This window comes from Solanum lycopersicum, chromosome 6, assembly GCF_036512215.1.
Source record: "Solanum lycopersicum chromosome 6, SLM_r2.1".
Classification (NCBI taxonomy): domain Eukaryota; kingdom Viridiplantae; phylum Streptophyta; class Magnoliopsida; order Solanales; family Solanaceae; genus Solanum; species Solanum lycopersicum.
This window is the reverse complement of record NC_090805.1, coordinates 44,527,232-44,664,587: the sequence shown is the minus strand read 5'-3', so window position 1 is coordinate 44,664,587 and position 137,356 is coordinate 44,527,232. Positions and strand designations below refer to the sequence as shown.

General features: G+C 32.3%; 19 protein-coding genes, 3 long non-coding RNA genes and 1 pseudogene across 38 annotated transcripts; 8 read left to right on the top strand and 15 right to left on the bottom strand.

The window, feature by feature from the left end:
- Positions 1 to 1,407: 1,407 nt before the first annotated feature.
- LOC101263524 (uncharacterized) lies at positions 1,408 to 2,538 on the bottom strand. The gene is made up of 2 exons (XM_004241649.5): positions 2,213 to 2,538; positions 1,408 to 1,795 (listed from the first exon to the last, which is right to left on the bottom strand). Exons 1-2 carry the CDS (start codon positions 2,388 to 2,390, stop codon positions 1,599 to 1,601), a joined length of 375 nt encoding a protein of 124 aa, XP_004241697.1. The 5' UTR covers positions 2,391 to 2,538; the 3' UTR covers positions 1,408 to 1,598.
- Positions 2,539 to 5,561: 3,023 nt separating this feature from the next.
- Positions 5,562 to 6,752, bottom strand: LOC138349059 (uncharacterized). Its single transcript, XR_011221587.1, has 2 exons — positions 6,395 to 6,752; positions 5,562 to 5,825 (listed from the first exon to the last, which is right to left on the bottom strand). It is a non-coding gene; the product is annotated as an uncharacterized lncRNA (long non-coding RNA).
- Positions 6,753 to 8,704: 1,952 nt separating this feature from the next.
- On the top strand, positions 8,705 to 36,595 carry LOC101244883 (sister chromatid cohesion protein PDS5 homolog C-like). Of its 3 annotated transcripts, none has more exons than XM_069299374.1 (19): positions 8,705 to 8,727; positions 25,122 to 25,507; positions 25,698 to 25,866; positions 25,996 to 26,202; positions 26,285 to 26,466; positions 26,872 to 26,998; positions 27,079 to 27,246; positions 27,900 to 28,922; positions 29,040 to 29,125; positions 31,636 to 31,687; positions 32,086 to 32,169; positions 32,278 to 32,363; positions 32,946 to 32,997; positions 33,386 to 33,469; positions 33,577 to 33,662; positions 34,950 to 35,001; positions 35,407 to 35,490; positions 35,574 to 35,631; positions 36,276 to 36,595. In XM_069299374.1, the coding sequence occupies exons 3-18, from the start codon at positions 25,747 to 25,749 to the stop codon at positions 35,598 to 35,600; spliced, it is 2,520 nt and encodes an 839-aa protein (XP_069155475.1). In that variant the 5' UTR covers positions 8,705 to 8,727; positions 25,122 to 25,507; positions 25,698 to 25,746; the 3' UTR covers positions 35,601 to 35,631; positions 36,276 to 36,595. The 3 variants fall into 3 exon arrangements, with proteins under 3 accessions (XP_069155475.1, XP_069155474.1, XP_069155473.1); XM_069299373.1 differs by having other exon boundaries at positions 8,706 to 8,727; positions 25,734 to 25,866; XM_069299372.1 differs by lacking the exon at positions 8,705 to 8,727 and having other exon boundaries at positions 24,625 to 25,507; positions 25,734 to 25,866.
- PLDa1 (phospholipase PLDa1) lies at positions 11,624 to 16,515 on the bottom strand. Of its 4 annotated transcripts, none has more exons than XM_010324019.4 (4): positions 16,350 to 16,515; positions 15,670 to 15,772; positions 12,663 to 14,562; positions 11,624 to 12,380 (listed from the first exon to the last, which is right to left on the bottom strand). In XM_010324019.4, the coding sequence occupies exons 2-4, from the start codon at positions 15,763 to 15,765 to the stop codon at positions 11,947 to 11,949; spliced, it is 2,430 nt and encodes an 809-aa protein (XP_010322321.1). In that variant the 5' UTR covers positions 15,766 to 15,772; positions 16,350 to 16,515; the 3' UTR covers positions 11,624 to 11,946. The 4 variants fall into 4 exon arrangements, with proteins under 4 accessions (XP_010322321.1, XP_010322318.1, XP_010322320.1 ...); XM_010324016.4 differs by having other exon boundaries at positions 15,898 to 16,458; XM_010324018.4 differs by having other exon boundaries at positions 16,112 to 16,451.
- Positions 19,361 to 22,450, top strand: LOC101263822 (uncharacterized). Its single transcript, XM_010324370.4, has 5 exons — positions 19,361 to 19,637; positions 20,188 to 20,301; positions 20,560 to 20,639; positions 21,482 to 21,606; positions 22,046 to 22,450. The coding sequence occupies exons 1-5, from the start codon at positions 19,585 to 19,587 to the stop codon at positions 22,115 to 22,117; spliced, it is 444 nt and encodes a 147-aa protein (XP_010322672.1). The 5' UTR covers positions 19,361 to 19,584; the 3' UTR covers positions 22,118 to 22,450.
- On the bottom strand, positions 22,839 to 25,614 carry LOC104648050 (uncharacterized; annotated as a pseudogene).
- Positions 36,596 to 39,228: 2,633 nt separating the features above from the next.
- Positions 39,229 to 43,646, bottom strand: LOC101264131 (uncharacterized protein At2g34160-like). Its single transcript, XM_004241651.5, has 5 exons — positions 42,420 to 43,646; positions 42,280 to 42,328; positions 40,570 to 40,632; positions 40,044 to 40,108; positions 39,229 to 39,653 (listed from the first exon to the last, which is right to left on the bottom strand). The coding sequence occupies exons 1-5, from the start codon at positions 42,534 to 42,536 to the stop codon at positions 39,564 to 39,566; spliced, it is 384 nt and encodes a 127-aa protein (XP_004241699.1). The 5' UTR covers positions 42,537 to 43,646; the 3' UTR covers positions 39,229 to 39,563.
- A 4-nt stretch (positions 43,647 to 43,650) lies between these two features.
- Positions 43,651 to 46,848, bottom strand: LOC101264436 (probable polygalacturonase At1g80170). Its single transcript, XM_004241652.5, has 9 exons — positions 46,566 to 46,848; positions 46,180 to 46,311; positions 45,922 to 46,092; positions 45,749 to 45,769; positions 45,451 to 45,658; positions 45,232 to 45,313; positions 45,015 to 45,123; positions 44,267 to 44,383; positions 43,651 to 44,170 (listed from the first exon to the last, which is right to left on the bottom strand). The coding sequence occupies exons 1-9, from the start codon at positions 46,761 to 46,763 to the stop codon at positions 43,895 to 43,897; spliced, it is 1,314 nt and encodes a 437-aa protein (XP_004241700.1). The 5' UTR covers positions 46,764 to 46,848; the 3' UTR covers positions 43,651 to 43,894.
- Positions 46,849 to 47,114: 266 nt separating this feature from the next.
- On the top strand, positions 47,115 to 50,742 carry LOC101264733 (uncharacterized). 6 transcript variants are annotated; one of them, XM_004241653.5, is made up of 6 exons: positions 47,115 to 47,404; positions 47,545 to 47,655; positions 48,439 to 48,524; positions 48,628 to 48,689; positions 49,448 to 49,533; positions 50,514 to 50,742. In XM_004241653.5, the coding sequence occupies exons 2-6, from the start codon at positions 47,575 to 47,577 to the stop codon at positions 50,604 to 50,606; spliced, it is 408 nt and encodes a 135-aa protein (XP_004241701.1). In that variant the 5' UTR covers positions 47,115 to 47,404; positions 47,545 to 47,574; the 3' UTR covers positions 50,607 to 50,742. The 6 variants fall into 6 exon arrangements, with proteins under 6 accessions (XP_004241701.1, XP_010322675.1, XP_069155470.1 ...); XM_010324373.4 differs by having other exon boundaries at positions 47,238 to 47,404; positions 47,553 to 47,655; XM_069299369.1 differs by having other exon boundaries at positions 47,238 to 47,404; positions 48,628 to 48,692; positions 49,451 to 49,533.
- A 171-nt stretch (positions 50,743 to 50,913) lies between these two features.
- Positions 50,914 to 51,255, bottom strand: LOC138349403 (uncharacterized protein At1g15400-like). Its single transcript, XM_069299741.1, has one exon. It carries the CDS (start codon positions 51,253 to 51,255, stop codon positions 50,914 to 50,916), a length of 342 nt encoding a protein of 113 aa, XP_069155842.1.
- Positions 51,256 to 52,168: 913 nt separating this feature from the next.
- On the bottom strand, positions 52,169 to 57,467 carry LOC101265244 (uncharacterized). Of its 2 annotated transcripts, none has more exons than XM_026031608.2 (9): positions 57,224 to 57,467; positions 56,469 to 56,645; positions 55,772 to 55,857; positions 53,847 to 53,906; positions 53,459 to 53,692; positions 53,308 to 53,370; positions 52,717 to 52,785; positions 52,525 to 52,570; positions 52,169 to 52,430 (listed from the first exon to the last, which is right to left on the bottom strand). In XM_026031608.2, exons 1-9 carry the CDS (start codon positions 57,231 to 57,233, stop codon positions 52,360 to 52,362), a joined length of 816 nt encoding a protein of 271 aa, XP_025887393.1. In that variant the 5' UTR covers positions 57,234 to 57,467; the 3' UTR covers positions 52,169 to 52,359. The 2 variants fall into 2 exon arrangements, with proteins under 2 accessions (XP_025887393.1, XP_004241703.1); XM_004241655.3 differs by having other exon boundaries at positions 55,772 to 55,866; positions 57,224 to 57,442.
- Positions 57,468 to 60,024: 2,557 nt separating this feature from the next.
- LOC138349171 (uncharacterized) lies at positions 60,025 to 62,713 on the bottom strand. Its single transcript, XR_011221801.1, has 3 exons — positions 62,575 to 62,713; positions 62,033 to 62,125; positions 60,025 to 60,163 (listed from the first exon to the last, which is right to left on the bottom strand). It is a non-coding gene; the product is annotated as an uncharacterized lncRNA (long non-coding RNA).
- Positions 62,714 to 66,417: 3,704 nt separating this feature from the next.
- Positions 66,418 to 75,113, top strand: LOC101265551 (uncharacterized). 2 transcript variants are annotated; one of them, XM_069299367.1, is made up of 10 exons: positions 66,418 to 66,755; positions 68,491 to 68,617; positions 69,286 to 69,372; positions 70,800 to 70,885; positions 71,024 to 71,239; positions 71,825 to 71,991; positions 73,660 to 73,818; positions 73,905 to 73,985; positions 74,078 to 74,132; positions 74,692 to 75,113. In XM_069299367.1, the coding sequence occupies exons 1-10, from the start codon at positions 66,645 to 66,647 to the stop codon at positions 74,863 to 74,865; spliced, it is 1,263 nt and encodes a 420-aa protein (XP_069155468.1). In that variant the 5' UTR covers positions 66,418 to 66,644; the 3' UTR covers positions 74,866 to 75,113. The 2 variants fall into 2 exon arrangements, with proteins under 2 accessions (XP_069155468.1, XP_069155469.1); XM_069299368.1 differs by having other exon boundaries at positions 66,507 to 66,755; positions 68,494 to 68,617.
- A 704-nt stretch (positions 75,114 to 75,817) lies between these two features.
- LOC101265833 (uncharacterized) lies at positions 75,818 to 76,805 on the bottom strand. The gene is made up of 3 exons (XM_004241657.5): positions 76,601 to 76,805; positions 76,431 to 76,490; positions 75,818 to 76,356 (listed from the first exon to the last, which is right to left on the bottom strand). The coding sequence occupies exons 1-3, from the start codon at positions 76,646 to 76,648 to the stop codon at positions 76,117 to 76,119; spliced, it is 348 nt and encodes a 115-aa protein (XP_004241705.1). The 5' UTR covers positions 76,649 to 76,805; the 3' UTR covers positions 75,818 to 76,116.
- A 4,519-nt stretch (positions 76,806 to 81,324) lies between these two features.
- LOC101266131 (uncharacterized) lies at positions 81,325 to 85,124 on the top strand. Of its 2 annotated transcripts, XM_019214504.3 has the most exons (3): positions 81,408 to 81,594; positions 81,682 to 81,789; positions 83,796 to 85,124. In XM_019214504.3, the coding sequence occupies exon 3, from the start codon at positions 83,851 to 83,853 to the stop codon at positions 84,697 to 84,699; it is 849 nt and encodes a 282-aa protein (XP_019070049.1). In that variant the 5' UTR covers positions 81,408 to 81,594; positions 81,682 to 81,789; positions 83,796 to 83,850; the 3' UTR covers positions 84,700 to 85,124. The 2 variants fall into 2 exon arrangements, with proteins under 2 accessions (XP_004241706.1, XP_019070049.1); XM_004241658.5 differs by lacking the exon at positions 81,682 to 81,789 and having other exon boundaries at positions 81,325 to 81,594.
- Positions 85,125 to 86,180: 1,056 nt separating this feature from the next.
- LOC101266646 (monothiol glutaredoxin-S15, mitochondrial) lies at positions 86,181 to 89,821 on the top strand. Its single transcript, XM_004241660.5, has 7 exons — positions 86,181 to 86,386; positions 87,240 to 87,345; positions 87,809 to 87,943; positions 88,099 to 88,198; positions 88,344 to 88,410; positions 89,402 to 89,480; positions 89,556 to 89,821. Exons 2-7 carry the CDS (start codon positions 87,274 to 87,276, stop codon positions 89,613 to 89,615), a joined length of 513 nt encoding a protein of 170 aa, XP_004241708.1. The 5' UTR covers positions 86,181 to 86,386; positions 87,240 to 87,273; the 3' UTR covers positions 89,616 to 89,821.
- A 222-nt stretch (positions 89,822 to 90,043) lies between these two features.
- LOC101266950 (uncharacterized) lies at positions 90,044 to 94,315 on the bottom strand. Of its 4 annotated transcripts, none has more exons than XM_010324376.4 (10): positions 94,156 to 94,315; positions 92,818 to 92,904; positions 92,054 to 92,168; positions 91,723 to 91,759; positions 91,536 to 91,605; positions 91,357 to 91,461; positions 91,091 to 91,241; positions 90,747 to 90,829; positions 90,504 to 90,597; positions 90,044 to 90,422 (listed from the first exon to the last, which is right to left on the bottom strand). In XM_010324376.4, the coding sequence occupies exons 1-10, from the start codon at positions 94,175 to 94,177 to the stop codon at positions 90,338 to 90,340; spliced, it is 849 nt and encodes a 282-aa protein (XP_010322678.2). In that variant the 5' UTR covers positions 94,178 to 94,315; the 3' UTR covers positions 90,044 to 90,337. The 4 variants fall into 4 exon arrangements, with proteins under 4 accessions (XP_010322678.2, XP_069155467.1, XP_010322679.1 ...); XM_069299366.1 differs by lacking the exon at positions 94,156 to 94,315 and adding an exon at positions 93,196 to 93,501; XM_010324377.4 differs by lacking the exons at positions 92,818 to 92,904; positions 94,156 to 94,315 and adding an exon at positions 93,196 to 93,488.
- Positions 94,316 to 99,541: 5,226 nt separating this feature from the next.
- On the bottom strand, positions 99,542 to 102,917 carry LOC101267245 (putative cytochrome c oxidase subunit 5b-like). Its single transcript, XM_004241662.5, has 6 exons — positions 102,483 to 102,917; positions 102,245 to 102,324; positions 102,052 to 102,102; positions 100,585 to 100,651; positions 100,405 to 100,484; positions 99,542 to 99,973 (listed from the first exon to the last, which is right to left on the bottom strand). The coding sequence occupies exons 1-6, from the start codon at positions 102,637 to 102,639 to the stop codon at positions 99,911 to 99,913; spliced, it is 498 nt and encodes a 165-aa protein (XP_004241710.1). The 5' UTR covers positions 102,640 to 102,917; the 3' UTR covers positions 99,542 to 99,910.
- A 1,718-nt stretch (positions 102,918 to 104,635) lies between these two features.
- Positions 104,636 to 107,581, bottom strand: LOC101267535 (cytochrome P450 734A1-like). The gene is made up of 5 exons (XM_004241663.5): positions 107,314 to 107,581; positions 106,519 to 106,742; positions 106,172 to 106,416; positions 105,234 to 105,618; positions 104,636 to 105,152 (listed from the first exon to the last, which is right to left on the bottom strand). Exons 1-5 carry the CDS (start codon positions 107,579 to 107,581, stop codon positions 104,727 to 104,729), a joined length of 1,548 nt encoding a protein of 515 aa, XP_004241711.1. The 3' UTR covers positions 104,636 to 104,726.
- An 841-nt stretch (positions 107,582 to 108,422) lies between these two features.
- On the top strand, positions 108,423 to 114,901 carry LOC101267818 (cytochrome c1-1, heme protein, mitochondrial). Its single transcript, XM_004241664.5, has 9 exons — positions 108,423 to 108,606; positions 108,690 to 108,722; positions 108,817 to 108,902; positions 112,578 to 112,765; positions 112,890 to 113,169; positions 113,239 to 113,310; positions 113,875 to 113,991; positions 114,074 to 114,139; positions 114,443 to 114,901. Exons 1-9 carry the CDS (start codon positions 108,603 to 108,605, stop codon positions 114,557 to 114,559), a joined length of 963 nt encoding a protein of 320 aa, XP_004241712.1. The 5' UTR covers positions 108,423 to 108,602; the 3' UTR covers positions 114,560 to 114,901.
- A 4,770-nt stretch (positions 114,902 to 119,671) lies between these two features.
- LOC101268115 (BIIDXI-like protein At5g11420) lies at positions 119,672 to 123,099 on the top strand. The gene is made up of 3 exons (XM_004241665.5): positions 119,672 to 119,798; positions 121,123 to 121,635; positions 122,338 to 123,099. The coding sequence occupies exons 1-3, from the start codon at positions 119,729 to 119,731 to the stop codon at positions 122,871 to 122,873; spliced, it is 1,119 nt and encodes a 372-aa protein (XP_004241713.1). The 5' UTR covers positions 119,672 to 119,728; the 3' UTR covers positions 122,874 to 123,099.
- Positions 123,100 to 123,399: 300 nt separating this feature from the next.
- LOC138349170 (uncharacterized) lies at positions 123,400 to 124,632 on the bottom strand. The gene is made up of 3 exons (XR_011221800.1): positions 124,501 to 124,632; positions 124,062 to 124,411; positions 123,400 to 123,789 (listed from the first exon to the last, which is right to left on the bottom strand). It is a non-coding gene; the product is annotated as an uncharacterized lncRNA (long non-coding RNA).
- Positions 124,633 to 126,536: 1,904 nt separating this feature from the next.
- LOC101268405 (uncharacterized) lies at positions 126,537 to 133,268 on the bottom strand. The gene is made up of 7 exons (XM_004241666.5): positions 132,483 to 133,268; positions 131,522 to 131,829; positions 130,558 to 131,229; positions 130,206 to 130,334; positions 129,526 to 129,729; positions 128,546 to 128,746; positions 126,537 to 127,173 (listed from the first exon to the last, which is right to left on the bottom strand). Exons 1-7 carry the CDS (start codon positions 132,754 to 132,756, stop codon positions 127,051 to 127,053), a joined length of 1,911 nt encoding a protein of 636 aa, XP_004241714.1. The 5' UTR covers positions 132,757 to 133,268; the 3' UTR covers positions 126,537 to 127,050.
- Between the last annotated feature and the right edge of the window lie 4,088 nt (positions 133,269 to 137,356).

Below are 137,356 nucleotides of genomic sequence, written 5' to 3'. Positions count from 1 at the left end.
ACAGGAGCTTGCATGGCCAGAGGTGGCTCAACAGTGTTAAAAAAAAAACATTTGCCTTAGTCTTTAAATTTAAGAGGCCTCATTTTTATTAATAATAGGTTATAAATTATTATTTTTTTAACAAATATTAAATACTATTTGTAAAAAAAACAAACTTTTCATGAAAAATGAAGGAATTATTAGAAAAAATTTGACATAGAGTATTATATCTTATGAAAAATAATTTAAAATAAGAATGATTATATTATCAATTGAAAACTAAGAAATCAATTATATAAAAGTTATTAATAATTGAAGTTTAGGGCCCATTTAATTTTTGCTTAAGATCGATAATATGTTTGAGTCGGTCCTGGCATAGGCAAATGGATGGGCAACAAAGAGTAATGGTAATGGAGAAATAATCAAATTAGTATTTACAATGATGCTCTATATTAATTGGAGAAAAAAAATTTCTATCAAATTCCAGAATAAATCATACTAATGTGGTAAGGAGATTGACTTTTACGTCAATCTTTGATTAGTAATCTTTAATCCATGCTAGAGCGGGTTTTGGTAGAATTTGAATAGTAAATGGTCAGCTTTTACTTGGTTTTATAATTACTCTTTCTTTTTATATACTCTTTGTGTTTCAAAAATGATGATCTAGTTTGATTTGAAATAGAGTTTAAAAAAAAAATATTTTTTAATCTTGCAGTTATAAATTAAAGTTATGTTAAATGTATCAAAATGTTCTTTAATCTTATAGTTTTAAACATGTCACGTAGAAAAATTAAAGTTAAAGTGTTGCCAAAAAAAAAATAACTCATTTTTTTTGAACAAACTAAAAAAAAAAATAAAGTTATTCTTTTTGAAACAGAGGGAGTATATCAATAAAGTTGAACAGTTCAATAAAAAAAATCCTTATTTATATGCACATGACATACGTGAGAGTTGAGTTTATAGGAAAAATTCTAGATTTTATTTAAATCTTACAACTGTTTCAACATCATACGGATGGTATGAGGTGAAAATTTCACGTGTTTTTCAATAAAAATAATTTATTTGCCAACTTATTTCATTATATTTCAAAAAAAAAACTAAAAAAAAAATAATTTGACTTATGTAAACATATCATAATACATTTAACCTCTAAATCTGAATCATTGATTACCACACTTCATTCAATCTTAAAAATTAAGAAACTAATCCTATCAACATGAAACCTTATGATTTAATAGCCAAAAATTCAACAAACCATCCATTTTTAGTCAATATATGTTTTATTATCTTTTGCAATGAAAAGAATAAAAAAAGTAGATGAAATATAAATACTTTAGTTTTGCACTAAACATCTATCACTAAATGTATTTGTACCAATATAGAAATAAATTTCACTTATATCTGAATCACAAAATCTAACACAAGAAATAGATGGAAAGCAAATTATATTTGTACCATCACAAAAAACATACGGAAGAACTTAATTTTTTAGGAACAATCGTATCTGAATGAACAAAACGTTCTAATGTAATGTTCATTCATCACGATTTACAACCAAATTGGCTACACAACCTAAAATTTCTTCTCTTAATTGTTCTTTGTTTTTTTTTATAAATTTATCAATAAGAGAATCCCGTAAGATACCCACTTTCTTTGAGAATTCCATCGTACAAAGCTGTAGGATTCGCTGGCATATCCATAATATTCTTCTCACAACATTTTCTATATAGTCTTCTTCTGTACTCCTCCCCATTTTTGCCTGAATCTCTAACATCTGCTGCAAAATGAACCCTTTTCTTCTTCTTTTCACCTGTTGCTGTCAAACGATATGAATTTTGATTAATTATATCGATGCAAAGAAAGATTCAGAATTTACTAATTTCAAAATTTATTTAATTAATTCAATTTAATTTAGAAAATTAATCAAATTCACTAGATATAAGGAAAAAAATCTAGATAAGTTAAATGTTTAACTATCTGAGTATTCGATTCGATTCCCCATGGGTAAAATCTAGATAGGTTAAATGTATGATTATCTAAGCTTTCGATGAATATTCTATTACCCATGGGTAAAATCTAGATAGGTTAAATGTTCGAATATTTGAACTTTCAATGAATATTCAATTCTCCAGGTGTAATCTCATCCCCACCAGCCCCAATTTTACAAAAAAAAAAAAAAACACGTAGTACCGAATTTTCCAGGAGAAATGAAAATGGTATTTATTTATTTTACCTGAAGATAAGCAAGATTTGAGAATAGTTTTTCCCTGTGGAGGATTTTGAGCATTCTTGTTAACTTCAAGCTCTGCATTTGGAAAATAATTTTCCCGAAGGAAGAGAACGATAATGCCGGCTGAAACGGCTACAGCTGTTGCCAAAAAAACGGCTTGTGAGCCCATTGAATAGGACATGGCAGAATCGAATTGATGATCTCAATTCGTATAGCCGGCTGGCTAGCTTGTAATGGATACTTGTTGCAGTGAGCCGTCACAGAGAAGTTGATGGATAGAGTAGAGTAGGTTGGAATCTGGATATCATCGGCTTACTCTTATATATATATATATATATATATATATATATATATATATAATATGGAGTGTATAATAAATGTACAAAAAAATTAAATATAGATAGTATAAATTTTTATTCAGTCAATTAAAGTTTGTTAATCATAAATATTGACGTTGAATCCCACATCATCATAGGTGAAAAATTTCCTTTTAAATTAAAAATACTTATAGCCACTTAATTTCGTAGTTAAAGCAATAAAAAGAGTCAAAAAGTTAACAGTTGTTACCTTTGTTTATCGTTACTCGTAATTTATTTTTTAAATAGATTTTTCTTTTTATTTGTTAAGAATTTTTTTCCATGTTTTACTTTTAAACATTAAATATTTATTCTCTAAATCATTTGAAAGGCCTAATCACTAAATCATTTGAAAGGCCTAATCAAACATCATTTGATAGAGAGATAATTTGGAACTCTTTTCCTTTTAAAAAGAATACTTGGCACAGCGTTTTAAAAAAAAACAAAAAAAAAAACTCTTATTCGGTACTCTCTTCCTTTTAAAAGGAATACTTGGCACGGTGTTTTAAAAAAATAAAAAAGATTCTTAAATATTGTGTTTCGAAATTAAAGTTATGTCCAATAAACAAAATTATTTTTTAATCTTTTGGACTTAAATATATCACGTGAAAAGCTAAAATTAAAATATTATCAAAAAAGAAAAAAATCATTTATTTTGAAACAAGCTAAAATAATTTCTTTTTTAAAATGTGTTAAATCAAATAGTAACAAATAAAAATGAACGGACAATCTAAATCAAAATATAATTTTGGATACTCTTATTATTTAAAATTGAATAATTTAAGATTTAATTTTCTTTTTTTTATCAATTAGTAATTTATATTATGATAAATATAAATAGATTTTAAATACGTACTCTCCAAAATTAGTGGAGAGGATTTTAGGTTTTGGTCAAGAGGTTTAGGGTTCAATAGTACACCGCACGTAAGTATGAGTTGGGCAGTGAGTTGCACACTTCCCACAACTACAAGCTAAGGCAAATTTGTGTGTTTAATGTGTTGATGTGCCCATATATAGTTAGGGAATTAGAGTCAAATATATATAGTTATATTAAAAAATTAAGTGTTTGATTAATTAGTAAAAAAGTTTTTAAATGGAGGTAGGAATAGATTTTTTGAGGGCTGGGAAGAATACTTTTTTTTTTTTTAAAACAACAGAAGTATAAAATAAAAAATTATTTTTCTCAAGATTAAATTATTCTTTTTATATATACATATTTATCAATATATTTATTCTGAATTAATAAGCATATTTCATAAGTTTGGTTATTTGAAAATTTTATTTTATATTTTTATATAATAAGTTTTATAATTTATTTTATGTTTATATATTATAAATTATTTTACAGAATTATACAAAATTAGAAAAATGATAACAAAAATATCTTTACAAGATAAGCAAACAAAAAAAATAAAATTTAACAATTAAAGATTCTAACCCCTCCCTCCTCCCCTCCCCCCCCCCCCCAAAAAAAAAAAAAAAGGTATAATATCAATAGAAAGTTATAACATGTACATACCTAAATTCTATTTTTTTTTAAAAAAGTTATATTTCTTTTTGAAAATCTAAAATCTTGATTCTATAATACATAGAATATTTCAAGTTTATTTTGTTGGTGTTAATTTTAGGTATGGAAAATAAGGCACAAATCCTAATTTTTCAGAAGTTACATTTTTTCATAATTCTATTGGTACGTATATTATTTTAAGTTCAATTCGTTGGTGTTTTATGTTGTAAAGTTACAAGAGTTAAACCTTAATTTTGTGGAACTTATATTTTTATGACTTAAACTCTAATTTTATTAATACGTATATTTCCAGGATCTACACCTTAAGTTTATTAATACGTGAATTTTTCTAATACTAATATTTTAGGTCTGGAAGATTGATTTAAGCCCTAAATTTTAATCTGATTAATTCATACCTTTTTTGGGTAAGTTGGAAGTTTGACATTGGTTATCAAATGATTCATAGCTTTTTTCTTGGTAAGTTTGAAGTTGTTTGTTAATCAGCAATCTTAACTAAACTAAGTAACGTTTAATAAATTAATAAATTTTTCAACTAATTCACATTTACCATATATCACATTCAGAATGAATCAACATATGACTATATTGAATAAAATTAGCATGAACTAAACAACTGTGTTATATAAGTTTACTGATTATAATAGTTGTTAAGCCTGATTCATTTATGAAACTTATATTGCTCACGAAAAGATACACAATACCTAATTTCTATAAACTTTTTTTCAAATATCATTTCCATCACTTACTTTTTTTCCAATCATTATTTTATTCTGGACTCAAATTAAAGAGACTGAATGAAAGCTCTCGCTAGTTACGGTACAAATTAATATTTCATTTCGGAATAGTTCCATCATATTTACTCTTTTTGTTTCAAAAATAAATATGGCTTCTTTAGCAAAAAATCTAATGAAAGGTTTTTTAAATTTATTCGTTGTCTTAGGTCTTTTATTGATTTTTATTGCTAAAATAAAAGTTACATCTATTTTTGCCTTGTTGGGAAGCGCTGAGTTACTGTTGGAATATAAAAGGCAGTATATATATAAGTAGAAAATGATTATATTCCCATCTATAAAAATTGAAAAGTTGAACATCCACATGGATAGTTTTCTTTGTTTGGAAAATTTTATTTTATATTCTCAATTTGTTTCTAATAACACACTTCTATATAAACATAAATTAAATTTTTTTGTTTCAATTCGTTTGTCATATTCTTTTTGTTAGTTTTAAAAGCTTTAATTTTTTTTACAAATATATTTAAAATCATAATATTAAAATATATTATCATATAATTGACATATCTTAATTTAAGACCATAAAACTTTTTATTATTTTTTACTATTTTAAATTATGTATTACAAGTTAAAGTAGGGTAAATAAATTAAACAGGAAAAGTTTTCCATTTAATTGTTGGTTAGAGTTAGAATAATAATAATATTATTATTAATAATAATAATAATATGAAAATTGGTTAGGCAAAATTTCTAATTGCTAGAATTTTTTTATTTTTAGTTACGTAAAAAAGAAGTTAAATATTAAAAAACAATTGAATGTATACATACAAAATATTCTATAAGTACTTTTTCATACATCACGATTTAGAACCAAATTGAGAGGATACTACAATTTCTTGTATTTCTATATTCTCTTCTGTACTCCTCGCCATTACTGTTAGAATCTTTCACATCTGCTGCAAATTGAACCCTTTTCTTCTTCGAATTCATCTTCTTTTCAACTGTAACATGAAAATTGACAATCAAAATTTATATGGATAGATATACTAAAGAAAATTCGACGTTTCATATATACATAAAAAATTATTTTAATGGTCAAAGAGATAAACCCTTAATATAAGGTGGTCCCGCCCTGCAAACAAGGTCGCTAAATCGATAATATTCATATTAATTTATTTATGTGATACTTATTATTTGTCTTTATTTTAGATCCAAACAACGTGAATCTTGACCAATTGACGGGACAAGACTTTGTAAACTTATACTTCCTTTAATCCATACTTGGTAAAGTGTTATTTAAGGACATAAATTAAAGAAGTTTTTCACTATTACTCTTTCAAAACTATTTCCCAAAAAAAAATAATATAAAGTAATTAAAAAATGCTAAATATGAAAAACAGCCCTAATAATTCTCTTTGAACTTTTAAAAAAAAATTTAGTTACAATCCACCTACTAAGTCTAAACAAGGATATGAGTCTTCTCAGCTTAATTAATTGTCTATTCGAATCTTATAATGACGATATGTTTTTTTTTACAGATATATTTAAGATTGCAATATTAAACGAGTACCTGAATATATGCAAGATTTGAGAATAGGCTTTTGGCGTGGAGATTTTTGTGATTTATTGTTGGTTAGTTTAACCTCTGCAACTGAAAAATATTTTTGGCGAAGAAGATCAAATAGAAGAATACTGCCGCCAGAAACAACCACCGCCGCTGTTGCCATTGCCAACACAACGACTTGTGAGCCCATCATAATAATTGATAACAGATGAAATTCATTAGAAAATAGAGAATTGATGGTTAATTTGTATAGCAAGACACAATTTCTTGTTGCAGTTTTTTTTTTTTGTATATATAGACACAACAATAAATACCTAGTATGTATTTTTAGTCAGTCAAATCAAATCTTTTTAATTAATATTGATTTTGAAATCCACATCGTAATCGGTCAAAATTTTTAGTCATTGTATAACTTTGAGTTACATTCCAACTAGTTTTAGGTGTTAAAATTTAAATTAATATTAATACGTATTATTTACTTATGATTTAAATTTTTAATTTACTTCATATTATATAATTTTGAGTTATATTCAAACTAGTTTCAGGAGGTATATTATCAGTCTTAATACACATTAATTATCTATTATATTTTTAATTTACTCGATATTGAAATCTCTTAATAAAAGTTGATCTTTTTCATATGATAGCGCAAGTTAAAATAGTTGGATGGTCAAAGTTTGAATTGGGGCAGCGAGTTGCACACTTCCCACAACTACGACCAATAGTCAGGTGCGGAGCTAGTTTAGTCCGAACTCTAGGACGAAAAATTATATTATTTATATATAATTAAAATAATTTTTAAGTATATATATCATAGATATCAAACCTCAATCAGCTACTTCATATGTCAACTTTTACATATTTTGAACTTTCATACTAAAAATCTCAACCCGAGCAGTGCTAATAGTGTGCTTAAATGAACTCATTTGACTCTTAAAAATAAATAAATATTGTGATAAATTGATAATTCGTTTTACTTATTTATAGTATTAAAAATAATGTTTATATTAATTTGTTCAATCTAAAAAATTAAGAAATAATTTAGTATTTTCTCGTTTTGTTTCAAAATAGATATTGCACAATGAAAGGGTTCTTTAATTTACTCTTTTGCTAGGTCTTCTTGTTGATGCTAATAGAAACTTCTATTCATGATTGGAAAGCCCTTAAGAATCAATTACCACCTGGAATAAAAAAAGGCAATATATATTAAAATTGAAAAAACAAAATGCTGAGAACCACACACTATAAATAGAAAAGGGTTTTATTTAAACGGTATAGTGGTCGTTTGGTACAAAGATTAATGATGTAGAGATTAATAATATAGAAATTAGTAATATATGAATTAGTAATGTCAGAAGTAGTAATAGAGGAATTATTTTTACCAAGTGTTTGGTTCATTGTTTCCCACTTCATCTTGTGTTTGGATTAAAACTTTATAAAAAACTTCTTTCCAATTATACTTTTGAATTATTATGTAATTGGGTTAAGGTAAATAATCGCCGGATAATATTTCTTTTATGGCCTTCTAACTGGCAATGAAAAAAATTTTTTATTGTCACCCTTACCTTTTTTTACTTAAATTATTTGAGAATAAATAATTGTCATCTTAGTAAATTGAGAATTTTTAACCAAACTAAGTCATTATATAAAACAATTTACCAAAGTAATACATTTTTCTAAAATTTACAAAATCAGTATAAACGTATTTCACGGTAACGTTTTAGGGTATATTTTATTTTTTAAAAACTAACAGCATTAGGTTGATATACGTTACTGTAAGTAACGTTTTACTTTTAAAACGTTATTTTCAGTAATGTTTTACTCCTAAAACGTTACTGTGAGTAACGTTTTAGGAGTAAAACGTTATTGTGAGTATCATATATCAATCTGACGCCATCAACTTTTAAAAAATAAAATATATCCTAAAACGTTACTGTGGAATACGTTTATATTAGTTTTGTAAAATTTTAGAAAAACATATTATTTTGGTGAATGGCTTATATAATGGCTTAGTTTGATTAAAACGATCGCTTACAAATGTCAATTTTCAATTTAAAAAGGGATAATGCCCAAGTACCTCCTCAACCTATGCACAAAATCCCAGAGACACACTTATACTATACTAAGGTCCTATTAACCCCCTGAACTTATTTTATAAGTAGTTTTCTACCCCTTTTCAGCCTACGTGACACTAGTTTGAAAAAAAAAGTCAACCATCATTGGACCCACAAGATAGTGCCACGTAGGCCGAAAAGGGGCAGAAAATTATTTAAAAAATAAGTTCAGGGGTAGTAGAACCTTAGTATAGTATAAGTGTGTCTCTGAGATTTCGAGCATAGGTTGAGGGGTACTTGTGCATTATCCCTTTAAAAAATGATAAACTATCAACTTTTAAAATTGAAAAGACGGTAAACAATAGTAAAAAATAAACCATCTACATTTTCGCATAAAATTTTAAAGTGGTAATTTAATATGTATTCAATTTTATAAATTGTTCAAAATACAAAATATTAGAAAACCGCACAAACATTTTAATTATTTTGTTTATTTTTTTGATTTTATGTACTTAGGTTGTGCTAGTAAATTTATTTAAATAAATTAGCCTACAAATTATTTAGAGAGAGTTATTTGTTACAAATTCTCTCTAAATAATTTGTAAGCTAACATATTTAAATAAATTTACTAGCACAATCATAAAAACATAAAATCAAAAAAATAAATAAAATAATTAAAATATTTTGAGGGATATTTTTATTTTTACTAGACTTATCCCATGATATTATATCTTATGTATTGCTAATACCTCCAAATAGAAGATATTAGTAATATATCATAATATATCATACACGAATTTTTAGTCAAATATAGTACTAAATAATATCATGTATAATACGACCTATCGAACCAACCCCACCGAGGTTAAAGGTTAACATCCACATAGTAACTCTATCCATGTGGACCATATCCAAGTGGGTTGGACTTTTTATCCTTCTATCCAAAAAGATCTTTTTATATATGGAATGATTTGATAGATGATTATAATTATGTAAATGTCAATAATATAAAAATTAATTTATTATTTTATTAAAAAATAGTTATGTAAAATTTAATTATTTATATATTAGTTAATATTTCACCTTTTGTATTATATAAATAAAGTAATACATATATTTCCTACTGAAACAACTATCAAACTTATACTCCAAATCGGTATCAACCGACTCCTTGACATGATTCATTGCAAAATGAAATCGAATTATGTTACTTAGTATGCATAGAATCTTGGATTCTTTTGTAAACTCTGAATGTAGTGAAATAGTATCAATCAATCGATTTAGAAGGGAGTAGTAGGTAACATGGTGGATCGATAATGTTAAAAAAAAGGACATGTGTCTAACGCTCTTAAATTTAAAGGGCCTCATTTTTATAATAATGTGTTATTATTTATTATTTTTTAACAAATATTGCATACTATTTGTAGAAAAAGTAAATATTTATGAAAAGTGAAGAAATTATTAGAAGAATTTTGACATATTTGAAATACTATATCTAATGAAAAATAATTTAAATAATAATGATTATCAGTTGAAAAATAGAAGAAATCAATTATATAAAAATTATTAAAAATTTAAATTTAAAGCTCCATTTAATTTTTGTTTTAAATTATTAATATGCTTGAGCCGCTCCTGATGGAGATGTCATGATTGATTGCATTAAGCAATCTAGAAGGGAATCAAAGTGAGTATTGTTTCATAGCAATAATAATATGATAGCAGTGACATCCAATGAGAATAAGGTCACCATTTGTTCACATTCCCAATAACTCAATTCCGAATTCCCACTTAAATAAAAGATTTCAAGTTAAAAAAAAAAAGTGAAATTGAAATGATATTTTTGTGAAAAATAAAAAGGAGAAGAAAGTTTACTTTTGATTTTTGATCTATTTTAAGTTATTTTTGACCTTATCGAACACTTTTTAATTTAATTTAAGTCATTTTTTTTAATATTTATCAAACACTATTAAAAGTCAAAAACTAGCTTAAAAAGTAGATTTGATCAACTTTTAGGTTAATCCAAACACCCTTTTATTTTAATAGTTTTTACTATTAAGTCAAAGTCAAAAATTAGAATTTACTTTTAAGTATGTTTTTAAGTTAAATAGGTCTTTAAGCAATTTTATAGTGTTTAGGTAAAATTAAAAGAAAAATATTTATAAGTAGGGGTGCTCGTGATTCAATTTGGATCGGTTATTGATTAAAATTAAAATCAAATCAATCTAGTTGATTTTTTAAATTTCTAAAACCAAACCAAATCAAATGAAAAAAATAACGTTGGTTTGGTTATTGATGGTTTGATTCGGTTTGGTTCATTTTTTTTGTTTTTTTTTTTCAGTTTAAAAGTAATAATTTTTTTAGGACATACATATCTTGATTAAAAAAATATCTAGTACATGAGTTATCATTACACGAATAAAATTATTAAATTAAGAGAAAGTGTGTGACTATCTTATGAAAGGTATAGTAAGTAATAAATTTTGATGGAACTGGACTTAGGATTGTAATTAAGCTAAAATTGAAGTGTTAGGCTTGAGAAAATTGTGAAGTTAAAGACTTAAGTTACTTAAAATTTAACAAAGTATTTATATTTCTTTATAAATAATATATAAACAATTATAAAATTTAAAATTCTAATTTATCGATTTGATTTGGTTATTTTGCAGTTATTTTTTAGTAAAATCAAAACCAAATCAAATAGTATCGATTTTCAAAATTTAAAAACCAAATCAAACCAAGTATCAATTTATTTAATCGGTCTGATTCGGGTTACGATTCGATTTGATTGTTTAACCATAACCATGAACAACCCTACTTATAAGCATGGAAAAACATTTATTTTTAAGCAAAAATAAGTTGATAACATAAATTAAAATTTTTAATTTTCATTAAGAATTAATTACTTATTTCACGTGTCCCTAGAACTTCCATCATTATTTCTTAATGAGTGTGTCAAGGTTCAAAATGTAACTAGCAAAAGTGGACGAAAAGAGCAAGTCCTAATTCAAAAATCAATCCAAACGAACTTTTCGAAATCCTAACTCATGATTCATTTAGGCTTTGCTTATAAGTCATAAGTTATATATTCATCCAAACCGACTCTAAATATCAAATCGAACAAACGGTAGATCTAGATCATGCCACACGTCTTGTACATAACTCGTGTGGGGAAAGTGATATGTTTGGTTAAAATGGCATAACAAAGATGAAGTTGGTATATAAAGACTCAAAAGGGAAGTAATAGTACAAGGCTAATTTTCCAGAGAGATTGCAACACTTGCAAAACTCACATGTAAAATGTAAAGAACAAAATGCAACAGACTTTCAGTCAATAAAGCATCTCATACAAACTCAAGTGCACTATCCAACCAAACAAAAAGAAAAACAGAAATCTTAAAAAACAACTACTATCATGTATTATTATTCCACAACAAACTGCACCCTTCAACTAACACACGAGTTTGTTACCTCTTTGCATAACAAGTAATACGCGAATTAACCCACTTATGTAGTGAGGTTGGGAGGAAGGTAGTCAGATTTAGTACCAAGAACCCGGGCCTTGGTGTCGGGGAAAAATTCATGGCCTGGTAGCTCTGTGATATCCCCTTCGCTAGCCACTCCAATAGGGTAGCGGAGCAAGTGACCAGGCAGATCTCTTTCCAGACTCTCACTTGAATACAGATCCCAGTATTTATCAGCTATTTGATTCACCTTTCTCACACATTCCTCACTTTCTGGATGTTGGAAGGTCTCATCGAGCATACCAAGGTGCTCGTACCACAATGCCATTCTGAAACCATGAACTTGACCCCTAGCTGGTTTACTGGTGGCCAAATGATAAGGCTGGTAGGCTCCCATGGCTATTTCTGAATCTCTAGCACCATCCATAGATCTCTGGTTTATGTTGGCCGATCCAACTATGATGTACTCGTCATCCACTGTTAAGAAGTAAAGTTAGTTATGAGCTAGTGTAACATTTATGCAGTACTTCACACGAAAACCGACACATTTTCAAAACTTAGAACCGTCCTTCCCTTTAATTCAATTCAGAAATCTCAAAAGTTCATCAAATTAACAAATCAAGAAAATTTGAAGAATGACCAATTTCGATTTCATCAGTCATTAAAAAACTGTTTAATTACTGACTTATTCTAGACATCTAGATTTCAACATCAGAAAGCTAATAATATGATACAACTACAATTGTAAACAGTACTTACCAATCATCATCTTGGAATGGACATATATCATGAAACGTCGTGCCTCCTGGGCTCGCATGTAATTAGAATCAGGCTCTGGGCTCTCAGAAGGTTCATATTCTCCGCTCTTCTTCACCTCTCGGTTACCAATGCAGAAAAATGTCAAATAATTCCTTGGATCTTCCTCAATACCTTTAGCATTCATTGCTTGAACAATGCACTTGTACATCATCTCCATTGTCCTCCTCTGCCAGTCTAATATTGCTTGTACTGATGCACTTTCGGGGATTCCTTCTGGCCACATTGGGACTACAACATAAACAGTAAACCTTTCCCCGGCTTCAATCTTACTGACAATCTTCAAAGCAAGTTCCTTTGGAATGACATGCAAAGCACCTATGTCCTCTACCTTGACATCATCACACTGCCAGTCGGCACAGCTTCCAAGAAAATACTGATTTTCAATGTAAATAAAATTTTTTGCACGACGAATAGCATGAATATAAGCATCTTGGATGCTTCTATCAATTATGTTATCCTTCCCACTGACAAGACCAGCTTTTGCAGCATCTTCAGGTGTGTCAGGAAAGCCAAAAGCAGCCCCTCCATCAATTGATCTGAATAACTGAACATTCCATGTTTCATGATCATCAGGGTACATCACCGGGGATGGTGGAATTATAACATCATCAAGCTCTCTAAAGTTGACAAGAATATCCTTCCCTCCCTGCTTTCTCCATCTCTGTTCAAAATTAAACAGAACGTCCCAAGCAATTGGGCCTTCAAGCCGAGAGTGAATGTCATGCCAGGGCTCCCTTGGTCCACCTTTGGTAATTGAGCCATCAGCAAAATTAGGTTGGTGGAAATCATCATGATGTGCAGTGTCCAATGTCCTAAAAAGCGAATGGAAAGGTGTATCATATCTCCCATCGCAAAGATCAATACCTCCCACAAAACTCAGAATTCTCCTCTTTTCCAACTCTCCGCTGGGCAGTGCACTGTCCACTACTATGATTTTCTGGTGATGGGTAAACATGGTAGAGATTTGTATATCTTGGACAAAGCTTCCACCATTATCAGGATTCCGAGGGCAGAGGACACAATTTACATCAGTACCTTGAAAGTACTGTTCAGTTTCTTGGTCATGAGTGGCCATCAGACCATCCTTCTTCAGCAAACCGACAGACGTCCTATCATCCCAAACAAGCATAAGAACTTTTACACCTTCACTTGCCTTCTTCTTGAGCAGCTCCCCCAACATGATGTCTCCTCCAGGTTTTTGCCTCCTCGAGTCCCTCACCAAGGCTATTTCAGTATATACTGACCAGCCAGTAATGTAAATCAAGTGCTTTGCATTAGTAATAGCATCAAAGATATCTTCCCAACATCTGTGGGGCTCATAATACTTTCCGCCAGAGAGAGGGATTTTAGGAATAAAATTGTCTGGCACATGAGCATCTTGATACAAGGAAACCCGCGATCCTGGTCTCTGTGCAAAGAAAGTGTAAGGGACACCAGGATATCTAGAGCTTCTAATTCCACGTCCCCAGTTTGGATCTCGACTGACGTCAAAAAACTGTAGCTTAACGTGGATTTTGGAACCTTCTGCTGTAGGATTCATTTCTTTATCCATTATCTCAACCCATTTATCAATCTCCTCCCCTTCCAGAAGTTCTTCAACCGGAACATAAGCTCTTCCAATTAAGGATGCACCAAAGGGATTGTCATCTTTGATAGTGAATATAACATTTGAAGCCATATGCGCACAGTAAATGTGAAAAGACTCGTACCACCTTGGATTTTTGGGTTCATTTTCAATTATTCTTGTTCTCCCAACCCTAGCCTTCTCCAAATCAATTGTAGCATAAAGTTTTGGAGTTCCTTTTCCAATACCAACTGTCTCCTCAAAATGTTGCTTTATCTGAAATATGAGATTTCAAAATCAAAATTTTCATTAAGGGGCAATCACCTCTTCACAAAGAACCCTATTCTAGTTAAATCATGATTAGAATTCCAAATAGATTGCTGTACCAAGAAAAAAGGATGAAGAAGTTATTAAAGATCTAATTAATGTCACAGAAAGTTGACTATGTACTAGCAATGTATACAAATCATATACAGAGATCAGCAAATTACAGAGATTTATCAATGACATAGATCATTTAATGTTACTTCCAGAAAAGATTCAAAACTCCATAGTTCTAGCTGAAAACATGAGGTGCACTAAATGCTGGACTGTGCAGCCCAACATTGAACTCAGTGTGTACGGGCACACACCTCAACCCTGCTTCCACTTAATTAACACTGTCGATCCTAGTACAACAGATTCATTTATCTAACAGGCCAATAATTGAGATTACATGTATTATTGGGTAAAAAAAATCTAATGTACATAGGGCATACGTAAATTTCTCCATCAGATTTAACCTTATGTTTCTTCATATGGACAAACTACAAGATTCTGTATCATGGAGCTATGCTTGCTCATACGCCACAACCTATGTTCGTGCTGCTGTTGAAGATGAGGGATTGAAAGAATTAGATCATTACAAATGCTTGAAAGATAAGTTGAGAATCAACAAAATGGATGTAACCAATAATTACCTTCCCCGAGCCTAATTAACCTCAAGAAATTCCCAAAACCCAATAATTAACCAAATCATACTTTTATAATCATGTATTCATTTACATTATCCAACTAACAGTGTTCCATAGTCCATCTCGGCTTTATGATGTTCCGAGAGAAGACTTTAGCGTAATCACAAGAAAACTACTAAATTCCAGAACTGGTGTAAAAATCTCACTATTACTTAGCAGCTAACAAAAGTAGCATTCTTCATAAGCTTCATGATACAAGAGTGTTGGCCCTTCAAACAAATAGTACTAATTTGGGAACAACTGACCCAATCTTCCACACTAACATACTCAATTCAAGCAAAACATAAGGAAAAAAAACAAAAATTGAAACTGAACACAATTAACCTCGCGATCCAAGTCAATCAAGAACATAGATCATAAGTACACCCACCTTGCTAAAGAAATGCCCACCCTCCTCCTCACCCTGCAGATTATCAACCTCAAAGATCGTGACATGTAGAGTTCCATGAAGCTGAATCTGAGCCATTTTTCACCTGCTTATCCAAAGATTTACACATTACACCCTCAACCATATAATCAACAGCAAAACATCAAACTACTATAAACACAAACAATCAACTATGTCTAGATTTAACTCAAAAATCAGAAAAGATTAAACCTTTGCCAAAAATGACGTCAGAAAAATCAAGTAAAACCAGAAGTTGAGAAGAAGAAGATCTGAAATCTTACACCGACAAATACAAAATTGAAGTGTCAATCAAAGAAAAGAAGAGAGAATATGATCCAATCTATGCTTGTAGGATGAATAAAGGTTGTATTTTTTCTCTATGTACTATAAAAAGTTGTGAGAACGAGGGGAGCAGTAAGTATACTTTTTATTAATAGTATATCCTAAATTTAAGGACTGGATCGGATCTTTATGCTCTATGCAAATATTCTACTCCAATTTAGATCTGTATACACACTACGGCTATTATTCTTCGTCTTGTTAACGAGAGTTCGATCTACCCCAATTCAGATCTGTATACACACTTTATATTAGTTCAGTTCACATCTAGTACAGTTGAAAACCAAAAAAAATTTTAGTCAATTGTTGATTATGAAAATTACTACAGATAACCGGAAATTCTGCTTTGTGGAAAGAAAATGTAAAGATTGATTTCTGACTGTTGACAGACTTCCGTGTAATTTGATCAATTTGACAAGTTGCTTGTTTTTCTCTTCGGTCTATAATAGATATTTAATTTATATGTTCAATTTTAGATTTTAGGCACCCGTAATTTGAGGATATATTAAAGCAAAATAAGAAAAAAAAATGGAGTAGTTATTTTTCTTATTTTTAAAATATTTAATTTTCTTATTTTTAAAATATTTAATTTTCTTATTTTTAAAATATTGAACAAAGTCTTAATATGCAGAGACATAAGATACTATTGTAGACTTATTTCCATTTACAATTTGATGGTGAATTTTTTGCTCATTAGTATATGTACAACTTTTTAACTATAAAGAAAAATAAAACTTTTAACGATGTGTATAATTGAATTTTAAGTGATTCTGCTTAGGTGGATGTGGATTTGTATATTTAGGGAAGTGATACATGATCAGAAAATTTGGTCAGAATTTAAAAAATTATAAAATTTTTTAATTTCAAAAGAAATTGATTCTTTTTTCATTGTTTAGTTAAAAGGATAAAAATATTTTAAAAAGTAAAATGACATTGAAAAATATCATTCTAGACAAATTTTAACTAAATATTCCGGGGCAAAAAGACTTTTCGGTATTTTTAAGCACAATGTGTAACGTCTTTTTTTTTTTTACTAATAAATGATCAAAATGTCTGTTTAATGTTTTTTGAAAAAATAAAAACTGATTACTAAATTCAGACTGTTGATTTCCCTTTGTTTTCCCGAATAAAGACTATTCCTACGTTTTATATTTTAATCTTTCTCCATTAATTTTTAATTGTTATAAATTAAATTATAGAAAAGTTTAATTAATATTTTACAATGTATATTTTTATCATATTAGTATTAAAAAAAGTTAACAATTAATATAGTTTTTAAATAACTAAGTTTTTTGTTTAAATTATTAAATTAATATAATTTAATTTATCTTCGAAAAGTGTAATACGATAAATAAAAATGAACGAAGGGAGAAATTGATTATTTTTTCATTTAGCAAGATGCTTAAAATATAAAGATAATTTTACTGCTTCACCTCTTAAGAAATTATATTGCGAATTTTATAAATAAATATGAATACTTTTAAAATGAAATAATTGGCAAAGTACTATAAAAAGAATCTAATTACTGCTTTTTTAATTCATTAAAATAAACCACTAATATAAAATACTAATTACTTTTTAGTTTTTTACTATGATGATACACTGATATGAGACTGGTAGAGTATTAATTTATGTCAAAAATGTCCAAAAAGAGTCATCAAGCAAAAATATTAGGCCACGTGTAGTGCCTTAGCCTTAACTGAAAGGTTTACGCGTTTTTGCCGTCGAAAGTGAATAAGTGATTTTATTTTATTTTATTACCTTATATTATAAATAAATGATGCTCTTAACTTTGACTTTTGACACACGGACTGAACACTCATATCTTAAAAATGGAATTTTCCTAAATTTCTCAAACAAAATTAAGTTCATCGACACAGATTGATTTTGACAAAATTGACCAAACACATCCATAATTGGATCGATTAGACGAAAGTATTTCAGGTTTATTTTCGAATAACGATTTACTAAACGATTCTTTTTTTATTTATATATAACTTTTTATAAATTTTTTAAAATTTTATTTAGAACTAACTCAAATTTTTATATGAAAACGAATATTGAAGCTATTTACTTTGATATTATATGTAATTATCAATAAGAGTATTTTGAGACTCTTAAGAATATACTTGGAGAGTTATTCATATACTCAGTCATGCATTTTTTATACTATTATTTTAATGTCAACAAAGTATTATTAGAAGACCTACTGATGTACTTTAGAAATCATATTTTAGAAAATTTAATTTTATGTTTACATTTGCAATTCCAGTTTGAATTAGTAACTTCTATAGACTGGGAGAAGTCTACTATAGTAACTTTACAATTTTCTTAAAATTATAATAACTTTACTATATTTGTGAAAAGTTGTTTTACAAATATTCTATTGATATCTTCTGTAATAGAATATCTTCTGTATCATATTAAGCTAAGTTAAAGTTAAAACTTACTCTCTCAGTTTTAAAAATAATGACCTAGTTTGATTTGAAACGAAACTCTCTCGATTTTAAAATTGACGACGTAGTTTGATTTGAAACGGAACTTAAATTTTTTTTTCTAATCTTGTGGTTCTAAACTAAAGTTATATCAAACGTATCAAAATATCATTTAATCTTGTGATATTAAACATACCACCTAGAAACTTAATGTTAAATTGTTGCCTAAAAAGGAGAAAGGTCATTCTTTTTTAAACAAACTAAAAGGAAAAAGGGACATTCCTTTTTTAAACGAAAGAAATACTATTTAATTACTCATCATAGTTATAGTTTGCTATAATTACCACTCACGACGAACATTGTTCATTAATTACGTGGGCTGACTTCGAGTTTGTATAATTAGTCATGTTTGTATATGTATAATTCGCCAGGATACACAAATAAATATATATAATATACAATTTTTTAGCCTATATACATACACAATTCACCTCTCTTCACTCTCTGCCCTTTCTCGCTCGCCTCTCTTCTTCCTCTCTCAATCTCTCTCGCCTCTCTCCTCCCTCTCCCAATCTCGCTCGCCTCTCTCCTCCCTCTCCCAATCTCGCTTGCCATTTATACAAATGTATATGTATAATATACAGTTATATACAATTATATACATATACAATTCACCTCTCTCCCACTCTCTGCCCTCTCTCGCTCACCGTTCTCCTCTCTCTCACAGTCTTGCTCGCCTCTCTCCTCCCTCTCCCAATTTCTCTTGCCATATATACAATTACATATGTATAATATACAATTATTTAACCAATATACATATACAATTTCACCTTTCTCCAACTCTTTTCCCTCCTCTCTCGCCTCTCTCCTCTCTCTCCCAGTCTCGCTCCATAATAATTAATTATTTTTAAGTGACTATACGTGAAAGTTTTCATAAAAAAAGCATAATAATTAACATATACATGGTCTCTCGTAGTTAGAGATCTAAATAATTAAATTGCGAGCTTTTTCGAATAGAAAAAGAAATATTATTTCCAATTTTCTGAGGGACAAAACGAGGCCTTTGAGATCCGTTTTCGTTGGTCAGAGCAGCAAGCGATCGCGTCGGAAAAGGGTAAGAAAAATGCTGCTAGCGGTGCTATTCGCCAACTCCGAGGGCAACATCCTCGTCGAACGGTAATCCACAGCTCATCTCCGTCTTTTTCTCATCACCCAAAACCCTATGATTCACTTTTATCATTGGCGATTGAGGCGCTTAAAATTGGATCTTTTGAGGAAATTGTTCTTTTTAGGCAGATCCAGGATATTGATGTTTGTTTATAAATTGTTTCGAACTTAAACTATAATAGTTTAATTTTACCTAAAATGTGTATATATCTGTTGTCTGTTAAACAGTGGTCATCCCTGTCCTTAAATTTGGGATCAGCCCCGCTTCTAGTTTAGTCTTGCCTGTTCTCAAAATTGTTTGAAGTAATTTTTTTTTAGCTACATTCGTATAGCAGAAAAAGGAACGAATGAAAAAGGAAAATGTATTCAATTTTCCTTATTTTAGGTTTCCTCCAAGCTCTAGAAATTACTTGTGTAACATAATTTATGCTAATGGTAAGAGAAATGCTGATTTTCCTGATAGGAAAGATGCTATTTTTTTCCAGTTCAGTCCATTTCAATACCAATGTGTCTATTCACTTGCAATGAATTGTTGCCTGATATCATAGTTTGTATGCAGCTTTAATGGAGTACCTGCAGAGGAGCGTCTGCATTGGCGGTCTTTTTTAGTTAAGCTTGGTTCGGAGAATCTTAAGGGTGTCAAGAATGAAGAACTTCTTGTTGCTTGCCATAAGTATATATATTTGTCTTTCTTACTCTCTATGTACTTGATTACCAATTCAGCTCTCAATTTTAAACATATGGAAACAACTGGAAGATTCTATTATCTAGTTTCGAACTCATATCAGCTGCTTGCTTCTGCAAATGTTGTTAAGCTGAACTGTATAAGAAGTTTCTTTTTTTATAAGATACTATGCTAATCACGGCATACTTGTATTGTTTTCTAAAGTGACTCCACATTGTAGCTTTTTTCAAATATTCTTTTGTGCAGGTCTGTTTACATTGTATATACAAAGCTTGGAGATGTAAGCATTTATGTTGTCGGGAAGGATGAATATGATGAACTTTCTTGTAAGTGATACCTGTTTCAGTGTTCCTAAGCATCATCAAAAATTTCATGTAAAAAGTAATTCATCATAGTGTCAATAACTGTTTGACTTCAATATGTTATTTTTGCCCCATCCATGTAATCTAGAGTGTGTTTACACAAATTTTGGGTGGTCAAAAATAGAACCAAGAGGAAAGGAGTTTATGATCTTGGTAAGAGATGTTAATGCCCTGGAATACAATTACCCCACTGTTCCAAAGTATGATAGCTTAGTGATTTGGGATGTTAATATTTACTGCTCAATATCATTATCGTTTCCTTTTGCTGTGTATTAACTATTGAGTAATTCTGGAGGTATGACCCTTTCAAATATTGGATTAGTTAGAAGATGAATGGTGCCTTAAAATAAAATGGCTACTTTAATCGAGGTTTCTTATAGTAATGATATTATGTGATGTGTACTTAAAGGAAGCCTACCACTACTTGCCATATCTTATGTCAGACTGCAAAATGTCTTACGCTCTCCGTTTCATGAATGAAGATATTTATTTGATGAAGGTATCTGAAGAGTGTCTACATCTGTGCTTTAAGTCTTTACTCGACATTTCATAGACGTGTATATTCTTTCATGACGTAAAACTATGTGAAGCTATGACTAGTGTGTACATTAGGTTAGATAGAAAAACATACTCTAGTTCCACTTGGCTGACTAAATAAATCAACTGGTTAGACCATTTATTAGCATAATAGCCCTCTTTGTGTCTCTCATTTCCGCTGAGCAGCATGGTCGACTGACTACTGCCCTGATTGGGAATTCTGCTCAAGATCTTATTAGCAACCTCTCATCTTCTGGATTTGTTTGCAGTGTCTGAAGCAATCTTTGTTATAACATCTGCTCTCAAGGATGTATGTGGGAAACCTCCAACAGAGAGACTTTTCCTGGACAAGTATGGAAAGATTTGCTTGTGCCTGGATGAGATTGTGTGGACGGTAAGGGGAATTATCTTTATTTTTGAACAGCAAAAATTTCTATTACGGGGAGCTCTCATTTCCCTGAGTAATGTGGCGTGAAGCTAGTAAGCGGACCATATACTGCTAAGAAAACCTTTTTAGTTATCAAATACTATGAATGTTATGGGAAATCACTTTTCTTTGAGTTGATAGATGACATGCACAGTTTAGATTGGTAAACATTTCTGTATCATCGTTTACCTGGTGTTAAATTTACTTGAAAATATATGCTCTGTAATTTTTACTTGAGTAGATTTTTAGATTGATGATCCTTTTTAGTCCCAGATGACAGAGCAGAGGTTAGGTATTGATTGAAATGTAAAACTCTCTAGGCACTACCACTTGATCCTCTCTGTTAAGTTTTGCTATCTTCCATTTGGTGCAGCCTTGCTGATGATATTCTTACTTTGTTTATTAGGGTTTGCTGGAGAACATTGACAAAGATAGAATCAAGAGACTTGTTCGGTTGAAACCACCCACCGATTTCTGAGAGAGGTTTGTAGTTTCTATGTTTAGGCAAAGCTTCCCCTATACCCCACTTATGGGATCACAATGGGTATGTTGTATACATTTAGGCAAGCCGTTGAGGCTGTAGCCTTTAGCAGCGCAATGTATGCCAAGTCCACAGAGTTGTCAGCATCTTTCGGATTTCACTCATTATTGTTGGTTAACTATAATCTTGTATAGTTGTAAATTGTAACACTCGTTTTATTTCTATTTTTCTCTCCATTTGCCTAGTTGAAAAAGGTGATATGCTACTCCATCTGGTTACAGAGGCTTGTTTACAATCTATAAATGAAGATGTGAGGTTAATTTTTCTAAATTGTTTCAGTCAAATTATTTCCATAAAGTAAACCAGAAATATTTAGGATTGAATATTCGAGGTAATATTCAAGAATGAAATTTATGTAAACAAAAAATGAAAATACGAACTGGATTGTATTGATGAAATTTAAAGATGAAAAAACGAGAGAGAAAAAAGCACGATATATAGACTAAATTCAAATATTAAGAACGTTAATATGTGAATTAGCGGTAGATAACTATTCCCAACAAGAACATCAATAATCCAATAACGTAAAATTTTCAATTTAGCGAAAGTAAATAGATTGTTATTTTATAAAAACGTGCTTGGCAGAGATTAGTACTCAAGCAGCTCCTGCTTGCCACAATGAACCCTGAAGATGTCATTAACTTAAATTGAGTTGAGACCTGCAATAACCCCATACACCTGGAAACTGTATGTACTGCCAATTGAACTCTCAGATTGAGTCGAGGGTCTATAAATAACATTCTTTGCATATACTCGTACCCTCTCTAAATCTCACTTTGTGGGACTACACTCGGTATGCTTTGTTGTTGTTGGCTTTTGCTTTCATCTGAAGTCTCTCTGCTCTTGAAGCCAATGACCTGTCCCAAGATAGAAGCAACAATGGTTAATGGCATAGCTGTTTTGGGCATCACAACTGATTTCCTCAACATTTCTATGAAGGGAACTGCAGCATGAACTACAGTAAGCCTAGCCAAAGCTCCAATAACAGGCATCTTTGAATATAGTGGCTGCGGCATAGTCTTCGCAAAACAGTCCTAGAGCCAGGGCAGCCTGACTGCAACAACTGCAGGTGGGCGAACACCGCTAACAAGCTCAAAATGATTTGGCGATAGGACAATTCCCTGTTTCCAACCACTCATTTCCCATTGCCTCGTGCTTATTAGATGATTTTTCTTTTTTCAGAAAAAAGGTTGTCTTCTTCTTCGAATTCCATTTTCGAGAGAGAGAATCAAAACTAAAAGGACCTCTGTTTTTGAAACTGAAGGATGAAATTGAGGGGCAGAGTACTCTGTTTCCATGTTGTCATTCGGAAGTTTAATCAATTAGTTCCATCTTTTTTCAATGTGTGAGACCCCATACTGTCCACAACTATAGATTCCAACTATTGTTTTCTTTTTCCTTTCATCAAATATGATATTCTACTAATCTTATTTGTCACTCGACCATTAGCTTCTTCTCTTGCCCATTGTCAGAATCATATGGGAATTTAATCGAAATTTTGTTCCTCTCATGTATCAACTTAATACTGACCCATAGGTAACCTACTAATACATTAATCAACCGGCATAAGAGATCATCTCAGATAACAGTAGCGCTAAATGCCACAGCAATGGTTAAAGGTTGTATGTATAACAGAAGTCAAAGGAGCTCTGCATTGCAAAATTGTCTTTTCGCTTAAAATAGAAAAGATAATTGGACTTTGCAATGAGTTCTGTTGAAAGTTAGGTTCCAAACAAGTATAAGACCAACTTGTAAAAACGAAAATCAGCTTATTTTTGCTACTATAAAAATGTCTTTTGAATAAAAGCTTATTTATTGTTGAGGAAATAAAATAAAAATAGCTTTACTATTTAGCAAAATACTAATCCTGAAAATAAGATAAAAATTACTACGATAATATATATTAACAATACATAATAATTAATACTTGAATCGTGTTAAACACTGTTCTAAAAAATTATTTCAACGGTATGAAATGTTTCCCACAATTAAACAAGCACTTCTCTGTCTTAAATAAAAATTACACAAATCAGCAAACTAATTAATATCAATAAGTTAACAAGGGATATAAAATAACAAAGTCAAAATAAATAAATAAAGAAAGCATAAGGTTAACAGAAAAAAAACGTCAGATACAGTGAGTTAAATTTTTCTGTTATTTTCCCATTGTTTTCATAAGTGCAAAATGCAAGCCTATTTATAGGTCAATAAAATACCTTATTTCAAGACACTATATCTATTTATTTTAAGCAAAAAGGCCAAGTGTCAAGAATGGTAAAAGAAAATGACATACACTGTCAAGTCTATCATTTTATATATTTTTTTAATACACTTTAATTATTTTAGCTTTATATGTTTTAAAAATAATCTTTTAAAAAATAAGATATATTTTGCTTACATTTATTGCTAGTATTAGTATTAGGCAAACTAGAATTTCTGAACATACCTATAATATTATATAAGCAGTATGTTTTCCAAAACTGAATAGAGATAGATCTTCAATTATGAATTCAAACTGCTACATTCCAATTACCTGCACAACAACTTGTGAGCAATCGGAGACAAAAATGCACAACTTTTGAGTCAACAAGACAAAATCAATTACCTGCACAGCTTCTGAGTCAGAGGAAACAAAAGGTGCACAACTTCCTAGATAACGGAAGTAAACCAACTAGCTGCACAATTTCGAGGGAATGCAGACAAAAGATGTACAGGAAGAGGAAAGAAACAATTGGCTGCACAAATGGCGAGGCAACAGAGACACATTGGCTGCACAAATTGTGAGGCAGCGGAGAAAAGAGAATGCCCAAATACCTCCTCAACCTATACCCGAAATCTCAATCTAAGCCGAAAAGGGTAAAAAATTATTAATAAAATAAGTTCAGGAATAATAGCTTAGTATAATATAAGTGTGTCTCTGGGATTTCGGACATAGGTTGAGGGATACTTGTGCATTATCTCGCGGAGAAAATGAAGCACAACTTGAGAGATAAAGAGGATGTGAAATGAGAGATTAGATTGAGAAAAAAGAAAAAGGAGAGTGAAATCAACCATTTCCTTTCCCAAAACGAAAGTTCCAGATCAGACTCGGAGAATCGGCTAAGGGAAAAAGAAAAAGGAGAGTGAAATCAGCACTGGTTGATGAAGCTGCCGTTGCCTGGTGAGCTCCGATTACGAGTTCGAATTCCGACCTAACCGGGATAGTCGTTTCCTGATTTGATGATCCGATAGGCCTGAACAGTAAGATCCGAGAAGCTGAATTGGCGGGTTCTGAACAACCTGGTGCTTCTACACGTCCGAAGTGATCTGGCCCCTACCTAAATTAAGGTACAACCCTTCCTTGCTGTGTGTGACCGAAAATTAACTTCCCGTTGCAAATTGTTAAAAAAACCCTGAAAAGATCACGGATTCCAACCCAATTGCATGATTGCCATTTGTCACTTTGTAACAATCTTTTGTTTAAATACTACTTTTGCTACAGTTCACTTTGTCTAAGTGTTAATTTTGAACTCTGCAGTTCTTTGTGAAGCGTAAATTTTTGTTTTTGAAACAGAGCTTTTTGGCAAATGGCTAGTTCTGGCTCCTCCCGTGCTGACTTGAAAAAGATGGAAGATGAGTTCAGAGCTTACGAGATGAGCCTCATGAATCCTCCCTCTTCCATCGATGACCTCTTCAAAATTCTTCAGGTAAAATCATTTTTTATTTGAATGTGATGAACTCAAAAAAAATGAGAATTGTTGTTCTAGTATAACTATTTTGGACTGGAAAATGAAATTAATAATCTTTATTTTTTTCCTTTTCTTTTTTCTCTTCAGAAAGTTGAGTCATCACTGAAAATGGTTAGTCAAGAACCATTTGATTCGACAATAAGTGCAATTCAACCTTTAATGAAAGCACTGGTTAGGAATGAACTATTGGGGCATACAAGTGAAGATGTCAAAGTTTCAGTGATTTCTTCTGTCACTGAAATTTCTCGAATATATGCCCCAAATCGCCCTTACGATGATGATAGACAAATGGAGGTAAAACTATAGTATTCTAATTTATCTTTCTGTTTACTTGGATATTTTTTTCCTTTTTTAACCCTTGCCAATTTCTTGCTAGGAAATTCTCCGGCAAACCGTAATGACTTTCAAAAAGTTAGCTGATGTGACTAGCCGCAGCTATCGTAAGGTGGTTCGAGTTCTGGAGTTATTCGCTAAAGTAAGGTTCACTGCGATGATATTGGACCTCGAGAATGAAACGCTAATCATCGAGATATTCAAAATTTTTCTCGAGGTCATCAGGTATTCTTCTTTGATCCTTCAATGTTATGTAGAGTTTTAGTATGTTTCTTCAGATTAAATTTGGGTGAAATATAAATTTCACAAGGATGTTGCAGTGTGTTTTGTATTTTTAACTGATCCATTAAAAATAATGTTACCAACACCCTTTGGACAAAGCTCTGCCACTGGGCACTGACTAGCTCCGGAAGGTGCTAAACTGAAATACCCTTATTGAAACACTGCTCAACCATACTTCCTATTCAGTTGCTTGCATATACTCCGTTGAGTCACACCTTAGCATGTAGGAGACTGTTGACATTGTAAACCATGTTTTTTGTCCCAGTATATGAGCATAAGGTTATTCTAGAGATCATATTTCTCTGAGATGCTGGCTATAGTAATATTTATGTTATATTTTCTATGTAGGCCCTACCATCCTCATAATATATTCACTTGGATGAAAGAAATCATGACTCGGCTCATAGAAGGCAGTGATGAAATCTCAGTAGAGCTTCTACAGCTTCTTCTTGATAGAGTCAAAATTGATAATCAGGTAATAATAAATCTCCTATGAACCTCTTTGTTAGAATATTTCTTCGTCACTTTACTAATCCAGTGGTTTCTTTTATCCAGATGGAATCACCCATCGCATCATACTTGGTGGAGGAAGTCCTAAAAGACTGTGCTGCAATTGTTAAACCATACTTTTCAGATGCCCTAAAATCAATGAGCTTTGATCCTGCTCATTATGCTCAAACGGTTGCTTTATTAAGCAAGGAAATGCCAAAAGGAAAAGGAATGGTATGTTGTATTCATAACTCTTCTGTCTCATTAATGCAGTTTTGCTCCGTATAAATGCCAAACACATCCATAGTTCATTATGCTCTGGAATAAAATTGTTTATCTTTCATAATCTTAAGCCTAGTACAGTAATTATAATTAGTCACTGACAAATTGCACAGAAAATGGTATAGTTGTATGCAGTCAGATTTTGAAAAGTAAATGACATAAAACTTTAGAGCCAACTCCATCTCTGTTTGGGCTCCTGGTCCAAGCTCCATTTGGGTGTGAATGGAGTGGTGTGCTTATATGAATTTAAATTTGGATATCCTGCCTTTCATAAGCTAGCTTTTGGTGCCATATCTTTGCGGAAACATACAATTTTTAAAGAACTTTAGTCTTTGCATACTCATGTCAATTATCCTTATTGTAAACATACATCACTCGAAGGAGTTAGAGCCGCCAACATTAGAATAACTCCACTCAGCTTACATTAGAATATACTCTAATGTTGAATTTAGTTAACAATAAGATTTTACTATTAGCTCTAATGCAATATTTGGCCCAAAGAGCAGGGGGATGACTAAGTGCTTCTATTGTGTTTAATTATTAATAGGACGCTACAGCAGTTTCAGTTGTGAATAGATAATAGTATTAACAATTTTTTTTATCAGATGGCAACTGAAAATGTGCCTGCTACTATACATTGCGTAAAAGTTGGTCCATCTGAGGCTAAATGTTGTGAGCTAGCGCGGCAGGATGACACTCACAGGGAGAAGCGAAAGGATACTTGTCTAACTAACATCATGAAACCAGTCAATCCAGAAGATGTGCACCCAGCAGAAAATGTGCCAAAAGAAAACCAGGAAGAGACTGGAAGCCATAAACTTACAGGTCATCCTGTAAAAGTTGGTCCATCCGAGGCTAAATTTTGTGAGCCAGTGCTGCAGGATGACATTCACATTCACAGGGAGAAGCTAAAGGATACTTGTACAACAAACATCATGAAACCTGTCAATCCAGAAGATGTGCAACCAGCAACAAATGTGCCAAAAGAAAACCAGGAAGGGACTGGAAGCCATAAACTTACAGGTCATCCTGTAAAAGTTGGTCCATCCGAGGCTAAATTTTGTGAGCCAGTGCTGCAGGATGACATTCACAGGGAGAAGCTAAAAGATACTTGTACAACAAACATAATGAAACCTGACAATCCAGAAGATGTGCAACCAGCAACAAATGTGCCAAAAGAAAACCAGGAAGGGACTGGAAGTCATGAACTTACAGATAGTAGTGGCCATCATTCTTTGGTGTCTGAAAATCACAATAATAGCACTGGAAGTCATGGTCATCTGTGTCAGTCCAAGAGAAAAGAGATCCCGATAAATAACGATGATGAGCTGGTTGTGTCAATTCCAATAGGAGATGTGCCACAATCCCAAGTTCAGAAAAAAGATTCTCTTCATTTGGGAGAGAGAACCAAGCGCACACAGTGTGCCAAAAGAAAACTAGGAAGCGACTCAAAGAAGAATGAGTCTGCTTCAGATTGTGAAACAGAGAGAAAATCTGAATCTGGCATAAAAAATGAAGAAGGAAACCTCGAAGAACACAAAGAGCCAACACTGCAACAAATTTTTGGAATCAAACTGTGGAAGAAGAAGACAAAGAAAACAACTAATACTGAAGAATCTAGAGATAAGGTTGACAACTGTACAGCTCAGCAATAGTTATTTCAAGATCTTTGCTAATTTATTTTTGCAATGAACAAATTATTACTTTCCTTTTGCAATTCTCTTTTTTACTAGTGAGCTTCACAGGATTCTGAAAGGGCTCGTACCAGCAAAGATCATGGTGCAGAACTGATCGGCACTAAAATAAAAGTTTGGTGGCCATTGGAGCAAGCGTAAGTTCTTTAAAATATTGATGTGAGGACTGCAACACCATTGTAAATTTATTGTACTAGTCACACCCAACGATCCTGCACGAGCACTCTTTTAAGAAACATGATGTAAAGTTCAGTTTTTGAGTTTGTTCTTTAAAACATTGTGTGGCCTGCTAGGCTTTATGTGCAAGAATATCCTCTGTTGGCATACTTATAATCCTATAAGTTTTTGAATTGATGGTATAGATCTAGACTGTAGTACTAGCATGGGTTTTATACATAACTTTGTCTTCTACCTTGGCTCATTCGGTATTTCTTGAGTTATGTGGTACTTCATGATCCTTGATTCTGTAAGCAGAGGTCAAAACTTGGAGACCATGCCTACACGTGATGGCAGTTGTAGGCAGAGTCACACTATATCAAGCGACCTACTCTCATTATGGTTTAACCCCTGTGTAATCTGGAAGTCATGTAGGACATGACAAAACCATCTCAAGCGACCTTCTCTCATATTATCATTAATGTATTCTACTTGCACCCTCTACCGGAACAACGAGAGTCTAGATATTTAAATTGTTTGCATTTAGGCACATCTATCCAGCCTAGTCTCACGTCAATTTAGTTCTTCTCATGTTGACTGAACTTTAGAGTTTAGTGCATATAGTTAGTCTTTCTTTTACTCATCGTATCCGAAACCCTTGCTCTCTAAAGTGCTTCTCAACAGTTCAAGTTTTCGGTTGACACCCTTAATGGTTTCATCCATTAACACAATTTCATCAGCAAATGGTGAAGGACCTCACGTAGTATTATGTTGGTTAGTTCATTAATAACTAGAGTAAACAAGTAGGGCCTCAATGACCCACAGTTAGAGGAAAATCAACTCCTTTGTATTTCTTACTAATTCTCATGCCAGTGACAACTCCTTCATACATGTCCTTCATGAATTTTTACATATTTATGATTGTGAAATTAGGCCATAGGCAAACTCACACCCCAAAAGCTAGCTCAAAAGGAGGAAGATTGCCCAAGCCTTATGGAGTCCACCCATCTCTTTAACCACCGATGTGGGACTTTTGTCATTTTTTTAACACCCCACCTCACGCCAAGTGCTTAGCATCTGGTGCGTGGACAATTTTGATTTTGGGGGCTCCAACATCGAGTGAGACGGGCCTTAGGCCTAACTCACACCCCAAAAGCTCAAAGGGAGGAGGATTGCTCAAACCTTATAAGGAGTCCACCCATCTCATTAATCACCGAAGTGGGACTTTAATTTGTCATTCTTTAACAATTATGAACTCCTTTCTCCTCCATCACCCACTAAAGGACCTTTCATGGTACTTCTTCTTACACTTTATTTGGGTCGATGAACACGATAGCTGATAGGTATGTCTCTTCTCATTATAAACTTCCATCAATCTTGTTAGAAGAGTGATGACGTCCAAATCCACTTCTCAAAGAGAAGTGTACATGGTCGTTGCAATAAAATTTACCTAACTAAGAGTCGGGGTCAAATCCCACATGGAAATAATATACTAGGGCAACCAAGCTAGTTATGGAATTGTCACCAATTAAGCTAACCAAATGATTTTGAAATATTTGGTTTTGTTTAAAAATAATAAAAAAGATAAAATACATAAAAAAAAATGGGGTAAAATGATCAATGAACTCGCAAGAAAGGGAAACAAGAGATATGGAAATTATGGAATTGATTATCCTCAAGAACGATACATTACACATAGTAACTAATATAAACATGTAACAAACAGTAAGCCTTGGAATCTCAATTGCCCACTAATGTCGCCTGACTATTTAGCGGGTTTATCTTAGCTAGCTCTTCAAAACCAACTAGGAGATACATTTCAATATTGGTCTACACTTAAGTTCTTCCTATTGTGTGGTCTTGATGTTGCTCTGCAGAACTAGAAATGTGGTTTGGAAATGGGCTTCATGACATGTTATTCTTGATTGCAGACAGGAATGAGGTTCGCATGGGACCACAAAAGATCATCGCATTTTGGTCTTCAAAGTCCTTTGTATTCTGTCTCTTTTTGTGGCTGACAGACCCCTTATGCAGTGTGCAGACTGGTTTTGAGGCGGTCCATGGAAGGGTTCAATTTTTTGACGTGTTTGTTCACTTTTGCCCTCTTTTGGTGTCCCACCTAAAAATATCTACAAAATGTAAAATAACATAAGAATTATATACGAAAAAGCATTAAGAACATGAAAAGTCTATGTATATGACATAGAATGTGCCGTAATTTCACGGCACATCAATGAGTTAGCAGGAATGTAGCTTCTGTTATAGATCTAGCAGGTATAAATCCGAACTCGTTTCTGTTACTCTATGTTCTATCACTCTTTCCCCCAGTTTCATCGTATACTCATTAGTTTAATGCCATTATTGTTCGCACAACTTTGAATATCTCTTTTGCTCTTCATGTCATTGTATCTACCAATTTTAAATTTACTTTATCTTGAAAAAGAAGGAAGAATCTAGCTACTATTTCTCATCTTAAAGTTTCTCTTTACAGGTTTTACAAGGGAGTCATTTATTCTTTTGATTCTGAGACAAACAAACACAAGGTGACGAGATTATTTATGTTTATGTACTCTTGTTATTCTTATTTTATAAAACAATTCAACATCCTTGACCATGTAAACCCTTGTACCATTTGTTTTCAAGAAAGTTCTCTACCACTGCTAATATACCTGCAAGTGAAACTAACTCCATGTTAAGTCAAAAATGGGTAACAGCCAAATCTATTTAACTCTTCAAATTCAATCTGCCAAGTAAATCCCTTTTTACATAAAGATACAACCTTACAATTTAGAGACCTCTTTGTTGTAGAACCTGTTCTTAAATAGATTGATTGTGAAGTAGCATTATCTAACTTGAACCGTATTTATTGGCTTTAACATTTCATATAAAATCCTCCTGAAAGTTCCAAATGACCGGTGTTGTTTGGTGTTTCCTTTTTTAGGTCGTATATGATGATGGTGAAGTAGAGAAACTGAGACTTCATAAAGAACGATGGGAAATGCTTGAAGACAATTCATCTCAAAAGGTTCTCTGCCCATCTGATATACTGTTGTTTCTGACAGATTTCATATTAGAAAATGGTTCTAAGTGTTTTCATGTTTGAAGCCCTCGTCGTTCTAATTTTTTGTTTCAGGATTCCAAAAGGCTTTGTTCCATCAAAGATTATGGTACGGAACTGGTTGGCGATAGAATAAAAGTTTGGTGGCCATTGGATGAAAAGTAAGTACTTTGGAATATTGATGTGACCACTGCAAATCATTGTAAATTTGTTGTATTAATCACATTCGTCCACCCAACCATCCTGCGCAAACACACTTTTCAGCAACTTGATGTAGCCTTCAGTTATCGAGTTTATGCTCTAAAATATTGGCTTTCCTGCTAGGCTGTGTGCAAGAACCTTGTTCCTCCAGTTACTTATACTCCTGTATCTTGAGTAGTATCCTCTGTCTATTGGGCACGAAGTTTAAGAAAGAAAGAATGACTTTTGATACTTATCGTCTAAAACATGCCATTGATATTCCTGTAGCTATAAAATCATGTCATAGAGGGTAAAATGGGAAGTTAATATTTAAATTATATCTAAGTTCTAATTATAAAAGGTGTAATTTCTTTTTGGACTGGCAGTCACTCTTTCCCCGAGTTTCGTCGTATACTCATTAGTTTAATGCAATTATTATTCCACAACTTTGAATATCTCTTTTGTTCTTCATGTCATTGTATCTACCAATATTAATTTATTTTATCTTGAATAAGAAGGAAGAATCTAGCTACAATTTCTTATCTTAAAGTTTCTATTTACAGGTTTTACGAGGGAGTCATTTCTTCTTTTGATTTTGAGACAAACAAACACAAGGTGACAAGATAATTTATTTTTATGTACTCTTTCATTCTTATTTTTTTTAAAAAAATTCAATATCCTTGACCATGTAAACCCTTGTATCATTTGTTTTCAAGAAAGTTCTCCTACCACTACCAATATACCTGTAAGTAAAACTAATGGGGTCGGATAAACTAGGGAATACCCGAATCTATTTAACTCATCAAAATCAAGATCTGCCATGTAAATCCCTTTTTACGTACAGGTACAACCTTACTATTTGAGGACCACCCTGTTCTTAAATATGCTGATTGTGAAGTAGCATTATATAACTTGAACCATATACCTTATTGGCTTAAACATTTAGCAAAAAATGCCCCCGAAAGTTCAAATGACCGGTGTTGTTTGGTGTTCCCATTTTTAGGTCGTATATGATGATGGTGAAGTAGAGATTTTGAGACTATATAAACAACGTTGGATGATGCTTGAAGACAATTCATCTCAAAAGGTTCTCTACCCATCTGTTATACTATTGTTTCTGATAGATTTCATATTCGATTGTGGTTCTAAGTGTTTCATGTCTGAAGCACTTGCCATTCTAATTTTTTGTTTTAGGATTTTAAAAGGACTTTTACCATGAAAGATTATGGTAAGGAACTGGTTGGCGCTAGGATAAAAGTTTGGTGGCCATTGGATGAAAAGTAAGTACTTTGGATTATTGATGTGAGCACTGCAAATCATTGTAAATTTGGTGTACTAATCACACTCACCTACCCGACCATCCTGCACACACACACTTTTCAGCACTTGATGTAGTCTTCAGTTTTCGAGTTTATGCTCTAAAATATTGGCTTGCCTGCTAGGCTATGTGCAAGAACCTCGTTCCTCCAGTTACTTGTACTCCTATATCTTTGGATTTGATGGTATTGCAAGAATTCTAGCATGTGTTTATTTGTAGCTTGCATTGTTCCTTTGTTCATTCAATATTGCATGAGTTACTCCCTCTATCCCAGTATATGTCTCAGTTTTCTATTGGGCTAAAAGTTTAAGAAAGAAAGAACGTCTTTTGATACTTGTCGCTTAAAACATGCCATAGATTTTTCTGTGGCTATAAAATCATGTCCTAGAGGGTAAAATGGGAAGTTCAAATTTAAATTATTTCTAAATTCTAATTATAAAAGGTGTCATTTCAATTTTGACTGGCTAAAAAGGGAAGTGTGTCGCATTAAACAGGATAAAGGAAATATATGTTAGTTAAGTCATGATCCTTGATGCTTTAAGCAGAGTTGAAACTTGCAGACGGTTCCTGCATATTATGGCGGTCATAGGCAGAGTCAGACTGTAACCTTTTGTTGTTATGGGTTCCAGAATTTCCAATGCAGTTTATTTGTCTAAAAAGCTGATATTTTCTTGTGCTACATCTTTTTGGCTAGGTTAACAAAAGAATTATGGATTACAAATTGTTCTGCATCTAGCTTTCAGGATATTTAAAGTATCCTTTCTGTTCAGATCACAAGTATGTGAAAAAATCTGTCATTTTTCAATTTACTCTAAACCATTCATACTAACGTACCATTACTTGGTCCTTTTCTCGTTTCCTTTTTCTCCTCTCGCCTCATTCTCCATCCAAAAGGATCAGCCACGTATCAAACAACCAACCTCCACAACAATTTGACCGATCATAGTATTTACCTTCGGTAGATTTCTCCTGTTGGTTGCTTCTTGTATGGAAGTTTGAAACAGTCTAATGTTGCTGGGGATATTACTGTTCTATATATTTGATTCATTTTGAGTTATTCTTTTTGCAAGTATTTTTTGGCTCACAATTCCTCTGCAAACATAACACAGTGAAATAGATAACAATGTAAAATTGATGAGTTACTGTGGATACACTCAGTTTGGACTGTAGTTTAAAAATCCTAATAGTTTATCTTGAATAAGGAGGAAGAATCTGTTACGTTTTCTCATCGTAATTTTTCTCTTTGTAGGTTTTACGAGGGAGTAGTTTCTTCTTTTGATCCTGTGGAAAGGAAACACAAGGTGAGAGAAGTTCATAATTTTCTTTGAGTTACTGTTTATGTTTAAACACTTCTCATTTATATTTATAGATCTGTTTGAAGCCTAGTATCATATGTTTCCTTATCTAAATATTTCAGGAGACATATATGCAAATTAATATTAATTATATGTCCATGTTGAGTCAAATGGGGTCACATAAACTAGGGAATAGCCAAGTCTATTTAACTATTCAAATTCATGATCTGCCACATAAATCCATTCTTACATACAGCCTTATTCATAACTAACCAATGAAGGGAAATATAAACCGATCATGAAGTAGAAATCTTACCTAACTTACACATGTTTTACTGGCTTTAATGTTTTGCCAAAGTTCCTCCTGAAAATTCTAAATGACCGAAGTTGTTCTGGTGTTTGTCTTCTTAGGTCGTATATAATGATGGTGAAACAGAGAAATTGAGGCTACATAAAGAACGATGGGAGATGCTTGAAGATAATTCAACTCAAAAGGTTCTTTACCCGTCTGATGTATACTGTTGTTTCAAACAGATTTCATATTTCATTTGTATTAGTTTTGATGTTTTTCTTTTCAGTGCAATCTGCACAGGACCATGGATTAGACTTTCAAGGCCATGCTGTTTCATCTGCTACGTAAGTTGTGATTCTAATTTTGTTATAACATTTGGGATATCCAACTTCAATTGTTCTGCTTCACTTGTGCAAACCAAATTATATTTTTATGTAAATCTTTGTTTGGATATACAAGTCAACCCAAAACAAACTATCTATGCATGTCTCTACCTGGAGAGTCGAGGCTAATTACCAGCCTTCCTTCTCTTAATGTTGTCAAAATGTGACATATCAGAGCAAATCTCCACACCTAAAAGAAGTATTCCCAGAAGGTATCTTAATAGACAATTCACTTTGCAAATTTTTAATGTTGTTGAAGTTTGAAATTTCAAGCTAGTTACACCACCTGAAAGAATTGGTATAGCAAGAGGAAGTATCTAAGAACATACTCTCTTTTGGCAAAAGTTTTTCTTTTCCCTTGTGAGGGGGATAACGTGGTTGTACTCTCATTTCTTAGTTTCAAGCATGGTATCAGGAAAATCTCTCTTAAAGAGGCACTAAGTGTATTTCATGCACATTCTTGACACTTTATATGTCCTCAACAGGGCCAAACATCTGTTCATCCAAAAGTTTTTTATGTTTTTTACACTTGTACCCAGTAGTTCTGCTTTCAAACCTGAATATCCAACGTTTTTTCTTCAACGAGTTGTAATTTTTATCTCCAGGTCATAAAGTAGCGCAGAATAGAAGGGCGAATCAGTGGAAATTTCTGTTGTGAATAAGGAAGAAAACTCAACTGCTGGAAGTGTTGAAGAATTTTCATAAAGCAGTGTGATGTAAGTGTAACTACTAAATTAGGTTTACCATTAAAGTATGTGATCCAATTGATTGGAGAAATTAGATTCTAGTCTTAGAAAAAAAAGAACTGAGCTTGTAGATTTTTTGTATGTAGCTACAGGCTGCTCTTGGTGTTTACAGATACTTGGCGTCTTATATGTATATATATGATTAAATTACTGATGTTGGAGAATTCAGAACCCATAAAGTTCATGCATGCTTACAGATTAAGAGTAGACAGGTGATGTGATTTTTAGGAGTAATTGTTTAACCAAGTCTCCAATGGATTAAAGAAGTAGCAAAGTTAAATCATGTTTTGGTTCTAGTCTCAGCATGATATGTTGCTCGGACTGAAGTGCAGATCTACCATACGGATATAGATATAGATAATAGAAGTTGGACCCTTCATAATAGAAATTTTGAGATTTAGGTATACATATTCAGATACAAATAAGGTTGCAGGAATTCAAGTACCTGAAATAGAGTTATACGTCGAATTATGTCAGAAACTTATCACGTATTTCGAGGAGAAAATATCGATCAAGTGAAGAATCCCATAACGAGATGAAAAGAAAATATTGATCAAGAGAAGAATCTTATAAGGAGATGAAAGGTAAAAGACTAAGATAGAAATTTCTCTATAGCAAGCTATTCCATTTTTGTTTTGATTATGAAAATCATAGGTCGATTTTGGTCAAACTATTCAAAATTGGTTGATCAAATTCAATACTAAGTTCACACTCATATTATATCGACATTCGACACGAATGTAACACCGCAAATGAAGCATACGAGCAACTTAAATTAATTGTGCGATTGCGTGCTTTCACATCTTCACTTAATTTTCGATCGAATATAATTAGACTATATTTTGCTTAGATTTTCTTTGTGCTTCCATAAATCATAAATCATATTATTATAAGTGGGAAGAATCCAAGTTAAAAGTTGAATTACGAAAATGTCCTTGTAAAATATAATATTTATAAACAAAAATATAAACACATGTTAATTATAGGAAAAACTCTTATGTGAAATATTTTTTAAAATGTAGGGATAAATAGAGAAACATTTTAAAATTTGAGTAGGGGTATCTTAAAACAATAAAAACAAAAACTCTAAAACTAGAGTATATCTCAAAAACAATAACACTATAAAAGAAGTGTCTAAGAATTCATAGATAATCTCTATTCAACATTAACCGTCTTAAGTTATTGCTATGAATTGACTTTTAGGTCTTAGTTGAAACTTAATAATAATAAATAGTAACTTATACTCAATACCAAATGATGTTGTATATAATCTAAAATTTATTTGAATATGATAGAAGATGTTAGATCATATATTCATTAAAATTTATTTAAGTATCATATGTTCAACTATTTAGATTATGCTACATTGTTATGCGGATTACATCCTATCATATAATTTGAACTTTAACCTTTGATACATCAATCATAATATATCAACAAAATAGATCAAAATTTAAAATTTTGTGTAAAAGCAGTAGATTTAAAACAAGATACATAAAAATATGATACTATATCTTTAACAATAATGTATCAAATATAAAGCAACTAACAACACGGGAAGACATAAATTTAAAACGAAAAAATAGATACTAAATGAACACATATATTTGAATATCTTGATATAAATGTATACCTCGAATACATTGATATAAAAGTATATCAACCAATAAATATATATGGTTACTTTGATAAATGAAGTACACTTGTGAATTGATACTCTTAAATATATTGATACAAATATCTTATAATGAAAAATACACAAAAAATTTCACCAGAAACAACAAAATACATTTTGATCTAAAAGAAATCATGAAAAATACATAAACAAGTTGAAACACTCACTCCTCATAGTGTTAAGCATAAACAATATCACACAAAATGAGACAGACACCCATAAACATAGTCTATTAAAAATTGATTTGATCTTACAAAAAAAAAAATAAACACCCATCTTTAGAATATTATGGTAAAACGAAGATGATGGAGGAAAAAGAGGTTAAAAACAACAATGGCTGAAGAGGAACCATGACGAGATTAACTCAAAAAAAAAATTACTTTACTGTGAGAAATTCTGAATAGTTAGAGATTGACACTAAGAATCGAAATCAATTTGAAAAAGTTACTAAATGAATGAGTCTTATCCATATGTATCAAGAACAAAAATTGAATAATGTTTTTTCGAAGAAGATGACAACAATGAAGAAGTCAAATCCTATCTATTCAGATGTTTGAAATAGATTGACTGGAGAGAGAATTTTTTAAAAAAATCAAATTAATTTGAAATTATGTATCCGAAATTTTTAAGGAATGGAGAGAAATAAGAAATTTGTGAAATATTTAAAAAAAAATGTAAGGATAAATAGAAAACGAGACAAGTTAATGTGTGTATATAAGTATTTTTTTCCTTTCTATATTCGGATTATTTTCATAAAGTAAATAAAACTATTTAGGATTATAACTTCCATTTTTCTATTCCTACACAGGAACAATAAGCATCTTTAGGTAACTCTGAAGCCACAAATTCTAAAATGATACCTCTGACAGATTTTTAGGTTTGCTTTTATTCAACGATAAATCTGTTAAAGCCACTCATTCTTGGAATCCCAAAAGTTAATTCATCCTACATATACACTTGTAACCATGCTGCCATAAATTGCATTTCTTCTTCTGGTTAATCGTTATTGGAGTCATAACTGGAGAAAATTGCAGACTTTTTTAGTGGAAAAATCCTAAAAGAACGCAGTGAAAGACTTCATAGTTTTAGCAGGCATACAAAATAAGACAGAAATAACATTAGGATCATCTCTGAAACTATTCCAAAATTGGTTACACACCCATATTATCTGCGTCAAAGTATTACATTACATATAATTGAAATATAGACAAGTGGAGCAGTTAACTTTGAACATGTAAAACTTAACAGGAAATTTTGAACTGGTGTAACGACTCGAAATAGACAATGTAAAATTCAGTTTAGACACCCAAAAAAAGAGGGCCAACTGTATCTTGGAGGCAAAAGAGAGGGAGAAGAACTTTAGACAAAGAAAACCTGTAGAGAACAAAAAAGGATAATATAGGGGACGAAGGTAAATTTGCTTCTAAATTACAACGGACAGAATCTGAGAACATTAACTACAATATATTTATTCAACTCTGTTCCTGAATATTGTTTCCATCCTTTTGCCCAGCGAGCATCAACTCATCAAAGTTCACCGTCTTACCCAGTACGATTTCAATCTGAAAAAGAAGCATCCACAATGTTAACATATTTCAACAAGAGGTAGAAATAAGTGGCAACACCGATAGCCAAGAACATTTTTATTGTATTCGTTGTACAACATTGAAGAATTTAAGTGAAGATGGTATAGGCATTTGCTAATGTTCGAAGATGGATTATCTGTAACGTCTATATGATGCTACTTTCTGTTCGACTAAGGGAAAGATAACAATCAAGGCAAAATTTTGGTATGGGATGAGTCACTTTTTCCCCAAAGCCAAACATAACCGACATTAACAAATAATCTAAACAGAATATCCCCCGTTGACAGACACACCCACAGAGACAACATAATTAATTTCTCAATGCCCAACCAAAATAAATATCCCCACACATGTGCAAACACATACCTTAGCTTTCTGAATAGGTCTTCCCCTCATGTCTTCATTTACATCAACCGTAGAAGTCATGATTTCTGCATTTAGGTTTCAAAGAACAGATATCAGTCGGTGTAATCAAAAGAGCACTCAGGTCAGTTTGGGCTTTAAGCGCCAAACACAAATAAAGTGTGGAATTTAATGAAGAAAGGTGAAAATAGATAAAGAAATACAAAAATACAATTATACGCAGGAACAAAAATACTTGGATAAAGAAATTGAATTTTCTTTTTACAATAAAATGAAATATAAATTGCTTATTACACGTCTTCAGAATAGTGCTCATTTTCAAAAAAAAAAGGTATGCCTTAAAAGCCTTTATGACAATACTGAAACACCCATAAAGAAGTGTTCAACATTCTGCACCTTGCTTCGGGGCTTAGGCGCTCCTTAAGTGCACCTTTGACTACATTGATATCAATATGCGTGTCTATATCATAAACTTTGAACATAGAATAGTAAATACTGAAGTAAATTTGCATCTAATGTGAAATCTTACTTTTTTCAGTGGCCAGCCCATTATTCTTTAGAATTTCAGCAATTGATACAACTGTTGAAATCGCTGCAGATTCACATCAGAACCAGAGTGTCAGCACAGTGTTAAGAACTTTTAGGCACTGGGCCATCATGAGTAGTTTTTAGATCAAGTATAAGGATAGAGCAAAATTAGGACGAATGACCCAGAGAGAAATTCACTGGAAGTCAGAGATTATGACAAGCACAATTCTTGAATCATAGAGCAACCAACAAGGGAACACGTTGAAAGTTCAAAACCAATACTAACAATGATTTAAGAAGATGTAACAGAGAAATTCACTGAATTCAGTGTTTATCTGATTTAACAAATTAATACTATCCCTTTAATGGCTGGAAGTCTAAACCGGAAAGGCGGAGATCAGTCGTTAAAAAAAAAAAAAAGAGGCGGAGAGCAATGAAGTAAAACTCTGCTGAACAGACTTTTTGCTACAAAACCTTAGAGAAGAACAGGAGTATCTCGAAATAGCATTATTTGGAAAAGAGGAAGCAAAGTTAAACACTCCACCTTCCCAACTTAACTCAGGCTTTCGAGTTTAATAAATCCCAAACATATAGACTTTTTCTTAAAACTGTAACCCTGATATAAGACTAGAGGCGGAGCTATTGTAGCGGAAGGGGAGGTTCGGCCGAACTCACTAGCTTTTCCGTACACCCTATATTCATATTTAAATATGAAGTACAATGTATATATCTATTTACTGCCAACCCACATAGTGGTTGCGGAGCACCCAGCGAGAAATGTGGGTTCGAATCTAGGTAGTCACACAATTTTATGGATTAATTTCTAAACGCTTGTTTATATAAAAAAGTAATTAAAAAATAGAATATCGGTAAGGAAATAGTATTTGTGTCGTAATTAATTTTTTTAAAAAATAAAAAAATCGATAACGATTAATTAAAAATATAGGTGGGTTTATATAATTTTTTTAAAAAATTATTTTAAAAAAAAGGATAATATTATTTCTATTGTACTCTGAAACTACAATATCTAACAATTGATTTCTAATCACATTCAAAAAGTTTAACTCAATTTTTTTTCTCCAAAAGTTAGGGTTCTAACTTTTATTGTTGATCTAATTGTTGTTATCCAATATCTAGCCTCCAGTGTGAACTCTTGTCTCTCCTTTTTCATCTTTTTCCTTATTTGTTTTTAGTGAATTAAGTACTTGTATTTGTTCCTTAATTTGATGATTGTTACTTTAGATTAAGATTGTTCTTTCTTTTTAAAATTGTAAAACCAATCTCAAGCTGAATGAGAAAGGAGAAATATTAAATATTTACTAGTGAGAAGCTAATTTCGTAGAAATGGAAGAAATCAACTAGTGCTTTTGCCAATTCTCAATCCAATTCATTAACCACTAAGCCACCACCCTTCTCACCCACACAAAAAAAAAAATACAAAATTTTCCATGCTCTATCAAGCTAACTTTTCAAAAACAACAACAACAATAATTATTCTACCACCACTTATATAGACAATACCCAATCAAACACATAAAACGGGAGGATAAGTAGAAAACAGAACGAACTAAGAGTGCAACCTGCTAAACAGTATAACAACAACAACAACATGATAAGTGTAATCCCACAAGGCCTGGGGGAGAGAAGCAAGTTCAAACATGTAAAACTAGGATATGAATAACAAAAGAAACATAGAGTTGAGATAAAATACCCATTCCCAAAGCTGAAAGCTCCACTTCATTATACTGCTGCATATACCTCTACAACCATAAATTCAAACATCAAATCCAATAATAGAAAAAGATCTAACAAATTAAACCAAACAAAATAGTTTGATTATGATTTTTGTACCTTGGATAGATTAACGTAGAAGAACAGAGGTTTCTTAGTATTAGATACTTGAATCCGATTCTTCTTCTGAGAATCAACCAGGTTCAAATTGCTCACTCCTTCTGCTAACTCTTCCATATTTCAACTCTTTTAACTCTCTGCAACTCAAAATTATTTCGTCAACTGAGCAATGGAGGGACTGATCCCGCTGAAAATGAAACGGCGGGATAATTAACTGTTACTTTTGAACTAGGGCTTTTTGTTTCTACCGACTAGGAAAACAGAATTTGTATAACTCAATTTGTGAGATAATAAACCCTTATTAAAATATATTTAAAAGTATAATTTAGATTATATTATTTGTTATTTGTGAAGTCATAAATATAATTTTGTATATAATATAATGTATCTCCTGAAAAAATTAAAACGTCAATGAAGTAAAAGGTGATGCGGGAAAAAATTCAAACATTCATTTAAAGTTTGAACAATTTAATTATTTTGAATAACAAATTAAAGATAAATTTGGAAATTCAAAATTCATCTATGCAATTTAAGTAGAAAATGACAAACGTTGTCTCCAAAAGTGTTCAATCTAAAAAAAATTGTCTAATCTCGATTAACGGGTATTTAAAAATGACTTTCATCAAGAAGAATTTTGGAAAAATTATCTACATATACATTTTATTTTAGTATAATCTCTAAATTTTCTATTATTTAAAAAAAAAAATTCCTCTCGGATGTATCATCTTCCTCTTGTTGATACATTTCTATCCATCTCGAATACATCCATCTCCTATGTATTCGAATCATATCCCCTCTTTGATATATTGTTTCCCTTTTAAATATATCTCTCCCCCATGTATCCGAATTCATCCCCTCTCTGACACATTTCTTTCCTCTCGGATATATTCATCCCCTATGTATTCAAATGTCTCGTGATGTGTTCGAAATTTACAAATTTTTAAAAATTTTTGTTATTTAAAAAAATAAATAAAACAACATAATTAACTCTTAACACTAGCAGATTTGTGTAAATTATCGAAGAATTTTTCTCGTCCATCAATCATTGGTCCTATTTTTTTCACCTATAAATAGATATACCTTGTGATTGAATTGTCCTGAATTTCTCTTTTTATAAACAAAATTAATTTATATTCACTATCTTATATTCAATGGGTAACAAAAACTTCGCGTAGCTTAAAGTTTCTGAAACTGAAATAATTTTAAAATATTTATTAAACCGGACCAAAAATTAATACCACTCCAAATGGCCATTTATGAACTAATCCGAATTTACACATGTAATAAATTTTTGGGCCACAATTACAAGATCCTTAATTTCAAAGGATAGATTATTCATAACCTTCTCATCTCATCAAGTACTACAAAAATTTACATGCCTTGGATATAATGTGCATACATGATTTAATAATTAAGCTAAACCTCTTAATTTATGCCTTGATCAAATTAATTATGAGATTATTATCCAAAATAATTCAAATAAACTGATCACTCCAATTGGATAAATTTTTTGTTGTCTGTTCCACAAAGTTGAAGCAAGAAGGTGGATTGTTTAGCCCTGAGGTTGATCCATATGCCTTCCAGCAAAACGATGCCGTAGGGAGCCCCGAATATGAAACAAGTTGAACATCTTTCAGAAATAGCTTTTTACATGGGGAGCTATCACTGCAGGCAAATTTAATTGCATTTTTTGTTGCTGAAGTTCCTCTAATTCCAATGAAGGATACGCTGTGAATATGAATACCAGAAGTCTGCATATCAAATTTTCACATAGTTACCGAAATGTTAGTGGTAATTCGTGTCAGGTTTTTCAAAAATGTATCACTTTTGAAGTATTCGACGCTTACCTGATTTGGGCAGGGGAATGGAGAATCGCAGTAATATTGATCTATTATGATGGGATTTGATACATTTTCCATCCACACATTCATAAAACTAATCCTTCTCACATACCCTCTACCTCCCTGCCAATATTTAAAGCATTAGCTAAAATTAAATGATAATATTCATGACAATCACTTGTAAGAGAATCAACAGAGTAATACTCACGCTATATGGTTTGTGTGACATGTGAATTTTGACTAGTATCTTTTTTTACTATATTGAAATGAGATAGTATTTGTTGAATTAGATTTTAGGCTTAACTCACGTTTTACCCTAAAAGCTAGTTCAAAGGGAGGAGACATCTATCTCATTAACCATCAATGTGAGACTTTGGTCATACTTTTACACTAAGCACTAGGCGTGAGCAACTTTGATTTTGAGAACCCCAACATCGGGTGTGATGGACCCTACTTTGATACCATGTGAAATTCAATCTTAGGTTAACTCACATCCCAAAAGCTAGTTGAAAGGGAGAGGAATTATCGAAGTCTTATAAAGAGTCCACGCATCTCATTAACCACCGATGTGAGACTTTTGTCATTCTTTAATAGTATTTATCGTATAATTTTTCAATATTTAAACTTTAATTTTGAAGTATTTAGTGAATTGATCTAAATCAAATTTAGCTTCAAAAATTAAGTCAATTTAATTATCGAGAAGCAAAAAGTGTCATATAAATTACTAGATAACGAGTACTATAGGATTACCTACCTGCCAAGTCTTAATCCTGACACCATTTTCTGTATTGGAAAAATATGCTCCATCAACACAAACATTGTGCACTTGAGACCATGAATTTGATTTTCCCAAGCTTCCAATGCTACAACAATACCAGCCATCAAGCCAATTTTTTTTAAAAAAAATTTCTACAGTACATGTATGATCTTAATTCTTAATTATAAACAAAACAAATAGTTAAATGTTGTACCTTATACCATGTCCAGGGCCACAAGCAATATTTTTTACTAGAATACTTGAAGAATTGTTGACTATAGATATACAATCATCTCCTGGCAAATCGTATATTCAGATTGTGACCTTATTAATAAATAATAATCGAATTTCAAACCGATTAAATTTAAATCATGCATACGAGTAAAATATCTCTCTTCGATAGAGGTGGATAATTTAATTTAATTTTCCATACCTGTCCGAATAGTGCAATCTTTTATAGCAACACGTATTGATGAGGTTATATGAATTCCATCAGTGTTAGGGCTCTTAGCTGGTGCTTCTACTATCATACGTGATACTTCAACATTTATGCAATTCGAAATTGATATATGCATTTGTTGACTATTTAGCATCCTTATGTCCCTCACTTTTAAGTTGTTGCATTTGTGGAAACTCATCGCCTGTATTTCATTAAGTATACGTAATATACTGTCAATTTTATAGAAGTTAAACTCTTAAAAACATATGAGACCGGAGAAAATAGCACCTACGGTTGGAGCATGTCGACAAGGCTGCAAAACATTAGAAAATTGTATCACATTAGACATTCATGGTGAAGGAAATTAAAGGGATTTGTGAATAGCGATTTTTTAATTCTATAATTGAAAAATAGTCATCGTTAAAAATCTCGAAAAAAAACTCCAAAGTAATAACTTGAAATTACATTGGTTGTATTAATCTTGCATGAAGTAGCCCACCATTTTTGGCCCATCCCATTTATTGTTCCTCCTCCTTGTACAGTGAGATGTCTCACTTTAACAAAATAAAGCCATTTATGTGCATCCAATTTATCCCACACTTTTGGATCTTTTGGTGCTACTATTGAACCTTCAATCTGTAGTTTTAATTGCAACAAAATATTATATATCTATGTTGCAAAACTTTAGTATTGTTTAAGACTTTAGTATAAATAAATACTTACTATTAGAGAAATCTTTGATCTGCATGGCCCAACAAAATCAATTGGTTGAACTAAGAATGAATATCCAATTGGGACTATAATTTTTGGTCTTAAGAATGAAGCACACGCCCTTTTCCAAACATATTGAAAAATCTGTAAAATACATGCATAAAAGGCAAGTACCAGCATTAATTAACAGACACAACTATAAATAGATTCATGACTATGATAAAACACAACGTTACTCTTACTCTAATCAAAATATCAAATTCTCTTAGATACACATATCATGTTAATTTTTTTAATTTTATTTTTTGTATTTATCCCTAAGAGCGTCCATCCTTTGATCTGACATATTATTATGTAAGCGCAAATATTAATGATTTGACCCGAGTAAAAGGAATTACCTTAGTGTCATCGGTGATGCCATCTCCTTTGGCTCCAAATTCATTCACGTAAAGAAGGGATACTGATTTGCCTCTTGAATCTTCCAATGTGGGAAACTGAATGAAGGAATCAAAACTGTTCACATTTACAAAAAGCAAGAAGGAAAATATAGTATTATATAGTAGTGATGCAAAAATAGAAACATTATAAAATCTCATGATCGATCAGCTCCCCCGTCTAATTCTGTTAATTAATTAAACTGAAAAACTTTGAGGGATTTATAATGTGTAATAAACTTGACAATATTCAAGGTCATTTCTATGTTTGCATCACTATTATAATAGTTATGAAAGGAAGGTTCCAAGAAAGTAATTAAAAAAGAATTTGGGAATTTCCTATATTGGCAATATTGTATAATAGATTTGAGCAAATAATTCAATCCCATCACTACTAGGCGCTAGCTATCTTTTGTTAGTACGAACAGGATATCATAAAAACTTAATTACGTGCGGAGATATGTTTATATTTAAGACATGTAAAACGTATTAAAATATCTCTTTGATTTAGTGGTTTCAAGCATATAATGCGAAAGATTTAAATTAAAAACTTGCCGATATTATTTTTTAAAACATAGCATAAATTTTGACTCTGTATTAAATAGTCGTCCTAAAAGTGGCCATTTTTTGAAAAATGGAGTGGCGTCAACATTTAGATCCGAACTCCAGATGATTACAGGCCCAACTTTCACTACAGCAGAGTTTCTTCTTCGGCCCAGTTTTACGGCACTCTGCCTTCTCTGCGAACTTCTCCGTCCCGTTTCTTCGGCGAACTCCTCGCGATCTCTTCTCGAAATCGAGCTGTAAGTACTCTTTCTTTCTCTTCTAGATTTCCGTAGATTCAAAATTTATCATTAGTTGATCTTAATTGATATTGAGATCACTGAAGCTGTATTCTAATGTGTAATTAAAATGTGAGTTTGATTCAGTTTTGTATTTGAAGGGATTTAGGGATCCGAAAATTTAAAGGAAAATGGCAAGCACAGCATGTTTTATGATTGTAAGCAGGAATGATATCCCTATCTACGAAGCTGAAGTTGGCACTGCGCCAAAGGTAATTGACCTTTGCTCTACCTTTTTTTTCATTAAATGTTTGAGCGGCGGGTGTATGGAAACAGCCTCTCTGCCTCCTGAGGTAGGGGTACCTCTCCGGACTATTACACTGGGCATGTTGTTGTTGTTGTTGTTGCCTCAGTTTAAAGCTTAGCTCTGATCATGCTAGTAGAGATTTCTAATTTTGCATCACTTTGAATCTGGTTAATCATCAATGGGAAATGTACATAAACCTCTTTTTAATCTTCGAAAACTATTTACAATCGAGTGAATATTGCTCTCTATATGGTAGCACAGATTAAAAAATGCTGTGTAAAGCTGATCCAAAACAACTGATTTTGATTTGTCATTTTTTTCTCTCTTTGGTTTTACTGGAGGATCAGAATTGGGTTTTTGGTGAGGAATAATATTTCTATATGTAGAGATCAGATCGTCTTAAGGTTAAGAGATAACTACAGTGCTTATCAGTATCTGGGTTCTTTTTTCTTGTTTTGTTCCTTTTTGGATTATGTTCAGTCACTAGTTTCCATCTCACCTTAAATCACAGGTCACAACATAAGCAATATCTTATATAAAGAAACTTTGACAGTTTTACGTCATAATGTGAATTATGTAAAGTTTGCTCGCGAGATTTTCAATGAGGTAGTTATAATGCATTTGAATTTATAGTGTGGACTGTACAGTCTTGCGCCATTGTCAAACTGTATGCACATCTTTACTTTCTGTCATTGATGACAAGTGTTGTAGTTGCTTGGTGATTTTGTATATTGTACTTGCATGCTAGAAAGAAGATGCTGCTCATCAGCACCAGTTTATATTACATGCAGCATTGGATATTGTCCAGGACCTTGCATGGACTACAAGTGCTATGTAAGGTTGCTTTCCCCTAGTCATCAAGGCATTAATTGTGAGTTTCCATTGCAAAGTTTCTTTAAATCATCATCCTCATAGTGATTCTTCTTTCTACATCCAGGTTCTTGAAATCAATTGACAGATTCAATGATTTGGTGGTTTCTGTTTACGTCACTGCTGGTCATATCCTCTATATGTTATAGTAAATCAGTACTTAGTGACAGCACTGTTTTGGTTATAGAAAATAGATGATGGTGCTAGCTTGTGTTTTACCTGGGTTTCTCCTTAACAATCGATACAACAGCTTGCTTCTTGTACTGAAATTATTTGATTTATGGTGGTAACTGGTTACTTATAAAGCTAGTCATTGTTTAGTAGTGCTCCATGTGTCACAGATGAATTTGCCTATCAGTTTTTCTCCAGTTGACTCCTCTTGTGGAAGATTAGGAGCATATGGAATGATGTGTGAAGTGATTTGCCATATCAGAATTAGGAAGAAGAGATAACCCATATTTCTTAACCTTTATGATCTTGAAGAGGACCATTCCCCCAACAACTCCATCTTGTCCTAAATTTGGTCCACATAACCACATTTATGTCTTCTTTATCCCATTCTGTAGCCAGTGATGATAGTTAACTCTTAACTTCGAGCACCTGAAGGCTAAATCTCCTGATGTTTTTAATTATCTTACCTTCTTTACTTATCATTGGTTTAATACTAGTTGGAATGACAAGGCGGACTTGTACTGTCTCCCTCTGTAGCATATATTTACCTATCAGAAGTAGAAAAAGAAATGAGAGGAAGAAGCATGTTTTAGATGTTCTCGTAGCTGGATAAGTTAATATGGTATTGTATGTGGGAACCATACTGTCAGCATCACCAGTTTGACTTTACAAATGTGAACATTTTGTTTTTTGTCCCCTTAACCAATCAAGCATACATACGCGATTGATGCTGCTTCATGACTCTCGCAATGATGATGGGATAAAAAGCTTCTTCCAGGAGGTCCATGAACTATATATAAAGGTAAAGCCTTTTCTGAATGCTTTCTTATAGGACATAAAAAACACAGGGGTCATACATTTTAGTTTATTTAATCAACTTTTGCTGCTCAAACCTAGTAAAGGCCTCACTTTATTGCTCTTTGGGATGGGGGACTGCTGACATCTTTGCATACCTATTGTGAGCTCTTATTAAACTTACTTATTTTTTGTGTTCCAGCTATACCAAGAGATTCTTTTAAGCAGAAACTTCTGTATGTAGGCATGGCTATTAAAAGAATTTCTTGGAATATTTTTTTCCGTATGTGATAATAAGATCAGTTGCTGTGAAGTCATCTTGAATTCATGTCAGCAGTGTTTAAATATCTCTGATCTTATGAAGTTCAATTGGGCTTAATAGATTTCATTTTGGAGTTCCTCGGATATGATTAGTTTCTTTGTCTTTTGTTCTCTTTGCCTTGCTCTTTTGGGGTTGCAGCACAACAAAGTACTCTTCCGACGTGCATTAGTACCTTTTTGGTACTCATCACTGGATGTACTGATTTGTTAGGCTGGTACTGTTCCAGTGTTTCTAAGATATCTTTTGGATTTGTTTTTCTATAAATGAAACACATGGTCTACAGTGGTTCATGTAACTACTGAAAACTTAATATTGGATAGATACGTTGGTTTTGTCAAGTTTAGCCATAGTTGGTAACTGTATGATAATTCAAAATTTTGTAATGCGCAAATATAATTGAACTTGTATTGTGGTGAAAACTAGATTTTTTTTCCCCCAAAGAAATGGTTGCAGTTCAAGAAGTACATAATTGAATAAAATTCTAAAGTTAATGTTTAAACTGAGAGATTGAGCTTAGATGCCACCCTCTTTCATTGTGACTTTTTCATTTATACGCTCATAGATAATGTAATGTGCTACTTCTTCATGCCCTGTTTTGAAGTGAGCTATGTGCTTTAAGTATTTTTAGATAGAAATTCACTAATCTGTTGCTGCAAAACTTGCAGATACTTTTGAATCCTCTGTATTTGCCAGGATCTCGCATCACATCCTCTCACTTTGATACTAAAGTTAGAGCCCTTGCAAGAAAGTACCTCTGAGCCAAACTATGGACCAAAGCTAAACAAGAATCATATTGCATTCAAAGTTCGTTCCTTGTAAAATTGATTCGCTATTGATGACTGGTTATTGTGTTTGGAGTGATCATATTTCTCATGGTAAATGATAAGTTGACTACTGGACCTTCTCATATTATATAACCGCAACAAGTGGTGATAAACTGAGCCTAGTTTGTAGGAGTAATTGTTTTGTTATATCCTAGTCTACTACAATGGATCCATTGCATCTATATGCCATGCTATTGAGGCAAGTGAAGCAACTAACTAGCTCTTGGCTTTCGAAGACTTGTCATTGGCCCCCTGGTTGTCGACGGTGGGACTTACCTTTTTTGCCATTAATAGCACTGCACAATCCACATGCAAAAACCTTAGGAGATGGTGGCTCTGCTGTCGGGTTCACCCCTCCACCGCCGTTGAATCCTCTCCTCCGTGTGGATCCAATGGTTGTTGATGAAGTCTTCACCTGCAGCATCAATTCCTCTTTGGGTTTTCCTAGTCGTGTTTTGTTAGTTTCTTCTTTATGTTTGACTGGGTGATTGATCAGTTCACCTGTTAAGTATTTGTCGTCCCATATAAATCCAGATGAACCTTGTCTGCGGAATGAAATCGCTGATCTTTGCAACCCAGCCATCAACAATTAATTGATGAATACTGCACTCTTCCCAAAAGAACAAAAAATTTAGGCAAAAGCTTTTTGGTTATTGCTCTTGTTTTATACTCGTACTATTTTCAAATACCCTCTGAATCAAGAAATGAAGGTGACAGAGGAGGAATATTTAAGTAAAATCAAGTATGGCCCTCTAACCAGTCAATTACTCTTAAGACGTATGAGCCCGTTTGAATTAGCAGATTGTCAATTCCTGAAATTAATTTCTTATAAATAAGTAATCTATTACGTGTTTGAACTGAAATGTGCTTTGTACCCACCACCCCACCCCCACAAATAATAAGTCTTTAAAGTTATTTATAAAAATTACAACTTAAGAAGATAGATAAAGAGAATTCGGCGAAAAATAGAACTCTAGTTTTATTGAGGAAAAGATACCGATTTTTATAATGTATGTCTGTGTATGACTTAAGTTGCCTTTGAAAATAGGGATATAAAATGGTATGCGCCGGTCTGTTTTATTCTGTATTTTCTCTCTCACCTAGTTGACAGGGAAGAGTTATAACTAGACAAAGTCTCCTTCATATTTAAAAAAAAAAAAAAAAAAAAAGGCAACAACATTTGAACGCAAGATATTATTGGTCTTTGACTTCTAGAGCTGTGGGTCTATCGCAAAGAACCTTCATCTTTCCCGACCCTGTGAGATTCGTATATTATTGTTCTTGACATCTCCGGGAAACCGGATGCAACAACTACAACAAACCCATTGTAATCCCACGATTGGGGCATGGATCCCTTCTGAAATCTACTCTCAACAAGTTTAGCTCTTTTGTACTTTTGGTTCTTTATTGCAGAATTTTCTATGATAAGGCTGTTGAATTTGCTGACATCAATTATGACTATTAGAATGGAATGAACCAGAGCTAATACCACAAGATGCAAAAGAAAAGAGTATAAATTAAAAATTTTAGAACATTTCTGGTGCAGATATTTAAACTAAAAGAAATAAACAAACTTTAATAAAAATCCCGCTGTTCCGATAGAAGGCAATCAACAATTTTCAACTCAAGTATTCTCTAAAAAAAAATAATGAACTCTGGTCCAGAAGGCATATGCTACAAGAATCATCTATTGAAGCTTCTTTATACCAGGGAAAGAAGGGAGGATTGAGATTAGAGGGTCACCATATCCAACAGGATCTGTTCAATAGACAGGTAAAGTGAGATCTTCAAGTAGTCACAGATATGATTGTACAAAATGATTTTCAGCACGTATAAGAACTAAGAAGCATACCTCCATCTTTTCGGAGTATCCTGATAACCTCTCCCGATACGTCAGACTAAAAGAGGATAGAAAAGAAAAGACAAAAGGATAATCAAAAAAGATGCATGAGAATGTACTTAAAATAAACGTCAGAGCAAAGAGGAACAGCGTGAACGGTGAAAAAGAAATCATGCAAGTATGCATCTATAGCAGGGCCCGAACCTCGACAGGGAGCTCGCCTCCAAGCTGCTCAATATAGAAAACTACTTGTCCCTCCTTCACTTGTTGCTTCTACAGAATAGAATTACGAAAAAGAAAAGGTCATATGTTCAGTAGCCAGTAAGTGTAATACCAAAGCACAGAGGACACTTCTAATTGTGAATTGAGAGAGACGCAACAGAGAAAAAAGAAGAGACTGACAAAGAGGGCAGGTTGAGAGGAAGGGGGTTTCAGAAATAGAGTAAAATTTGCCTTGGCCTCGTATGGCTGCATGACAGTACTAAAAGGATTTAGCATCCAGTTTCTCACAAAATGAAGCAACAGATTTTTTTTGTAACAAAGCAACAGATATTTAAACATAGTTAAAGGCAGCTTTATAAAGTAGATATTCCAGAATTTTGCTTAGACGTCCACTTTGAACAGACCTCCTTTTGAAGGGGAAGGAGCAATATCAAAATGAGATTAATAGTAAACTTTTCAGAACTTAAGTAGTAATCAGTTATACAAAGACTTCATCGTCAATCTCTTAGTTTTATCAAACAGAAACATCTCATCATATGATTTAAAGAGCAAAAAATGAAAAAGAACACCTACTTCTTTACAGGCTGGAGGTGCACGTTTTCCCTTAATGGTTCGAGATCTTCTGAAGAAACCAACCTGCATGACACATCAGAATTATCATTTTCAGGCGGAGAAAGGAAGAGATAGATATAAAGAGAGAAAGAGAGATTCACTGTTATCACACCCTTGGAGATTGAATTATCACCAAGCCTTCATCTGCAGCTTTTTCAATCATTGTCTGAATTCCATCTGAGGGAGGTGAAGATTTTGTGATTGCTAATGATGTTGATGAGGCTGAGCCGTTTGAATCAGCCACCTCAACAGATGAGGAAACACTGACAGGACTGGATATTGGAGGCAATGAAGTTGTACTTTGCCCTGTCAAGTCTCTCTTCACATACAAACGAAATCCACCAAGCTAATAACAAAATGAAAAAGTGTCATAAGAAGTAGAAGAATTTTAAAATGATTGAAGATAAATCATGCATCAAGGGCAGATCATAAATAACTTCCGCGAAGGACATAGGAATAAGAAATAAAATAAACAGAAAAAAATTACAATACCAGCTTACTTTTAAGTCAACTTCTGCAATTGAAGTTGTATCACATATTTCTGTAAGGAGAGACTCCACCTGTTTCACATGTTAATACAAAATGTCATTGCATGCAGGCAATAACATAATAATACGGAAGACCATATTTTAATCCACTCCTCAACATACACTGAGTGCCTCTTCACCAAAATAATTTTGGCAGATCAGAACAAGTCTTCCACATGAATAATATGAGTAAGATTTGTTAATGAAGAAAAATAAATTCTAATCAAGAAGTTGGAAGTAACAACTCATGTTTGATTTCCTTTTCAGAGTCAGATTTCTGTTACAACGAGGTGATGTAGCTTTGGAGGTATTAGGTCATGAACTAATGTGGGGGGGAAATACCATACGAGGTTGGGTAGAATCACAGACAACACCACTGGGTTACCAATTCCCAGCTGGCTTAAAAGCTTGCAAAAGACGATGCAAGTACAGGGATTATATTATATGCATCAAAGTAAAGTAAAGTAATTTATAGAGTTATTTAAATAGATGCAAGCCCGTTTTCTGAACATGACACTTTCCTTCAACCAAGGCACCCTGTAGACACTTAGAGATGCCTTCCCGAATTCTCCCCCCCCCCCCACCCCCCACCCCACACACACACACACCGTAAGAGAAGATCCCAATAGGAGTTTCCAAGTTAACACATTAGGGAGAAGGTCATGAAGTTGAGTGCAAATAAAGTATTATACCAGCCAAGTTTAAACTTGATGGATCATCTCGCACAGGGCTACTGAGACACGTGGTTTGATACTCTGCATCAGTGTGATATTGTAATTTATGAAGCCCCTCCCTCTATTGACAATACTCACTTGTTTACCCAAACATGACGTTTTCTTACCATAACTGGCGTTACGAGTTCCCCCTACCTGCCACTAAATCTTGCCATTAAAGAACACTAACAGGGTTCAAAATTTTCTCGTCAAATGAGCCTACTAGCTGGAAGCTTGAAGCCAAATCTGCACTCAGCCTTCACTGCGACTTTATTATCTTCCTTATAAAATCCACAAAGCTACTCTACAATAATGTGATGGTTAAAACTTTTTCTTAATGAAAATAATGCAATGTTTTACACTAGCACCGTCCAAATATTCAAATAGGAAGTAAGCTAGGAGGTATAGTGTAAAAAGGATGCATGTACTACACAAAAGTCTGTTAGCAACATACAAAAGGAAAACGCATTGGGGCGAGTCATGTCAACTGCAGATGTAAATAACGCTCTAAGCAACATAGACTGACTCTTTAAGCAGGAGTGAAATAGTCAGAATCCAAATACTAAAATTGGTATTAGTAGTTATCAAACAATTGATAACATTAAGGAAAAATCTGATAGAAATGAGAGGAAGGAAAGGGATCTGCTGAGCATTCTCTGCATTTTATCTTTCAAAGAATCTGAGCTACCAAGGAACACCAATAATACCAAGGAGGTACCTTACCAATTATTTATCTTGTAGGTTTCACCTAAAATTCACAAGAATCTAAATATTCATAAATTTCAAGGAAGATTTAATTAAAAGCTCAAGTATTTAGACTACAAGCTGCTATGCAACAGCTAACTAGATTGCTGAGGAAGTCAATTTTTTGAGGAACTTCAGACAAGGGATAAGCTCGTTGCCAAAACATTCACCTTTAACCCAACATAGCTGGAAATGGAAAAAAAAAAAAGATGAGTTTGTTGCACTTCACATTTCATCGTGGTGCTACTGTAGTTACACTCTGTTATTTAAAGCTGTTTCCCAAGTTCCTAAAATTTCTAAAATATGTTTTGAAATTTGTAGTGGCTGACAAGACTCCACCAGCAAGGAAGTTTCGCTACTTCATATCACTAGATACCAGCAATATAATGATCAGATTACTGTCTTCTGACAGAGTACAAAATGCAAATAGAGAGAGCTGACCTCATATGAATTTGGAGTCAATGGACTTGCAGTTTCTGAAGAAACAATCTTACTCGAACTATCATCTGAATTAGGAATAGCTGTTGCTGCAACAGCTACATGATGAGAGAAATAGAGTTGCATGATTATTTATACATAACAGAAAACATATTCATTCTTAAGGTGAAGCCATAGAGCAAGAAGTTACGTTCACTGAAAAAAGGGATCATAAATGTAAGGAACAAAGTGCTCATATTTATACACCTAGTTAAAAAAATAATAAGACCAGTAACCTTTTAGAAATGATAATTTAATTATCAAGAGAAAAACCTCCAGAATAAGAAAGTAACTGGTACTCCTTGAAAAGGTGAGCAGGAGCCTATCTGAGATCATTGATCTAGTCTAGTTTGAAATCACACACGAGAACCAATAAAACATAATGGGAACTCCAAAAGAAGGATAAGTCCAATAACATGCTTCCATATGACTCATCGAAACTCCTAAAAAGTCAGTAAGATAAACAAGAATAACCAGCCATTCTACATTATTACAGAAAATATGGCAACTCAGCATTTCAAATGATTCAAACAAAGTATAAACATTAGCATTGCTGTCATCATAGGCAAATTAATAAATGAGTCAATTACAATGATCAGAAAAATTGCACTTGTTTGGATATGAAAACAGAAAAAATCCAGGGTTAAGGAAAATCACTCACATTCAGCTTCAACAGTTGAACACCGGCAATCAAATGTCTTCCTTGACTTTGTGGTTAATAGCAACCCATCGCTTTGAACAAATTTCTTTGTTCTCAGATTGTGTACAACACTCAATTTGGGCTTAGTAGATCCCAAATTCAAACTCGTTAATTTAAGACCAGAAGCCCCAAAACCACCTGGATTACAGAAAAACTCCCAAAATCAACAAACATATAAATTGTTTTAAAAATCCTAAAGGAAACAAAAGAAATCAACACTGCTAATAAACAGAAAAGAGTCAAAGAGATCACAAAAGCTAATCTTTTTTCATTAATTTCACAGAGGCAAGCAGTAATCGAAACCTTCCTCTAATTAAATTAGTGACCACCAATCGAGTTTCCAATCAATGCATATATATATAATATATATATTAAATAAAAAGCGATCAACAACACCATATTATGCAAAAACATACTTAGAACAGTAAGAAAAGCTCGCAATTTTACTAATTAACAAAGTAAACACATAAGAAAGACGCAAAATACCAACTAGTTTGAAATTAAGGCACATTAAAAACAGAAAAAATACACTGAAGTAATAAAAGTTCACATTTTTATTAAAAACAAGCAATTATAAAAACATAAACCCTGTTTAATTGATTTTACAAGAAATTTACAGAAATATAAAAGAACAAGCAATTACAAAAAAAAAGATTACATGCATGATGTATCAAACCACCAAAAACAATAGAGAGAATGAGCAATTGAGTACTTACATGCAGCCATAAGAAGGGTAAAAAGAACCCTATGGAAAAACACAGAGCAGAGCTTGAAGCTTTGCTTGCTGGTGAAATGGCGATGGAAACAAAGAAGTTAGAAACGATAACAACGCCCTTATTAAGTGTTTAATAATCTAATTTGAGTTTAACAAGGCCCATTAATGGAAGGCCCATTAATGAAAGGCCGGTAATTGTGGATAAGGTGATCTAGTGGCCAGGTGGGTTACAACGTTGATTGTTTGTCCTTTTATCAACTTTCTTGACCCAACGAAAAAGATGGAACTATTGTTGAAAAGATTTTAAAATTTTAAAAATCATATTATATCTTAACTACGTCATTATATTATGGACGGGTTGAGTTGGATTACACGTTTTATGTTTCTCTTATTTTCAATATTTCTTCTATTTCTAAAACCTCTTAAATCCCTTATTTCTTTCATAATGTATATAATGTATTCGAATTACATATTAATGTATCTGAGCTACGTATTATGTATTTGATTTAGTTTTTAATGTATCCGAACTAGTTTTTAGTGTATCCAATTATGTTATAATGTATCCAAGATACTCTTTAATGTATTCGAAAGGTACAAAAATTTAAGGGATTATTGTAATTAGAAAAAAAGAAGGAATAAAATGAAATTTACTCTTTACACAGTAAGATTTATGTAAATCATACTATAATCTATAAGTGAGATCTAAAAATAATAAAAATTTACATAAAGTTCATAGTGTTAAGAGATACTTACATCATAACTCACGGATTGTGAATGATACATTACTTAATGTAATAAAAAGGGATAGAGATGTATCCGAGAGGGGAAAAAAGTATCCAAGAGAGGAAGTACGTCTCTGAGAGGAGATAGGATGACAAAATATTGATAACAAAAGTAGTAGGGAAATTCATAGTAAATCAACAATGTACAATATGTAGCAATAGTGTAATTTGATTTGTGTTATGAGACATTTATTTTGACCACAACAATTAGAGGAGGTCTTACAAAACCCAACAATAAAGGGAAATTCCTTGTTGCTCGATACTAATTCAAGACTCATAATCATATTTGAAATAAAATCATCCTACCCATAATTAGCATGTATCTCCCCCGGTTATACTTTAGTATCACATCGTAAACTTCCATTGGAATTCCAACGCTAGTGGTTTGTTTATTGCTACAATATGTAGCTCCAAGTCTGTAAAATATTTGCTAGAGTAAAACATGATGAACATGAATTTCATTATTCAGAGATTAGTAACCAAACATTAAGCCTATAATGAATTCAGTAAAAAAAACATTCAAAATGAGATACAGAACACTCAACAGCATACTGGGGGAACTTGGCCTTTACCATTCCCTTAATCAAATATATATTATCACTTGATACAATAAAATGAAGTAACTTCCCCCTAACAATCTTCTTGTTATTCATGTTACAGCAGTAACTAATAGTTCTTTTTTTTTTTTTAACACAAGTTAAGTCTTTTATTTTCTGTTAGCAGACGTGCAGGCCAAACTAGGACATCATTTTGGATTCAACTAATGAAGTTGTCTAACCTAGAAATAACAGCAGATGTACCAGCAAAATTAGATTGATGAACTACACGAGGCACAGATGCGTAATATGTCATTCTCCATAAAAGGTCATATTTCACCAAAAACTTGTAACTCCTAGGCAATTGATTGAAGGGCAAAAGCGTATGATCATCGATAAATCTACAAATACCTGCAATGCACACCCTCTTTAAACTAATAAAACATAATCCACAAACAATACGTAAAACTTTAAAAGACAGATATTATGGTTTCTTATTAGGACTTCCTCTTCCATGTTCACTGATCCACTCACCTTAATAACTCAAAAAATATTTAGTAGCAATTAAGTTGCTTGGGTTGTGCTTAGAAAAGAAGATTAAAATATTTTGTAAACTGAGAAATAATAGAAGTTTCTCACATGGCTGGTTAGTGCTTGCTCAGTCAACTATGTTGGCACCAAATGTGATTTGCTCATTTTATAACACATTCATTCACGTGCCGAAGTGGATGTTATAATGTCAACTATGAATCTATGTTGCTATAACTTCCCAATTATACTTCTACATCTCGTGTTAGATCTTCCAAAAATACAAAGTTCTAGGAGGACCTGTTGAAGAATGACAAAAGTCCACATCGGTGGTTAATGAGATGGGTGGACTCCTTGTAAGGCTTGGGCAATCCTCCTCTCTTTGAGCTAGCTTTTGGGGTGTGAGTTAGGCCTAAGACCTAATTTCACAAACATACATTTATCAACACTTTTGAAGAGTCCGAGCAACATAACTTAAAACAGAGGAAAAGTTGAAGAAAAGAAAAAGGAGGGCAGATTCTTGAGTCACAGAGGAAGGTTGTACCATTCTTGAAATTTGGGAGATTATAATATGATCAAAATCAATGCGCAATATGAAAATGTGACACAAGTTGGGGGTATGGTTCCTCTCTTCGGTGGGTTTTTTTTCCTAGGAATCTTTATATAACCTAAAAAGTTGGCAACTGAGGAAGTGATTCCTAGCTCACTGATTAAGACGGTGATGGCATAAATACACTCTGTGCTTCTAATCTTCTAATCGTTCAGATCTTTGGGGTTGCTTTTTTAATAATCGTTACAATTCTTCATATTGGTTTTATACCAGTAACCAATACTATTACCTGGCTGGAAAGAATATACATAAGACATATCCAAGTCCAGCGCACAAGCATTGAAGTTTTAGCAGCAACCAATTATCGGAACAAATGTGTCTGCTCGCAGTGACATTGGTTGGCAGCTAACATCTTCACAACTCTTGTGGTAGAACTTCTTCACCAACTTCAATTATACATGCATCCTCACATTTGTACCATTGGTTTTGAAAATGCAAATACGTCACATAGTAACCAGATTCTAACATTCCTGAATGTGTGACCACTGCAAAAATTTCAAATTCTGTAAAAACGTCTGATTCATCACCGTCAATAAAAAGATTATGTCCAGTATCTTTTTCTTACAATTCAAGATGATAAATATGGTTTCATATCCAAAGACAAAGAAAATTGCACGTGGCGATCGATCTTTCTGGTGGGAGAATGTCGAATCATTTTATATGAAAGTAGAGCACATGAGGGAGAGCTTGATGTAAAATTTCTGATCAGATCTCAATTTTTTTCTGGTCTTGTAAGATGTCCAAGCAACTTACCAGAGATTCATTTCGCTTACTAGACTTACTAGCCTTTTGGCTGGAATACACTGTCAATCAATAACTCTCAAGTTTTCGAAGTCTTAATACATGAATCAAGCATAAACATGACAAGATCTGTACTATATCTACTAACTGTATTGCATTTCACACAGAAAGAGATGAACCATATGCATTATCAAAGCTACAAACCCCAGACCATGTCCTACCAGAGACACGAAGTATAAGAACCATTCTTATCAAAATATACTGTTGATTGCCGAACTTGTTTTCCCTCTACATACATGTCTAACATTTAAATGAAGAGCTCAAAAGCATCTTGTTGCACGTACGTAGAATCATTTTCTGAATGTTGCCACTAACTGCAAACATAATCAACAAGGCACCCTCGTGAACCGAGGCCCCCCACCCCACCCTAGCCTCGAGGCACCGTCGTGCCCCGAGGCCCCCACCCCCCACATCGAGGCACATGAAGGTGCCCCGAGGCCCCCCTCCTCGAGGCACACGAATGTGCACTGAGACCCCCCAACCCCCTACCTCGAGGCACACAAAAGTGCCCCAAGGACCCCCCACCCCAGCCTCGAGGCAAACAAAGGTGCATCGACCCCCCAGCCTCGAGGCACATAAAGGTGCCCCGAGGCCCACCCCCGCCTCGAGGCACCTTCGTGCCTCGAGGTCTCCCAACCCCCAAACCCCACCTCGAGGCGCCGTCATGCCCCGAGGCCACCCCACCCCCACCCCGGCCTCAAGCCACCATCGTGCCCCGAGGACCCCACACCCACACCTCGAGGCACCCTACCCTCGCCTCGAGGCACCAACGTGACCTGAGGACCCCGTCCCCAGCCTGCCTCGAGACACCGTCGTGCCCCAAGACCCACCCCTGCCTCGAGGCACCGTCGTGCCCCGAGCCCCCTACCCCCGCCTTGAGGCATCTACGTACCCTGAGACCCTCCCACCCCCCGCCTCGATGCACCGTCGTGCCCTGAGCCCCCTACCTCGAGGCATCGTCATGCCCCGAGCCCCGCTTCGAGGCACCACCGTGCTCCGAGGCCCACCCCCGCCTTGATGTACCGACGTGCCCCCGTACCCTCCCCATCCCCGCCTTGAGGCACCGTCGTGCCCCGAGCCCCCGAGCCTCTACCCCACCACACCTCTATCACCACCTTCGCCTCGCCTTGAGGCACCGTCGTGCCCCGAGGCCCCCACCCCCTCTATCCCCACCTTTGTCCCGCCTCGAGGCAGCCCACACTCACCCCTGCCCCCGCCTTGAGCCCCTACCCCCTCGCATGGTACCCCGAGGCCCCTAATCTCACCTCCACCCCTGACTCAAGGCACCGCCATGCCCTGAATTCCCCCAACCGCACCCTAGTCTCGAGACACCGTCGTGCTCAAGACCCCCCACTTCAGCTTCGAGGCATCGTCATGCCTTTAGTCACCCCAACCCCCGCCTCGAGGCATCGTCGTGCCCCAAGGCTCCCTACCCCTAGCCTCGAGGCACCGTTGTGCCCCAAGGCCCTAAGTTAGAAAAATGTAGTTAACAAAAAGAAGTGAGAAGAAAAGTTGAATTTGGCAGAGTAATTATCAAATGTTGTGATTCTTACCTAAATACAGGTTGTCTCTTCAATCTTTCACAATGAAGGGAAATGAAAAGGAAGAAATCATGGGTCTCGTTTTATCCCATCAATCTTTATCTTCTGTGCATGTACAAGATTCTAAGTAAGTAAAACAGTAACAGACACAAGTAATGCGGAAGTTTAACAAATTTATCAAGAGAAGGGAGATGAGAAAAGGAACATTTATATTGGACAATAGCAAGGAATGGGCATAAGACATGCTTTAGGCATTCACATTTAAAATGACCAATCTGGGAAATTTGGAAGGATTTTAATACATGTTGAGAAATCAAACTAAAAAAAACCTTGTTTTCAGTTCTAATGATGACTAATCAAAAGCCAAATGATCATGCTAGTAAAAGGGATTAATGAATTAAAATGAAGACAACCAGCCCTCGCTTAGCTTCTTTATGATTCAAGCCCCTTGCTAATGAAACAAATATAGATGGTTCTTAATAATGTGGTCATCGGGAATGGAAAAATTTAAGGCAATGATCTTCTATATAGCGAAAATAAGGACTCTGAACAACCTGTCCCGACTAATTAGTTTGCTCTCGTTGCGGTTAAATCTCATTTTGCCTCCACTGTCATCTGATTAGCTGATGTGCAGAGAGGTAGGGGCTCAACTCCAAGAAATGTTTTCTATAGTAATCGAGATGATAAAGATTATGTTAATCTTAGCAGGAAATGAAAAAGGTGGATCTAACAAAAGATCCAAATGGGTTTATTTAAAGTCAAGATTTAAGGCAACTTTATTCATATGCTAGATGATTTCTAAGGGTTTTGCCTATCATTTCATAAGGAAGAAGGTCAAGGTTTGTGTTATTAGTAGACGATACATTCACAGAAAGGAGAAGCTGACCATCTTGAGGATTACTAAGCATTGTGTGGAAGAAACGAGATTGTAATAAGGGCAGTGAGCAATGGGATAATCCATAGTTGTGGTGTGATGTTAAAAATAGTTTTTGAGGTAAATTAAGTTAATTGGTCGTCTAGAAGCTAATTTAGTCGATTGGCTAGTCAAGTTGCTATAATCTAATTGCAACCACACCTAGATGATGGAATGAACCATTTTTATATTATTTCCCATTCAGTTGCAGCTACTCAAGTTTCTTTCCTCTACTTTACTTGTCACATAGTAACATCAACTCGAGATATCCACTTATGAAACTTTCTTAACAAGATTAACATCATATAAAGTTTTCCTAATTCTAACGTATAATAAAGAATCTCGAGATTCAAGTAAATTTTTATTATTTAATTGTTTATCTCATTTCAAATAGTTTAAGTTAACTTATTTTTGACAGTGGTATTCCTATATATAAGCATGTATCTTGTTTACAGTCAATTCAAGACAACATATAAGTAGTCACGAGAAAACTCCCTATGAATCCATTCAGCATCCAAATCTCGGCAATAGATACTGACTGAGCTTGGCAAATCAAACTTAGGTTCCAACCCAATAGCATTTAATGGCCACACTGGGAAAAAGAATAGGGTGTGATAAGAATTAGTAACACACAACCGATTCTTTAAGGTAGATATTCAAATTAAGGATGGAAATGATATGACTGGTTTCATCACACTTGAATTTGGGAAGTTCTCTCCACTGGCTTATCAAACATTTGTACTGCATTTCGGAAAAGATTGTATGTCTTTCCCTTTCAAGATGCACCAAAAAAATCAAACTTCTTTCCTTATAAAAGATCAGACTCTGTAACAAAGTACTTTGGACCAACTTCCAATATATTAGAAAGTGCCCATCGTTTGTGAGTGTATTTTTTTTTATAAAAGATCAGACTCTGTAAGACTTAAGTACTTCCAATTTTTCTTCCAATACACTCCAAAATTGTATGTTTCTCCATCATCTATATTTTTATTCTTAGAGTTAATTTCCATCAATTACACATTAAAAGTATTTTTGTTTCATAAAATATCAGTTGAGAGAGAAGAAAGTCTATGTCGTGTTTGATAACTTTTTGAAAGAAATAGAAATAGTTGAAAGATATTTTTATTTTAAAGGAAACACAAGTAATTTTTATAGACAAATTTTAATTCTAAAAATACGAGTGAACATCCATACAAATCACTCTCTAATTAAAAAATAAAAGTTATTTTCTCAAATATAAGTAATTCTCCATAAGTAAAACGTGAAAGAGTCAAACTTGAATATAAAATCAAAGGGGTTGGCGAATTCTTGAGTCACAAGGAAGGCGATATCATTCTTGAAATTTCGGAGATAAAAATACAATATGTGCAAAGTATTAGAGAAAGTAAGTTTCTAGATATAAACGTTAAGCTCTACTGATTTATTAGTTGCCTTTTTGTATCTGCACCCTTTGTAGAACATTTTCGATATAGAAATTAAGCTCCGCTAAATTAATAATTGATTGCTAGTTGATTATCCAACTAATAATTATTTGTGTTGGGTTTTGTTGTGTATTTAAAAGATATTGTAATTATGTTCAATACATATTTAGTATATAATTGGAGATAGGTTTAGCCTTCAAATGATGATTTCCAATTACCATTGCATTTCATCGTATATCAAACATTATTCATATTATTATATTTATACTTCTTCAAACATTATTTCTCACATTTTCCTAAGATATTTTATATATATATATATATGATCCAAGGCCTACCATGTTCAAATATCGAGTAGATTAAACTTTAATATTCTTTCGATTTTTTTTTCTTTTTAAAATGTTAAGCAATTCTTAATTATTATTTATAGTTCATCGAAATTATTCTTACCCAGAGTCTACTCCTAGTCATATTGTCCTATCGCCTATGCCAACTTCTTTATGTCGCCACTGAAAGTTATTTTAGTACAATTATGATAATAATATAATAGTAATATTTAATTCATGTATAAAATTTAAATAAAAAATTTATCGTGTTTTAATTTTTTTCCAGTTCATTAAGAAAAGAAAAAATTACATAAATGGGTCTTAAAAGACTCTAAGATAAATACATATTCAAAATAATTCAAGAATATCATCCTGAAACGTGCACCACTCTCACATTATATGATGTATTACACTCGCTGTCACATCAAAGCTACGTCAGTGTCATGGCATAAATTATAATTATTTTATTTTATTTATTTATTAATTAAATTTTCTTTTATTAACTATATTTTATTCTAATTAATCTCAAATTGGTTATTTTTACTCTTTAATAATTGTATCTTCCTCATCGCAAAATCTCATTCATTTTCAATTCTCATTTCATCGGAAAATCATATTCTAACCCACCTTCACTATTAAATAATGTTTCACCACCACTATCGCATCTAATTCTTCTTCTTTGTCACAAACACCAAATATCACCACCATCTTTATCAATATCGATTTTTTCTTCTTCACCACTTCAATTACCTATTTTAATTTTTGTCACCCGCCACCCATCACCACCAAACCCATAAAAGTTTCTATCTCCACCAAACCCAAAAATTGATTATCAACCAAAATTTCTTTAACAAAGTCAAAAAAATATAAAAAAGATAGACACAATCAATTGAATTTTTTTTAAAAATAAAATACGATTATTCACTAATAAATCTATGAAATTAACCTAATTGCGAATAAAAAAATTGTGCTTCTAGATTGGGATAAAAAATAAAGAAGTGTGATAAAATAAAGAATGAAGAAGAAGAAAACAATGGGTGGGTGAGAAGAAAAAGAGGTTTGGGGTACGGGTAGAAAAGAGAATTATAACTTTTTTTTTTCAAACTAACGCGCCTATTTTTTATTTTTGTTTTATTTTTTTGTCACGTCAATTTTAGGGGGTTCGAATGTATAGGTGTGTAATAGGTCATTATGATAGTCCAAGCGTGTAACTGATTTTTCGGGATAAGTTTAAGGAAGAATTTATGTCTCTTTCCCGTTATTGATACTATAAAAATATATGTATATTGTTGTGGTATCATTAAGGTTTCTTGTTTAAAAATTACTTAGTCAATGATACTATTAAAGTATATTGATATTTTTTATGGAATCATTAATATTTCTTATTCAGAAATTACTCATTATTCAATAATTTAGGTTAAACAAAATTATTAGCATTAATGATATATATATATATATATATATATATATATATATATATTATACTGATTTAGTATAAGTTAAGTGAAATTATCAAGATTAGTAATATCAATATATTATATGTATACTGATTTAGTATCAGTTAAACGAAATTAATTGAAGGTAAATAGTGTAATTATTTAGTAGGTATGAATATAAAGATTAAAGGGATACATGCTTATAATTTTTTTTCCCACTTTTATGGTGTATTTGCCTACTTTAAAAGATCAAGCACCGTTCTAAATCACATAAAACTATAAGGACAAAATATGAACACTTACAAAACTTTAAGGATGAAAGGCACAATTTACTCCTCACACAGTCCGAAACTCCGATCTGTACTTCCATCTGTCCTCATTTTTCTTCCGCCGTTCCGTTCTCCTCAGTCATAGCAGACTTCGGAGAGGTCGCTACTGGAAAAGGAAAATTGAAAGAAAAATTACACAATAATTATACCCGAAAATTCATCTGCTTACACTGGAATTGAGGAGATTTAGAACAGAGAAATGGCTCTAACGAGTGTGAAAATGACGGAGGAAGTGTGGTTAACATGTCTTAGTCATGCATTGTCTACAGAAACTGAAGAGATAATGGGACTTCTCCTCGGTGATACTCAGGTTTTGATTTTTATATATATATATGTTTTTCATTTTTTATGAAGGAAGTTTTGGTTGTTAGGGTTTTGGGTTGTTATAAACCCTATCAATCATCAAGGGTAGCTATAATTGTTGAATGATGATAGTAGTAGCTTTTTATCAATAATAGGTGTAAAAATTTTGTTGGATTTTCCTCCAATTCGTGAATCATTGGACGTATTTTTTGCATCTTTAGTTAATGTTAGAGTGAGATTTCGGGAATTCTTTCTTTTGTAGATATTTACTAAGTGGGGTTCCATTTTTTATTACATTTTTAAAAGAATTATTGGATGATACGTTTGGAAATGGTAAAGGATTTTACGAAAACTTTTGTTTCTTTGAGAACTTGATATTATTGCTAAAAAAATCAGTACTTTAAGTGTTATTGTTGGATTTGACATTCCGTATGTTTCAGCTATTATTGATGTTTGCTAAATTCGTAATGTACTTTCTGTTAAATTTCCTGGAATTCAAGATTGGATGCCATATCTGGAAATGGTAAAAAGAGATTTTGGAGAAAAAACAAACTTCTTTGCCTTGAGAGATTAATATTGTTGCATAAAGGTAGTAACTTTAGTCAGTGTTGGATTTCTTTTTCCTTAAATTCTAATCATGATTAATGTTTGACAAGAGTTGCCCAGTACTGGGGTTGTGCGGAATGATATAGAGGATCTGCATATCTGTCCTTGCTACATTAAATAGTTTGGAACTGAGTAATTAATATGAATATACAATCAGTTTGATAAACATAGCTGATTTAGGCGGTAGTGGTGGTGTTGAACTGCCCTATTTTTATTCTATAAAAAGGCGAAGAGGTTCTGAGCTGCGCCTTATAAGCTGATGCATATTTATGCCTTCTATGTGCACGTGTGTCTTGATATTGCACTACACATTCCTTTTACTTTTAAATAGTGCCTTGAGAGAAAAGATTCTCAAGATCTTGTCTTGACTAAACTTGCAATATCTATGCTTCGTAATATCTTGCATTAATTATAAATAGACTATTTTTATGCATGTTTAGTTTTGTGTATAAAAAAATATGGATTGAATTAAATTTCTTTGCATTACTAATACCTAAAAATCCATGGTATTGGTAATACACTTCTCAATACACAATAGTGTGTAACTAGTGCAAACATTAATTATATTTGGATGAAAAAATTATACCAAACAAGGTAATACTAATAAGTAAAGCTAATGCATGGAATTTTTTGCTAATACACTCTACTAAACTACCCTTAAGTGTATAGTCCAGGGGTGAATAATTAATTTTTTGCGGAAATAGTTCTACTGTTCTCTTAGATTTTGTTATCTCTTTAACTCTAGACCAATCATAGTCATGTTTTCAGTATGTAATATGTATTGAGTTTTCTTCACTGATTAGGAAAGAAAAATATCTTAGTAAGTCAAAGTCATATTTAAAACTCCAGCTATTTTGGTAGATATGCAGGTGTATCTTCGATGGTCCATATTTAAGCTCGCCCTTGCATGACGTGTCCCAGTAGTGTATAACATACTCTGATTTTTGCTTGTCATGTTATAGTTTAGACGTTTTCTTTCCAAATGTTCTGTATATAGTTTTAGGTTTCCTTATTCATCAAGAAGAAGAATAAAATCATATATTTCTTTCCTTGATTTTTACATGTTATTGATGATGGCTTTCCTACTAAATCATTTCCACGTTCAAAAGTAATATTTGTGCTGTTTCCATTTACAGCAGTCAAAAAATGGTAGCGTGACTGCACTTATATGGGGAGCACTGCCACAGCCACGTTGTGACAGGAGGAAAGATCGTGTTGAGACCAATCCTGAGCAGCTAACTGCTGCATCAGTCAAGGCTGAGATATCCTTTTTGATCTGTGACAATTAGTGATGTTTTTTCACTGCCCTTACCCCTCTAAAAGTTGCAACATAGAGCAGTATTAGTGACTGGTAAAACAATTTCTTTTTAAAATAATTTTTTTTCTTCTAATTGCTTCGATGATCGCTTTTGGTAAATTTGCTGCCAAATGAGAAACAACTTTAGTGTTCATAAACTTCAATCTTTTTCTTCATAACATGAAGCAATTTGAATGACACTTCATGCAGTGGTTTCTTCCTTTGTTTCCGCAAATGTTTTCTTCCTATTAATACGTCAAATTTATCAGCAAAACTTGTCTTCTTTTCTTTCTGATGAATTTGGGGCACATGTCAAATAACTTCTGTGGTGTCATGCCTTAGGATTATCTGTGCAAACCTTTTTCTTAAAATCACAGAGTGCATGACACGCTAATAGTATATGTAGAGATTGACTTATCCATATTTTATGACATGCTACGGCTTTCTTGGCTTTGATAGCAGTTGGCTAGAAGAGATCGTTGCTCCCGTTTGAACTATGGTTTCATACAAATTAACCTGTTGGTTGAGTTTGTTGCTTGATGTATTCAAATGTATATGATTGGATTGTGGTTGTGATAATGCAGTTATCCGGAAAATTGTATGCTGGATTTGTTACTTTAACTTTTTTAGCACAGAATGACCCTGGCAACAGGAAGAACAACAAGAGTGATTGGCTGGTACCATTCACATCCCCACATTACAGTGCTCCCTTCCCATGTTGGTAGGTATTAAGTGCCTGTATGAGCACCTTCTGCTTAATAGTTTAGTCCCATTACATTTGAGTAACCAAAGATGGTCTTTCCGCCTGAATGTTGGTATTTTTTTTTGTACTAGACCCATCATAGTAGTTGTTTCGGTACTTGGAATTTTGAATTTTGAACATAATACTTGATCATTGGTTGCATACAACATAATAAATATAAAAACGTTGGCGATAAATGTGACATAAATCAAGCTAGATTAGCACTTAAAAAAAGGTGATTCAATCAAAGAATATGAAGTAAAACCAACGTGTAATACTTGATCCTTACTATAGACTAGAAACACAAATTAGCCATATATATATATATATAGAAGCATTGTGTTTTACCAGTCTTTTTGTTTTTATACAGAAGGATTTCAAAACTTGTAATCCTCAGATGGGGCCAGGTTTCTATTGTCTGCTTATAATCCAATACTTACGTAGTTCAAATTAAGTGACTACAAATGAAATCCCTGAAATCTCCACTGAGTGTGTCTATTTTTTTTTCCTTCTGATTTCAAGTTCTCTTGTTTTCTCAGTAATGTCCACTTTACTTTCTGCTACAACTAAAGTTTTGTGCTTGCTTGTATGACTATTTTTGCCTCCATCCTTCCCATCATGGAATTGATTTCTTTTTCTAAATGTTTTATCATCCATCTATTTAATTAGGTTATGTCTACTGGTGAACTGGAAGGTTTAGATGGATAAATTTTACCATTCAAAATCAATATGCGAGCTAAGTAGATATATGTGCCAAAACACAAAAGCAACTCATTTGGTGATTGATTTTTTTGGGTTATCTTTTAATTTTCCCTTATGCAGAATTGGCTTCTCATAAACCGTCTGGCCGATAGACTGTTGGGCAATTGTCTGCTCCTCTAAAAATCAGCATTCTTCTATGAGTTTGGAACATTGAATAAGGCCTATAAATTAGACAAAACCTTGACTAAGACCTAAATTGAACAAAGATAACATTAACTTTCTTCAGAATAGGTGGTTATATAGAAAACTGAAATGCAGGGTAGGACTATGTATAATAGAACCAATTTGGTCCAATCCGGAACCCACTTATGGTAGGAACTTCCAATTTCCATACCATTTTCAACTTGAAAACAAATATTACCTTTTTTTTCAAATTTCACAATTTTTATGTCCAAACGCCTACTCAGTGCACTGGAATGTCATTTTAAATCCTTTTGCATTCTCCTAAGTTTCCTCTGACTGTAGTTCTGTGATTCATTGATAGTTTGGTCTTCACCAACTTATATAGATGACTACATGTTTAGTAGAGGTTATTTTGGGTTAAGTCCGGCCATAGTTTATTTTCTTTTCAGCTTAATACCTGTGTCACTAGTTATCTTTTTCTCAGTCCATGAAAACCATAACATGCTATGTAAATCATGCAGATGTCCGCACTCAAGCCATGTATCAACTTCTGGATGCTGGGTTTATTGGGTTGATATTTTCATGTTTTAGTGAAGATGCACAGAAGGTAGTGTAAGATTGTTTGTAATCAAGTAGATCAGCACCAGCATAATGTCTTGACCGGTTCATATATAAAAACTGTAGATCACCACAAGCATAATGTCTTGGCCAGTGAATTCCTACAAACTATTTGCTAATATTTCAGGTCGGGAGAATCCAAGTTATTGCATTTCAGTCCTTGGATGGAAAGCAGCAGAATCACATGTTGTTGAGGCCTATTTCCCTTTCCCCTGTACATAAAAATTCTGTAATAGACCTTGAATCGTCTTTAAGTTCCGCAGACACATCTAGAGCTGGTTCAAAAATTGAGATTCTTGAACAAGATACTGGTGATTCAAGAGCTGCTGCTATAGCTTCCAAGGTATGTTTAGTGGTTTCTAATTAAATAAAGCATGTTAGTAGTTACTTACCATTTCAAAATCAATTAATTGTAAAGCATGGTAGTTATTGCATTTTGCTGGAATTCAAGAGGCTGCTAGCCGTTTTCGCAAACAGGTTTAAAAGTTATACACTGATTTTTTCAATGGATCAAATTTGTTGCTGTATGACCTTGCCTTTGGCACTTGACGCTACTGGTGGATCTGCAGTATAAGAACATACACTTCTCCCGAGAAGAATTAGTGTGAAGGGAAAAATTGTGGGCATTATGATTCTTTCTCTTCTGCTGGTTATGTATTCTTTTTTCTTTTAACGTTTCGGGGGACAAGGTGTGAGGTAGATTGGGTTCAGTAATTTTTTATTAAACTTGGTTGATGGATTGATTAGAATGGGGATGATCTATGTACTTGGTGCATTCCCTTGCTAATACTGATAGCTGAGTTGGAGAAAATAGTCGTGCCAATCTGTTTTTTCAAATCTCATGATTGAGGATCAGAACTTTTTTCACTCCTCTCTTTTTAGCCTTGGACTTCTTCTTAACTCATGATAATCTTAACTGATTGGTTAGGGTGGGTCAAGATCGACGGACTTGGGCAATTTCTTTGCTAATGTTGATAATAGAGTTGGAGAAAACCTTTACGCCAACAGTCTTAGTAATGCCGTCATTGATGTAGATCCAATGGACATGTCAGAAAGTATGCAGGAAGCAATGCATCGATCGAATCTGGAGATGAGGTACATTTGAGTATGTATTTGATTACTTAGTATGATTTGAACTGTTTCTTTCTGACTACGTAAAAAGCAATTCTGGAATTCTCTCTATGGGGTGAGTTATGGAGGACCTTAGATGTTTATACCACATTTTGAAAGAAAAATATGGTTTCATAAATCAATCTGGTAAGAACTTATATGGCATCGCTTCTACTTTAAAAAGATATCTTATCTCTTAAAATCATGTTCTTCACTTCTGCTTGCAATGAAAATGGAGAAGATTGGTGCTGGTCTGGAAGGAAGTTAGATAAGGAAGTCGCTAGTGTATGGTTCAATTCATGTTCTTCACTTCTTCTTGCCATGAAAATGGAGAAGATTGGTGCTGGTCTGGAAGGAAGTTAGATAAGGAAGTCGCAAGTGTATGGTTCAATACTTGTCCAGCCCCACTACTATGTCTTTTTCACTTTCGGGTTAATTTGGAATGAAGAAATTTGGGTGGTTTGAAAGAAAGACAGAACCAACACACATGATCAAATACAAATATTTGTCTTCTTTTTGGCCTTTTGATGCAAATTGCTAAAGGCATACGACATAGATAGTTTGATGGATTCCCTCAACTGCATGCACTTATAATAGGAGTGAGTTTATGGTTGTGCATATTGACACCTTCTTTTTTTGATAAAGTGCATATTGACACCTTCTTTTTGCAATTTACACCAATAAATTTGTTTACCTATCAGAAAAAAAGGATTTTTCTTTAACAGAGTATCAAGACCCTTCAGTGAAGTAGATCACTGAATTTTTCAAAAAACTTTTTACCAGCTCATCATTTATTATTAGCAGCACCATTGACAATTGTTGACAAAGTACCTCACTGAACTTCAAAAGTTAGTTGAAGTTGTGAGGAATCGAACCCTTACCCTGCACACCTAGAGCTGGACATCTGGTGTTTGGATAATCTTACATGCAGACAAATTGGCGACCTAAAATCATGGAAAAGTTTGGCTCTGAGATGATGTTAAGAAAATGGCGTCAAGTATGATTCAATCCAAAAGCTTGTTCATGAGGTGAGAATTGTCAAGATCATATAAAGAACCACATTGTATACCCTTGAGCAATGTGGGTTTTTAAGAACTAGAACGTCGGAGTATCTTATGTGCTCTTTTTAGAAACCTAACAAGTTGCTTTGCTGAAGGAGTGTCAGATAGATCATTAGTTTAAACATGCAATTGAAGAGGGGATGGTCTGCAAGTGGGTAACTGCAAAAAATTAGATGAACAAAATTTCTACCTGACATGTTTTTGCAGAATCTTGGGCAACTGCAAGTGTCAGATTCAGAGTATTTATTAATTTTGATTCTTATCTTATAATATTCTTAGTTATTGCAATTTAAAGATAATGCGAAGTTGCTTGTACACTGAAGTTCATTTAACCCCCACAGCACCCAAAAAAAAAAAAAAAGAAAGAGAAGCTTTTGTTGTTAATAAAGTCTCTCTTGTTGAGAAAATGTTGTTAGTCTATAGTGATGTCTATAATGAATAGTCAAACAGTCAAAGCTGTTTAATTCACCTCTCCCTTTGATCCAATGAATTCCTATGTTTTCTGCTATTGCTTGTTATTCAAATTACTGATTCAACCCTTCTGAAGCATGATAAATGCTTGGCTTAATCTATAAATATTGGTTGGTGACAGTGGTGCAGAATATGTCAGAAAGGAAATCCCTCTTCTTGTTCTGCCATCCTCATCTATTTTCAATCTTGATGCACCTTTGAACTCATTCACGGATCTGCAACGGGTATTATTTGAAGAAGAACGAACTGCATATAATCAGGCTGTTGTAACAAATATGAGGTGGTCGAACTTAATGTGTGCTTATTGCTCGTTTTGCATATTTGTGCTTTTTAAGTGCTAGAATAATTTGGGATGTCTTTCTGCAGAGAAACAAAAGTGCACCCGCTCACTTTCATCCACCACACATCTACATATCAGGCTTCTATGTGCAAATTAATGGAGTATTGGTAAATGAGCTGACTCTTTGACGTCTGTTTTAGAACTTAGTTTTTCTTTGTGGTTGTGCTATTTTTGATCACCAATTTGTTCTGCATTGCAGCTTAAGTCCCGCCATCAGTGCCCTCCAGGACCAGTTAAGAGAGAATGAAGTTCGGGTATGAACGCTTATTTATCTTCCGATCTTCATCTATTGTACTTCTTTCTACAGAGTGTTACTATCCTCAAAAAAAATTTTACTTCTTTCTAAAGATTTTACTTTCCATTGAATTAGTAGACCTTAGAGTTGATATTTAGACTCTTGTCATGTACAAAATGTTTTCGATTCCTGAGATGTTTCCAGTTCTTTTGTCTAGCTAGCTTTGGTTTTGTTATATATGTCACATGGACTATCTTGGGATCCCGTCAGAACTCTTTGTGTGCCCCTATACTTGTTAGGGAAGTCTCTCGAGTTGCTCAAGACTTGAGTACAACTTTGGCAAAGTAATCCTCAAAAGTTTGTGTATTTACGAGATCAGTATTGCATAATTAGTTGGCCTTCCATTTAACGGAAGTCTACTGAAAGGGTAAAAGATCTGTACTAAAGGCTATTCCATTGTACTTCCCATTAGCTTGTATTCACACATTAGCTGATTGGGCGCGAATTAGGCATCTTGTAGGAGTAATATTTTACATGATTTGGTGGCTGAATAGTTTTATCTGCTTTTGCTGGAACAGCTAAAGATGCTAAGTGAAGAAGCCAAAGTTTTGGAAACTGAGATTATAAGAGGGGAACCAAATACAAGTTCTCCTCGTCGAGGTAGTGCTTCATTGGGTCAAAGAGACTTGTACAGTCCAACCGAGTTAAGAAGTGTTTCCGGTTCAAGTAGCCGGAGCAGAAAAGCATCCTAATGAAGTAGCAAGGCGATCTTACCTATGCGAAGTGTATAGTAGGGGTTTATTTTGTTATCTCACCTTGTTGTGACTGATTCTGGTCCCTTTTGGTGCTTAATATGATGCCAAGTTTTGGTTATTTTTGAGTTTGTACAAGGCAAATTTACTGTAATGGTTCTGGCTTTAGTGCCAGAATTCAATGAGATGGTGTATTGGAATTTAGAAAATTATGAAATGCAAACCAGAACAACTAGTAGACAACCTCAGAGATCTTTGTTCTTTATAACCCCCTCCCAGAACCAACCCTTGTCATTTGTTCTGTGTGAAAAAAGCAAACAGCTTCGATTAATACAGGATGTATTAAGATTTGGATCACATAAAAATGATCTTTTTCTTCAGAAATGATGAAAATTAGTTGTAATTACCTTATACAACTTCATTGGAATTAATTTAACACAATTTGTGTAGATTTGATTCATGATTAGGAATTTAAAGGGTCGTCTGACAGTTTATTAGGAAAATTAATGAACACATTAACCTTGTATAGCACTAAACCTTAAATAATGACATGCACTAACATGATTAACATGATTAAAGATGCAATTGCCCCTCAAAACCTTTTATTATATCGTTTCTGCCATAATAATGGAAGCTATCTCTGTAAATTAATTTTTTATAGAATGCATTCATCAAACCTAACAATTCATATAAATAATCCATGTATAATTAATTTAAGTATTGCTAATTATTAAGCAATATCCTTACATACTCTACCAAAACACCTTTTTAATACTTTTTTTGCTACATAATTAATACTCGATCCTTCTTTTGCAAGCGTATGTCAAGTCATGAATACCCCTCCTTTCATATTTAATTAACCATGTATAATTTATCACCTCTAATTATTACTACTTGATTTTTAAATTTGATAAAAAAGTAAAAAAGAAAACCATCCCCCTTTTTCATTATATTTTTGTTTCAATTCTCGTCTTTTGACATGAAATTTCATTACCCAAATCCACAAAAATACAAGTATAACAAACTCTTTTACCCAAGAAATTAAAACAGCAGGGATGGTAGGTAGATGTTAGCTTTCAATTTTAATAACAAGAAGAACAAACATTTTTTTCTTGAATAGAGACTTGTATAGAAAAAGAAAAAAAAAAAAGATGACATGCCTATGGTGGGGTATGTGCTAAACAACACCTCATAATAGGCTACAACAATAGTACTAGTAAAAAGAAAAAGCAAAAAACTATTAATTATGAATTAAATGTTGGTATTGGTTGGGTTGTGTTTTGGGTATTCATCAAGGTAATTTGGTATACCACCAGTAGCTGCATTGTCATTATTTGCTCCTCCAACAGTATTCTTCACTGCATCAGCTGCACCTTGAGCAATATTAGCAGCACCCAACGCAGCTCCACGAGCCACACTCACTGCACCTTGAGCTGCTCCTTTTCCAACATCTGCTGCACCTTGTGCCATGTTCTTCACTTGATTCCCCGTCTTCAATTATCGCCAAAAAAAGAATCAAAAATATCCTTAAACTACGTAAAAATCAATAGTAATCAATTAATTACCTCTTGAAGGAACCCTGGGTTGTTTTGGTTATTGATATCAGAAGGTGCATCTCTTCTCATCTAAAAAAGAATTAGGAAAAAAGAGTAGCTTAATAACGTTGAAGAAAATAGAGAGGTTTAATTTTTAGTAATTAACAGTGTAAAAGAGTTTAATTAATTATTGATTATACCTGATTTTGGCCACTGCTAAAAAGGTTGTCATTACCGTGGTTGGCCATAATTATTATACTATTTGTTTTTGTGTTGTGAATAGATGAAATGTTGTGTGAATTTATAGAGTTGAAAGCTCCTCAAATGATGACCAAAGTAGACGCATTTTCCAACACATGGCAGCACATAATAATCTACGTTTTATTAAGAACGCTTCAACCGGATAATGAGTCACCCATATATATATATATATATATATATATATATATATATATATATATATATATATATATTATAAAATATAAAATATATTGACTATAATAAATAAAATAAATTATTTTTTTTTGATAAATGAGACATATGACAACTATTTTAGAAGCGAAAGAATAGTATATAACATTTCTTATAATAACGCCATAGTAGAACTTGTTTGAAAACGAAACACTCTCGATCGTTGGTTTTTTGCAATTCTTAACGAATTATATCTAAAAAATTATTTTTATTAATATTATTTTTTGAATATAATAAATATAATAAAAAAATAATTATGATTAATGATATATTAATTAAAATTAAGTGAAAAATTATTTATTGATCTCACAAGATCGATAAGTCAGCAACAGAGTTAAAAAAATTTTAAAAAATTTAAAATATGAAAAATTAAACATATAAACTAAACGATGAGATTTTAACATGATGCATATAAATATTATTAATTATTTATAAATAGTAATATTTAAAGAGGGCTCATTCGTAACAAAAGTTTGGCTCAATGTTGGTGGATATTCCAAAATGATATTATTAGACGAAGATAAGTTATAAATAAATAAATTATCTGTTTGGCTTTGTGCCGACCAACAATCAAAGCTTTTTTTTTTTCGAAGAAAGACAAAAAAGAAGCTAACAATCGAGTTGCTATCTGCTCTACACGTGTCATTTAGGATGGGACACGTGTCGAGCATTGGCTGAAACGTATCACAATTGTATTTGACAGTTGAAAGTTGAAACCTTGTCGAGCCAATTACTCCATTCCAGTTCAGGCAACCGCATTTTTCTAGATTTTAACACGGGATTATAATAAAATGATAAAAAAAAAATTTGTTTTAAATTAAAAAATTTTGTATTTAAATTTTTTACGAAATTGATTGGTTAGAAAATATATTATTTTTCGTATAAAATTCAAATTTATTGTAACTTCAATATATATATTAAACATCAAATATAACCTACGCTTTCTATTCCCTCCGCTAACGAAACAAATGTTAGCTAACATTTATTAAAGAAAAATAATTATGAATATTATTAAAAAAATATAAGAAGACGTTGTAATATCATAAATTATCCTTATAAAAATATACATTCGTTGATCTTTTATGAAAAAGTAGATTTAATATAGATATAATATTAATAGGAGTATCAAACAGAAAAATATATTAATTTTTAATAATTGATTAAAAAGGTAAGTGCGTTATATAAATTAAATCAAAGGAATGACTATAATAATTTATTAAAATCATCAATATTTAAAGTAATTAAAAAAATAATCCTTATTTTGGAATACTTATTTTTAATATTAAAATTGATACTATTTTGGAGTAGAAATTTTTTTTAAATAAATAACATTATTTTTATAGACATGTCGATTTTACTAATGAGATATTGCCTTTATTAGAGCACGTATAATATTTGATTTTACTATATATATTTTAAAGCATAATCTGAATGCCTGTTTGTGTATATATATCATTTTGGTTTTAATTTATTTTGTCTATTTGTTCAAACTCTTACAAAAAATATATTTATTTTCTTTTTAATGACTCTTTATTTTTTTAATTTTCACATAAAATATTTAAGATATTAAAATTAATATATATTTTAATAAATTTTTAATTTAAATATAGAATTGAAATTTTATTTAATTTTAAAATTTTATATTAAATTAAAATACGCCAAACAAATTAAAATAAAAATAATATATGCGTTTATAATCTGGATGAGCTTGGGAATGGACCCAAGTAAGGTTGAGGCATTTTATTCAATTCTACTATAAAAATTTACATTTTATAGGTATATATATACTTTTTAACTTTATAACATTTTTATTTATTTTTTTTCCATATTTTGAACACTTGAAATCCTCTTTTAAGTGTATGGAAAATATTTTTAACTCTATAACATATTTTTACTTTGTTGTATTTTGAACGCTTGAAATTCTCTTTTAATTGTACGAAAAATAAACATCTATATATATATTTTTATATTATATATATCTATTACTTATTTATAAGTGGCAATAAGCACACAATTGATGGTCAAGATGTGTGCTTCAGCTGTGTGCTTACTTTTATTTTTGTTTTAATTTCAGGTTTTTTTATCTGTCATATTATATTTTCCGAAAGTCAATTTGATTAATTTTTAAAGTTAAATTAGATTATATTAATTTGATATATTTTTTAAAAGAATAGATACTCAAAAATTATATTGCAATTTTTTGCATATCAGTATGATGAAAAAATATATTGAAAAATGTTAGTCAAAGTTTTTATAATTTGACTTTAAAAATGAAAAGTATAACAATTAATAGGGGAAGGAGGTAGTATTATTTTTGATAATTAAAGACCTCTACATCTACTAATTGATTTACGAGATTTTCTTCTTGAAATTTATGTTTTATTTAGTAGAGGTCTTTAATTAATTTCAATTTATTTATTGATTTAAAGCTTTTGACATTTTGTATACGTAAACATATTTCTTATTCATATTTTAGTTATTCAATCTTAACAAAGCCAACATGTCTGCTTCACATTTGTGGTTCCACGCTATAATTTAAAAACATATTAATTTTTGGAATTCTATTTGTGCCACATATATTGGCACAAAGAAAATAACACATATTATTTAAAATTACGTAAAAAAATTATAAATTACGATAATTAATAACTTAAAATATTTTTAAAAAGTTAAAATTTAATTGACTCTTTAAATTTTATTAGTATGAGGTTATAAAGAGTATGTTAAGTTCTGTTGTATGTGTGTGGGAACCACCACCACCTAATATATAAAAACATATGATGTAGTCTTATAGATGTCATACATATATTATATGTCATATATGTTGTTTTTTCTATTCAGAAAGTGCTCACTTTTTCATATAGTGACATATGCATCTTTTATATAAAATACATAATGTTAATATATTTGTTACTTTTTGAAAAGTACCATTATAAAGAATTTTAATCTATTATATATTATATATAATATGTGCGCAAGTATGCATTAATCTATTTAATGTGTATAAATGAGCTTATTCTAGTTCTAGTATGTATAATTCAAAATTTGTTTTAAGTTAAAAAATTTTATATTAGATTTAATGTTCATATATTTTTTAAAATCTTCTTTAGAAGTATATATAATAGATGGTGTTTAAATTTTTTTCTATATATTACGTTAAGTGCTATTTCTTACTAAATTATCTACCAGTAAAATATAATAGATTAACCAATTTGAGTGTTTGGATATTTTTTATTTTGTTATTATAAACGTTGTATTTGAATATATTTATATGTATTATCAATTTTAGGAAATATTTATTATTTTTCATTAATATAAATATCAAATAACTTCATCTATTAAAAATAAAATAAATATGAAATAGCTGGTCAACTTTGCTTCGGTTAACATTTGAATTCCAAATATCGTAATTTTGAACACATTTTCATTGATCACCGGATTATATATCACTAAGGTGACAGATTTATTGAATGAAATATTATTTTTATAAAAAACAAAAATATATAAAAATATAAAAAGAAAAAATTGGAGATAACTATCATCTTGAATTTATTATAAAAATAATTAAAAGTAATGTGTTAATGGTATGGTCCGATAAGTTATTTTGTAAAACTTATATCTATCTCAATTTTTTAGCTATTTTATAATATATAACTAAAAATTAGTTTTTTTCAAAGTTATCTTACTTCTATCAAATTTTCTTCGATATAGATACAGCTCGGTTAATTTTTCATTTTATTACTTTTAAAATATCATTCAAAATATATTACTAATAAAATATTTCTTTCGCAAATATGTATTGAAAAACACTTTAGTTTTTCACCAACATGACAAAAATGTTAAATTTTATTGCCAAATTGTTTGATCTTAAACATTTAGCAGAAGCTTTTGTATATGTTTTGTAGTATTTGATAGAGTATTTATTACATTATCTTTTAATTTAAACCTAATTACGCAAAAGCTAATTAAAAAATAAAGACTCGAATTGGTCTAGTCACGAAGGTCTAGGAATTATGTTATATTTATATTTAAAAAATGTTATAATTTATACATCAAAATTTTGACATATTGTTAATGAATAAATATATTTAGATCATGTTATATTATTCAGTTAGATTCAGAGAATTTTTCAATTTTTTCATAAATTAAAAAAAATATTTTAATTGTTCAAAATAATTATACACTTATAATAAATGTCTATAACTTAATAAAAAATAATATAAATTAATTTGATTTAATTAAATTTGATCAATTTTTCATATTCTTTTAATGAAAAGATGGTATATTAATATACAGAGTCCTATATTCTTTTGATGAAAAGATGGTATATTAATATACAGTCCTATCTGAATTTTCTTTAAAAAGTAGGTGAATTTTTTATAATAATAATAATAAAAAAATATGTGTAATTATTCATAAAAAGTGCGAGTAATAACTCAAAAAAATTAAATAGGTGAGTACTTGCTAATGTAAAATTGAAAATTATGATGCTGGCAGCATATATAAACAAAAATATTATCCGCCCATGCCATTCTTGCCCATTGCCCCACTCCCCGAGTTCTACCGGCGGCCGGCGGCGGCGCCTCCTTCAAATGTCTAAGGCCATTTTAGGCAGATTCCTCAACCTCCAAACCTAAATCGCCATTTTTTTTTGTTGCTGTGGGAACTTTCGTAAGCTCCAGCTGGTGACAGTTCAGGCTTGACTTAGTAAATTTACTTGCAGGTTCGTTATTTTAATTGAATTCTGTTTTTCATGTGCATTTTTCAGATTTAGCCTGTCAATTTTGTTTGGTTGTATGATTTTCTCTAGGGAATGTGTTTTTATCACTGTGATTATATACGTTTTCGTAAAAGTTTCATTTTCCGGTGGCTTCTCTCCTTATTCCATCACAGGAGAATTGAGATCTGAACCAGCACGGTAAGTATCTCTTGCTTCCAATCTGGAATTTTTGAATTCGGCAAAGCAAAGGTTAATTATAATTAATTCATCATATAAGTAGTACTTTTCTGGATGACCTTATTGGTTCGAGAGATTAAGGTGTAGGGTTTCTGCCATGTTAATTTTGGCCTAAACCCTAATTAGGGAGGAAAGAAGCTAATCATTTATATTTATCCCAAGTTAGACAATGGCTGATCATTTGTTCGTTGTTTTAATGATGATTTCGACGGAGGCATTTATTGAATTTGATCAATTGAATTGGTTTTTATAAGGTATATGCTATTTTTCTCCTAGGTTTAGGCAGATTGGACTTTGCACTCCTAGGTTTAGACAATTGATATTAACCATACTCTATGTATATACCTCATACATTGATTATACATTTAGTAGACATTGAATATACAGTGTATTCACACCTCGCCAAAACCTTTTCACACCATAGCAGTAGGCATACTTCTCTCATATGGTATACAGTGAGAAAACAATGATTATACGAGGCATACTGTGTATATTTGAAGGTTAGTCAAGGTACTTCCTCTCAACACTGACAGTATAATCCATGAGAGCATCAATAACGCCATCTAAAGTTCCATCATTGCACCCTTGGACAACTTTTAAAAACCTTTCTCTTCACCATTTTTTAGATAGAAAACCTCCATAGTTTCTTCATTTCCTATCATTCAAGGAATGCATTGACGTCTATGTACCTAGCACCCAAAGTAGATGAAGATAAAATTCAGAAAAATTTGTGAAGTTGAGTGAGAATAATATTAGACCTTTGCTAATGAAGAGACTTGGTTTTAGATTTTGGTGGTGAATATGGAGAAAGATATAGATGCATAGATGAAGAAAGGTAGTATTTCAAAGAGGAAGATATGCAGGGTATTTAAATATTGTTAAACCACTGTAAATAGAAAGAGAAAGACGATAGAGATAAAGACATAAAGTAAAAAATGGTGTGTGAGATATACGTTGTCCAATGCATGTGCATACTAATTATGATTTTACTAGTTTTAGAGCAAATGGTTGTCATCTGTTACAACTTATATCCAAAAATGCAGGCTTAGATATATCGTCAAAGAATAATAATCTAGGATTAGATAATTTATTAGAAGTTATTTCCTAAAGTGTAGGCTTAGTTAATGACCCACTCTGTATCATGATTAATTGGCTAAAAAATGTAAAAGAATCACTACCAAGCAGTTAAGACGGATAGTAAAAAAAGAACACGACTATTTTTAGTTTATTGCTAATATGGACTGCTAGTTGAGTTAATTATACTAATAATAAATGCTGGATCATAGAAGTTCTTTGCAAATGGCTTAGCTGGGAAGCTTGAGGGATTTATGCATGTGTATGACTAATTTCTTAGTCCCCAGTGGTTGAATTGATATGATATACAGATATAGTGTACTCAGCCATTAATAGCAGTTGACGCAGTTAACATGATTAAACCTCAAGTGGGGAAGGGTGAAGAATACTTCAATAGATGAGGAACTTTTATTTGTGAATTGAAGAAGTGAATATGATTTTTAGCTGTCAAGGCTTATTGCTGTTATCTGGCATGAATAGTTGAGTTACTTTTGTAATAAATTTTCACATTCACAGCTGAAGTTGTTTATAAGAGGACATCATCGAATGCTTGATTCATTTGTAATGTGACTATCAAAATGAGAGTACATAGTTGTCTCCCATTTGGGAAAGAAGAGACAGAAAAGGAAGGTGCATAGTATACCTAATATTAAAAGGAGGTGTTACTTTATAATTATGTTTTATGTTGCTCAGGCTCTTCAAAATGTTGTTCCGCCGATGCCAGATCCCCCAAAAATGCACAACTTTTGGAGGATCCGAGTTCCGACACACACCCCTTGATATTTTTGAAGAGTCCGAGCAGCATAAATTATATGAAGTCTGCTGTTTTAATTGTGCATTGATAATTAGTTGTTATTGATTATTTATCATTTTTTTCCTTCTGCCCATCTCAGAAGCAGTACTGTGGGAGCACAGAAGTAGAAATCTAGTGACTTCCTCCAGCTCAACATGCCGAAAGATAGAATGGTGAACTCTTCGTCCTTCAACGGGGCAAGGGCATCTCCTTATGATTGCAGCTCAAAGACTACTGACCTACCACCAGTAGAGAGTGAAAGAGAATGGGAAGAAGCTAGGTGCGCTATATGTATGGAGCATCCACACAATGCTGTCCTTCTACTTTGCTCATCCGGGGAAAAGGGTTGCCTGCCTTATATGTGTGACACAAGTTACCGTCATTCAAATTGTCTTGATCAATTTTGTAAACTATCATCCGGAACACAATCAGAAGTTCCACAAGAGCGAAGTACTGTATCGGGAACGATGCTCCACAGGGGAAATCAGGTACAACCTTCATCAAGAACAACCTGGTTTGCTGGGGGGCAGCAACCAGAGCTTGTCTGCCCTCTTTGCCGGGGACAGATTAAAGGATGGATTGTCGTAGAGGCAGCTCGTAAATTCATGAATTCCAAACACAGGAGTTGTTCGTTGGAGACATGCAATTTTAATGGCAATTATGGAGAACTAAGAAAGCATGCCAGGCTTGAGCATCCCTCAGACAGGCCAGCCGAGGCTGACCCTCAAAGGCTGTCTGATTGGAGAAGGTTGGAGATTCAAAGAGACGCTGGGGATACTCTCAGTGCATATCAGACACCATTAGGTGATCTCGTTCCTCCAGATGAGTTCTTTGAGATGCCTGCTGGTATGTTTGACTTCCTTGATGATGTGTACTCTGAGCCTGAGGATGGATTTAGTCCAGACATCAATCTGTTGTTGGATTTGGAATTTGAGTTCTCCTTTCTGAATGACCTCCCATATGTGACTTGGTCATATGAAGAGATGATGATGCTGTTAGACTGAGTGCTAGTTGATCACAACTAGTGCTAGATCCGAAAGCAGGTGAGCTAGTAGATAAGCTCCATCAGATAATCACGGGGAAAGACCAGGAACGTGGAGGAGACACAACAGGTCATCAAGGTACATGCCAAGATCCTTCGGGCATTAAACCATTGAATTAATGCTTGGTTCCTTTCAGGTTGAAGTTCTTTGGTTTTCAGGTATCTTGTCATCACTGAATGGAGGAATTTTATGTCAGAATTCCTGTTATTTGTACTCTCAAATGAACCATCGCTGTTGTCGTTCTTTTCCATTCCTACTTCGATACTTCAAGAACAAGTGTTTCCCCCCTCATGAAATTATAGTTCCTTGTTTACTATCTCTGAACATATGAAACATAAAAGCTTGTTAAGATCATAAGGGAATTTTTTAAAGGATGTTAAGCTTAACCTCATGCCTCCCTATAGTACGTCTGTTTTTCAATGTTTGTATCGTAATTTTCCAGCTATGGCATATGTTTATGATTAGGCAAATTTACAGTTTGCGACGTAGAAAAATTCTCTTATGGTCGATTCTGCTACGTTAATAAGGAATTAATGTTTTCCATATCTAAACCAGTTGGAAAAACTAGTTAGTGATCGATTAGACAAATTAAACGAGATTTAGTTGCGTTAGGGTGAAAGTTAATGTAGATTTATTATGGAGTTGCGAAATAGTATATAAATTTACTGCACCAATGAAGAAACTGGTAAAATCATGTAGAAATGACAACAAATTTAATATGATTGTTTTGTTTTATCTGTTTTTTTGTTTTTTTTTTTAAAAAAAGAAGATCGATTAGAAATGTTTCATTACTTGGTTGTATGTGTGAAAACAGAGTCGCCCATTAACTATTTTGGAAATTAGATTTTGAAAAGGCATTTGGAACCTTTGTTTGAAAATAAAGATAAAAAAATCTACTGAGGAAGGGAAGGTATTAAACCACCTGAGGAAATTTGCAAACGCAATTAACCTGTAAATTTAAATATTTTATCGCCAAAACAAATACTATAACTTTTTTGAATGTGGAAATTTGAAGGGTGACTAAGGAATTCATTTTCTTGGTAATTAATTGTTTCATTAACTCAACCTGTGAATTAAGTTAACTAGTTTTGTGAAGGACCAATTACTTTATCTAGTTACTTGTGGTATCCTTTCAAACTTTGAACACACATTCTTTACCACATAACATCCAAGAAGATCGAAATTATCAATTTATCTAGTTAAAAAAGGTATGTTCTCCGTTTGAAAAAGGATAACCTAGTTTGACTTGGAACGAAGTTTATCAAAAGAAAAAATATTTTTTAATATTATGGTTCTAAATTAAAGTTATGTTAAACGTACCAAAATACCCTTTAATTTTATATTTTTAAACATGCCACGTGAAAAGTTAAAGGATTACTAAAAAAAGAAAGAATTTTAAAACGGACTAAAAAGGAAATAGATTTTTTTTTTTTTATACAAAGAAAGTAATTAAATAAACACAAAATTTAGATTTAAGTTTTAAGGCCTAGGGGGCAAAAACGGCAATATACGTTTTTATGTTCCTCCTCCATTCTCTCATCACCCTTTCGGCTATAAATACCTAAATGAAAACCTGAAATAGGGGTTTTAGAAGTCGAAAATATTAAAGCACAGGAAGGAATTGGTCTGGTCTTCTCTTCTCTGAGTGGTAATTTTTCGATTTTCCATCTATTTATTCTTTAATTGTGTCATTATTCGCTTGGCAAGCCAGCAGATTTCTGTAGGAACCATTTTTTTGGTGATTCAGTAGTAATTGCTTTCATGTCATTTTCTAATTTTTGCGTGCTCTCTCCGATTGTTTTTGAACAGTGACTTGGGGTTTATTGGATGAAAATAGATTAAAAAAACAATCTTTTTATCGTTTACTGAAATGGGTGTCTGAAAATTTTCAGTTTTATGCGTTTAGGTGTTCGATGAATTGATTCAATGAGTTAGGTGTTAATATAATGTTGTATCTCAAAACAAATTTGAAATTAGAACATTTGTCTAGATTAAAGAATCTCTGATCAGAATTCAGATATTACATTGAGCTTTTTGTTGTGGTTTGATATGATTATTGGGTCATAGAGATGGGATGTCTGTGATAATACCATCAAGTAACAACACCATGCCCCTTGTGATCCTACAAGTGGGTCTGGGATGGTGGGGTGCACACAGACCTCACCCCTATGGCATAATATCGAAGGAAAGACAACTATCTACATAAAAATAGTAAAGATAACCTAGATAAAAGAAACAACATTAGTGATAAATTTGTAGCTATTTATTATGGCAAAAGTGCCTCAGTCCTGTACTAGTTGCTGTCAGTTATATGAATCGATTATCTCCATTCCAATCCATTTAAATAGTAGTCTATGCCTGAACATAAATTTGATGGTTTAGCTTCATTGGTCCCAAAAGAGGGTTGTATGCTTTGTAGCTAAGGGTTTTTACTATATTTTTGAGGTTGTGAAGCACTAAGAACTGATTTGTAATTTTTTCTTATTTAATCATCCCTGCAGCTGAAAGAAGTTTGAACAAATTGTCTCTTTTATTATGGCGAGATCATTATCTCAAATGATGTTGAAGCGTTTTGCAGCCTACCCTCTTGCACGTTCATCTGCAATTGTAAGAATAAACATTACTGTCACCCTGTTTGTGCTTACTATTAACAACACATCAACTAATGCTTTCCACTTCTTTGTCTGACTTATCTGGTAGCTTGCAAAGTAAAGAAATTAAGCTTTACTATGAAGAGCTCCCCTTTCTTTCTTCTGTTTTCACTTTGTGCACCCCATCGCTCTGTTCTGGACACTCTAGTTTATCTCTCGCTAGCTAAATACAATTGGAGTATATGCTGTATCTGTAAGTCATATAATAAACTAAGAACATTTGCTTGAATCTACCTTCATCAAACATTTGCTTGAATCTATATTCCCCAAAAAAGACCATTTGCTCAAATCTTTCTACCATATGTTTCCATCCAGTGTCTTCTAATGTGTTTAGCCCATAGACAGGATTAGACAAAATCGTTTTTTTTCTTTTATTTGTTCAAAATTTATGCTTAACAGTTGCTTGATTTGTATAATAGACATCCAGATCCATCCACCAGGGTGAAGTGCGGTATTCAACTTCTGTGCCTAGTGATCCGGACACACATGAAGATTTTAGGCCTACTAGTAAGCTTGAGAGTTCAGGTCTTTCTCTGGAGAATATTGTTGAGCAGGTAGCTTTAGTCAATGTGTACATTTTCTGCTTGTTGGCAAGTCAGAGCTCTTTTGTTTTCAATCTTTGAATATAGAGATTGTGTTACCCTTTTTCGTTTATTTGCTGTACTGTTAAGTGTTCAGGTTTAGTTATTCTGTCGGCCTTCTGTTGTAGGATGTCAAGGATAATCCTGTGATGATATACATGAAAGGTGTGCCAGACCTGCCTCGTTGTGGATTCAGCTCATTGGCTGTTAGAGTTCTCAAAGAATACAGTAAGTCCATGTGCTATAAGTGATATCTCTTGTTGTTGGATTTTGCATCCTCTTTACTTGCAAGTGTAGATTTCTGATAGAGGTCCATGGGCCCTTAATTGGTCTTCATCTTCTTACGATTTACGAATATATATTGTCTTTGCAGATGCTCCAATAAGTGCCAGAAATATCTTAGAAGATCCTGAGCTTAAGAATGCTGTAAAAGCTTTCAGGTAAGTTTGATGCCAAATGGTCTATGGTTATGAAAATTATTTATTGACGAATTTATTTGCATTTTTAGAAGGGATTGATACACAATTCTAGATGTTAAGTGGCCATCTTTCGCCCTCTGCTGTGATCTGAGCAATATGCTTTTGTGACATTAAACACATCCTTTAGAGAAAGTAGGGTCATTTGGGTAGACATATTGCTGATGGGATATTGGCTGCCATTTAAATATCATAGTAAACTCTGGAAATGATTAATGGTTTGTTCATAAGGTCAGATGATATTTGACTGTCGAGGCAGCTCATACTTTTTTTTTTTAAATATCTGTGGTTTAAATTGGTTCTTTTCATTCTTATAGTATGGTATTGTTTTTTTTTAATTTATGAAGTATGGTATGACATTGATTCACCTGGATGATGCCAGCATTTTACATTCATGGTGATGACCCTGTGGCTATGTAGTTATTTGAGTTATATGTAGGTTGTATGTCTACATTTTTGTAGCTATAAAAAATGGCGACCCTTTATTTTTATATACTATATAGTGATTGTATTTTAAAGAGCATCAAGTGAATGCTATAGAACTTCACGAGTAGTTTATCTCTAAAGAGCTCAAAAGATCAATTCAGTTCTTTGTACTACGGAGCTTTTTTTTAATAACCGTGATGTCCAGGCAGGCCATCTTGCATGCACCCCAACTAATTCTATGGGATACCTGCCACCTCTCATCGGCAAGACATACTAACTCTGTCCACCAAGCCTAGGACGGATGGACACCTAGTATTTCTGTCTGTTGGTTTGAACCTGAGACCTCATGTCCCGAAACATTATTTGGTTACACCAAAATAAATCTTGGTCAATCTATTTTTAAGCTATATGTTGTCTCTGTCACCTTTCCAGAACCCTTGCTATGTCTGTCGCCATAGCATCTGTGGTATGCAAAGAGGAATCATGACCCAAAATTTCTTATACTCTCTTCTATTTCTCTTTTTTTCAGCCACTGGCCCACATTTCCACAAATATTTATCAATGGGGAGTTTATCGGTGGATCAGATATCATCCTCAATATGCATCAGGTAATTTGACTTGTTTACATGATACGAGTCCAACTGGTTAAGTGCGAAATGCTGATCGATTCTTTTTCCATGCAGAGTGGTGAACTCAAGGAAAAGCTGAAAACTATCGTGAACAACCAGGGTAAAGAAGAATGAGAGATATTACTGCAGAAAGTAGTACCGATCTCTGCTTATTCGTCGAACTGTTGTAGTACTTCTGACATTAATTTTGTAATCTTTAGGCTTGGGAGCTGTAATAAAATAACAGTTGATATACCTATCTTCCATATATTTGTGGAAACGATGAAGACAATGCATTCTTCACACTATCAGCTCTAATTGATTAAATTGTTCCACTCCAATGTCTGTTGCTTTGAAATTAGTATTGTTAGTCTCTGTAAATGACAATAAAGCAGTCACTATTAGGTGATTGATTTTCTGGATTGCCTCTTGTTAGCAAAAATAATCCTAAAACATTGATAGGATAGTATGGTGCATACAATGGTCTTCAGATAAAAATTTAATACTGCTTTTGTGACTAATCCTGAGATAAGTTATACCACGCTTGTTAGAAAAAAAGAGAATACACAATAAGCACAATATCCATTAATATTGATACAACCATGATACAATGACTACCAAAATTCTGAGTAGAATTGAAGAAAACAAAATGTCTACAAAGTGAAGAAAATAGAAACACATCCAAACCTTTATTTTTGAGACAAAACTGGTAGACTAAGTCCTAGAATTCACCCAAGGCATATATATAGTAACTACATACAACTATTAAGTGTATACTCCCCCATATTATAGTTTTCTCATGCATTTGTCCTCACTCCTGAATTACTTATAACTTGAAGCTCTTAAGAGTGAGTTCATCATCGGCAACCCTCAAGCACGAGCCTTGCATTTAACCAATGACACACCTCATCCATTTCTCTTGGTACTGTGTAATGACCAAGCCTGGAGAATAAGATGGTAATTTGAGAAAACACTTCTTTGTACCATTTAGAACTATAATTGTGCAAAGCAAAGATGGGATACCCGTCGTATTTTTTGAATGCAAGGTTCCTGAATCCAGCTGAGTTCAAGACAAGGGTAGACCTCTCTCCATATTTGTAAGGAACAACTTCATCACCTATAAATTACAAAAGAAAGGGTAAAAAGATTGTTATGCAGATTACAAGTTACTGATCAGAGGTCCAACCTCGAGGACTCAGAGAGACGCACTATGATTGGTATAAGCTAAAAAAGTGTTGTACAAGTATATGCAAGTAAAGTACATACACGATCCATGACAGAGTAGAATGGGCAAAGACGAGGCACGTCTTGCAGCCTCTAGTGATCCTTCAATCTTGTTACGCACGTTCCTGCACAATTCCAGTTGTTAACTCCCACATTGTCTGTTGTCTAAGGTAAAAAAAAAGAGATCGAAAACATAAAAATGACCATATAAGCACTCTTTACTTTTTTTGGTACCTCCCTTTTTATAGCTCTTGAAAGACCTCTAGGAAGCAATACATGTTTTGCACAATTCATAAATATAATTTATATCCAGAATCCAATGTAGATATATTTAATATTACTCCTCAGCTGCACTAACAAGTTTGAGATATGATATGCAATCAAACCTTGAACCGGGAAGCCATCCGCTTAGACCTATGATAGCCCTTAAGTTGACTGGATAGGTGTTTCCATTTCCGTATTTTCCTTGTGCAAAGCAAGTTGCTGAGTACAGCGCAGTCGCTGCACCCATGCTGAAGCCTCCAATACCAAGTTTAACTGTACCACACAGTTAAAATTACTAATCAGATCACGAATTATACAGACCTAATTTACAAATACACAGGAGATACCAGTGTTTTAGATCTACATTGAAGGACTATCTAGAACTTACCATCAGCAGGTTCAGTTGACAATAAGTTTGCAATATGTGCAACGGAAGCATCTAAGCCTTCAAAATCATCAGGACCATCATCGGAAAGTTCTCCAACGTCAAACCCTGGAATAATATATAGGGACCCTTAATAACAGTTATTAAAGTTAACTTGTGATACTTTTTGGTTTCATTCTTACATGCAGTGCAAGGAAATCCACCGAGTATAGCTACAGGACGAGTTGGGGCTGTTGGACATATCCATTTGATCTGCAAGGTTATATAGTTTCACAAACAATGATTTAAGATAAAGTCTAGGTTAAAGGAGTTGTATAGATATAACCAAGTCGAGCATAATTTAAGAAGTTATCCGAGCTCTTTGCTTACATTAGGAAGGGGTAGGCTTTCCAAAAGTTGGGACCAACTGCATAAAGAAGCGTAGCGATCAGCAAATGAATATAAGGAACATATAAAATGAGAGACAAGGGTGCAGGAAAGACAAGCATCAGAGCAAAAGCTTTGATCTCGCAACTCAAAATAAGTTCAATGTTTCTTCTAATAGAATTTATGCTCTATTTGCCTCAGGCTGATTCTCATGGTGACTTTATGATACTATTGCTTTTGTTTCAAATTACAGAAAGCACAGCTAAGCACAAGAAAGTAACTGACTTTGATATGTTAACGATAAAATAGTGGCTTAAAGGTAAATAGATTTTACCTGGAGCCATTATCTCCAAGGCCATGCAACCAAACTATTGTAGCTTGGTGTTTCCCTTTGGGCCTCACGACATATGTCCTTCCAAACTCGAATGTCATCCTAGAAGTTCTACTTCCTGTAATGTTATTTAACTAACTTATTAGTCTACTATCAAATGCTTGAAGCAAGAAAGATGTTTAGTGAAAACACAAAACTAGAGAAGTGAGAAGAAATGTTTCCACATGGATAATAGCAATTGCAATGTATAAAATAGCTTCACTAAATCTATTGGCTTAAAGACATAAGCTACAACTACAATTACAACTCCAACTACTATCCCCCAATCCCAAGCAAGTCAAGATATGTTATGTGAATCCTCACCATCCATGTAGCTTCATTAACACTCATCTCAAGCAGAGACGGAGCCAAGATTTTAACTTAATGTGCCTAAATTCTACGATACTATCATGTGTTGTTAATAACTAGATTCTAAATTTACTAAGTAAATTTCAAAATGAAACTACAATGTTTGAATTAAAGTTACTGAATTTGACAGAATCTGTACGTGACTTCTAGGTCCGCCCCTGATCCCAAGCCATTATAAGCTACTTATAACATTTCCAAAGTGGGATAGAACCACCTTCAATGCTAAGCTAGTTAGATATATATCAAGAAGCAACAACAATATACTACGCAGACCTTACCCCTAACTCGTGGAGAGATAGAGAGGTTGTTCCCGATATGAAGAAGCAAAAAGACATAAAAGATTGTACATTGCAACTAACCAGAGCCAGTTGAAGGGTTTAAATAACTCATATCACTCTCTTCAGAGATGGATGAAAGACTAGTGAACTTTGAGAAATGGTACTCAACTGCAATGAAGAGAAGCCAAACAAGTAGTCCCTATTTATAAGAGTAGGCCCAAAATAGAATAAGGCATGTGAATATGCAAAAAAAAAAAAAGTATTTATGGTGTGAACTTAGCTGCCTAATATACAACCTAGAAACTCATAAAGAAATAAAAGGGCATCCATTAAAAAGGAAAAAAAGCAGGCAATCTTTTAAACAGAGTGAAAAAAATAAACAGAGAATCAAAACAGAGCACAAAAAATCATCCATCCATTTTTCCCAATTCTAGAGTTACAGAGAGAGAGAATCTATACCTGTTGTTGGACAGGGGCAATAAATAAAGCAAAACCTACAGTTAAGAATATTACTGAAAACAAGAAAGGAATAATACCAATTTTGTATTATTTTTTTTTAAAAAAAAAATTATATATATATATATATCTAACAATCATTTATTTATGTATTGTTTGATGATTGATGGATACCCATTAACTTTCTTTTATTTTTTGGGAAAAAAAGTGTTATTTCAATTGTCCAATTTATCATCATTGTGACAATATTCAATGAAGCACTCGAAGAAAAGAGCACAAATTCCTTATTGCTATTTGAATTTTTCACCACCTATACATACATACATATATATTATATATGCCCGCTGTCCCATTCTACATTCCAATTTTTTAATTAATCCTAGTATTGAAATTTCTAGATTCTTTTTTACTATATATATATATATATATATATATATATAAAAGAGTAGAGCGAGAGTGTCAGTTATAATTTTCACCAAATATACTGACTTTTGACTCAAACGTTCATTAAATATGTATAATATATGCCCGTTGTCCCATTATACGTTCCTATTTTATAATTAATCCTAGTATTGAAATTCTTAGATCTGTTATATATATATATATATATATATATATAAAAGAATAAAGCGAGAATGTCAGCTATAATTTTCACCAAATATACTGACTTTTAACTCAAACATTCATTAAATATGTATAGATTATTTAAAAACATATTACCTTTTAAAAACAAATAGAACTAAGAATTATAAATTTTAAATTTTAACATCGCTACACGGATATTTTAATAGGAATTGTGAAAGAACAATTAAATTAATAATTCTTTCAGCCTAATTTATGCGACACACTAACATATTTGAAGCTTGATATTTATGTAACAACTTTTTGATTATTTTTTTTAAGAAAAAAAATATATATATAAAAATACTGCTGGGATAAAGGTATATAGATATGGTGACCTACCTGGAAATCTTTGGGACAACATTTGAAAAAAGTAAATGAACTTTTTATCTTCAAAAATTGTTTTTGTCTCTCTAGAATAGCTTTTTCTGGATTTGCCACCTATAAATTAGTGGCTCAAAGTCCTTTTCTTGTGCGAAGTCTATAAATTCAAAGTCCAAAGTCTAAAAAATTATCATGAGTTTTTTGTTCGTTTTATACTGAAAAGGACTCCACAACCACAAAAAGTTGCATGAACCGAACGCTCATCTGAATGGTTCTCACTTTTCACGATTAGTGATAAATTCAGAATTTTTATTAAAAAAAATATAAATATATTTTTAAAAGTTAAAAGTTGTACATGTTGGATAAAGTTGGTAACAAGTAGTAAGAGCTTGGTAGTAAAAATTAAAACAGATATAAAAGAAAATCATTGAAAAAAATTATAAGATGGACCTTAAACTTGATGAAATAAAATAATAATTGTTCATTAAACCAAATCGTCGTATTCCTAATTGCCCATTAGGGCACTAGATGTTGCAGATAAGCATACTAAAAAAAAAGGTTAAGTATATCATAATCTATTTTTATTGATTAACTAGATATGCGTCATAATAACTATCAACGAGGATGTTTGAAATTGTTTTAACAACTTAATTACTTGTAATTTTATTTTAGGTGACATATTATTTTCTTTTATAAAAAAGAAGAATATAACACAATAATCCATATGGGTTCCCACTATAAGGCAATGCAAGGCCATATAGGAGATGGATTCCTCGGCCCATTATGCGCCGCTTAGTCTTGTCCCACATGGGCCCTGGGCCCATCTTTTTTTGGTGCATCGCGAACATAGTTAGCGTTTAATCATAAAATTTGTAATTTTATAATAATATTAGTACTCTTGATGATGTGAAGTTTTCTCGTGGAAAACTATACGGCATTAACCAAAAAAAAAAAAAAGATGGTATTACAAGGTATATTCAGGATATTTTTTTGCAATATATTTTTATAATATTTTTATATCAAAAAATATAGAAACATATCTATGACGATACCTTAAGAAAAGTACATAATTAGAAGAATTTGAATGACTAGCAAAATCACAAAGAGCATGATTGAAGTTGTTGACTTAAACTAGAGAATTATCATTCAGATGTTGAACCTATATATGCTTAGCTTGCACAAAAATTTTAAGAAGTATAAGAAAAAAAAACCAAGTTAAAATAAAAATAAAAAATGCTTTGTAGCACTGGACCCTGGTTGAAGCTTATACCAAGGTACGTTGGTGTATATGTTGTCAATATTTAATTATTTGGCATATGTGCAAATATATATTCGACAGGTCATGTTCAATATAATAATGTTCTATGTTGTACCTCTACATGACTAGGCATTTCTCAATTATGTTCATTGCATATAATGATATTTGATTGAATATAGTTTTTTATTTTTTTACAAAAACTACTTTTGTTTATATTTAAATTTGTAATATTGAAACACATCATCATCATAACATGATTTTCTTTTGACGGATCGAGAAAAATGATTGATATAAATTAAAATAAGGGCAGAGCTAGAGGGGTCGAATAGTGAAACATATATACATAATGTAAATTTTTTATATATCTATTTAATAAATGTTGAATTTTCTTGACTTCTTCGTCTGTTCTATCTTGTATAATTTAAAATTTTTGAATAAAAATAAATGTCTTTGTATATTTACTTGAGAGCCATGAAGTTTCAAGCTCAAATTCAAGTGAAAATTAAAAAAAAAAAAAAAACTAGATAATTTTTCTATTTATTTTAGCCTTAATAGATGATATTACCTAATATGAATAAGTTTAATCGAATATCAAAATCATTAAAACTAAATAAATATTTAACCTTTTATATTTAAATTTTTCTAATAAAAAAATTTCGATTCCGCTACATTTAACTCGATAAATGTAATTGTCAGGTTGTACAAGTGATCTCAAAAGATTTTGAGTTAGCGGACATAACAATTATTCCGTTGAAAAGAAAGTCTTTCTTGGAGAGTAATTATAATGAAATCTTTTGAATGTCAACTCCATTACCCCACTTAAAATTCATCCATGTTACAGGACTATAATATAATTAATTAAATACAATAATAAATTAATAATCATATCTACTGATACTCAATTAAATTAATAATCATATCTACTGATACTCAATTAGAATCAAGATCAAGTTTTTGGTGGGGTTGATTTTTTAACTCAACGACAAAATATGCTGTTGCCACTAGTATATAGTTTTTGTTTTTTTGGTTCTTCTTTGTCCGATTTCAATTTTGGGTATCACTAATTTAGATTTGAGTCGAAAAGTTTTACTTTAAAAGAATAAATCGTTTTCTTCTTATCAAAAGTAAATCAATTCTCTTATTATAAATTTACAACTTCTGACTGATAATGAAGGTCTGATGATGTTATATGATTATTAATATATAGTACACGATTGCATTTTTCTAGTGTGACCTTTATTCCCTATGACATTTGCAATGGTTGTAACTAAAAGATCGGAATCTTATTATACCTTTCGAATTTAACTTTTAATACATAGTTAATATAATTATTAAATCATAAATAAATAAATAAAAAAGGTAATTATATGTCTGTTTATAATAAATGCAAAGTAACTTAAAAGTATAATAAGTAAAATGTTACGACAGGTCAAACTACATTAATAGTGCATGCAACATAACTTTATAACACTGTTAATGTATGTAAATAGTTGTTCTATATATATATTTTAACTTTATGGGCGTGTTTGGTAGTAGAAATACATTTTTGAAGAAAAGATTTTATATTATTTTTATAATAGGTTAATAATAATTTGTAGAGACTATTTTCAGTAGATTTTTAAAAAATAAATGACTTTCCTATGATGACAAGTTATATAATGACATTCTATATTAGTTATTTCTTCTTTTACCCTCCAACACATCTCAGCTCCACCACCCTACAAGGCTACAACCATTCAATCATCTATAATATTTAATTTGCTTCACTACATAAAAAGAAGGATCAATAGCGATAATTAATTAATAGTAAAAGTTTAATTATTGTTAAATATATATTTTTAGCGGCAATTAACACTCTTTGTATATGTCTTTAATTAAAGTCTTTAGCGATATTAATTCTAGTGACACTTAAAAATGTCGAGAAAGACTTTAGCACTCTTTATTAATATCTATATTTTGCCAAAAATTATTTTTGTTATAGTGTGTATATTTACTTTTGAAATAATATATTTTGCTTACTTTGAAAAACAACAAAAATAAATAAGTAATCGACTTATTTTCTTAAAAAACATTTTCCTCCCTGTCAAACACACCTTTGTCTTTTTTTCTTTGTTTTGTTTAAAGAGAAAAGAATAATAAAAAGGAGAAAAAACAAAGAAGGTTGGCACTTGCCAGGATAATAATATTATTCCATAATATAACCTAACCCCCTCTTCCCATTAATTTTGCTGATTTGTTGGTAAAGTGAGTTTATCAATGCATGAAACATCCACTTTAGTTCTTGATGACTCCTACTAATGCATGAATCACCCCCTTCTCAAACAAAAGCTTTGGAATCCAAACTTTTAGGCCCCATTTTATGCATATATATAGTAGGTTCTATTATTAACAACTTTTTTATATAAATACTTTATGGTATAAAAGACAAGATCTTTATAAATTAAAACAAATGGATAGAGAACTATTTAGCCATGTGATTAATTGGTTATATATGACCGAATATATTGAATCACACCACCTTTTAGCGGTAATAAATATATATTAACAAAGAGTGTTAGAGTTTTTATCGGTAGCGTTAGTTAATTGTCATTGAATTCAATGTCACTAAAACCTTCAGGGACATATATAAAAAAAATGCTAATTGACATTAAAAATACATATTTAATGACAACTAAGTTATTGTCGTTAATTGATAGCTGCTGAAGATATTTTTGATGTATATCTTTGTGATCACACTACAAATGCATGAATCATCCTCATCTAGTTCTTGATGACTATCAACGCATGAGTCCTCCCTTTTTGATTGTTCATGACCCTACCCTACCTTCTAGTCCTAAGAAATCTTACAATGAAGCACAATTTTGTGTTTTTATATTTTATTTTATTTTGTTGTATAGTAGGAACAAATAGAGTGTATTAAAGTCGTCCTACTTTGGGCTTAGACTAAAAGCTTCACATTTAATATAGCTCAATAAAATTCAATCGTATCAGTCGATATGTTTATAATTTGTTAAAATAAAAGTAGTATGCAACAAATTATAATTATAAGTGAAAAAACGCATCACAATCTAATTCGAATAACTCAAGTTCAAAAGTTTAAACGAGTTATGTTTGTACATTCACACGTATTTTAATCAACTTAATGTGACAAAACTCTGGATAATCATTTGAAGTAATTTTCGAATATATAATATTTTATACTCATTAACAAAACTCTGGATCTAATTCTAATTTGCTGCTCTTTCACTGTTTTTATCCCAAAAGAAAAGAAATGAGAAGCACATGCATAAAAACAGCTAGCAATATTCTTTGGTATTTGTCCATAATTGGTAAAATTTCTCTGTTTTTATGATAGAGAAATGAATTCCATTTTTATTCCCATCAACACTAAAAAGTAACAGAGTGGAGCCGGGTAGGGCCGGTGATTAGATTCCTCATCGAAAAATTATATTATTTATAGTATATGTTAATTTTTTTTTAATTTTTTCATATATTTATTTTTCATATTTTAAAATTTATTAGTAAAAATTTTGACTTAGCTACTGTCAGATAATCAATTCTTGTTACTTGAGTCACGAATATTCATGTATCATAGAGTATTGCCTCTCAACTCTTCTTTAAATTTCGAACCGGAATATAAAATAATTGCGTGTCCAGAGTTATGTAAATAATTAAAAAAAAATGCATGTTTTGACTGAGGGAAATATTCATTTTTTGTACCAGAAAAGGAAATATTTCTATTGTCTCACCTGTTCCAACTTTTTTCCATGCCATCTCGATAATATGATTCACTTTATATTCCTTTTTGCCTTTTTCCTATTGCGGAATTCGATAGATGTTCCTTATTCCAGGTTTGAGCCTCCTGGAAGCTAAACTTGGGCAGCCATCATGGTAACACATATCCTCAATGTTCGATTTCATATTCTAATTTCATAAAAATACTAAATTCTATAGCTTACTGGGTTCGAGATAAAGATTATTTAAGTACAAGATATACTGATAAATTCACATGACGAATTATACGTTAAATTCACAAATTTGATCAGATAACTTGGGAAGATTGGTAAACTGAAATATCTTTCAACCATACAACCGTAGTGTGTAACTGACCGCGACAAAGTATTACCTATGTATAAAGGAAGTGTGTTACGAAAGAATGTTGCAGCAATTTAATAATATGATGAAACATCATTTTGTTCAAGTACAAGTTGTGCCAACATGAGCTCTTCAACAAAACAAAAAGGAACACTTGCAAGAAAATCAAACATGTGGCTATTGATTATTGAGCTCTGCATTTGGAGAAACTGGGTTTGTAATTCTAACAGACCATGCCACGTCTAAGTAAAATGTAAAAGCAAAAGTATTCAACTTCACCGCTGCCACAGCAGCTGTAAGAACAATCGATGCACTAAAAGCAAACAAAATCACAGAACTTTTTTATCCTGTGTTTGTAGAGTTAGAAAATCTCCCATTATCTGAACCAGATTTATTCCGGCAGAAAAGTTGCAAGTGCTATCAGTGATGATGATCATCATCGTCGTGTCCATCAGGAGGTCCTCCAGGGCCAACCACCTTCAACTGTTGCATAGAATTAAAAAAACATTATTATGAGTAAAAGCTTAAGAAATTAAGGTTCACATGGGTAACAATTGATGGCTAGAATTAGATGATTTACAGCTCAGATTCCGCTCTCAAAAATTGAAAAAAAGAAAAAGAAGAAGAGGGAAGTCACCCATAAAGGAATCTGAAATTTCCCCTGATTAAGGAGTGGCGTGGCCTTTCACCAGGGGGGAGCTAGTAAGGGCCCAATAACCCCCTTCATTGGAAAACTACATTGTTTATACATGGTTAAAATTATTTTTTATATATGTACAGCAGATGTTGAACACCCTTTGGCTTCTTCATATTTTGAAACCCCTGGCTCCACCACTGCCTTTCAAATCTATAAAAATTCCTAACAGCCTAGAACATGATGATATGACCCAAGAATACAGAAATTCAGTACTTACCACAAAATACTGTGCGCATACTGGGCATTCATGTGGCTTGCCCTTTTCTAGCCAGAACCAAACAACATCATGTTCGTCTTCTGTTAAAGTAGAAAATGACAGAGAAAATTAAGTGAACTTCCTAAAGGAAAAAATCAGTAATAGAGACATTTTGTATCTGACTCTGTAAAGAAAACTTACCGCCTTCATCTCCTGGACATCCTACAATTCTTTTGTCGTAGTAGGATTCAACAACAGCTGGTGCTTCCTACATTTGTAATATATTCAAAATATTTTATCATGTTACCATACATCTAATTGGAAAGATAAACTTATTACTGTAGTAGCTTATATCAATCTAAAGAATGTCCTCACATAATCTTTTGTTTTTTGATGATTAATAATTCTTTATCAATAAATAATTCTTTATCCTGAATCATACATAAAAAGCAACAGCAGTCCACGTCGAAATTAAATTTTTCTGTAGACTCAAAAGCACACAATATTTTTTATATTAGCAGATCTCACCACCGACAATCATAGAATAATTACATTTGAGTGTTTTAAAATGTAAAACACAAGTCAAGGCGAAATTTTTTAGTCGCAACAAATTGGACATTGGAGACCTACGTGCTGAGAGGATCGGATTCAGGGATGAGCTTGACATGACTACATGAGTAGGATCAAAGTTTGACAAGTTTCGAATGATCCACTTTTCTGAAAGGTTTTGAAAAGTGAAGATCAGAGAGCGAAAAACAGAAGAAAAAGTAAATTTGGCAGATAATTAGAGCCTCATGTATACTGTAGAAGTTCTAGAACCTCCATTATGGTATCAGGCTATCAGCGTTCTAGTGAATTTTGAAAGATCTGGTCGAAGTACGCATACTCAGACAAAATGAAGTTCCTTTGTGACAAATCTGAGAATCTGTTGCGACTAGTTTCAGCTACTCACACCAAAGAAAATGATATACCGCATAATTCTACACTCGTGCATGTGCACTTATTCACACATGTACATGTCTTTTTGTTGGTGCAAGATTATGCCTTATCCAAACAAACACTTTTTTCAGAAAAAAAATGACTAGTTACAACCCATCTAAGCTTGACCATGCTTTATTTCCACGTACAAGTGTTGACAGAAGATCATTTTTTTGTTTCCATGTACAAACTAATTACAGAAATTGAAAAGATTTGTACTCCAGCTTAGTAGAATGTGAAAGAACATTGAGAAAGGAACATAAGCACATGAACTAGTGTCATCTAACAGCTAGCATCGAACATGATTCATACAAGGAGATAACATTGACTACTCAAAATTCCATAGCAATAGACATATATGAAGAAGAAGTAAGCAACATTGCACATCAATTAAATAGATTTCTTTTATCATGTTCATGTTCATAATAAGTACAGAAAATGGTCAAAAATATCCTTGAACTATGCAAAATTGAACACAAATGCCCACAGTTAATAGTTTGGTTTTAAAATGCCCATGCCATCAATAGTTTGTTGAGCTATGTACGTTATCCATGATAGCGAGAGGTACCCATCATTACAAGTGCAAACTACTGATTCTATCTTACAAAACAACACGCATCAGATAAGATAAAAGTACTTCATTAACAGACAACAAATGTAACAAAAACAAGAACTAATAACCACACTGACCTTTGTGCCGAAAGGACCCTCAGGAAAGTTAATGGCGAGAAGATCCTTTCCCTAAGCAAACAAAAAATTACACATATAAAAGTATCAGTTATAGTCACAACTACACCTAAATCAATATATTTGAATTACAACTATAAGTACAACCACAGACAAACATATAACATCAAATTCCTAAAGGATGAAGCTCACTCACTTGAATCTCAGCTTCAAGCTCTTCGCGCTCATGACCAGTAGCAATTGGCATTACATCCTCTACTTTCTTAACAACATTCGCTGTTCCACACAACAATAATTTTCATTCTCTTCACAATCCATTCACAACAAAAACTAACCAAATATATTACATGTTTATATATAAATTTGTCTATATAAATATAAAAAATACGTGCGTGTGCGAAAAAATGAGTAAGATCTGATGAAATTAGTGTTACCAGAAGCAGTACTGAAGTGGCGGGCTATGAAAGGAACCGTAGGTCGAAAAGTCGCCGGAGAAGAAGGTAGGGTGGCGGCGGCGGAAAGGCGATTGGATTTAGCGGTAGATCGGAGTGGGCTTAGAGTCCGAACCTGGGAAGAAAGTCTTCTCCACATGATTTTCTTCAAGGAGTTAGGGTTCCGATTCGATCTCAGGTGTGGATGAGATCAATAGTTCCTTTATTACTGTTGCTCTCTCTTCTCCGTTGTTGATGCTTTTTTTTTTTTTGAAAGAGAATTTTGGGAGTGGAAAATGAGAGAGCACAGGCCCGAAGCCCATGGGTTGACTCGCTCGTGCGACAATTTCTCACGAGCGTGGATACCTCTTTTGTGAAATGTGAACTTCTAATTTTAACTTAAATTGCTATTAAGTTCAACACCAGAATTTATTCTCTATTTCACTATTTTAAAGAACAATTTTCATATAAAACAAAAAAAATTTATATTTATATAATATAATAAAGTTTCCATAATTGTGCTCCATAATAAACATAAATATGTGTAATTCGCTATATATATACAAAGAAATCAATTGTATATTTCGCTATACATATACATATATAAAAGAAAGTAGTTATATACAAATCAATTGTATAATTTGCGTATGTATAAAACGAGGAAGAGAGAAACACAAAAGAAAAATAGACAGAGAAATATTTATATTGTATAATTTTAAGTGTATAGGATGAAGATATATGTATTTGCATGTGTATAAACAATTTTATCTTACTTTATACAAACAGAAACATAATTAATACATTTTATTTCCGTTTGTATAAGCGATAGAGGCGAGGATGGCGAGCGAGATCTAGGAGAGAAAAGAAAGGGAACGAAAATATAAGTATATATACAATTTTTATCGCTTTATACAAATACAAACGCATTTTTTACACTTGTATATTATATAAAAGTGAGAAGGAACGAGCAAGAAATGGAGCGAGAGAAGGAGAGTGGCGAGCGAGAGTTTGAGGCAGAGAGGTGAATGACAAACAATTTGCTACACGACACAATTAAATCAAAATATGATTATAATATTTAATCTAATTTATTAATTAATTTATCATTATATACAATTTTCCTATTTTAAATCCATTTTTTCGGGTCGAAATGTTTATAACCATTTCTAATTTTTTTCATAATTGCACTTCCTTAGTACTGGACATAAAAGCCCTCCCTTTTTTGGTTCCCAGCTGCAAAAAGGGGCCCATTATTTGTAAGTTTAGTGTGAAAAATAATACCTAATATTGAAAAATTACGTCTTTTTAGGTCTATAAAATTAAAAAGTTATATGAAAATTTGGATTGATTTTCGAAATTCGATATATACTATTTGAAAATAACGTAAAAATATTAAAAACTACAACAGTTGATAATTCTTTTTAAAAAATACATAAAAAAATCAACTGACTCTAAAAAAATCTATTAATGCACATAAATTGAAATTCGAAAAATAACATATATATTAATATCATACAGTATATATAAAAAAATTAAAGCTGTAATTCACCATAATTACGAATCAGAGTTTTTTTTATGTTTTCTGTTAGTTATTTAAACTTGAAAAGTAAAAACAATTTTTGAATATTGCTTCCCAAAAACTATAAAATTCAATTAAAGTTGAATGCTAAAATTTTCTAACAAACTAAAAAATTTAAGTGAGAGAAATGTATTAAAATAAAATAAATAAATTCAAATCACAATAATTAACAACTTAATATATTCATTCCTCCATTCGCGAATGATCAAATAATTCAAACAACTAGGCAATTTAGACTCTCAATTTATTATCAAAGACCTTTATTCTCATTTCTATGATTGACCCAACAACAAGTCTCACTAAATTTAAAAGGGCATCATCAACATTTATCCAACAACAGAACATACATGATCATAAAGAAAATAATTCATAGATAAAATTACTCTCTCCGTCCGATTTTATGTGGCACCATTTTTTTTTGGTCAGTCCAAAAAAAATTTTACATTCCTTATATGGTAAGTATTTAAAGGTATAATTTCTTTTTCACTCTTGTTGGTCCCACTTAATTTTAAGGATAGTACCTAATATATTTATGAGGAGACAGAAGAATGAGTTTATTTTTTTTGAAGGACAATATGGTAAACATTCAGAGTTTTCATTATTTCTTAAACTCCGTGTCCAATCAAATGTTGCCACATAAAATGGGACGGAGGGAATTACATAGTAGACTACAATTTCTTGAAAATGATTGGAGCTCCATATTGTGGACATAGAAATATATGAATAGTAGGAGCATGTTGGTAAGTTGGAGCAAGTTGAAACGAGAAACGCATCAACATCATAGCTATGGCTAATTTAGCTTGTATGATAGCTAAATTTTGTCCAATGCAGTGGCGAGCGCCTAAGCCGAAAGGCATGAAGGCTATGGGGCTTTTCGCTGCTTGAGCGACGCCGCGCTCAAATCTTCCAGGATTAAATTCATTCACATCGTCTCCCCATAATTCTGCATCATGATGGATTCCTATAGTTGGAATAAGTAGCTCTGTCCCTTTAGGCAAATTCAAGTTCCCCAATTTCGTGTCGATTTTGGCACGTCGGAGTATTGCAGCAAGAGGTGGATAGAGCCGGAGGGATTCATTCAAGATCATACCAACCTGACATTACAAAAGCCGAACCATATGAATAATTATAAATGAAACTCATAACTTTAGGGTTGAATTAATTTATGTACTTACTATTTTAAGTTTTGCAATATCGTCCTTAGATGGGGTGTCACGTGCTCCACAGACGTTGAAAACCTCATCACGTGCAAGTTGTTGCCAGTGTGGATTCATGGCTAGTAGAATGGTTGTCCATGTCAGCAAATTTGAGGTTGTATATTTGCCAGCTAAGAACATGGTTTTGCATTCTTCTACAATGTCATCAACTTTGATAGCAGGACTATTTGAATTATTATTACTACTAGCTTTGATAATTACTTCCAACATATCCTTTGGACCTTCCAGCTCCGATTCATCAAACTCTAAACTCTTTTTCCTATGTTCAATTAGCTTCATCAATGAACTTCTAACGTCTCTGTCCAATTTCCAAGAAATTATGTTCTTCTTAGTAGGCAAGAACCTGTCGAAATATAAAGAAATAGGAGTAACACCTTTGGAAATGTTTTGAAATTGAGTACATATTTAAATTTAATGATGACTCGTATATCTAAGGCACAGGGGTTGTTGTCCTTTATAGACGTGGATTTATTATTTAATTCACCTTAGCTTGTTGGATAACGTCAACATCCTGCCTATGAAAAGATGCACAAGGGGACTGGGTGGTCCGAATTAGAGTCATGATCGAATATGATGTTTGTGTGGTGGACTACGTTTACAATTAGTTATAAGTTCTGGAATAATGGTAAAAGTGTGATCGTAACACACCTCCTCTTGCCTAGAAAGGACATTCTTCAATCTATTAAGTGAGTACTTCTAACCTTACAACAGTCGGGGACTGTAAGGGCCCATATTGGATCGAGTCTAACTCTAACACCAGATTTTTTTTTAAAAAAAGCCATTAGGCCTAACTTACATATTAGAAAAGCTAGCTCGAGTCAAAAGTAAAATGATTGTGCAAGTCTTGTAAGTAGGCCAAAGTTCTTGTCTTAATTTCAGGATGAAGGAATACGTACCTAAATGCGGGAATGAAAAGTTGATGAAAAGCATTAGTGGCATAAGCCAATTGTTGTGCTTGCAACTCGAAGATGGCTTTTCCATCTTCATAGCTGCTTCCAAACACCGTATGTGTAACCACCTCTTCAGACAAGCTCAAAAACCATTTTGAAACTTCTATTTCCACCTTGCCATCCTTGCACATTTTTGATGACCATTTGTTCAACATATCCTTCATGCTCTTCCCCATCATAGGAATCATTAGCTGAATAATTTTTTTAAAAAAAATAATTATACGTCAGTCAAGTCAGTGTAAACAAGTTAAACTTATTTTGATAAGAAAGATGGTCCAAACATAACTACTTGCCTTGAGATTTTGTGAGTAAAATATTTGAGTTAATATCTTTCTATGGTGAGCCCATTTTTCTCCTCTGAGATTGGGCAAACCGTCTCCTTCGAGCTTCTTGGCGGATGGAGGTGTTTCAATTTTCTCAAAGTTGTCTGATTTTACAAGCAACATATCCCTAATAAGCGTTGGATCTGAGATGGACACACGAACTGTTGCCCCAAACCACACAACAAATGTTGCACCTGTGCCCAATAAATAATATTAGAGCTTGCTTTCTAGGATTTAAGTTACTACACCATCAATCTTATAACATGTTATTCTAGGTTATATTCACAATCAATGTTGATGTTAAACATTCAAGTTTTATGTATATGTATAGTCATCTCATCGATCTTTGTATGTTGTAGCAGATAACTTGTCTTGCATCAACTCGTATGATATACTATAGTTATCTAGCTACAATCAACTGATCATGCTAGAATTATTCACACACATGGTCAATGCACATAACTAAAACTCAATTTACTACAAATATAAATTCAAATTCAAGCGCAAGTCATTATATAATAGACAGAAAATAGGTATGTAGGTGCTAATAAAAATGATGCGATTAGATATTTATGTTATATAAACTAGGCTACGCTAAGATTTAATTTGCAATTAAACGCTAAACACTCCTTATGCATAACCTAGCCATTGTTCTTAGCCAGCTCAATCAGATCCAAATTAAATAGTGACACAAGAATGTAAAATTATTAAGCATATACCATATAATCAAAAGAAAATTTAGAGCAAGTAGCTAGTGATTAGTACCATATATATTCTTCCAATGATGGTAGAAAGAAAAGACTCTAGGAACAATGTCATGGGATAAAGAGAAGTGCTGAGAAGAAGGAAGTTGTAAATCAGCAATTTCTTTAAGATTTCCCAACAAAAAATTATATTTAGGACCCCTAATCCCTTGCTTCAAAAAATGATTTTGAATTCTCCTTGGTCTAAAATAAAGATTAATCACCACTTTCTGAACAATTAACAAAACAAACCAAAATATAATAAGATAACATAACCAGTAATCTTCCATATGCACCACTAATCAATAATAATTCCTCTAATTCTAGCAGAAATATGGCTCCCTGTATTTTGGTTATAAGAGTATTGAGGTGAATTGGTCCATTTATATATATTTGTTGATTAATATGTATGTCCCATTTGTCCTTTGTAATTAAAAAAAATATTATCTTAATAAGGAAATATAATAAATGGTTCACTAATAGTATCTCAGAATTCTAATAAGATCTGGATATAAGGTAATTAATTCAATATATATCTTATTAAGGATGGCTTGACTTACTTAAAAATCTTTGGAATGTAGAAATAATTGAGGGCTTGGAAAGATTTGGTGTTTAGGAAAAAAAATTGCTCATTTGACTACATAAATGGTTTATGATGAGTAAAATACTTTTTCCATTAATAAAATTAGTCAAATACATAAACAGCTCCTTTGACTTGACCTCAATTTTCATTTTGTCATATGTTCTACCCCTAACTTTCTTTCATTTTAATTAATTTAATTCCATTTTTTTAAAATGTATCATTCAAATACACAATTCTGATTTTTATATTTTTTAATTACTATTTATGTTTTCATTTATAATTTTGTACTTTAGAAATCGATGTATATTTGTTAGTTTTTGTACAAACAAAAAATAAATGAATAAATATTAATTTTTCTAGTTTTTTTAAAAAATGTCTACATATTTTTTGCGTGATAAATAACTAATGATTTTTTTTTTACCTATGTCCTTTAGAAAAATGGTTATTATATGGAATAGTAATTAAATAATTTTTTAAAACTGTATTTAACTTTTTTAATAATAAAATTACATACGAATTATGCAAAAATCGAATTTGACCCGAAAATTGGTGACCCGACTTGAAGAGTGGATCAATTTCTGGCCCTTGATTTCTCAAAGGCCATGAACTAGACGACCCTCTTCTCGCGCACACGAACAAAATCGTCTCGAACAGTTCAGTCATCGCGGACGCACGCTACGTTCTTCTGCCATCCACTACTTACCGGCGCAACATCTTCTCTGTGAATCATGAGTAATCTTTTCTGGAAATTCTAATCTCGATTTGGATTTCATTGATGTCGATGCAAAAATGAGCTGAATGTTTTCATTTTGCAGGTTTAGGGAAGAAGATCAGAATAGGATTTGACGGTATGAGCTTAAATCTCAGCATCGCTGTCGAATTCATTAGCATTTCCTTTCATTCATGTGTTATATTAGAAGGTTTTTTCTTTCTTAAATTCAGGATTTGGAAGAATCAATCGGTTTATTACGAGAGGAGCTGCCCAGACGAATGACTCGAAGCTTCACAGTAGAAATGATGCACTGAAGGTATCAATTTTTAGGATATTTTTATTGCATTGTTGGCAGAGTTAAATTGCATGAGTGATTTGTTGTGTCTTTGTTCTATTGATGAACTATAAAGCTCTGTTTGTTTGATTTGAAGCTTTGGGTCATCTCATGTTATTTCGCTTAAAAATCAGACGCATGTGATATCTTCTCTTTCCTGTTTTATGCAACAATGTTTGACTGGACACTTAATTTAAGAAGTTAATTTGATTTTATATTACATAAGTGATAGCGGAGGAGAATATTATTTGATATTTGAGAAAGTTAATTTAAACACTAGACATGTAAAACATATAGTTAGAGTTAAAAACTGAATAGTTAATTGAATTTAAATAATTAAAGTTGTGAAATTGATATAAATGAAATGTTTTCCATTTTGTGGCATCCGTAAATGGAAAGAGTGCTATGAAAAGGCTGAAATGGAAGAAGTACAAATATTGCTTCAGCATAAGCAGGTCCGTAGGAGCAATGGAATTGCCTCCAATTCTTATTTGTATTTAGATAGCTGTACTTATTTTATGCTACATACAGTACAACATCTCCTTCGTTATGATTGAAATCGTAAGTGCTTCTCAATTGACAAGAAGTATAAACTTTGTGTTAAAGGTAGGACGAGTTGGTAAATGTGTAGCTTATACCATCCATCATGCTTTTCTAACCTTGTAATATGATGTGTTTTTTCCAAATTAAGAGGCTACTGAACAATTTAATGAGTTTGTGCAGAGGAGCTTTTCCTTCAATAGTTTCTTTTTACTAATTGTACCTGGAAATGATCTAGAGTTGTTCACAAGTGTTCATATAGAACTTTGCATAGGAGTAAATTACTTCCTAGGAAGATTGTTCTAGAGTAGACTTGGCTTTGTTTCCTCCATTCTCTGTCTCTATTTTAGCATATGAATTCACCAGATGATCATGCTGTGCAAGGGCTCAATTCCAGGTCAAAATAACCTGATTGCTTTACCAAAGCCAGAAAGTCATATAATGCAATGTTTCTTTTCTTAGAACATAAAGTCAATTGATTGGGATCATTTTGTCTATTGTAATACAAACAATTCCTTTATCATGTTGTAGTCTAAAGAGGCAAAACCTTCTAAATAGTTTATCAGTATATTTGAGGTGAGAATACTTCATCTTGGTATCAATTTTCACTGAATAGCCCTTGCTTTCATTTCACAAATGGTAAAGAATATAGAGGATTTTCTTGTTGAGGAAGGGGTAAAATGGGTTGGGGAGTTGAGGTGATATGCCACGTGATGTCTACCTCATTAAAATGTCAGTGCCACATGGTATTGTGTGTCCACCTTGGACAATCATAACGGAGTAGGGTTATATTTTAATCATGTAGATAAAGGGGGTACGGATAGTATAATGTAGGTAAAATTGGTCCTTTTCACATAGTAGAGGGGCAAATTTGACCATTTTTCCTAAAACAAAAGTGGAAAATAAGTAATGATAATAATGACAACAACAAATCTGGAACTTATACTCACAAGTAGATATCACCTATATGAATCTTTTTCTTCCATTATGCCCTATCTTTAGCTAAGTTCGCATTTATGTCAAAGATTTGTAGGTCTTTTGAGACAGCTTTCCAAGCTATATTAGTTCTACATAACAGTTTCACTCACCATAGTTTCATGCCTAATAACCGGTGCCTCTATAGGTCAATGAAGCCATGTCCATACCATCTCAAGTGGCTTTCTCACATTTTATCCTCAATGTGTGCTACTTGCACCTTTTGATGAATGTAATTATTTTTAATTTGATCTAATTTTGTATGACCGTACATCCATATTAGCTTACACATCTCTACAACACTATCTTGTGGAAATGTTGGACATTAGCAACCCAACATTCATTACCATATGACGCTGTATTTCTCAGTCATATGAAGAGAAGAAATGCATCATTTGAGAAAAGTTCTCATAAGGTGAAGTTTGGAAGTAGAACAATTTCTTCTGTCATGTATCCTCAATTAATGCTTCCTTAAATGCTATGTTTCAATTCTCCATTCCAAGAATTAGCTAAAGGTTATGTATTGTAGGTCAATACTACTCTACTAGAACTAATAGGCAGCATAGGATAAGACACACTACACCTAGGAATCAACCAAACATAAACACTGTTCTTTTCTTTCTTTTAGGTGGATCTATCACAAGAACGGAAGAAGGCTAGCATTTCTTTATTTCCCCTCCCGTATATTAATATGACTTGTCTTGCCAATTAGGAGTCTTTCATTCCAACACAATAACAACAACTATGCCACAGTAGTGAAAATGTTGGGGAGGATGACTATAGTTGTCTTCTTGCCAACGACACTTATTCATTTCAACAATGAAGGATAAATTTGCAGAACCAGGAGATACTTGGAGGTCTCATTGAAGCATCCTTTGCATCTATGGTATTCCAATGTATTTGCATTTTCCTGAGGAAGTGCCATAAAACTGAACCTCTCATAAACTTTGTTCTAATTCCAGTGTGACATGCCATAGAATTGCGTCATATACTTGAAATTGCTTTTGACTGTGCCAATATATACTTTATGCCATATATTGCAACAATACTGTCTTTTAGGTGAGCAATTGCCCATCTACAAGGATATCAATTCCATGCATTCCTTGAAGTTGGTTGTTCTTACTGTAGCAAATGGGAAAAAAATGAACGTTAATTTATGATATAACACCACCAAAGAGATGAAACTCTTGCTTTTAGCTCACGAGATGGATAAAATATTGGGATAATTGTATAGAATGACAAACTAATACTATAAAATAAATATAGTAGCTGCCGTTTGATTTATTTGTGCTCCATAACAAACTGTTTGACAGTCCCTCTCTCCCTCATATTCTCGCTCGCCACTCTCCCTCTCTCGCTCGCGTTGGCTCGTCTCTCTTGCTTTATACAATAGAATTGTATAAATTGTGTTTCTAATTGTATAAAGCGAGAGAAAATTGTATATACATATGCAAATAATATATCTCCGTCTTATGCACTTATAATTATACAATAAAAGTATTTTCCTGCCCAAGTCTCTTTTGCCTTTCTCTTTTTCTCGTTTTATACAAATTCAAATTGTATATAATTTCTCTCTTTCTTGTTTTATACAATTCGATTCAATTGTATATTCAATTGTATATATCATGCCCAAATCTCTTTTGCCTTTTTTCCTTTCTCGTTTTATACAAATTCAATTTGTATATAATCGTCCCGTACACTTGTAATTATACAGTTCGTTTTATATACTTCGTTTTATACAATTCTCTGTCCAAGTCTCTTTCTCTTTCTCGTTCTATACAATTCTCTGCCCAAGTCTTTTTTTTTCTCGTTTTATACACTTCGTTTTATACAATTTGCTTCAATTCTATATGTTTAGTGAATTATTCATATACATGTTTGCTATGGAGCGGAATTATGCAAACTTTGCTATAACATACAAATATGAATTTTGTGTTTGCTATATGTGAAAGTTGCCCTAAAATATTTCAAAGTAGCTTTTGTTCATTTGATTTTCATTTCGTTGAACAATTCTTTGCTTATGTTGCGATTAGAAGCTACAGTGATGTTCTGGTAAATCATTAACATTTGCATTGAATGCCTTGTAAAAGCACATAGAATAATTTTCAGCTGATCAAACTATTTCTATTATATATTTTGAAGCGTGGCCTGGATGGACTTGAATCTGCTGGCTCAAAGTCTTTCAGAGCACTTGCAGCCATTGGTGCTGGAGTGTCTGGGCTCCTTAGTTTTGCAACAATTGCTTATTCTGATGAGGCTGAGCATGGACTAGAGTGTCCCAGCTATCCCTGGCCTCACGAAGGCATCCTAAGTTCTTATGACCATGCTTCGTAAGTACTTATGTGCTGCTACATATTGTTTAAGTTTCTTAGTTTATAGTCTCTTTTTATTGGGAAAGATTTGGTTCATAAAGTTTTGTCTTAGCTTGTATGCCTCCATCTTTATTTAATACAGGATCCGTCGAGGTCACCAGGTTTACCAACAAGTTTGCGCGTCATGCCACTCAATGTCTCTAATCTCATATCGTGATCTTGTTGGGGTTGCATACACCGAGGAAGAGACCAAGGCCATGGCAGCAGAAATTGAGGTGGTTGATGGGCCTAATGATGAAGGTGAGATGTTTACCCGTCCTGGGAAGCTGAGTGATCGTTTCCCTCAGCCTTATGCAAATGAAGCAGCTGCAAGGTTTGCTAATGGAGGAGCCTATCCTCCTGATCTAAGTCTAATTACTAAGGTACTGGTTATCTTCTAAAGTTTGACAAACATATGAGATCTGCGTTGCCTGATTTATTCCACTTTTCAGGCTCGTCATAATGGTCAAAACTATGTTTTTGCTCTTCTAACTGGCTACCGCGACCCTCCTGCTGGTGTTTTGGTAATTCCTGTCTCAAGCTACTTTTGCTTTATGACTATTTCTATTTTTGTTTGAATAGAAGAACTAGTAGATACAAACAGTTATGTATGAAAAAAAGATAGTGTGCACCCTTCGGGGTGGCCCAGTGGTTTAGGCTTGGGGCTTCCATGTTGGAGGTCTCACGTTCGAAACCGTTGCCAGCGAAAGCAAGGAGTTTTGTCTTCTGGGTCGAGCTTGTCGCACCGGGCTTGCCTAGTGCTGGTTACCTCTCCTATGTGGCCCTCAAGCTATTGCATAGGAGCGGGGTTTTTACCGTGTGCACACCCAAAGGGTAGCGGCTGCGGGTTTCCCTTGTCAGCCAAAAAAAAAAAAAAGATAGTGTGCATCTGAAGATGTTGCTAGGAGATATTGGTACTGTCCAATTCCAGTTTAGTTGGTTGACCATGCTTTGTGACTGGGAAAAGCCTCGTCTGATTCAATAGTATGAGGAAGTAGAAGAATAAGCATTCCCTGTCTTTTGATACCAGTTTGTCAATAATTCTTCATTTCAGTAGAACTCATTTTTCTGGTCAACTCTCATTATAGATTCGAGAAGGACTTCACTATAATCCTTACTTCCCTGGTGGAGCTATAGCAATGCCTAAAATGCTTAATGATGGAGCCGTTGAGTATGAGGACGGCATCCCTGCGACTGAGGCACAGGTAATGTATCTTTCCTTTACTCCTTATATCTGCTTTATGTTTTGAACCATTTCTGTGGAAGTTATAATGTTTACGCTGACAGATGGGAAAAGATGTTGTCTCATTCTTGTCATGGGCTGCTGAGCCGGAGATGGAAGAGAGAAAGCTGGTAAGTTGTAACTTCACCTTCCTCCATTCCCTGCATATATATCAATCTGTGTTTTGTTTATTAGTTTGTGGGCATGTCTTTTCAAATTAAAGTTCTTCCAAGAGTGTCTCTATATATATGCTTCTGTCTTGCTGAATCCTGAATGAATCGAACTTGTTGAGAGAATCCCACGTAACACCAAGTTTAGTGTTCTACTATCACATTCTGAGTAGCTGATTTGCATGCATGTTGAATGTCAGTCGATCACCCCATAAGTTACGCCATAATATATTCCCGACTCTTGACATATTTGAATTTCTACAGATGGGTTTCAAATGGATATTTGTTTTATCTCTCGCACTTCTACAAGCAGCTTACTACCGTCGTTTGAGATGGTCTGTCCTCAAATCTCGTAAGTTGGTCCTTGATGTTGTCAATTGATCTCGAGGATTTCACGATGTACACTCTAAGCGTGCAAGGGCTTAGAGAATAATATTTGCTAATCATTTTGTCCAATGATTCGAGTTTGCAGCGTTATACGATATAGTCTAGACTATAGACAATAGAGTGCAATTATAACCGTCTCTCTGCAGGTATTCTTTTTGAGGGGTAAATAAATAACTACTCAACTATTTATGGTACTTTGTATCTTTCATACAAGAACTTAACGTTGGGACGTGACGTTGGAATGTCCAACATCCGTTCCTTCTCTTCTCTTTTGTTGTTAAAACGATGAAAAAGTCCCACATCGGATATTAATGAGATGAGTGGTCTCTTTGACAATCTTTCTCCCTTTGAGCTTAGCTTGGGTTCTCATTTTTTCAAGTAGTTCTTAACTATTTTGAACGTGTAAACAATAACGTATCTTACTCAATACTTTTTAAAAGATTTTGAATGTAATCCAATCTTGTAAATTTTAAAAAATAAGTCAATTGGTAGTATGATTTGATTATTAAGTCGATTTTAAAAAATCACTAATATCCCTAAAAAACAGCTCATGGGATGAGAAATTGATAGTTCACAAGTCAAGAGAACGTTTAGTTTACCATAAATGTTGGATAAGACGTATAACTTAAGAAAAGACGAACAAACTTGGGACACTAAAAAAAAATATGTCCTATTACCTATAGAGAAAATTAGGCTTGTGCAACTTTTAAGACTAAATTTGTGATGACTTTTGCAGAGATAAATTGCAGACGGTAAATAAAAGAAAAGTTTTGGATGAAGTTAGGACTGGAACTTTATAGAATATTTGTATTTAAAGACTCAAAGGAACATGGTAGAATGCTAAAATAATGACAATAAAATAATAGTGAATCATTGTCCTATTGCAATCATCAAAGATCTAAAGATCAGCATGTGTGTGTGTGTCCGTCTCTTGATGGGTATGTATTGGAAGTTTTTACAAGTACAATTATTGGTAACGTAAAAGTATTACTATTAGAAAAATAAATATTTTTTCAATGAATTGATAAAATACATAATGAGAAACAGATTATTATTAAATTACTCGAGAATAGTCATTAAATATTTTCTTTTTTCACTTCTTCAATTTAAAAAGTAGTATTTTGTTTAGTAGCATACGTAAATTGCAAATTGGCTTAGCAGATTATTGTATAGGACACAAATGAACTTTCTTGCTAGGTTGTAAAACAAGACACTGTCTTATACACATTTTACGGTAGAAAGCAACTTACGCGGTTAAACAAATATATATTAGTTAATTAGTTATTATATATATATATATATATATATATATATATATATATATATATATATATATATAATTTGTATTAGTTATCATTCACAACTTACTTATAGTTATAATTACATTCCTCTGTTTGGCCTCACCTCTCTCTCGAATCTCCCTTGCCTCTGTCCTCTTTATTTGATGGCTAAAGATACCTAATTCGAACATAAAATAATAAGTTGAGTTACATTAAACGAAAATCACGACCCTACACCCCATACCATACAAATTAAGAAGATAAATTACTTACATGGTACACATGCATGTTACAACCTTGCTTCATTGTCCATTCATCATGACTAATTGCATGTTCTTCTCATTAAACATTTTCGAATTATTGTGTATCAACCGACCACTAAGGAGCTGCCAAAACCCCTTTGAATGAAAAGACAAATAAATTAAGGATGCACTGAGTTCCACATGGGATTGCTTTTCAGTACCAGATCTTCAATGTCTTATATTCCCAATTGCCTACTATCACGTTGTTCTGTTTTTTTTTTTTTTCACAATATGTTAATTTATTTATATAGTATGATTTTATGGTTATTTTTACAACATTATCATTTCTTGAATTGAAGATTACTATAAGATCTTGGACAATATTCAACCACCAACATTATCCTGCCACAACCATGTGCCTATGGCCAGGTTAACATCTTCAGCTAACTTCGTCGGTTGTAAATTTTATCATGTCTTATTAAAATATATCACATCGAACAAATGAGACGGATGAAATATATATAAAAAGAATGTATCGATAACACTTTAAATTTATCAGCTAATTTTATTTTAGATCATCAAAATATAATTAATTTTAATTATGCACGTGAACATATGATAATACGTGTTTTTAAAGTCCACCTCGAATTTCAAGACTTAATTAACTACCAAACTAGAGTTTGATAGGGCTAGAGGGGATTCCTAGTGGTGCGGTGAAATTGCATAGAGGTTGGAAAGAACAGTAAGTGCAAAAGTACTTTGTTGGAATGTCATTGTGAATGAGATTATATGCCCCAGTATTCCTATGAACACTAGGCGTTTTATGTATCGACATATGCGTGATAAGTATTAAATAAGTATTAAAGTTATTTATTTCAAGCGTCTAGTTCGTAAATAAGTTAACTATATAAAATAAGTCAGTTTCTTTATTTATACATAACTTTAATTGGAGCAGAGCTGAATTTTAAAACAAGATTAATGTGTATAATTAAAGAAGCTGATATAATTTAAATGATTAACTTATCAATATAATAAGTCTTTATACAAAAAGATATATATAGAAAATTTAAATAGAAAATATAGGATGAAAATATATTATCCGATGATTAAATAATCACTAAAACAAGTTGTACTTGGCATAAAAACCATGGGTATTCTTTAGCTTAATCAAAAGAGAAAATTAAATGAACATTCAATCTATCTATATATATATATATATAAATTTTCGTTGATATTAATTTCGTTGATATTAATTTTTTTATATGATGATTATTATAATTTAGTCTTAAATAAAAATAATACAATTATAAATCTATCCCTTACTCCCGTCTCAATACTTGTCACACTTCGCTTATGTATACTAGTATAAATTATAAATTTAACTCAATCAAAAAGAAAATTAAATGACCATTATATATATATATATATATAACTATCCCTTACTCCATTTCAAATTTAAGAAAAGAAGTTACTAGATAACTCTCTTTTAAGTAGAACATGAAGCAATTCAAATTCTCTAAAATACATGGGAGAGTTTGATAATTTGTAAGAATAAATTGACGTAGTTGACACATGGATCATGCTCTTAAGCTAGACTCCATTTCAACATAAAATTTAATTATTTTTGATATTTTAAAGATAATTTGTATATTTATTTAAATCGGAGATAAATTTTATAATTTTAATAATTTGATACTGTTTATATATTTATTGAAATTTGAGATAAATTTTATAATTTGTATGTTTATTGAAGTTGGAGATAAACTTTGTTCTTCTGAGTTTTAAAGATTATTGGGTGTTCTTTGTGAGCGATTCAATGCTATTAGTCAATTTTCTGGTCAAGCCAACGTTCACAATCTAAACAAGTGGCAGTGGGTTATTTAAATTAATTGGTTGCATTACAAGTTAGAACTTTGTACTCCCTTCAATTCAATATATAAAAAACTTTTATGCTTAAAATATCACAATGTTTATTTTATCTTTACGAAATGATTTATAAATTTGTAAATATTTATGGTTTATTTCAGATGAATCAATGAGATGACAAGGTTACTTAGACTAAGTTAACTATTGCCAATACTAACTATAAATGATTGTTTGGTTGGAAACAAATTATCTCAAAATTAATTATCTTATTATTAGTTATTTTGAAATATTTTATCATATGAGATAACTTATTCCATCACTATGATCTAAATGATATGATAAGTTATCACGAATAAAATACAAAAATTTCATCTATCACTAATTTATTCCCATCAATACTTCTCTTTATCTCTTAGTAGTTAATACTTTCTTCAATTATTTATCTTACTTTTCTGTTTTAAAAAAAGTTTTTTAAAAGAAAAAATTAATAACTTTTTAATTTTAATTTTTTATATAATATATTTAAGATTATAAATCAAATCATAATTTTAATTTATGATCATAATCTTATTTATTTTTTAAAATGATATGTTAAATTAAATAAAACAAATAAATTAAAATAGAGAAATACTTAGAATATGCAGACCTTTTACCATGTATGACCTTTGCATTGACTATAATCCATAGAACATGAAGACTCAGAGGATAACAGATGGAAGAAGATCATATGCTTAAAATTTATTAATGCTTTAAACAAAAGAGTTAAACACAATAATTCGACCTAATTTAAAATTTTCCATGTGTGTTACTGTGTAGGAACATGGTGGCTTTCATAGAGCCACCAAAACAAGGCAATTAATTAAGATGCTTACTCACTGTTCTAGACTCCACATATATATACATATTATAATACTTATATCTAATAAATAAATCAATTTTAATCTATGGTATGTATACATTAAAAATATTTCACCCATCTCAAATACTCCAACCAATAATTTATTTATTTATTTTAAAAAAGTGTACCCATTCACAGTCTTCAAAATCTTGACCGGGACTCTCTGCCCATAGGGGTATGATTAGGCAATGTTGCTTAGGTTTATTTATTTTAAAGATGAATTAAGATACTTTGGTTACTTAAAAATTAAATAAAAGAAAATGATTTTTAAAAATTATCTTCATGCATCCCCTATTAAAAGACCATCAATTTTTTTAGAAAAATTTATAAGTAAAAAGAAAATCAAATCTTATATTAATAGTAAAAAATTTAGGATAAATGATAGAAATTCACACTTTTTGTTTTATTTATTTTCATTATTTCCATTATTCCTTATTACGTTTAAAAATCTCTAAAATTTCTTATTTTTTTAATTTATTCGAGCTAATATTTAATGTATCCGATTCAATTTTAATGTATTCGAGTTAACTTTTAAAATATCCAAGCTATATATTGATTTATCTAATTTTTTTAATTTTTAAGAAATTAATATAATTAAAAACTTATCACGGATAAATTATAATTTCACATTTAAAAACTATGAAATTTATGTAATTTACGCGGAGTATTTAAGTAAGTTTTTCAAAATCTTTGTCCCCTCGAGGAGCACGAGGATCGCACGTGCACCTATGCTTCGTTGTCAAAAGTTAAGCTGAAAAGGAGAAATGGTGGCAGTTTTGTAATTAACTTCTGAGCTAGGGGCAATTTGACGAACTGAAATAGATAAAAGCCAGTTGAGCGTTTGTGAATTTCGTCAGTGTAATCAATAACATCGAAAATGAAGAAGGCTGCAGCCATATTGTTGGTGCTGCTCTTTGCCACTGTTGCGAATTCATCTCAAAAGGATGGTAAGTAATTCCAACAATTCTTCTGACTTTTCGATCGGGCAATCACAGTGTTTACTTTGTGTTTTCGTCAAATCAAAAATATTTTCTATTTCGTTTGATACACATTCATAATATTTAAACTTCTTATATATGGTTTATGTTATGAAAATTAATCATCTTTCTGATATTGGTGTTCATCATGCGTGCTATAACATTCACTAAAATCTGATCTATGAGAATATTCATCATGATTTAAAAGGCAAAAAAATAAAATATTAGCTATAGTGTGCAAATGCTAGTAGTGGTAATTATATGAGGAGGAGGAAATTAGTAAAATCGTAAAGTTAACATTACTATCATTCCCCAATTATGAATTATATACTACAAGAAGAACGATGTTACTCTATAGTCCATACAACTTCCTTAGTTTAGCCAGCTTAATTATAGCATAAAGTAATATTTTTTTCATTTCAATTTATATGATATATTTTGAATTATAAAATTTAATTAATTTTTTTTCTAGAATTTTTTAAAAATATTTTAAATTATCGATTACTATGATCTATAATATTTTTTATATAGTTTTTCAATATGTAACTTATATTTTAAAATTTCAAAATTAAAATTAAACTGTTTAACTCTTAAAATTTAGATTATTATATCACATAAATTGAAACGGGTAATAATCTTCTAACAAAAATCATTTCATTTAAGTGATAGGATGATCCAGCCATGTCCCCGATCTCCCAACACCATTTTGGTTTGCCATTCAATACCTCAAAATTAATTGTACCATATTGTAAAAATATATATATATATATATATATATATATATATTTACCTCCGCTAAAGCAAATAGCAATGCGATGTAGAGATAGAGGGGGGGGACTTCATTTATTTATTTATTTATTGTTCATGCATGTGATAATTGCAGAAGAGAATATGTGTAATGTGAATGGCACCGCCAACCAACATGCTATGCTCTTTTTCCCCACCTAGCTAAAAAATAATTACGTTGGTCCGTTCACTTTTTCTTATTCATTATATAGTATTATTTTAAAATATTGAAAAATATCTATTCATAGTATAAAATTAATAAATAATTTATTTATTTTATATTTATTTTATTTTTTAATATTTAGATTAATTTATAATTAATAAGACTCATTTAGTATATAATTACTTATAATAGAGTATAATTTACGGATATGCCAAATCAATAATGAACCATTGATTTGAACATGGAAAGTACTTTGATAAATCTCTTATTGATCTAACACATTGGTAAAACTAATGATACTTTGAATATATGTATGTAATTTTTTTTTTGAAAAACTTTGATCAGGATTATTGTCAAACGGCAACTTCGAGCTAGGTCCAAAACCATCGCAAATGAAAGGCACAAAAGTAGTAGACCGTCACGCAATTCCCAACTGGGAAATCTCAGGCTACGTCGAATACATAAAATCAGGGCAAACACAAGGCGACATGCTACTTCCAGTGCCGCAAGGAGATTACGCAGTTAGGCTGGGTGAAGACGCATCTATTAAGACCAAAGTGAAAGTTACAAAAGGAATTTTCTATTCAATTTCATTTGTGTTCGCTAGAACTTGTGCGCAAGAAGAGAAATTGAATGTTTCCGTTTCCCCTAATTCTGAGCCGAATGATTGGGGAATGCTGCCATTGCAGACAATGTACAGTTCCGAAGGATGGGATTCGTATTCATGGGGATTTTTGGCTGAAGCAGATGAAATTGATATTGTGATTCATAATCCAGCTGTAGAGAAGGACCCGGCTTGTGGCCCGCTTATTGATTTCGTCGCTCTCAAGGCTTTGAAAACACCCAAAAGACCTAGAGGTAAGTACTAAAATTTAAATTCGCGTTAGAAAATATTTTAATTAAAATACATTATTTGGACTATTATCTAAAATGGTATTGTCATATACAAAGTAGCAATATAAGTTGCATACTTTCTTCATTTATTTAGACATTGAGTGACATAAGTACATAACCCTTTTATCACATTATATTTAATAATTGATTTTAGAAAATAAATAATTAAGGCCTATTAGTCAATGAAATGGTTGAAAATCTTGAGTAGAAATAAAAAAAAAAGGCTAGATGAGTTTTTCCATCTATTCTAGTCTTGATCGACAGAGTTATCTGGTACATGTTGCTTATGGGAGGTGAGATGTATCCCATGAAATTAGTTGTGGTGTATGAAAGTTAGTTCGGACCATGATCATAAAAATAAGATGGGGAAAACATGAAAAAGAAAATAAGCATCTTTTCTTGATATGTTAAAAGTGACAAAGTAAATTTTAGAAAATCTATTTTTGAAACAGTAAAAATAATAAGGGAGTGTAAAAAACAAGTTCTTGAATTTTCACAATCGAATGAATCTTAGTACACATTATCCCAAATTTTACAATTGGAGGAGCACGTGACATATATTTGTATTTACTGGGACTATGATATAGAGTAGTCTAAAGTCTAATAAAAGAAGACAGAAATTACACTTCGACTATATGATTTGATGATATAAACATTCAAGTGCAGGCAACATGTTGAAAAATGGTAACTTTGAAGAGGGTCCATACATTTTCCCAAACACAACATGGGGTGTTCTAATTCCTCCCAACATTGAAGATGATCATTCTCCATTACTAGGATGGATGATTGAATCTCTCAAAGCAGTAAAATACATCGATTCTGAACACTTCCACGTGCCCCAGGGCAAACGAGCCGTCGAGCTCGTGGCCGGAAGAGAGAGTGCCATAGCACAAGTTGTGAGGACAAGACCAGGAAAAATATATGATTTACTTTTCTCAATTGGTGATGCTAGCAACTCTTGTGAAGGATCAATGCTTGTGGAGGCATTTGCTGGAAAAATTACTATGCAGTTTCCTTATGAATCTAAAGGTAAAGGTGGATTCAAAAGGGCTAGGCTTAGATTCACCGCAATTTCACCACGCACAAGAGTGAGGTTTTTGAGCACGTATTATCATATGAAGAGTGATAATTCGGGTTCCTTGTGTGGTCCTGTGGTCGATGATGTGAGATTGGTAGGACTTCGCAATCCCCACCTTCCATAGGTCTTTTTATTGATTGAGTTTAAGTTTTATGCATGACGGAACACTGTGATGTTATTAGTTCATTGGAATGTGTGTCATAGTTGATGTGTTGTTGCTTCTTTTTTTTTTCATGTCATAGAAACAAGAGAGTTAAAATGATGTACTTTTACATTATATATTGTTGTATTTTACTTGTATTTATACAAAATTTTCGAATAATCAAATGAAAGAACCTTTCTCGGTTCAACATAGTATGTGTGTTACTTGTTTATTGGATCCAATGTCACTTTAGAGACAATAATAAATGTTACTACAAATACATATTTAGCGACAATTAAGTTATTGTTGTTAATTAATTGTCACTAAAAATTCTTTTTGATGTCGTGAATTATCTCAATAATTTCCATTTGGAAAGAATGTGCATGAGCAAAAATTCAAAACACACAGCTGATTAACTACTTAAATTGTGTCTCTTGTTGCATAGACCTGCAAAAGTAGAATGTCAATACTTAAAATTCTCTAGGAAGAATTTATGCAAATGGCAATGTTTTAGATAGGTGTTTTCTCAACTTTCACCAACTTTGTGCACTACAATTTCAAAAAGGTTGATTTCTCAAATGGTCAGAAAGTCATTTTTTTCTTAGTTCTGATCTTTTACAACAAAGAAACTTTCTGTTATAATGACTATAGTTGAGTAACTGTCTCAGAAATCAACTCGCTTTGACTATAAACTCTCTTGCTCCTGACCTTAAATTCCCCTCTACTGGTTGTAAGTTCATCTAGTATCTCAGCATTACAAATGTCTACTTCACCTTCCTCATGAGTTCCATTAGTAGGTGCTTCCTTTACCTGATACATAAATTGGAAAATTGTGAATATTGCGATGTATCTGAATGGCACTGACTCCACATATGATGCATGCACCCCTTCAAGAACCCTGCCAACATGGTCACTCAAGTTAGTTGAAGAAGGAAACGGCTTTAAAGTTCTATGCACTGACAATGTAAGTTTCTAACACTATCATGGTAACTTTTCATATCAAGTCTGATATGTACTTTAGTAAACAGAACGAAAACTTGCTGTAACAAGTTAAACCGCAGAAGTTCTATATTTTGTTAATGTATATAACTTAAATCCTTTTTCAAGTACGTCTTACTTTCTAGTGAAAGAAAAAACTTCATTATTTCCTAAAGTATTTGAAACACGGACCAACTTAAATCTCCTTCCAGGGGTGATGAAAAGAAGCAATAATCTTTCCCAGAGTTGGTTTCCTGGCAGGCTGTCAATAGCCATATAGGCAAAATATCCCCAAAGAACTGAGTTTGGTATCTTCTTTATCACCGGCATAGCACAAACTGATGCTGCTACTAGTAGCGATTGTAATAGATTGCTCACTCTTTGTTCATTCACTCGGACAGGTACGTGCACATCTCTGTGTTTCTCTGGATCAAATGCGACCTCTGTTGTACCTCCATTTTTGTTTTCAGTACTTTTCATTACTGCCTCTTTTAGGTGTTCCAACTTTTTAGCTACTGTGGTCTGTAATAGGACATAAACACCTGTACGAACTAAGATAAAGATTACTGTGAACTAAAACATTATTTAACAAATGATATACGCAATGTCCTGATAAGAGGTGGAAACTTACATCAGAAGAACTATCAATCTCTAGGAAAACTGCTTGCATATTTCCATAGATTTCAGAGTTGCTAGCTACTCTCCTTGGCACTTTTAACCATCTTCCTCCGAATCAGCTGGTTCACATGCGTTAAAGTTTTAATGGATTCAAAAGAGTACCATCAATTAAGGCAGCAAAAATGTATGTCGGAGGAACCTTCCCCATATCCTGCAATTTGAGATTATGCGTCCAATTTCAAGATATTTCAACAACCAACAGAAACTTACTCTATCGATCCGTTCACAAATCAACGCACCTTGATTACAGTCCAATGATGTGAAGATGCAGATTCCCAAGGAAGTGGACTAAAGAGCCTTGTGGGAACTCCAGATGAAACTTCACTTGGCACTCCATATGAGAGTTCTGACCACACAAGAACCATTAAAGGAACACAATAATCAGCAACAAAGCTTCTGAACCAGCCTGATTTAACGAGAAAATAAAGTAACATTAGTTAGTCAACTTCATGAAGATTAGATTTATATTATATACATCGACAGTATAAGAAAATTAAACACCTGTTCCATACCCTCACGACCTTGATTTTCTGCTTTTCAATGATGTGTAGAGAATGCCCAATGAAAAACATAACTCCAAGTAACCCGTTTATATAGAGCCACTGGAATTGATATGCCAAATGAAAATCATCGATAATGCCTCTGAATGGAGATGTGAGAAAACTCTTCATCCCCTCTACTAACAGTTCGAAATTTTTTTAACTAATGGTACGTTGTGTGAGGGCTCCATTCTTTTTTTGACATTTATTTTATTTCACTCTCGCATCTTCAACATCAATCCAGTTTTTTATTTTACATTGTGAGAAAGACTTTTTTTAATCTTGTGTTTATAAATTAAAATTATGACAAAAATATCAAAATATTATTAATCCTGTGGTCCCATGGAAATTTAAAGTTAAAAGTGTTGTAAAAAAAAGAAAAAGAGTGATTATTTTTTAAATAAACTAAAAAGAAATAGGACATTCTTTTTGAAACGGAGGAAATATTTTATTTCATTCTTAATATAAAGTTTTAAGTAACATAAATTGCTAGTAAATTGTCTGTTCATATACAAATTAATGGATAACTCAAATAAAAATGAAATCATTAATGAAATACAATTATATAAATACTCAACTTTCAAGATTATTATATTGCTTCTATAAATAATGCTCTATTAATACATTATGAAGTTAAAAATAAGCATTTTTATTCTTAATTTTTTAATTTCTAGCTAAAAAATGTTTAAACCAAAGAATTTCAAATTATATTAGTGGTGAAAATTGAAAAAAGAAAAACATAGGAGGAATTTTGTTCCTAGTGAGAATGGGAACAGAATGTATGTTGAAGTCTCAATTTGACTAGTAAAAAGAAAGTGGAAAAAATGAGAAAGTTTTAACAACATAAACCAACACAAAGAGACGAATTAGTACAACGACAATATGGGCTAATTTCAATTCATGTTTCATAATTACTTCTTTTTAAATTTGCGATTAAAAATTTAATTTTTGGATTAAGAGCTCTTATCAAAGGTGATTTTATATTCAAGATCGAAATCTTAAGGATGAATGAATACTCACGAACATTTTTGGTAGTCAAAACCCTGCTTTATGCTGCCAACCAAAATAGAAAAACAAGCAGAAATTTTGGCATAAATATATTCCAAAAATTCACATTTTAACACCTAAGAAAATTCTTTAAGGCTAATTAATTCCACTAGTTCATGTCTTGAGACTTCAAGTTATTTGACAAAGGCCGGAAGAAAGAAAAAGACAGTCTTGACTTATACTATTCTACATGGAAACTTTTAGAGGATTTTTTTTTTATATAAAAATATTGATTAAACATAAATTATTTCTCTTATGTTATGTAATATCTCCTTTTGTCATCCTATTTTAATGTATTATTCAAATATAAACATCAACGTTCTTGCAAAATGAAAATATTATTCAAAATAAAGATAGCATACAATTTCATAATATAAGGCATGTAAGTGGTTGAGTCATAGAGAAGGCATAAATAATAGTAATGTTGATATTCTCAGATTTGTTAGTTATTTACAAACCAAATACATAGGTGCATGTCCTGCTTCATGGCAAGCACGTAAAAAACACAAAGGAGAAGAAATAACTGTGTGCTTGTATTCAACCACAAGAGTTTTCACAAGAGAGAGATTCTAGCAGCAGGAAATCTGCTACGCTGTTCCGGGAAAAAAAAAAAAGGAAGTGTACAAAGATGCTATCGCCACTCTTATGTGGTAGATAACAGAAAACAAAACCGAGTTCAAGAATCTGCAAAACGGAAATAAGAAGGAAGGAGGGGATGGTAGAGAAAGATACATTTTGAAAGCTCTAACACTGAAGCTGCTGCAAATTCACAATTAAAGCCTACCAAAAGGAGAGGTGGACTTGAACCTCTACCTTTTGAGTAAATTTTTAGAAAAGAAAAATTACAAATGATATATGTGAAAAAAGGGGCAAAAACCTCAGTTGAATAAATACTTGCGACTTGACATTAGAGCATCCTATTGATGTTGCTGTTGTGGTTCCACTAAAATTCTATTGATGAATGGCGACATAGCTGCTAGCAATGCTTTTGGACATTCCTCGTGTGGAAGATGACCACAGCCCGATATGGCAACCAGTCTCTGTAAGTAAGTGGAGATCACTGTCAGATTTGCAGGAGTAAAGCTTGAAATTTTGCATTTACCAGGAACACCATACAGTATGTATGCTGCCCAGAAATTGCTGCAATACTATACATATGCTTTTGGGACAAAGTGAACGTTACGAGCAAAAAATCTGTGGAATATATATATGATAGCACATTTGTGTTTGGGAAACCAAAATATGGTTTTCTTTTTCTTATAATTTCTAGAGATGGTTAGTAGGGTTTCCATGTGTAAACCAAGTAAAATATACATTCTTTATTTGACGGATATTTCAAATACACTCCTTTTAAAATCGCACACTTGATTGCATGCATCTACTTGTGCTATGGCAACTCAACCATCTAATATCTTGTAATTTCTAGAGATAGTTAGGTAGGGTTTCCATGTGTAAACCAAGAAAATATACATTCTTTCTATGATGGTTGTGCTATAGCAACTCAACCATCTAAAACCAATTTTCTTTTCGGAACATATTCCACATAATATGTTATTCAGCATTGTCTTCAATCTTTTATTTAAACATCAGAACCAGAATGTTCTTTTACTTTAACAAAATGGAATCTCCGAAACCACCTTTAAGAGGTAAGCATTCACAAAATTATTTAATTCATATTTTTCGCTTTGTGCGTCAATATTTGTAGTAAGGAGACTTTTTCAAACAGTATTTCTTGCTTTTGTGGTTTACTCTGTTTAGTCTAAACCATAATTCTTTTATGTTCCTCGTACGGAGTGTTATAATATTGTTTTCCCAGAGAGTTTTCTTTTAAGACGTCCAGGGAACTTTTCCTATTGAAGAATATACTCCAAAAAAAACCCCATCATAATGTCAAGAGGAGAGACTCATAAAATAAAAGCATTTATTACTTGACTCTTTAGGATTATTGAGATACAATTACTAACTAGGATCAAGATAATCACTCACTGATCTATATATCTAAAAGAATTGGGCTTCTATCACAAAAACAAGCCAAAAGCCCAAAACAGCTTTTGAATCACCACAAAGAACAAAGCAGGCTTTTCATCACCAAGAATGATCAACTCAAATAACTGTTGAACAGTTCATTTTTAAACCCATATAGTACAGCACGCGCCACCGAATTGATTTAATTATAATGAACCAAAATATCGCTAGAGGAAAAGAATTTCAGCTTTTAAAATTAACTCGACCGGGTTTCCCATCAGAAACAACATGTTGCACAAAACACCTAAACAGGTAATACAAAGTAAGGGAAAACACATGCAAAATCATAAAACACTGGAACAGAAAATTTTAGAAGAGCATGATATAAAATAGACTACTGCCACAAAAATCAAATTTGATGAGTGAGAGCTGAGAGGGAGAACTTACCGAATTTACAAGTTTTGATGCCATCACTTGAACAGATTTTATAGATACAAGTGCATCTTCAGCTCCTCCGATCACCATAACTGGTAAACTTTCAACTGTTTTTAGCAATTGTGCCGCATTTTCTGGTGAGAGGACTGTCTCAGATGAAAGTTTTCCTATCTCATGAAGTGCTTCATCCCATCCTTCAACACATAACGGGGCCTGATTACACACAGAAGTAGAAAGGATGATGTCGTGATCATATCATAACCTATGAAAATGTAAGACTAAACGACTTGACATCGAGTACTGAACATAAGAAAACAGAGGAAGACATATTTGTCCTACATACCGACCAAACTATTCTCATCTACGATATCTCAACTCTAGGTACATATATTATATGATCCCAGCTTAATAAGTGCAGATGCATCTGTTACGGCCTCTATCAAGTTGCAAATATCTCTAACTTTCACTGTCTTGTCTGTTTTCTTATGATCTTTGCCCCAAAAAAGTTCTTACTTCAAAAAACAGTACCATAGAAAAGAAGTATGTAACTTCATATGCATCACAAAATGGTGTCCCGGCATTTGCAAATGCAGAAACAAATTTCTTTGAATGTGACAGATAAAACTTTCAGTGAGCATTTTGTACTCCATTCTCCTTTTTCTTAACAATACCCGCATCCCACCAAAGTCAATTGTTTATATCATAATGAAAGACTATAAATAGAACAAATCTTCTTTTACTTAAAATCAGAAAATCTAAGTATTTACTTTAATTTTTTAATTTCTAGCATTAGTTCTGTTTAGTTAATCTTGGTTAAAACATATGCTAACACAAGCAAAATCAAGTTTAGTTCACAGATGTGAAATTCAAGATGTCCGACTGGAGAGAAACTAAGGAGCACATTAAATTTATTACAAACAGTATCAGTTCCAATCCAGAGGAGCGATGATTACCTAGTATAAACAAACAAACAGCAAGAACACATTCTATACCTTGTATAGGCTCAAAACATCAGTTGTCAACTTGGTGGCATCATACCATGCACGTCTATTAACAACTTGAGTAATTTCTGTTCGCAACAGTGGACGCACCAAGTGTTTTTTTCCAAGAGAAGTACGCAATAATATCCTTGCAAAAGCTGGAACTAGTTCTCTCGACAGGCTAACATCCAGTAATACAATCCCCTTAATATGGACCTAGAAGGCAAAAAATAAGCAAGAAGATGAATATTATTCATGAACACACGCAAAGGAGGTGCACATCATTTACCTGCAACTCTAATTCAAAACTCATCCTAAAGTGCTTCATATCAATTCTCTTCAAATAAAGCAGAGCAATATATATATAGGTTAGAAACTTACTATGGGAAGAGAAATTGCTTGAGCAAAATTTGGGACTAATGGAATTTTCTTAATTGTTTTTTAATGACATAGGTGTCCTGGCACCTTCCAAGCACCTTGACTGGGAACTTATTCTTATTCATTAAATCATGGCTTCATCAAGTTTTCAGTCCATACAGTTCAGATAAAAGTAAAGCACACAAAGGTACATGCCAAGAAGAAAGCAGATTCATGAGTCATTCACATCAATTGACTTAGCAAAAGGGGAAAAAAAGAAGTTAAACTCACATTTATCAAATTTATTGACTCATCCTAAGAAAAGGTCAACTCACATTAATTGAATTAGTGGATGATTGAACTCTTTGTGCAGCCTTCAGTGCAAGCAATCCACCATCATCATGGCCAACAAGTACAACTGAAGTAAAACCCATATCCGAACAAAACGAGAGAAGCAGATCAACCTAAAAAGTAAAAAATAGGACAGTTTAACAGAAGGCCTACAATATCGAAAATTAACATCCCCTAAATCATAAAACCTAAAAATTTCCTCGCTTTCTAGCTCTTGCCATTTGACATTCTCACTTCTTTTCCATTAAATTAATTGCTGTAATCTCAATAGTTTGATCTCATGCTAAATTTTACAACAAACTTCATTAGAAGATACGATCAAAAGCATTAGAATACCTGGCTATCAATCTTGTAGGGATTAGGCAATTGATTCTCTTCCCAGTCTCTCTGACGTGGCCTAGATGTCAATCCCCATCCTGGCCTGTCGAATGCTGTGACTGCACAACCGACCTGTTGGGCTAAGTCATCCATCACATTTCTCCAAGAGAAAACCCCACCTCCAAAACCATGCACTAGAACAATTCCAAACTGATTATTCCCTTCAACATCTCGTACAGGGAATGAACATCCCACCTTACCAACATCATCTTCATCACCAGTTTCATCTAGGCAAAAAGTAGGGATTTCTTCAGATGGAACTGGGGAAGTTGGAGACACATCTAAAAGAGGCATAGAGAGAGTGTGGGTATGAAATTGAGTGCTGTGGCTCCTCCGAATACGATAATCGCTTTTTGACAAAACATGCAACGGGGTAGCAGAAGAAGGTGTGGAAGACAACGAACGGTAAGGTGAACCAGGCAAGCAAAGTTTGTAATGAACAGAGAGCCCAAGGCAAGAAATGAATGAACTGTCAACATCAGCAAGTAATATAGCAGGGACTTCCCCCTCCTCATGAGCCGATCCTGCAAGTTTTCTCCTCATATCACTCTCAGTTCTTGTTTTACCCGTCGGAGTTGGAGATCGTGGTACCTTATTGTATGCAGAGAAAACAACTTTGCAAGGAAGGACCTGTAATTGTAGAGGAAACCAATTCTCAAAAACTTATAGACTTCAGATAACTGTACCTTCTTTAAAAGGTCACTAATAAATCAAGGAAACAGACTACATAAATAATCTCTATGATCTAAATTTCCTAGGAAATAAAAAGCAGTTAAATAGTAAATTGACAGATAACCTCTAATTAAAACTTAGTTAGGAAAAGAGCATGCCAATTTGTGAATTTTACAGAATTGATTCCCACAGAGGGAAGCACGTCCAAGAAAAGAAAAAGTTACTAAGCATAGTGCATATAATAGCTTACAGCTTCTGGGTCAACTCGGTGAAACAAAAGCTTCCTCCTTGCTCGACAGCTTGTTCTGTAAGCAATTACAGTATGTCCAAGAGCAAAGACCACCGAAGAAAGAAACAACACAGGCATCCCCCATGACTTTTTCAAATGAAGCCTTTGCCTTGAGATAGAAGATGAAGCTTCAACCTCCAGATATGAATTGACAGAGAAAACACAAGCTTTGATAGAAAGAAGAATGACGGAAATGATGGAACAGAATGTAACCGTTCCGAGGTATGGTCCATGTGAAAGAGCAGGGCCATCACACAGAGAATAAACACCTATCATCAGAAACTAAAACGGATTAGTCTTATAGCAAACACCAACCAGATAATAGACTCAAAAAAAGGTCAGTAAATGTTAAAAAAAGTCAAATTCAGATCATCCCATCTAACAACTTTAATTAAAAGAGTAAACCTTGACAAATTATTAGACCTTAGAAGAAGAAATCAAGCCATATCAATGGGGCCATAGCCTAGTAGTAAGGACCCTCAGGCAACTGTTGTTGGTCGGAGGGAGGGACGGCGTTGCTAAGTTTACACAAAAACATGTAAGGGACATCATGAAAAGGGTTGAGAAATTAAAGCCAAATATAAGATTTTAAATTAGCGAACTATACGTGCAAAGCCAAAATATACAACACCAAGCTCTGGGTGTATCTGTACATAACTATATTTCAACTCGAAGCAGAAAAACTAGTTGAAAACTGAACCAGATAGAAACACAAAACAAGAACGAGCTTTAATCTAAAACCAACACTTAGAATTATATACAGTATGCATTAATTAATCATCAGAAAACAACACCAAAAACCGAAACTAGTTAAAAGTCCACTATACAAACATCGCTATCTCGCGATCGTTATTCAGAAAACAACAAATATAATTACATTGTAATAAAAAAAATGGAAACGAAACCCAAAAAAGTTACATACAGGTGATGATAAGAGATCTGACGATAGAAACGATGGGAATGTCCGTCAATGAGCTTTTGAAGGCATATCTACGCAAATGTTCTTTAAAACTGTAACATTTAACGCATGTAAAGCTCGAAATCAACACACTTGGTACCAAAACATCCCCAATTGCCACAATCAGTGGCGCCGATAGCACCAATAACGATGCCAACATCGCCACCATGAAATATATAATCTTCACAAACCTCTTCACCTTCTCCAACATTCCTTTTCCCCCGGAACCCATTATCATAATTCCAAGTCCCAAAGCAATATTGGCCTGGAAGATATTTCAGGTTGGGCTTCCTGAAATAATAGATCGAATACAAAATAACGTTCTAGGTAAATCCACACGACAAGGTGGCGCAACGGCCATATCTCGCCGGCGGCGAACCAAACACCGGTCAGCAACGATGTTGAGTTTAGATATTCCGGGTTCAGGTGAGGTCTCCGTTATGAAAATATGAAGTTCCAAGAAAAAAAGTAAACAATATTCTTCCGGTTTACAAAAATGAATTTCCTCTCTGTCGTCCGTCCGGCCGTTGAAAAAATGTAGAGAGAGAGAGAGGAGAGACTTTTGGTTTATCGCCGGGAGTTTTTAGAACTGTTTTTTTTTCTCTCTCCCCTTGTGTTGTGCCCCCCACCCTGCACCTCCCCTTCGTCGACTTGTATTTTGCTATACTTAGTTAAAATATTTTCTCCCCTTTATTTATTGAGGAGAAAATCATCTAATTTTTGCCTAAGTTTTTTTTTATATATATATATATTACCGTATACGCAGTTGTGCGTGAAATAACTTCGCAAATCGAATAGGAGAGATAGATCGTATTTTTTTAATTTATATAAAGTTAATTATTGAAGTATAATATATATTTTTAAAAAAATATTTAAAGGCATAAATTAATTGTTATTTTTCTTTTTTTTATGAAAATATTTAAGGACATAAATTAAATGTTATTTTTTTTCTTTTTTAAGAAAATATTCGAGGGTTTAAATTTAATGTTACTTTTTAAACGCCTCATTAAATGAAGTATAAATATAGAAGAAGAAAAGAACTCAACAATTTTTTAAAATTTTGAGTAATTTAATTATTTTGGATAGAATACGGGTCATAAAAAAATTCAATAATTTATTATTTAATATAGACTTAAGAAGTTTTAAAGAAATTCATGTAAGAAATTTAATTAATAAGCCAACTTCTTGGTTTCAGACAACGAATTTTGAATTTGAAATTAGTTTCAAGTCAATTTATCTACTAGTTATAAATTTTTATTTTTATTTTATATTTTTATTAAATTTATATCTAAATATCTTTTAATATTATAAAATAAAATAAAAAGACTTATAAATTTGAGTATTTTTTATCGAAGGATTTAGCATCACGTGAGTGATGAGTCTATTCAATTAATGATGAAGCTCCCAAAATGGCAAGTATAAATATGAGTTTAAATTGTTTGAAATAATCTCAAATTAGATTCTCACAACCTCATTTTCCTCCTGTTTGCTTAATCTCAAATATATAATAAGGAATATATTTGATAATTGAAAAAGTATTTATTTCGAAGAATTATATATTTTGATAAATTCTTAAATTGTGTTTTAAATATGAGTGGAAGTATTTTTCTGACAATGGGAAGAAGCTGAAAAGATTTGCTTGCAAAAGAAAAAATAAAAAAATTATCTTTTTTAAGTCGAAAGTATATTTTCTATATACATATTCATTAATATATCTCATATTAATTAATTAGCATATTTCGTAAATTTAATTAATTTTAGATTAAGATTTTTTCATTTCATATGATTTTTTTAAATTTTATTTTATGTTCATAAATTATTATTTTATATTTTGTAATATTATTTTGGGTTTTCTTTACATACTTAAAAATAAAGGGGCCAACAATTCGTTTATTAGATTAAAAATATGAAGGATTTTATTTGTTTTTGTGGTGGATTTATGGTGTGATCTAATTTGTGGAATGATTTTTAAAATTATTTTCCTTGATATTCTTGATTATATTTAATTTATCATTGATAATATTATATTTACATTAATTGTTTATTTATTGCATAATATTGATTGAGAAATTGAATATAAATATGCTTTAATTTAATTAAAATAATTTTTAACTAATATTTTTATAATAGATGTTTAAAATTATTTCTCTCTGTAAAATTATTTTAATATTAAAATACATGAATACTTTCCTTTTCTCCAAATAAATTAGACAAAACATAATTTATTTATTTATTTCGAAAACACTTTTTTAACAAGTTATTTTTAAAAAAAATACTTCAAAAAAATAAACAGTTTTAGTTGCAACGTCAAACTCCTAGGGTGATTTCCATTTTAACTAACATTAATTTAATTAATTTATTTATTTCGTCATTATATAAGTGGATATTTCCTTATTTTTAAAATAATACCGTCCATTTACTTTTATCTGCCCTTTCTTAAAGATAAAATTTTATTATTTTTAACATACGAAGAAAAAATAAAATATTTTCCATCTTTACCTCAACATGAAATATTATTTTTAAAAATTATTTTTCAAAGACTTAATCTTAAATATTATTTCATAGGAATAGTTTGATAAAATATATATATTAATAACTATTTTCTTCAATAAATATGTTAAATCATGACAAGTAAAAGTAACATATGTGAATGTGCAAATATAAATTAGTGGATTGTCTAATATAAAAGATAAAAATATATAATCCTCAAATAAAAATTAGTGATGAAATATAAGTTTGTATTTTTTAATTGACGTATTTAATTATATTATTATTTATATCATAATAATAAAATAAATTATTTCATATTTATAATGACATAAATTATCACAAAATAAATCATTAATCCTGCGATAGTTAGATACTGACCAAAACACCCCAAGTGTGTACCTGAGTCTGAGTTAATCCTTACATTTTTTTTTTTTTTTTTTTTTAGTTAATCCTTACATTAGTTAGCAGCTTTTTGCCATTGACTGTCTTGCCCTTACATTTAGTTAGTACAAATGAGTATCTTTTGTGTATTCCAAAGATTTTGCCCCCAATTTTTATTTTTTTCTCTTTTTTGAGAATGAACCTACCGTGACTATTCAGAATTAAAACTTTCCCGCCGTTATTTAAATGCACTTTTTGGTATGGAAAAGCTCCAATTATATTATACTATTCATTAAATTATTTTAATGTAAATATAGTAATATAGTTAAGTAAACAGAAAAAGAATTAATTTTTTTAAAAAAAATTATTAATAGATTTAAAAAACATTCATCTACTTGATTAACTAAATTTAGACATTCCCTCGCAATATTAACAAATTGTCTCAACTCTTGATTTTTCAAACTGAACAAATATTACTATTTGATAATTATTTTTAATATAATAAACAAAAACGAAATTTAAGAATATTATAAAATAAAACTCAGACAAATATTTAAAAAGTAAATAAAATAAATAAAGGGTAAAATAGAAAATAAAATAAGAGGAGTGGTGTAATTGGGGAACGTGGGCGGCAAATAAGCAGGATCATAAAACCCAAGAACGTGACCGTCCGTTTCGCAGTTCGCGGGGGAAGTGGGGTCCATCACAGAATCGCGGTATCCATCGAAACTTCAAAAATATTTTGAATTTCTATTTTAATTAAATTTAAATTTGTATCGAAACGATCCAATCTAGTAAAAAAAAACTATACATATATTACGTAAAAATATGAACTTATTACAAGCGATCCCTTAATGTATGACATGACTCATGAGCAATATTATTAATGAGGGTTAGCTTAAATTTTATTTTTAAAATAAAATTATATATTAAAAACTATTTTTATTTATAACTTTTTAAAGAAATATGTAATGATAACTTTGACTATCAAATATGAGACGGCAATAATAAACACTTTTATAACTAGTGTTACATCTCTGGCGACATGCCTGATCGGTGATAGTTAAATATGCTTTTCGGTTATTTTAATATAAGTGGTGTTTTATTTTTTTATATTTAACCAAAAAAGATATTAATAATATCTTCTTCAACTTTACTTTTATTTAAAAATATAAAGATTTTACTTAAAACAAAAACTCCTAAAGAGTTACCTCCTTTTCAAAATATTTATTTATTTAAGAATAAGTTAATAAACACTATTTATTTTGCAAGGAGTATCTATTTATTTTATTTTGATTGTTCAACAATTATATTTGCATTAATTATGCTCTTAATTTTTGTAACGGAGTAAGATGCGCAGTGTAAACACCAAAGATAGCACTGGTCACTAGAGCAGTAAGCTTACCTATTTTCTTTAATGAGAGGTTAATAAATGATTCGAGTTTTGAATATGAAATTTTTGATAGAGATCATGTTGATAGTATATTTAACTGTATTTATTTTATAACACGCTATATATAGTTTGATTTAATTGAGCATTTGAACACAATATATAATGAGCGTGTCTGTTAGACATTTTTCATTCAAATTTTGAAAAAAAAGAAGCTTATGTCTGTGTTTTCAAACACGTACTAATAACGATATAAACTATTTCACCTCGATCTCTTATTTATACACATTGATCAACCTCAATTTGAATAAGCCTAGGTTTTATGATTTTTTTTCTTAAGGATAACGTTTATAACTAAAGAAGCTGATGTATTTTAAGTGGTTAACTTATGTACACCTCAAAAATAACAAAAATCTTTTGAAAATTTATACTAAAAGTAATTAATAGAAATATGTTATCATGTATTTAGATGCTCAATCACAACAAAAATATAGCTTAAATATTTAAATAAAATTTACTAATAAATTCACGATGCTATTTATATATTCAAACCTTGATCTTGAATATTTGTATGGGT

What these genes read in the sequence shown, in the direction of transcription:
- LOC101267245 (XM_004241662.5), bottom strand. Translation starts at nt 102,639, where the DNA reads ATGTGGAGAAGACTTTCTTCCCAGGTTCGGACTCTAAGCCCACTCCGA. An exon ending in AGCTTGAAGCTGAGATTCAA is followed by an intron (nt 102,103 to 102,244) that starts GTGAGTGAGCTT and finishes TTGTTTGCTTAG; the next exon opens with GGAAAGGATCTTCTCGCCAT. An exon ending in AGGGTCCTTTCGGCACAAAG is followed by an intron (nt 100,652 to 102,051) that starts GTCAGTGTGGTT and finishes TTACAAATGTAG; the next exon opens with GAAGCACCAGCTGTTGTTGA.
- LOC138349403 (XM_069299741.1), bottom strand. Translation starts at nt 51,255, where the DNA reads ATGGCTGGGTTGCAAAGATCAGCGATTTCATTCCGCAGACAAGGTTCA.
- LOC101263822 (XM_010324370.4), top strand. Translation starts at nt 19,585, where the DNA reads ATGCTGCTAGCGGTGCTATTCGCCAACTCCGAGGGCAACATCCTCGTC. An exon ending in GGCAACATCCTCGTCGAACG is followed by an intron (nt 19,638 to 20,187) that starts GTAATCCACAGC and finishes GTTTGTATGCAG; the next exon opens with CTTTAATGGAGTACCTGCAG. An exon ending in TGAATATGATGAACTTTCTT is followed by an intron (nt 20,640 to 21,481) that starts GTAAGTGATACC and finishes ATTTGTTTGCAG; the next exon opens with TGTCTGAAGCAATCTTTGTT.
- LOC101263524 (XM_004241649.5), bottom strand. Translation starts at nt 2,390, where the DNA reads ATGTCCTATTCAATGGGCTCACAAGCCGTTTTTTTGGCAACAGCTGTA. An exon ending in CAAATCTTGCTTATCTTCAG is followed by an intron (nt 1,796 to 2,212) that starts GTAAAATAAATA and finishes ATCGTTTGACAG; the next exon opens with CAACAGGTGAAAAGAAGAAG.
- PLDa1 (XM_010324019.4), bottom strand. Translation starts at nt 15,765, where the DNA reads ATGGCTCAGATTCAGCTTCATGGAACTCTACATGTCACGATCTTTGAG. An exon ending in GTGGGCATTTCTTTAGCAAG is followed by an intron (nt 14,563 to 15,669) that starts GTGGGTGTACTT and finishes CTCATATTTCAG; the next exon opens with ATAAAGCAACATTTTGAGGA. An exon ending in CCATTCCAAGATGATGATTG is followed by an intron (nt 12,381 to 12,662) that starts GTAAGTACTGTT and finishes ACTTCTTAACAG; the next exon opens with TGGATGACGAGTACATCATA.
- LOC101264436 (XM_004241652.5), bottom strand. Translation starts at nt 46,763, where the DNA reads ATGAGATTTTATAATGTTTCTATTTTTGCATCACTACTATATAATACT. An exon ending in AGATTGCACTATTCGGACAG is followed by an intron (nt 45,314 to 45,450) that starts GTATGGAAAATT and finishes ACGATTTGCCAG; the next exon opens with GAGATGATTGTATATCTATA. An exon ending in TCAGGATTAAGACTTGGCAG is followed by an intron (nt 44,384 to 45,014) that starts GTAGGTAATCCT and finishes AAATATTGGCAG; the next exon opens with GGAGGTAGAGGGTATGTGAG.
- LOC101244883 (XM_069299374.1), top strand. Translation starts at nt 25,747, where the DNA reads ATGGCTAGTTCTGGCTCCTCCCGTGCTGACTTGAAAAAGATGGAAGAT. An exon ending in TGCCAAAAGGAAAAGGAATG is followed by an intron (nt 27,247 to 27,899) that starts GTATGTTGTATT and finishes TTTTTTTATCAG; the next exon opens with ATGGCAACTGAAAATGTGCC. An exon ending in AAGACAATTCATCTCAAAAG is followed by an intron (nt 33,470 to 33,576) that starts GTTCTCTACCCA and finishes TTTTTGTTTTAG; the next exon opens with GATTTTAAAAGGACTTTTAC.
- LOC101268115 (XM_004241665.5), top strand. Translation starts at nt 119,729, where the DNA reads ATGAAGAAGGCTGCAGCCATATTGTTGGTGCTGCTCTTTGCCACTGTT. An exon ending in GAATTCATCTCAAAAGGATG is followed by an intron (nt 119,799 to 121,122) that starts GTAAGTAATTCC and finishes AACTTTGATCAG; the next exon opens with GATTATTGTCAAACGGCAAC. An exon ending in AACACCCAAAAGACCTAGAG is followed by an intron (nt 121,636 to 122,337) that starts GTAAGTACTAAA and finishes ATTCAAGTGCAG; the next exon opens with GCAACATGTTGAAAAATGGT.
- LOC101267535 (XM_004241663.5), bottom strand. Translation starts at nt 107,581, where the DNA reads ATGGAAGATTACTGGTTATGTTATCTTATTATATTTTGGTTTGTTTTG. An exon ending in TCATTGGAAGAATATATATG is followed by an intron (nt 106,743 to 107,313) that starts GTACTAATCACT and finishes TATTGGGCACAG; the next exon opens with GTGCAACATTTGTTGTGTGG. An exon ending in CTTTTCATTCCCGCATTTAG is followed by an intron (nt 105,619 to 106,171) that starts GTACGTATTCCT and finishes ATATTTCGACAG; the next exon opens with GTTCTTGCCTACTAAGAAGA.
- LOC101265244 (XM_004241655.3), bottom strand. An exon ending in TTGCAGAAGTTGACTTAAAA is followed by an intron (nt 53,693 to 53,846) that starts GTAAGCTGGTAT and finishes TTTTGTTATTAG; the next exon opens with CTTGGTGGATTTCGTTTGTA. An exon ending in CACCTCCAGCCTGTAAAGAA is followed by an intron (nt 52,786 to 53,307) that starts GTAGGTGTTCTT and finishes TCTATTCTGTAG; the next exon opens with AAGCAACAAGTGAAGGAGGG.
- LOC101265551 (XM_069299367.1), top strand. Translation starts at nt 66,645, where the DNA reads ATGGCTCTAACGAGTGTGAAAATGACGGAGGAAGTGTGGTTAACATGT. An exon ending in AGTGCTCCCTTCCCATGTTG is followed by an intron (nt 69,373 to 70,799) that starts GTAGGTATTAAG and finishes TAAATCATGCAG; the next exon opens with ATGTCCGCACTCAAGCCATG. An exon ending in CGATCGAATCTGGAGATGAG is followed by an intron (nt 71,992 to 73,659) that starts GTACATTTGAGT and finishes GGTTGGTGACAG; the next exon opens with TGGTGCAGAATATGTCAGAA.
- LOC101265833 (XM_004241657.5), bottom strand. Translation starts at nt 76,648, where the DNA reads ATGGCCAACCACGGTAATGACAACCTTTTTAGCAGTGGCCAAAATCAG. An exon ending in TTAGCAGTGGCCAAAATCAG is followed by an intron (nt 76,491 to 76,600) that starts GTATAATCAATA and finishes ATTCTTTTTTAG; the next exon opens with ATGAGAAGAGATGCACCTTC. An exon ending in ACCCAGGGTTCCTTCAAGAG is followed by an intron (nt 76,357 to 76,430) that starts GTAATTAATTGA and finishes CGATAATTGAAG; the next exon opens with ACGGGGAATCAAGTGAAGAA.
- LOC101264733 (XM_004241653.5), top strand. Translation starts at nt 47,575, where the DNA reads ATGGCAAGCACAGCATGTTTTATGATTGTAAGCAGGAATGATATCCCT. An exon ending in AAGTTGGCACTGCGCCAAAG is followed by an intron (nt 47,656 to 48,438) that starts GTAATTGACCTT and finishes CTTGCATGCTAG; the next exon opens with AAAGAAGATGCTGCTCATCA. An exon ending in GCATGGACTACAAGTGCTAT is followed by an intron (nt 48,525 to 48,627) that starts GTAAGGTTGCTT and finishes TTCTACATCCAG; the next exon opens with GTTCTTGAAATCAATTGACA.
- LOC101266131 (XM_004241658.5), top strand. Translation starts at nt 83,851, where the DNA reads ATGCCGAAAGATAGAATGGTGAACTCTTCGTCCTTCAACGGGGCAAGG.
- LOC101266646 (XM_004241660.5), top strand. Translation starts at nt 87,274, where the DNA reads ATGGCGAGATCATTATCTCAAATGATGTTGAAGCGTTTTGCAGCCTAC. An exon ending in TGGAGAATATTGTTGAGCAG is followed by an intron (nt 87,944 to 88,098) that starts GTAGCTTTAGTC and finishes CTTCTGTTGTAG; the next exon opens with GATGTCAAGGATAATCCTGT. An exon ending in TCATCCTCAATATGCATCAG is followed by an intron (nt 89,481 to 89,555) that starts GTAATTTGACTT and finishes TTTTCCATGCAG; the next exon opens with AGTGGTGAACTCAAGGAAAA.
- LOC101267818 (XM_004241664.5), top strand. An exon ending in ACCCTCCTGCTGGTGTTTTG is followed by an intron (nt 113,311 to 113,874) that starts GTAATTCCTGTC and finishes CTCTCATTATAG; the next exon opens with ATTCGAGAAGGACTTCACTA. An exon ending in AGATGGAAGAGAGAAAGCTG is followed by an intron (nt 114,140 to 114,442) that starts GTAAGTTGTAAC and finishes GAATTTCTACAG; the next exon opens with ATGGGTTTCAAATGGATATT.
- LOC101266950 (XM_010324376.4), bottom strand. Translation starts at nt 94,177, where the DNA reads ATGTTGTCCCAAAGATTTCCAG. An exon ending in AAAGCCTACCCCTTCCTAAT is followed by an intron (nt 91,606 to 91,722) that starts GTAAGCAAAGAG and finishes ATAACCTTGCAG; the next exon opens with ATCAAATGGATATGTCCAAC. An exon ending in TCTACTCTGTCATGGATCGT is followed by an intron (nt 90,598 to 90,746) that starts GTATGTACTTTA and finishes TGTAATTTATAG; the next exon opens with GTGATGAAGTTGTTCCTTAC.
- LOC101264131 (XM_004241651.5), bottom strand. Translation starts at nt 42,536, where the DNA reads ATGGAAGAGTTAGCAGAAGGAGTGAGCAATTTGAACCTGGTTGATTCT. An exon ending in TCTACGTTAATCTATCCAAG is followed by an intron (nt 42,329 to 42,419) that starts GTACAAAAATCA and finishes TTATGGTTGTAG; the next exon opens with AGGTATATGCAGCAGTATAA. An exon ending in TGGGCTGGCCACTGAAAAAA is followed by an intron (nt 40,109 to 40,569) that starts GTAAGATTTCAC and finishes ACCTAAATGCAG; the next exon opens with AAATCATGACTTCTACGGTT.
- LOC101268405 (XM_004241666.5), bottom strand. Translation starts at nt 132,756, where the DNA reads ATGATAATGGGTTCCGGGGGAAAAGGAATGTTGGAGAAGGTGAAGAGG. An exon ending in CCTACAAGATTGATAGCCAG is followed by an intron (nt 130,335 to 130,557) that starts GTATTCTAATGC and finishes TTTACTTTTTAG; the next exon opens with GTTGATCTGCTTCTCTCGTT. An exon ending in CATCAAAACTTGTAAATTCG is followed by an intron (nt 127,174 to 128,545) that starts GTAAGTTCTCCC and finishes ACTTACTTACAG; the next exon opens with AGACTGGTTGCCATATCGGG.